The sequence below is a fragment of the Pseudophryne corroboree genome, chromosome 8 (assembly GCF_028390025.1).
Source record: "Pseudophryne corroboree isolate aPseCor3 chromosome 8, aPseCor3.hap2, whole genome shotgun sequence".
In the NCBI taxonomy this organism is placed as follows: domain Eukaryota; kingdom Metazoa; phylum Chordata; class Amphibia; order Anura; family Myobatrachidae; genus Pseudophryne; species Pseudophryne corroboree.
Window position 1 is genome coordinate 173961229 of NC_086451.1, and position 142366 is coordinate 174103594.

A 142366-nucleotide genomic window follows, 5' to 3' on the forward strand; every position below is an offset into this window, starting at 1 on the left:
GATTTGCAGTAGGAGAGGATGGTCCACAGTGTCAAAAGCAGCAGAGAGATCAAGTAGAATAAGTAGAGAGTAGTGTCCCTTAGATTTAGCAGCATGGAGGTCATTGCATACTTTTGTAAGGGCAGTTTCAGTGGAGTGGAGAGGACGGAAGCCAGACTGGAATGGGTCAAGCAGTGAGTGTGAGGAAAGAAAGGAAGTAAGGCGGTTGTAGACAATACGCTCAAGGAGTTTAGAGGCAAAAGGGAGGAGAGAGATGGGTCGGTAGTTGGAGAGAGTGTTTGGATCAAGGGTAGGTTTTTTAAGAATAGGAGAGATGAGAGCGTGCTTGAAGGCAGAGGGGACAGTGCCTGATGAGAGGGAGAGATTGAGAAGGTGGGAAAGATGGGAAAAAGCAGAAGAAGAGAGGTGGCAAAGGAGGCGGGAGGGGATTGGGTCAAGTGGGGAGGTGGTGAGGGGACAGGAACGAATGAGGGCCATGACTTCCTCTCCAGATGCATGGGAGAAAGATGACAGAGTTGGTGCGAGGGATGGGGAGGGTTCGTAAGGGTTGGGAGAAGGCTGGTTACTGATAGTCTGGTGTGATGTGATGTCCTGACGTATGGAGTCAATTTTGGATGTGAAGTAAGTGGCAAAGTCAAGAGCAGAGAGTGAGGAAGGGAGACGAGGTGGAGGTGGGCAGAGGAGTGAGTTGAGAGTGGCAAAGAGGCGCCGGGGGTTGGAAGACTGGGAGGAGATGAGGTTCTTGAAGTATGACTGTTTAGCAAGAGAAAGGGCAGCACTGAAGGATGAGAGCATAAGTTTGAAATGGAGGAAGTCTGCCTTAGAGCGTGATTTCCTCCAGTGTCGCTTAGCCGTACGTGAGCATTTTTGCAGATATCTGGTGCATTTGGTGTGCCAGGGTTGAGGTGTTAATTTGTGAGGGTGAATAGTGGTTGGTGGAGCAACAGAGTCAAGAGCAGAAGTAAGGGAAGCATTGTATGTGGAAGTGGCTTGTTCAGGGCATGAGAGAGAGAGAATAGGAGAGAGAAGTGAGTCAAACAGGGAGGAAAGGAATGTGGTGTCAATAGCTTCAATGTTACGCTTAGTGATGGTAGCCTTAGGAGGTAGAGATGGGGAAGTCGAGAGAGATAGGTTGAAGGAGAGCAGGTGGTGGTCAGAGAGGGGAAATGGGGAGTTGGAAAAATCAGAAATATCACAGCGGTGAGTGAAGACCAGATCCAGTGAGCTCCCATTCACATGGGAGGGTGAGGAGGTCCACTGGGAGAGACCAAGTGAAGAGGTGAGGTTAAGGAGTTTAGAGGCAGGGGATTGTGTGGGGATGTCAATAGGGATGTTGAAATCGCCTAGGATAATGGTGGGAATGTCAGAAGAGAGGAAGTGAGGAAGCAAGGAAGCAAAGTTGTCGATGAATTTGGAAGCAGTGCCAGGGGGGCGGTAAATGACAGCTACTCTAAGATGGACTGGTTGGAAGAGGCATATGGCGTGGACCTCAAATGTAGAGAATATAAGGGATGGTTCTGGTGGTATGAGTTGGTAGGAGTAACTAGAAGGTAAAAGGACCCCAACACCACCCCCATGGCGACCCCCAGGTCGGGGTGTGTGTGTGAATGTAAGGCCTCCAGCAGAGAGAGCAGCAGCAGAAGTAGTGTCAAAGGGCGTAATCCAAGTTTCAGTAATGGCTAGTAGGTGTAGGGAGTTGGAAATGAAAAGGTCATGAGTGGGGACCAGTTTGTTATAAACAGATCTGGCATTCCAGAGGGCACAGGATAGGGGGTATGAGTTTGTGGGAGAGATGTGAATTAGATTTTCAGGGTTGCTGTAGCGATGAGGTGGGATTAAGTTTGAGGGCAGGGATGATGAGAGAGTAGTGATGGTACGGGTGCCTGAGCTAGGAGGGGAAACTGCAGGAGGTGGGCAGGGAGGGAGGTCAGTGTGATGTGGATGGGGGTGTGGGGAGGTGACAGGGAAGGGAGAGAGGGAGCAGGGCTGAGTTGTGGGGTAGCAGGACCATGGGGCAGAGGTGAATGAAAGTGGGGTAACAGGAAAGGTGGGGGAAGGAAACAGAGGGATGGAGGGGAGACAGAGGAGGGGAGAGAGGAGGAGGTGGAGGAGACTAGGGGGGAAGGCTAAAGATACATTATTAGGTAGACACTGAGTGATGTGGGGAGTATAAGAAAACCTTGACATAGTGTTAAGTAGGTAAATAGGTTGTCAAAGTCAGAAAAATATCACGATGCACACTGCCATATTTGCACCTCATATGTGTCCCTGCTGCGCATGCGTGCGCTCTCCCGTGCGTGCGCATACTCGCTGTTGCGGGCACCCGCAGGCGCACGGTGTGCGCATTTACGGTAGAGATTGTATGCGTCTAGCGGGCGACTCGTTCATAACATATTTTAACTATATAATGTATTTTGTAGATTATGGTCCCTTTGATAGATTCTGAAAGTTTGGTTAATGTAGCATGTTCATGGACAGAGAAATCCCTCTTTGTTTGATACGAATGGTCAGACAGGAGTAATACAGTGGTGTTTAGTATCCATCGGAAGAGTATTTAATTAGCAATATTCCGGTGTTGGTTTGAAACAGATTAATCGCTCGTGCGAATAGTTATGGACATAAGAAGTTTATGTCCATTTACTATTATTTGCACTTACTTATCCATGCGGCGGGAAACCTAGTTTCCCACCCACCTGAGCAGTTGGAAATCGTCACAGCCCACCTGTATGAATCAACCTATGACCTTTTGTTATAATGCGAAGAGGAATTCCTGTGTCCAATGAACAATGAGATTGTAGGGACCATTGAATTGTATTGTGTGTGGGGCATAAATAGACAAGCCGATCACATCCAGCTCACTCTTCAATGGTTCTCATTGCTGATAATCGGGAGCTGGATGTCCAGAGGCGCATGCGATTGTTCCCCTTTGTGCGTAAGTTTTCTCCGCAATCATATTGTCTTTCTTGTTATTGTGAGCCATATCTCTCTCTCTCTCTTCTCCTCTTTCTCTCGTATTCTCTTAAACGTAATAGTATTGTATTGTATTTCCTGTGTAGTTACCTGGTTAGTTAGTCTGTGTTATATTGTAGTGTATGACTTGTACTGTATTATTCTTTTTGCAAGTATAAACATTCATATAAGGCGTTAGACCCTAAGCCCGGTAGTTGTGTATTTATTATAGTGTTAAGTATTCACAGAGCGTCGGTGACGCTCAAACAGCTTTTAAGTTAATAAGGTTACACTGTGTTGCATCTACACCCTATCTCTACACTAAGGTTTTACTGCATATTACATTGTTTATGGTTTAGAGATAAAGGTTTAACATTGTGAGCGTCTGCGCCGCTGGTGATCTCCTCGTGGTCCCGAGCGTCCGCTACGCTATAGCGAACCATTACGTTAGTCAGCAGCCAATAGCGTGCCTGCCTGTGATCTCTTGGCCGTGAGCGAACGTGACGCTTGAGCGTCTCGACCTCGGCTAAGCGATTGCTACGCAACGTGCGTACCCTTACGGTACTCCATACGTCAATAGCGTACAGTGTTCTTAGGCCTCTTAAAGGGTTTTAAATAAGATAAATATTTAGCTTTATCAAGGTTGAGGGAAAGTGGAAGTAGGAGAGGAGACTGTAAGGCAATCCGAGCAGAAGAATTGCAGAAATGCAGGTGAGAAAAGCAGTGTAGGCTCAAGGGGTGTAGATTTAGTATGAAATGAGTCAAAAGCGTAGATAAAGTGGGTGCAGAAAAGTATTTGGAGTGTAAGAAATGAAAGGATTGTGAGAGGTTTAAGAAGCAATGGTAATTATGTTAGATGTTTTAAGTGTTTGCAGGTAAAATTGCATTGGTGCAGCTGTGCTTAAAAAACAAAATTACAATAATACAGATACAGGCATTTGTAGGTGAAATGGATGGTTTATGAAATGTCCAAGTAAGGTAGTTCTGTGCTATGTAATCAGATGCAACAATCAGGAGGTGAGTGATCTGAGGAGTAAGTGACTCACATTTGTTATTAGTTCTTCAGTTTTCTTTGTTTTGTTAGATTGGTGTGTTTCTGTTTTCCTTCTTTTTCACTTCGATTGAACGCTGATTGAACACTGCTGTTATGTGTCAATTTTATCACGCTTTGATAAAAATGCACGCTTAGATCAATAAATGCACAGCCAAATGGCTTTGCACAGCCTACACCATTGGACTTAAGTAGAAGACTATTACAAGTGAAACCAATAATTGAAATCTGTAACCACACCCCACCCCCTCAAATGCCAGGCAATAAATTACCTTAAAAACAACAACCAGGCATTCCACAAAGATTAAACTGAGTCTATATCATTCAAAACTTTAAAAAAGTACTTCAAAATCACATACTATGCAATAATGTTTCAATTTGCATTACCCAGCAGAATTAGCTTTGCATATATAGATATAGTGCAGCAGAATATATTGGTGGTTGTAGTCAATTGTAATTACCTGTAGGTGACAAGAAGAGAAGAAACGTCAATTCACAATCGATATCAGCTGAAGATAAATTAATGCTGATTGAACACTGCTGTTATGTGTCAATTTTATCACGCTTTGATAAAAATGCACGCTTAGATCAATAAATGCACAGCCAAACGGCTTTGCACAGCCTACACCATTGGACTTAAGTAGAAGACTATTACAAGTGAAACCAATAATTGAAATCTGTAACCACACCCCACCCCCTCAAATGCCAGGCAATAAATTACCGTAAAAACAACAACCAGGCATTCCACAAAGATTAAACTGGGTCTATATCATTCAAAACTTTAAAAAAGTACTTCAAAATCACATACTATGCAATAATGTTTCAATTTGCATAACCCAGCAGAATTAGCTTTGCATATATAGATATAGTGCAGCAGAATATATTGGTGGTTGTAGTCAATTGTAATTACCTGTAGGTGACAAGAAGAGAAGAAACGTCAATTCACAATCAATATCAGCTGAAGATAAATTAACGCTGATTGAACGCTGCTGTTATGTGTCAATTTTATCACGCATTGATAAAAATGCACGCTTAGATCAATAAATGCACAGCCAAACGGCTTTGCACAGCCTACACCATTGGACTTAAGTAGAAGACTATTACAAGTGAAACCAATAATTGAAATCTGTAACCACACCCCACCCCCTCAAATGCCAGGCAATAAATTACCTTAAAAATAACAACCAGGCATTCCACAAAGATTAAACTGGGTCTATATCATTCAAAACTTTAAAAAAGTACTTCAAAATCACATACTATGCAATAATGTTTCAATTTGCATTACCCAGCAGAATTAGCTTTGCATATATAGATATAGTGCAGCAGAATATATTGGTGGTTGTAGTCAATTGTAATTACTCAGCAGAATTAGCTTTGCATATATAGATATAGTGCAGCAGAATATATTGGTGGTTGTAGTCAATTGTAATTACCCAGCAGAATTAGCTTTGCAAATATAGATATAGTGCAGCAGAATATATTGGTGGTTGTAGTCAGTTGTAATTACCCAGCAGAATTAGCTTTGCATATATATAGTGCAGCAGAATATATTGGTGGTTGTAGTCAATTGTAATTACCCAGCAGCAGCTCTACTGCACTCAACATCACCAGTGCTCACAATATATATAATGCTATATACTATGCCATAGTGGTGCTTACTATATAACACCTCCTACTGCGTTCCCCCTGGCAATGAGCATGACACCCAGAGAGTGAAACCCCTGGCAATGAGCATGACACCCAGCACGTGAAACTCTTGGCATTGAGCAGTTTTTGTAAAAGTAATTAGAAGCTTTACTGTAGGGCATAGTGTATCACAGATATTGTGGTGAGTGACATAATATGTTCCAAAGGGCATTAATGTGTGGGGCTTAACATGGTGGAAATTACTGTACTTTTTTCCCTGTGGTGTCCGAGGTCTGTTGGTGCAGGGTCAAGAACTGGGGTGTAAGGTAGTCTTTGCCTGCAAGGCTACGCCCATTTTATGGAGACCATACCCATTTTTGCGAGGTCACGCCCCCCCCATCCCGTCCGGAGCGCTCACGCAAATATAGTTTTTTTTATATATATATATATGGGGGAGGGGCACAATTTTTAATGCCAATGGTGGCGGGGGGCACGCATTTGAAGCCAAATTGTTTAGAAACACCCCTGCAAGAAAATATCTGCAAATCCAATGTTACCATAAGTGTGGCATATACCTGCGCTTGCTCGCGGGGTGAGAACATCTCCCTAATTGAATTCAGCGATATGAATAGAGGATGTGCAGCAGCCACAGAAAGGGTTAATCTCTGCAGCTTGTCACTAAATTACATTGTTGCAATTTTAGCTGGGAGCTGCAATAATTACTCTAATACATAACACAGCCAACACTTCTATATTCACGCAATATACTGCATGGTGAATATAGAAGTGGTGCTTACTAAACAGCACCTCCTACTGCATTCCACATCACCGCTGGTCACACTCATATCAGGCCCATAATGCTGTATACTATGCCATAGTGGTGCTTACTATATAACACCAGGTGCTGTGCAGTGGTCAAAACACACTAACTGGTCCCATGCTGTTGTTGAACTAAAGGCCTATACACACGATGAGATTCGGTCTATGCTAATAGGTTTAAAAAGGTTACATAAAAGCTACTTTATGTATTTATTCATTAAAGTTTTTAAGTTGTATTTTACAACCATACAATGATATGATATATAATGTATCGTATAATCATTACATAATGTTGATGGCATTGAATTGTCTCTGCCTTGACTAGTGGCAGCAGCTTCAGCACTAGGTGGAAGTGGATCTTGATCTTTCCCTATTTTACCCTCCACCTTTTTGTTCTCCATTTTTTAATGTGTGGAATTATATGCCAGTAATATATCTGGAATTAGACGGTGGTAATGTCTGGAATTAGATACCACTAGATAGATACCAGATATCACTGCATACCCTCCAACATTTTACACACAAAAATCGGTACAAATTAGGAAAAGGGGCGTTGTCACGGGTAAAGGGGGCGTGGTCACGCCCCTTTTCCTATACTTTCAATGGAAGTTTGGAGAGCCAAAAATAGGTACAGACCATGAAAAAAAGGTACTGTACCTATTAAAAAGGTACAGTTGGAGGGTATGTCACTGTGACTGGAATGATGACATATGCACAGTGACAGGACACTACCACAGCACCCTACAGCAGCCATATGCGGCACAAGACACTGGAGTATTAGTAATGTACTGTAGTATACTGAGCACCACAAGACAATGAGCAGTGATACGGAGCACTGATGAGATTACTAGAACTGACACTGAGCAGCCAGATGCAGCACTGGACTATTAGTAATGTTCTGTAGTATACTGAGCACCACAATGCAGCACAAGACAATGAGCAGTGATACTGAGCACTGATGAGGATACTAGAACTGACACTGAGCAGCAAGATGCAGCACTGGACTATTAGTAATGTACTCTAGTATACTGAGCACCACAATGCAGCACAAGACAATGAGCAGTGATACTGAGCACTGATGAGGATACTACTGAGAACTGACACTGAGCAGGAGAGACACACTACAATTTCATCTTGCGCCTCTTTTTTTATTTATCTTTGCATCATGTGCTGTTTGGGGCTATTTTTTTAAGTGCCATCCTGTCTGACACTGCAGTGCCACTCCTAGATGGGCCAGGTGTTTGTGCTGCCCACTTGGGTCGCTTAGCTTAGTCATCCAGGGACCTTGGTGCAAATTTTAGGACTAAAAATAATATTGGGAGGTGTGAGGTGTTCAGAATAGACTGGAAAGGAGTAGAAATTATGGTTATTGAGCTTAATACTACAGGATCAAAATTACCCCCAAATTCTATTATTTTAGCTGTTTGAGGTTTTAAAAAAAAATCACCCGAATCCAAAACCCGAAAGGGTGGTTTTGCCAAAACGCGTCCGTATCTAAAACACAACTGCGGATCCGAAACCAAAACCAAAACATGAAACACGAAAAATGCCCGCTGCACATCTCTAGTTAGGGGAGAAGCATGTAGCCTTGTAGACTATGCACAGCTATATCTAGAAAAATATACGATCTAATCTTTAACCAACCAATGCAAGAAAGTATTTAATGTGAAAATACGAAACACTAGACTAATTGGAGGTGCGCCCTAAAGCAAATTACAATGTTAGGATTAGGGGGTTCGGAAAGACCTCTAGTGTATACACTACTATATACATTTTAAGATAGGAAGGTACAAATTACATATTCACATTGCATCTATGGGCTGGATTCAAATGTCCCTTTCCTCCCTCAATCGTGCCCGTCAGCAGCTATTCTAATGTTGCTGCCAACGGGTGCGACATGTTTATTTCAGCTCGCTACCCCCAGGGGAAACAAGCTGAAATGTGTGCAAAGAGACCCATTTGGGCAACCAAACGGTGTCTTTTCACGATCGCGCCCATTACTTTATTCAGGTTTAGGTGCTTTGTGCACCTAAACCAGAGTGTAATGGGCGCAATAATTGAGGGCATTTGAATTTCCCTTATATGTGTGTGTGTGATATACACACAGACACACATACTGTATTTCTTTATATAATGGAGACCTCAGTTTCTATTCATTCATGTCCTGCCCCCTACTCTGTCAGACCCCTTCCCCTCTACTTTTCTGACCCCAAACGCCACTCATTCTTGTTGAGTGCTGGTGGGCCCATTCAGAATTTTGCTATGGGGCCCACAAAGGTCTAGTTACGCCACTGGGCAGGGTTATAGAGGAGGCGGTGCAAGGCATCCTGGGAACAGTCAAAGCTTTAGCCTGTTGGTGCCTTGGATCAACATCCAACTCTACACCCCGATGTTAGTGTAGTGCCTTTTGGGGTTAAGGTTTTACAGAAAGTTACAGGTTTTTTTAATTTAGTAAAATATGCCCCATTTTAAAGATAGGGCATTTAAATTTGTTGCACCTGTGCAGTACATAGCAGCCTGCAGGGCATGTACAGTGGCTTCATTTGGGTGCACATACATTGCCGGCTCCTGGTCGCAAACTGAAATTATTGTGTGTAAGTGGAATTAGCGGTGTTTATGTCATACAGGGGGGTGGGGGAGGTATGTGGTTGGCGGGGGGCACGCTGTGCGATTATTATCCTGCATCTATACATACATGCGCTAACACCTGGACATACACTGATGTACCCACACCTAATATCCATACATACACGCCCTGACACCTGGACATACACCAACATTCCCACACCTGCATCTATACATACACATGCTGACACCTGGACATACACCAACATACAAGCACCTGCATCTATATATACACGCGCTGACAAATGGACATACACCGACGTACCCACACTTGCATCTATACATACATGCACTGACATCTGGACATACAAGCACCTGCATCTATACATACACGCGCTGACACCTGAACCTACACTGACGTTCCCACACCTGCATCTATACATACACATTCTGACACCTGGACATACACAGACGTACCCACACCTGCATCTATACATACACGCGTTGACACCTGGACGTACACTGACGTACACACACCTACATCTATATATGCATGGATGCAAATGTGGGTACGTCTGTATACGTCCAGTTGTTAACATGTGTATGTATAGATGTTAGGTGTGGGTACATCAGTGTATGTCCAGGTGTCAGCACATGTATGTATAGATTCACATGTGGGTACGTTGGTGTACGTTTAGGGGTCAGCGTGTTTATGTATAGATGTTGGTGTGTGTATGTCAGTGTACGTACAGATATAGGTGTGTGTATGTATGTATGTATGTATGTATATGTATAGAGGAAGGTGTGATACATACATATAACACATACATGATAGATACATACATATATCACACACACGATAGATAGATAGATAGAACACATACATACAAGATAGATACATACATACATACATACATACATACATACATGATAGATACATATATACACACACACATACGATAGATAGATAGATAGATAGATATCACAAACATATATGATTCATACATATATCACACACACACATACATGATACATACATGAGAAAGACCTGGGATGGTGATGAGGCCCGGGCCCCCTGCTGATGTTGCGTTGAGGAAGGCAGTGTTCCAGGGCGGATGCCAGTCGGGGAGAGCGCCGCGCAGCCCGGGAAAAATACTGCTGATGAGCTACATCTGGAAGAGCCCCAGGGAGGGAGAGTGTCACATGCCCCATACTTCGCGGCACACTCTGCAGGCCTGCACATGGGAAGGGAGGTCTCTGGCCACACATACTCACCCTGCTGCTGAAGCCCCGCTGCTGTCCTCATCAGCGCTCTCCAGCGGGGAGCGGGGCCAGGATGAACCTCAACCTGTGAGAACTATCTTCATGATCAAGAGATCTCATATGCAAGATAAGTATGTGTTGGGAAAGGGCTGGGGAGGGCGGCTGCTCGGGCACACCCTCGTCAAGTTAAGGAGATTTAACTGAGGAAGCACAAGGGAACTCTCGTCTGGGGACAACAACTGCAGGGAGACCACATCTTTTCAGATGAACATGGGAGGGCGGAAGGCTGCCGAATACTGAAGCACCCTCAGACATTAAACCATATGCAACAACTATTGCAAGCATTCCTGGGGGAAGGTCTGCAGCAGACGGATTTGCATTCGGTGATGTCATCCAAGCAGTGGGCCAAAGTTGGCTGGAACCCTCATCTGTATATGAAAAGAGAAAAGGGGCATGCGGGGCATGGCGGTCTTTTGCGGCGCTTGGATAACCCCAAGTTTGCATTAAACACCCCCACCCTCCTTCGGTGAGGGGCTCATGTTGGCCATGCCCAAGCCCCTGAAGCATTCAAGCTGATTTCTTGCAGCAGCTGGGCACTGTAACAGCTTCAGAGCTGCTCTACAAGACAAGTAAAGGGGTGTGGGCCCTGCAGCACCACCGGTAGTTTGCATACACACATATATAGGACAGCATCTCTTATATGCCCCAGGGTCAATAAAATAGTATCCTTGTCTAGGCTATCCATCCCCTCAGATAAGGCATTTGTCCATGCCGCTACAGCACTACACACCCAGGTCGACGCAATTGCCGGTCTGAGTAAGGTACCTGAATGTGTATAAATGGACTTCAGGGTAATCTCCTGTTTGCGGTCAGCACACTCTTTGAGGGTAGCCGTATCCTGGGACGGGAGGGCTACCTTCTTGGATAAGCGTGTTAATGCTTTGTCCACCCTAGGGGAGGATTCCCATCGTAACCTATCCGTTGATGGGAAAGGATACGCCATAAGAATCCTTTTGGAAATCTGCAGTCTTTTATCTGGAGATTTCCAAGCTTTTTTACATAACTCGTTCAGCTCGTGTGAGGGGGGAAAGGTTACCTCAGGCTTCTTTCCCTTGTACATATGTACCCTCTTGTCAGCGACAGGGGGTTACTCTGTGATGTGCAAAACATCTTTTATTGCCATAATCATAAATCGAATGGATTTTGCCAATTTTGGCTGTAACTTTGCATCATCGTAATCGACACTGGAGTCAGAATCCGTGTCGGTATCTGTGTCAACAAACTGGGATAGTGGGCGCTTATGAGACCCTGACAGTCCCTGCAACATAGGATCAGGCATGGGTTGAGACCCTGACTGTCCCAAAGCTTCTGCCTTGTCTAATCTTTTGTGCAATGAGTTTACACTAGCATTTAAAACATTCCACATATCCATCCAATCAGCTGTCGGCGGAGACACCACATTCATTTGCTCCCGCTCCTCTCTAATATAGCCTTCTTCCTCAGACATGTCGACACACGTGTACCGACACACCACACACACAGGGAATGCTTTTTCTGAAGACCGTTTCCCCACAAGGCTCTTTGGAGAGACAGAGAGGGAGTATGCCAGCACACACCCCAGCGCTATATAACCCAGGAATAAAACAGTAACTTAATGTTTGCCCAGTAGTGCTGCTGTATGTAATTTGCGAATTATGTGCCCCCCCCCTCTTTTCAACCCTCTTGTCTAACGTGGTATAAGCAGGGTAGAGTCCGGGGAGCTTCCTCTCAGCGGTGCTGTGGAGAAAAAATGGCGCTGGTGAGTGCTGAGGGAGAAGCCCCGCCCCCTCGGAGGCGGGCTTCTGTCCCGCTTAAACTGTAAAATTGGTGGGGGCTCATACATATATACAGTGCCCAGCTGTATATATGTTATATTTTTGCGAAAGAGGTTTATATTGCTGCCCGGGGCGCCCCCCCTGCGCCCTGCACCCTTACAGTGACCGGAGTATGTGAGGTGTATGGGAGCAAAGGCACGCAGCTGCAGTGCTGTGCGTTACCTCAGTGAAGATCATGAAGTCTTCTGCCGCCTCTGAAGTCTTCTTTTCTTCTCATACTCACCCGGCTTCTATCTTCCGGCTCTGCGAGGGGGACAGAGGCGCGGCTCTGGGACGGACGGCGAGGGTGAGATCCTGCGTACCTCCCTGAAAATTAAAAACCTAACAAAATACTTTCTGTCAGAAAGCTCAGGAGAGCTCCTGAAAAGCATCCAGTCTCCACTGGGCACAGTATCAAACTGAGGTCTGGAGGAGGGGCATAGAGGGAGGAGCCAGTGCACACCCAGAACTAAAGTCTTTCTTAAAGTGCCCATGTCTCCTGCGGAGCCCGTCTATCCCCATGGTCCTTACGGAGTCCCCAGCATCCTCTAGGACTTTAGAGAAAATAGGATTTTAATACCTACTGGTAAATCCTTTTCTCTTAGTCCGTAGAGGATGCTGGGCACCCGTCCCAGTGCGTACTGTGTCTGCAGTTATTAAATGGCCCTTAACTCCAGAACATTTATGTGGAGACAACTTTCCTGACTTGACTATCTTCCTTGGATGTTTTCCCCCTGTGTGACTGCTCCCCAGCCTCGGAGGGTTGCATCCGTGGTCCCTAGGATCCCGTCCTGGATCCCAAACCATCACCCCTCTAGGTGGTGAGAACTGTGCAGCCACCAATGGAGTGAGATTCTGGTCTTGGAAGACAGGATTATCCTCCGGTGCATGTGTAGGTGGGATCCGGACCACTTGTCCAACAGGTCCCACTGGAACACTCTGGCATGGAGCCTGCCAAACTGAATGGCCTCGTAGGCCGCAACCATCTTCCCCAGCAACCGAATGCATTGATGGATTAACACTCTTGCTGGTTTCAGAATTTGTTTGACCAGACTCTGGATCTCCAGAGCCATTCCACTAGAAGAAAACCTCTTCTGTGTCCAGTATCACTCCCAAAAACAACAACCGCGTCATTAGGACCAACTGCGATTTTGGCAAGTTTAGGAGCCAACCATGTTGTTAAAGAACTGTCAGGGAGAGTAGATGTTTTGCACCAACTGGTACCTGGATCTCGCCTTTATCAGGAGATCATCCAAGTACGGGATAATTGTGACTCCTTGCTTGCGAAGGAGAACCATCATTTCCGCCATCACCCTGGTGAAAATCCTCGGAGCCGTGGACAGACCAAACGGCAACGTCTGAAATTGGTAATGACAATCCTGAATTGCAAACCTCAGGTAGCTTGATGCAGTGGCTAAATGGGAACATGTAAGTAGGCATCCTTTATGTCTACCAAAACCATGAAATCTCCTTTATCCCCCGGACTGGAGATCACTACCCTGAGAGATTCCATCTTGAAATTGAATTTTTTTAGGTAGAAATTAAGGGATTTCAGATTTAAGATTGGTCTGACTGAGCCGTCCGGCTTCGGGACCACGAAGAGGCTTGAATAAAAACCTTCTCCCTGCTGACTAAGGCTGATTTGAACAATCGGTGAGGGGGAACTTCTTGAAACCCCAGTTTGTACCCTTGGGACACTATTTGTAAAACCCACGAGTCCAGGTCCGAATGAATCCAGAACTGACTGAAGAGTTTTAGACGTGCCCCCCAGTGGCGTAACTAGCGAGCAGTGGGCCCATGTGCGACAAAATGGCTTGGGGCCCCCCCCCATCCCATCCCATCCAAGTCCACCCCCTCACCCCTGGAGAGGATCTGGTGAGGGGGGCCTGCTCAGGGAAGTGGATACCTAGCAACAGTGCCGTAACTAGACATTTTAGCAGTGTGTGCAAGAAACGGCATTGGAGCCCCACCCCTGCATGCAAAACAGGGGCAGTGCGCGCCGTAGGCGCGCGCAAAAAAACATAGTGGCGTGGCTTCGTGGTTAAGCGGTGTGGCCACAAAATAATACCAATTCATAACACGGTGCACAGTAGTCTCCATTATTCAAATTACGCCGCACAGTAGCACCACTACACCAGGTAGAGACCCTTTTACACCTTACGGCGGACAGATTCCTCTTTTTACACATTACAGCAGACAGCGTCCTCTTTTTACACATTACAGCAGACAGCGTCCCCTTTTTACACATTACGGCAGACAGCATCCCCCTATTTTACACAACGGCAGACAGCGTGCCCTTGTTACACATAGCGGCAGACAGCGTACATTTTTTTCACATAACGGCAGACAGCCTGCCCTTGTTAAACATAGCGGCAGACAGCGTACACTTTTTACACATAACGGCAGACAGCCTGCCCTTGTTAAACATAGCGGCAGACAGCGTACACTTTTTTCACATAACAGCAGTCAGCCTGCCCTTGTTACACATAATGGCAGACATCGTACACTTTTTACACATTACAGCAGACAGCTTGCCCTTGTTACACATTACAGCAGACAGCTTGCCCTTGTTACACATTATGGCAGACAGCGTGCCCTTGTTACACATTACGGCAGACAGCATCCCCCTTGTTACACATTACGGCAGGCAGATTCCCCCTTGTTACACATTGCGGCAAGCAGATTCCCCCTTTTTACACATTGCGGCAAGCAGATTCCCCCTTTTTACACATTGCGGCAGGCAGATTCCCCCTTTTTACACACTGCGGCAGGCAGTCCCCCTTTTTACACATAGCTGTAGGCAGATTCCCCCTTTTTACACATAGCGGCAGGCAGATTCCCCCTTTTTACACATTGCGGCAGGCAGTCCCCCTTTTTACACATAGCTGCAGGCAGATTCCCCCTTTTAACACATAGCTGCAGGCAGATTCCCCCCTTTTACACATAGCTGCAGGCAGATTCCCCCTTTTTACACATAGCGGCAGGCAGATTCCCCCTTTTTACACATAGCGGCAGGCAGATTCCCCCTTTTTACACATAGCGGCAGGCAGATTCCCCCTTTTTACACATAGCGGCAGGCAGTCCCAACAAAGAAAGAAAGAGACGAAAGAAAGAAAGAAAGAAAGAAAGAAAGAAAGAAAGAAGAATTATACTTACCCTCTCCGCTGGCTCAGGCTCCTCGTGCAGCTTGACGATTCCCGGGCAGTAGAGAAGGATGAGGAGGGAGGTGGAGGAGGGAGCCGCAGCAGCGCTGTGTTATTGGTGGAGGCGCTGCTGCTGCTGCCCCTCTGCTTCACTATAGGCTGTTCTCGGAAGACAGCCTATAGTGAAGCAGAGGGGCAGCAGCAGCAGCGCCTCCACCAGTAACAAAGCGCTGCTGCGGCTCCTTCCTTCACCTCCCTCCTCCTACTCCTCCCCCCCGTGCCGCTGCTCCTCTCATCTCCAAGCGACCCTCCTCCCTCTTCGTGTGTTACAGAGGCGGCAGCGTGTCTGGTGCTGCGGCTGCTGCCCGTAGTGCCCTGGCCTGATCTGTTCGTTACGACGGGCGGGCGGCGGGAGTCGCAGGACGCAGACCCGACGGGAGCGCTGGTGTGCGGCTGCGGCATGATACAATGAGTCATTGTGACTCATTGTAATGCCGGCGGCTGTGGGCCCTTGAGTGCGGCGGGGCCCCAGTGCAATGCACTGCCTGCCCTGCCAGTAGTTCCGCCCCTGGTGCCCCCCACTGGTGTGGGCTCCTGCAAGAGAGCCCCAGCGTCATGCAGTGGATTTGGCAGAAGCAGAGGACTCTGCTCCTGCGATCTTGAAGAGGCTTCTTGGAGTCAGCATCAGCATTCCCTTGGTGAATCCACAATGCCCTCCTATCCGAGACTGCCATGAAATTGGCCCGTGAGCACTTGTGCCCGGTGTAGGATTTTTAAATATGTGTAGTTTACTGTATGCAAGGGTTTAAAACCTTTTAGGAACTGAGATCTAAGGTGTATTACATGTAGTTTAAAAAAAACAAAAAAGGTTTATTTTATGGCAGTAGTTTCCAAACTGGGGTTCTTGCACTGGTAGCATAGTTTGGTGGTCCAGGACCAATTAAAATTATTTATACTTTATTAAATTGCCAAAACCATTCCCTCACAACATAACTGAACCTGAGGATGACATGCTATAAACACAATTTACTTAATTTTATATTTTTTTCTGAATTTCTCAATAAAAAAAACTTTGGCCTAGGGGTGCCGTGAAACAAATTTTGATACTATTTATTTATATAGTGCTCTTTCTCCAACAGGACTCAAGGCGCTTGAGATATGGCTTCTGGAACTGAACACAGGATTCTAAATGTGGCTGTACCAAGGACCTATACAGTGGCATTACAGGTTGAGTATCCCTTATCCAAAATGCTTGGGACCAGAGGAATTTTGGATATCGGATTTTTCTGTATTTTGGAATAATTGCATACCATAACGAGATATTATGGTGATGGGACCTAAATCTAAGCACAGAATGCATTTATGTTTCATATATACCATATACACACAGCCTGAAGGTCATTTTAGCCAATATTTTTTATAACTTTGTGCATTAAACAAAGTGTGTGTACATTCACAGAATTCATTTATGTGTCATATACACCTTATACACACAGTCTGAAGTTCATTTAATACAATATTTTTAATAACTTTGAGTACTAAACAAAGTTTGTGTACACTGAGCCATCAAAAAACAAAGGTTTCACTATCTCAGTCTCACTCAAAAAAGTCCGTATTTCGGAATATTCCGTATTTCGGAATATTTGGATATGGGATACTCAACCTGTATTACTTTTTTCTGCTACTGGTTCTTTACCTATGCAAACAAGCATCTGACTTGCCTTTCCTATTGCTTTGTTACATTGCTCACCTGAAATAGTAATACTTAGATAGCTTTCCTCTTGCCATTATAATGCCCTTAATATTATAGTTAGCCTTTGTATTTTTGAGACGTGTATGATTTTGCATTTTTTGGCATTAAATGTTGCCATGTTCTTGACCATTCCTCTAGTCCAGGGGCGGAACTGCCAGAGACAACGGAGTCAGTTGCCGCCGGGCTCCAGCCCTAAAGGGGCTTCCTCCATTGCCCTCCGGCTGTTACGTGCCCTTCCTATTAAATAGACAAAGGCGCTACCAGCAGGGTCTCGCAGTTTGTACATTCCATGCCGTAACACCCTTCTTTCCACCTTTTTCAAGACCCAGCCCAGCAGCCTCGCCGCTGCCACCACCGCTAGCTGCAGCACTGCCAGCGGTGGGGTGCCCCTGCTTCTTCTCACACCACAGATAGCTGGGCAGCACTGCAACTGCCTGCCTGATTGCTCCGCCCCCTTCCGGCTCCCAAGCACCTCTGCTGCCCAGTGATCCAGGAGCCTGCTGCTAGGAAGAAGTGGCCGAGCTTCAGCAAGCGAGTCTGGACACTGGCGGAGGAAGCCATGATAACCAGATAATGGGGAGTGGAGAGCCAGTTCCAAGGTAATACTTTATACAGCTGGTTGAGATCCTGGTCGGTGGATATGGATTCCAAGAAAACCCTGGAGGTGCTTCCTTTCAAGGGAGACACTCTCTTTGGAGAAGACCTCAATAAGATTGTAGCTGATCTGGCTACTGCTAAAACAGCTTGCCTACCTAGTATGACTCCTACCACGCAGAAGGCTAAAAGTACTTTCCCTTGGCCCTTTCATCCTCAAGGTAAAGTGTACCCAAGGTCAGGCATACCCAAAGCAAGCTCATGCTTCCAGACCTGCCAAGCCCAGACTGAAGCAAGCCTGGGCTGCCCATCAGCCTGCTTCCAAAACGGACAAGCCTGCCGCATGACGGTGCAGGCCTCCCTCTGGGGGATCCCAGGGTGGGGGGCCCGACTTCTAGGTTTGGCATAATTCTAAGCTAGAGAATTCTGTTTGGAGCTCACCTTGTACTTTGTGAAGAAATAATCAGCATTGTGGCTGAGCAGATACATGTAGTGTGTGGCTGCAAACTGCATGGATCTGCTGCGTTGTAATGCTGATACTTTTTTTTTCAAAGTACCAATAGCTTCATATAATGTTCACAATTTTTATGCAGGATCAAATAGCTCAATAGGTAGGGTGTTTGATTAGAATTCAACAGGTTATAGGTTTGAATCCTGGGTATGGTAGTTTGAGATGTGTTATTTAATAAAGTATGTTGTTCTGACTGCCGGCATCCTATCACCTGGGATATCATACTAAATAAATGGAGTTGATCAATTTTTTTTATTTTTTTTTTAAACTAGGGACAATTTCCAGATACTTTTCTTTATAACTGAGATTGCCCCCTGGAACTTCACATCAGTTGACAACTATGCATGAGTGGGCAGTGCTTGCTCTGGATCTGCCCACCCATTTATGTGCCGTCATAAAAGAAAGCACAACTGACAGTTATCCTGGGCGTACACTACACAATTATCTGTCAGGCTATCTATCCAGTCTGGATGGATGGAATGAAAATCTGGTAATGTATCGGAGCAAATGTCAATTAACCATTTGCTCCCAAACACTAGAAAAGTGGTCAAAAATGGTCATTACACAAATTGGTTAAACCCAAAATTTAACCAATTTGTTTAGGGGACCATTTTTGTCCATTTTCTAGTGTTTGAGAGTAAATCGTTGATGGTCATTTGCTCACATAGATAACCGGATTTCTATTCCAACCAGCCAGTGTTGGAGATATGGTCTGCCAGATTACATAATGCATACCAGAGCCATAACTAGACTTTTTGGTGCCCTGTGACAGATAATTATATGCGCCCCCCCCTCCCCATTTTTGCAATATGGACAAAAGGCGCATGCCTTGTGGGGAAGGGACATAACAAGATTGGTCTCATAGAAAGCACATGAGATATGAAGATATATCTAGTATACTTGACACTCAATGGTTTGTGGTATTGCCGGGGTGCCCTCCTTAAATGCATATACAGTCACACATGGCGTGTTTGTGCAAATGGCATATCAGCAGTCAGCACTAACTGGTGACATGCCATTTGTACAAGTAAGCCATGTGTGACTAATATATAAACATACTTTATTAAATAACACCTCAAACTATCATACCCAGGATTCAAACCTATAACCTGTTGAATTCTAATCAAATACCCTACCCATTGAGCTACTTGATCCTGCATCTATTCTAACCTCCAAAAACAGATTCAGTTGCATTTTCCAGCGTGTTTTGTTTGCGCCTTTGCAAATGTCTTACATCGACAAACTTATTTAGTACTATTTTGCAAATAGGGTTACATTGTCGCAACATTGTGTTCCCTAATTGCTTGATTTTTTTAAATGCAACAATTGATAAAGACACCTGATAATTGCTCTGTGGAGTCTTATTTTGTGTCTACTTCTTATCTACATTTAATTCCCTACCTCTAATCAATGCATTTTTAAATGCTGGGGGCTGCCAGGACGTGAGGCCTACCTCACGTCAGATCTGAATTTGAATGTACTTGTGAACTAACTTAATTTCCTACTTCTAAATTCATTCCTAAATTCACTACTTACATTAATCCTGTAGTTGGGCATTTTGAGCCTTCAATTGTGGGCATTGTTTTGTGTCCAGACCAGCAGCTGGTGGTGTGCATTTGCTGGAAAGGCATCGAAGACCTCCGATATGCTGCATCTCCTGATGTGTGTCTCCCTCAAGTGGCTGTCAGCAAATGCATGCTAGACACCCCATTCCAAGCTGATTGTGACATCACGGAACATGCATCATAGAACAGGCATGCTAGAATATGGGTCTTCAACCTGCGACCCTCCAGCTGCTGTGGAACTACATATACCAGCATGCCCTGCCTCAGTTTTAGCATACCTTAATAGCAAAACTGTGGCAGGGCATGCTGGGATGTGTAGTTTCACAGCAGCTGGAGGGCCACAGGATGAAGACCCATGTGCTAGAGCCAAGCCGCAGGTATATTGAATGCTAGCAAGCTGAATGTTTAAATCATTTTTGTTCCGCAGCATTCCAATGCGGAAGATTCCATGGAACCAGAGATTATTCCATTGAGAAGGACATGCTGCCTGGATGACTGCACTGTGCAAATTAAATCACGGAGCCAGTTGGCTTGTGGGTGGCTCTGGTGACTGGGTGGTTGGGTGGGCGGTGTGTCGGAGGTGGAGCACATGCAAATGAATGTGTATCATCCAGCTAGTGAGAGTGAAAACTCATGCAGGAGTGTGCCTGCTTGTCAGTGGGTTATGCACCTTGCCAGGCGTCAAATCTACATGGAGCAGCTGGAGGGGACAAGAGCAGGTTTGCAAAATATAGATAGAAGAGCATATATGCTGGCGCATTCTCCATGATTGTGTCAGCTTATGTTTTGGTGCACTGCACTTTCCTTCACTAAGTTTTAGCCATTTTGGTTAAACGCAAGTGTAGTTGCTTCTTGCCCTTTTGGCTGTGATCTTGTATCGTGGTTGAAGAGTCTGCTGGAGGGATTGTTTTCTTCATTGGCGAGAGACTGAAGATATTCCAGGATGGAAGGCTTGGGAACACTATCCGTTTTTCAGTTGTGGAAGAGTTGAAAGACCGGATTGGACTACATTCTATAGTAAAGGATATCTTTGTATTTATTAATTCTCCCTTTATATGTGTCTGTCTTTCAATAAAGCTTCGGGCTTGTGATTCCCTCACCCTCTTACACTCCACACACATAGCCTTATTAACTGTTGTATTATTGTATAGTTTAAATGTATAGTGCAGTTCATGATTTATAGTGTAGGCTGGCCTGTGCTGTAGTTCTTGAACTGTACTATACCGACAGCATTTGTATTGTGTTTTGGCTGTGCTGCAACACAGTACTTATGTGTGTAATGTTTATGTATGTTTTTTTGCTTCTTTATGTCAATAAAGACTGCTTTTTCAATCCAATATCTGAAAACAATCAATGTTTATCTTTGATGGCAATAGAAGTGGTATGATATTTGCTGCTTTTGAAAGGCAATATCTGATATGTCCCCTATCTGGGAACCATATATTAAATGGCTTTTCAGAAAAGGAAGATGGTAGAAGAGCTTTCAGTACTTGTTGGACCGATGCACATTTCCTATTCTAGCCTCCAAAAACAGATTCAGTTGCATTTTCCAGTGTGTTTTAAATGCGCCTTTGCAAATGTCTTACATCGACAAACTTATTTAGTACTATTTTGCAAATAGGGTTACATTGTTGCAACATTGTGTTCCCTAATTGCTTGATTTTTTAAATGCAACAATTGATAAAGACACCTGATAACTGCTCTGTGGAGTCTTATTTTGCGTCTACTTCTTATCTACATTTAATTCCTTACCTCTAATCAAGGCATTTTTAAATGCTGGGGGCTGCCAGGACGTGAGGCCTACCTAGACTTTAGATCTGAATTTGAATGTACTTGTGAACTAACTTAATTTCCTACTTCTAAATTCATTCCTAAATTCACTACTTACATGAATCCTGTAGTTGGGCATTTTGGGACTTCGATTGTGGGCATTGTTTTGTGTCCAGACCAGCAGCAGGTGGTGTGCATTTGCTGGAAAGGCATCGAAGACCTCCAATATGCTGCATCTCCTGATGTGTGTCTACCTCAAGTGGCTGTCAGCAAATGCCTGCTAGATACCCCATTCCAAGCTGATTGTGACATCACGGAACATGCATCATAGAACAGGCATGCTAGAACATGGGTCTTCAACCTGCGACCCTCCAGCTGCTGTGGAACTACACATCCCAGCATGCCCTGCCTCAGTTTTAGCATACCTTAATAGCAAAACTGTAGCAGGGCATGCTGGGATGTGTAGTTTCACAGCAGCTGGAGGGCCACAGGATGAAGACCCATGTGCTAGAGCCAAGCCGCAGGTACATTGAATGCTAGCAAGATGAATGTTTAAATCCTTTTTGTTCCGCAGCATTCCAATGCGGAAGATTCCATGGAACCAGAGATTATTCCATTGAGAAGGACATGCTGCCTGGATGACTGCACTGTGCAAATTAAGTCACGGAGCCAGTTGGCTTGTGGGTGGCTCTGGTGACTGGGTGGTTGGGTGGGCGGTGTGTCGGAGGTGGAGCACATGCAAATGAATGTGTATCATCCAGCTAGTGAGAGTGAAAACTCATGCAGGAGTGTGCCTGCTTGTCAGTGGGTTATGCACCTTGCCAGACGTCAAATCTACATGGAGCAGCTGGAGGGGACAAGAGCAGGTTTGCAAAATATAGATAGAAGAGCATATATGCTGGCGCATTCTCCATGATTGTGTCAGCTTATGTTTTGGTGCACTGCACTTTCCTCCACTAAGTTTTAGCTATTTTGGTTAAACGCAAGTGTAGTTGCTTCTCGCCCTTTTGGCTGTGATCTTGTATCGTGGTTGAAGAGTCTGCTGGAGGGATTGTTTTCTTCATTGGCGAGAGACTGAAGATATTCCAGGATGGAAGGCTTGGGAACACTATCCGTTTTTAAGTTGTGGAAGAGTTGAAAGACCGGATTGAATTACATTCTATAGTAAAGGATATCTTTGTATTTATTAATCCTCCCTTTATATGTGTCTGTCTTTCAATAAAGCTTCGGGCTTGTGATTCCCTCACCCTCTTACACTCCACACCCATAGCCTTATTAACTGTTGTATTATTGTATTGTTTAAATGTATAGTGCAGTTCATGATTTATAGTGTAGGCTGGCCTGTGCTGTAGTTCTTGAACTGTACTATACCGACAGCATTTGTATTGTGTTTTATCTGTGCTGCAGCACAGTACTTATGTGTGTAATGTTTATGTATGTTTTTTTGCTTCTTTATGTCAATAAAGACTGCTTTTTCAATCCAATATCTGAAAACAATCAATGTTTATCTTTGATGGCAATAGAAGTGGTATGATATTTGCTGCTTTTGAAAGGCAATATCTGATATGTCCCCTATCTGGAAACCATATATTAAATGGCTTTTCAGAAAAGGGAGATGGTAGAAGAGCTTTCAGTACTTGTAGGACCGATGCACATTTCCTATTCTAGCCTCCAAAAACAGATTCAGTTTCATTTTCCAGCGTGTTTTGGATGCGCCTTTGCAAATGTCTTACATCGACAAACTTATTTAGTACTATTTTGCAAATAGGGTTACATTGTTGCAACATTGTGTTCCCTAATTGCTTGATTTTTTAAATGCAACAATTGATAAAGACACCTGATAACTGCTCTGTGGAGTCTTATTTTGTGTCTACTTTTTATCTACATTTAATTCTCTACCTCTAATCAAGGCATTTTTAAGTGCTGGGGGCTGCCAGGACGTGAGGCCTACCTAGACTTTAGATCTGAATTTGAATGTACTTGTGAACTAACTTAATTTCCTACTTCTAAATTCATTCCTAAATTCACTACTTACATGAATCCTGTAGTTGGGCATTTTGGGACTTCGATTGTGGGCATTGTTTTGTGTCCAGACCAGCAGCAGGTGGTGTGCATTTGCTGGAAAGGCATCGAAGACCTCCGATATGCTGCATCTCCCTCAAGTGGCTGTCGGCAAATGCCTGCTAGACACCCCATTTCAAGCTGATTGTGACATCACGGTACATGCATCATAGAACAGGCATGCTAGAACATGGGTCTTCAACCTGCGACCCTCCAGCTGCTGTGGAACTACACATCCCAGCATGCCCTGCCTCAGTTTTAGCATACCTTAATAGCAAAACTGTGGCAGGGCATGCTGGGATGTGTAGTTTCACAGCAGCTTGAGGGCCACAGGATGAAGACCCATGTGCTAGAGCCAAGCCGCAGGTACATTGAATGCTAGCAAGCTGAATATTTAAATCCTTTTTATTCCGCAGCATTCCAATGTGGAAGATTCCATGGAACCAGAGATCCTTCCATTGAGAAGGACATGCTGCCTGGATGACTACACTGTGCAAATTAAATCACGGAGCCAGTTGGCTTGTGGGTGGCTCTGGTCACTGGGTGGTTGGGTGGGTGGTGTGTCGGAGGTGGAGCACATGCAAATGATTGTGTATCATCCAGCTAGTGAGAGAGAAAACTCATGCAGGAGTGTGCCTGCTTGTCAGTGGGTTATGCACCTTTCCAGACGTCAAATCTACATGGAGCAGCTGGAGAGGACAAGAGCAGGTTTGCAAAATATAGACAGAAGAGCTCTCCAGCCTAGTTTGCTGTCTGTTTCCACTTCTCTTTTCTTGAGCCGCTCCCTTCTATGCCCTAGCGCACTATCCTGACTTATCCCATCTGCTTACTTTGTGCCTTCCAACGCACAATGCGAACTACAGGTAGTGCTGCAGGGCCCACACCCTTTTACTTGCCATACAGAGCAGCTCTGGAGCTGTTACAGTGCCCAGCTTCTGCAAGAAATCAGCTTGAATGCTTCAGGGGCTGGGGCATAGCCAACATGAGCCCCACACCGAAGGAGGGTGGAGGTGTTTAATGCGAACTAGGGGTCATCCAAGCACCGCAAAAGGCCGCCATGCCCTGCACGCCCCTTTTCTCTTTTCATATGCAGACGAGGGTTGAAGCCAACTTTGACCCACTGCTTGGATGACATCACCATATGCAAATCCATCTGCTGCAGGCCTTCCCCCAGGAATGCTTGCACTAGTTGTTGCATTTGGTTTGTTGTTTGGGGGTGCTTCAGTATTAGGCAGCCTTCTGCCCTCCCATGTTCATCTGAAAATATGTGTTCTCCCTGCAGTTGTTGTCCCCAGATGAGAGTTCCCTTGTGCTGCCTCAGTTGAATCTTCTTTACTTGACAGAGATGTGCCTGAGCAGCGGCCCTCCCCAGCCCTATCCTAAATCATACTTATTTTGCATAGGAGATACCATGGTCATGAAGATTGTTCTCCCAGGGTGAGGTTCATTCATTGCATTCTGGGTATGCTGACCCCTGTGATTTCCCCAAATGTGGGAAACTTGACTGCATTATTTGTGGTAGTGGGGGACTGTGTTTGTGCTTTCCTCTGGTCAGCTCTGGTAAAAGTCAGATTTCTTTGTCTCAGATCTTCCTCTAGCCTTGTTCTTCTTTCGAGAGTTCCCTTGTGCTGCCTCAGTTGGATCTCCTTTACTTGACAGGGGGGTGCCCAAGCAGCGACCCTCCCCAGCTCTAGCCCAACTCCTACTTACCTGCCAGGTGAGATACTATGATCATGAAGGTGCTTCTCCCAGGGCAAGGCTCACCCATTGCACTCTGGGTGTGCTGCCCCTGTGATTTCCCCAAATGTGGGAAACTTGACTGCATAATTTGTGTTTCCACTGGTCGGCTTTCATATAATTCAGATCTCTTTGTCTCAGGTCTTTCTCCAGCCTAGTTTGCAGTCTGTTTCCACTTCTTTTTTTTAAGCCCCTCCCTTCTATACCCTTGTGCACTATCCTGACTTCTCCTCCTGCCTGCTTACTTTGTGCCTTCCAATGCACAATGCAAACTACAGGTAGTGCTGCAGGGCCCACCAACTTTTACTTGCATTACAGAGCAGCTCTGGAGCTGTTACAGTGCCAAGCTGCTGCAAGAAATCAGCTTGAATGCTTCAGGGGCTGGGGCATTGCCAACATGAGCCCCACACCGAAGGAGGGTGGGGGTGTTTAATGCGAACTAAGGGTCATCCAAGCGCCGCAAAAGGCCGCCATTCCCTGCATACCCCTTTTCTCTTTTCATATGCAGATGAGGGTTCCAGCCAACTTTGGCCCACTGCTTGGATGACATCACTGTATGCAAATCCGTCTTCTGCAGACCTTCCCCCAGGAATGCTTGTACTAGTTGTTGCATTTGGTTTGTTGTTTGGGGGTGCTTCAGTATTAGGCAGCCTTCTGCCCTCCCATGTTCATCTGAAAATATGTGTTCTCCCTGCAGTTGTTGTCCCCAGATGAGAGTTCCCTTGTGCTGCCTCAGTTGAATCTCCCTTACTTGACAGAGATGTGCCTGAGCAGCGGCCCTCCCCAGCCCTATCCCAAATCATACTTATTTTGCATAGGAGATATCATGGTAATGAAGACTGTTATCCCAGGGTGAGGTTCATTCATTGCATTCTGGGTATGCTGACCCCTGTGATTTCCCCAAATGTGGGAAACTCGACTTCATTATTTGTGGTAGTGGGGGACTGTGTTTGTGCTTTCCTCTGGTCAGCTCTGGTAAAAGTCAGATTTATTTGTCTCAGATCTTCCTCTTGCCTTGTTCTTCTTTCGAGAGTTCCCTTGTGCTGACTCAGTTGGATCTCCTTCACTTGACAGAGAAGTGCCCGAGCAGCGACCCTACCCAGGTCTAGCCCAACTCCTACTTACCTGCCAGGTGAGATACTATGATCATGAAGGTGCTTCTCCCAGGGCAAGGCTCACCCATTGCACTCTGGGTGTGCTGCTCTTGCGATTTCCCCAAATGTGGGAAACTTGACTGCATAATTTGTGTTTCCCCTGGTCGGCTCTCGTATAATTCAGATCTCTTTGTCTCAGGTCTCTCTCCAGCCCAGTTTGCTGTCTGTTTCCACTTCTCTTTTCTTGAGCCGCTCCCTTCTATGCCCTTGCGCACTATTATGACCTCTCCTGTCTGCTTACTTTGTGCCTTCCAACGTCAATGCAAACTACAGGTAGTGCTGCAGGGCCCACACCCTTTTACATGCTTTACAGAGCAGCTCTGGAGCTGTTACAGTGCCCAGCTGCTGCAAGAAATCAGCTTGAATGCTTCAGGGGCTGGGGCATAGCCAACATGAGCCCCACACCGAAGGAGGGTGGAGGTGTTTAATGTGAACTAGGGGTCATCCAAGCGCCGCAAAAGGCCGCCATGCCCTGCACATCCCTTTTTTCTTTTCATATGCAGACGAGGGTTGAAGCCAACTTTGACCCACTGCTTGGATGACATCACCATATGCAAATCCATCTGCTGCAGGCCTTCCCCCAGGAATGCTTGCACTAGTTGTTGCATTTGGTTTGTTGTTTGGGGGTGCTTCAGTATTAGGCAGCCTTCTGCCCTCCCATGTTCATCTGAAAATATGTGTTCTCCCTGCAGTTGTTGTCCCCAGATGAGAGTTCCCTTGTGCTGCCTCAGTTGAATCTCCTTTACTTGACAGAGATGTGCCTGAGCAGCGGCCCTCCCCAGCTCTATCCCAAATCATACTTATTTTGCATAGGAGATACCATGGTCATGAAGATTGTTCTCCCAGGTTGAGGTTCATTCATTGCATTCTGGGTATGCTGACCCCTGTGATTTCCCCAAATGTGGGAAACTTGGCTGCATTATTTGTGGTAGTGGGGGACTGTGTTTGTGCTTTCCTCTGGTCAGCTCTGGTAAAAGTCAGATTTCTTTGTCTCAGATCTTCCTCTAGCCTTGTTCTTCTTTCGAGAGTTCCCTTGTGCTGCCTCAGTTGGATCTCCTTCACTTGACAGGGGGGTGCCCGAGCTGCGACCCTCCCCAGCTCTAGCCCAACTCCTACTTACCTGCCAGGTGAGATACTATGATCATGTAGGTGCTTCTCCCAGGGCAAGGCTCACCCATTGCACTCTGGGTGTGCTGCCCCTGTGATTTCCCCAAATGTGGGAAACTTGACTGCATAATTTGTGTTTCCCCTGGTCGGCTCTCGTATAATTCAGATGTCTTTGTCTCAGGTCTCTCTCCAGCCTAGTTTGCTGTCTGTTTCCACTTTTCTTTTCTTGAGCCGCTCCCTTCTATGCCCTTGCGCACTATCCTGACTTCTCCCGTCTGCTTACTTTGTGCCTTCCAACGCTAGAGATGAGCGCCGGAAATTTTTCGGGTTTTGGTTTTGGGTTCGGTTCCGCGGCCGTGTTTTGGGTTCGACCGCGTTTTGGCAAAACCTCACCGAATTTTTTTTGTCGGATTCGGGTGTGTTTTGGATTCGGGTGTTTTTTTCAAAAAACCCTAAAAAACAGCTTAAATCATAGAATTTGGGGGTCATTTTGATCCCAAAGTATTATTAACCTCAAAAACCATAATTTACACTCATTTTCAGTCTATTCTGAATACCTCACACCTCACAATATTATTTTTAGTCCTAAAATTTGCACCGAGGTCGCTGTGTGAGTAAGATAAGCGACCCTAGTGGCCGACACAAACACCGGGCCCATCTAGGAGTGGCACTGCAGTGTCACGCAGGATGTCCCTTCCAAAAAACCCTCCCCAAACAGCACATGACGCAAAGAAAAAAAGAGGCGCAATGAGGTAGCTGACTGTGTGAGTAAGATAAGCGACCCTAGTGGCCGACACAAACACCGGGCCCATCTAGGAGTGGCACTGCAGTGTCACGCAGGATGGCCCTTCCAAAAAACCCTCCCCAAACAGCACATGACGCAAAGAAAAAAAGAGGCGCAATGAGGTAGCTGACTGTGTGAGTAAGATAAGCGACCCTAGTGGCCGACACAAACACCGGGCCCATCTAGGAGTGGCACTGCAGTGTCACGCAGGATGGCCCTTCCAAAAAACCCTCCCCAAACAGCACATAACGCAAAGAAAAAAAGAGGCGCAATGAGGTAGCTGACTGTGTGAGTAAGATAAGCGACCCTAGTGGCCGACACAAACACCGGGCCCATCTAGGAGTGGCACTGCAGTGTCACGCAGGATGGCCCTTCCAAAAAACCCTCCCCAAACAGCACATGACGCAAAGAAAAATAAAAGAAAAAAGAGGTGCAAGATGGAATTGTCCTTGGGCTCTCCCACCCACCCTTATGTTGTATAAACAGGACATGCACACTTTAACCAACCCATCATTTCAGTGACAGGGACTGCCACACGACTGTGACTGATATGACGGGTTGGTTTGGACCCCCCCCAAAAAAGAAGCAATTAATCTCTCCTTGCACAAACTGGCTCTACAGAGGCAAGATGTCCACCTAATCATCATCCTCCGATATATCACCGTGTACATCCCCCTCCTCACAGATTATCAATTCGTCCCCACTGGAATCCACCATCTCAGCTCCCTGTGTACTTTGTGGAGGCAATTGCTGCTGGTCAATGTCTCCGCGGAGGAATTGATTATAATTCATTTTAATGAACATCATCTTCTCCACATTTTCTGGATGTAACCTCGTACGCCGATTGCTGACAAGGTGAGCGGCGGCACTAAACACTCTTTCGGAGTACACACTTGTGGGAGGGCAACTTAGGTAGAATAAAGCCAGTTTGTGCAAGGGCCTCCAAATTGCCTCTTTTTCCTGCCAGTATAAGTACGGACTGTGTGACGTGCCTACTTGGATGCGGTCACTCATATAATCCTCCACCATTCTTTCAATGTTGAGAGAATCATATGCAGTGACAGTAGACGACATGTCCGTAATCGTTGTCAGGTCCTTCAGTCCAGACCAGATGTCAGCATCAGCAGTCGCTCCAGACTGCCCTGCATCACCGCCAGCGGGTGGGCTCGGAATTCTGAGCCTTTTCCTCGCACCCCCAGTTGCGGGAGAATGTGAAGGAGGAGATGTTGACAGGTCGCGTTCCGCTTGACTTGACAATTTTCTCACCAGCAGGTCTTTCAACCCCAGCAGACTTGTGTCTGCCGGAAAGAGAGATCCAAGGTAGGCTTTAAATCTAGGATCGAGCACGGTGGCCAAATTGTAGTGCTCTGATTTCAACAGATTGACCACCCGTGAATCCTTGTTAAGCGAATTAAGGGCTCCATCCACAAGTCCCACATGCCTAGCGGAATCGCTCCGTGTTAGCTCCTCCTTCAATGTCTCCAGCTTCTTCTGCAAAAGCCTGATGAGGGGAATGACCTGACTCAGGCTGGCAGTGTCTGAACTGACTTCACGTGTGGCAAGTTCAAAGGGCATCAGAACCTTGCACAACGTTGAAATCATTCTCCACTGCGCTTGAGACAGGTGCATTCCACCTCCTATATCGTGCTCAATTGTATAGGCTTGAATGGCCTTTTGCTGCTCCTCCAACCTCTGAAGCATATAGAGGGTTGAATTCCACCTCGTTACCACTTCTTGCTTCAGATGATGGCAGGGCAGGTTCAGTAGTTTTTGGTGGTGCTCCAGTCTTCTGTACGTGGTGCCTGTACGCCGAAAGTGTCCCGCAATTCTTCTGGCCACCGACAGCATCTCTTGCACGCCCCTGTCGTTTTTTAAAAAATTCTGCACCACCAAATTCAAGGTATGTGCAAAACATGGGACGTGCTGGAATTTGCCCATATTTAATGCACACACAATATTGCTGGCGTTGTCCGATGCCACAAATCCACAGGAGAGTCCAATTGGGGTAAGCCATTCCGCGATGATCTTCCTCAGTTGCCGTAAGAGGTTTTCAGCTGTGTGCGTATTCTGGAAAGCGGTGATACAAAGCGTAGCCTGCCTAGGAAAGAGTTGGCGTTTGCGAGATGCTGCTACTGGTGCCGCCGCTGCTGTTCTTGCGGCGGGAGTCCATACATCTACCCAGTGGGCTGTCACAGTCATATAGTCCTGACCCTGCCCTGCTCCACTTGTCCACATGTCCGTGGTTAAGTGGACATTGGGTACAACTGCATTTTTTAGGACACTGGTGAGTCTTTTTCTGACGTCCGTGTACATTCTCGGTATCGCCTGCCTAGAGAAGTGGAACCTAGATGGTATTTGGTAACGGGGGCACACTGCCTCAATAAATTGTCTAGTTCCCTGTGAACTAACGGCGGATACCGGACGCACGTCTAACACCAACATAGTTGTCAAGGCCTCAGTTATCCGCTTTGCAGCAGGATGACTGCTGTGATATTTCATCTTCCTCGCAAAGGACTGTTGAACAGTCAATTGCTTACTGGAAGTAGTACAAGTGGGCTTACGACTTCCCCTCTGGGATGACCATCGACTCCCAGCAGCAACAACAGCAGCGCCAGCAGCAGTAGGCGTTACACGCAAGGATGCATCGGAGGAATCCCAGGCAGGAGAGGACTCGTCAGAATTGCCAGTGACATGGCCTGCAGGACTATTGGCATTCCTGGGGAAGGAGGAAATTGACACTGAGGGAGTTGGTGGGGTGGTTTGCGTGAGCTTGGTTACAAGAGGAAGGGATTTACTGGTCAGTGGACTGCTTCCGCTGTCGCCCCAAAGTTTTTGAACTTGTCACTGACTTATTATGAATGCGCTGCAGGTGACGTATAAGGGAGGATGTTCCGAGGTGGTTAACGTCCTTACCCCTACTTATTACAGCTTGACAAAGGCAACACACGGCTTGACACCTGTTGTCCGCATTTCTGTTGAAATACTTCCACACCGAAGAGCTGATTTTTTTGGTATTTTCACCAGGCATGTCAGTGGCCATATTCCTCCCACGGACAACAGGTGTCTCCCCGGGTGCCTGACTTAAACAAACCACCTCACCATCAGAATCCTCCTGGTCAATTTCCTCCCCAGCGCCAGCAACACCCATATCCTCCTCATCCTGGTGTACTTCAACACTGACATCTTCAATCTGACTATCAGGAACTGGACTGCGGGTGCTCCTTCCAGCACTTGCAGGGGGCGTGCAAATGGTGGAAGGCGCATGCTCTTCACGTCCAGTGTTGGGAAGGTCAGGCATCGCAACCGACACAATTGGACTCTCCTTGTGGATTTGGGATTTCGAAGAACGCACAGTTCTTTGCGGTGCTTTTGCCAGCTTGAGTCTTTTCAGTTTTCTAGCGAGAGGCTGAGTGCTTCCATCCTCATGTGAAGCTGAACCACTAGCCATGAACATAGGCCAGGGCCTCAGCCGTTCCTTGCCACTCCGTGTGGTAAATGGCATATTGGCAAGTTTACGCTTCTCCTCCGACAATTTTATTTTAGGTTTTGGAGTCCTTTTTTTACTGATATTTGGTGTTTTGGATTTGACATGCTCTGTACTATGACATTGGGCATTGGCCTTGGCAGACGACGTTGCTGGCATTTCATCGTCTCGGCCATGACTAGTGGCAGCAGCTTCAGCACGAGGTGGAAGTGGATCTTGATCTTTCCCTAATTTTGGAACCTCAACATTTTTGTTCTCCATATTTTAATAGGCACAACTAAAAGGCACCTCAGGTAAACAATGGAGATGGATGGATACTAGTATACAATTATGGATGGACTGCCGAGTGCCGACACAGAGGTAGCTACAGCCGTGGACTACCGTACTGTGTCTGCTGCTAATATAGACTGGTTGATAATGAGATGTAGTATGTATAAAGAAGAAAGAAAAAAAAACCACGGGTAGGTGGTATACAATTATGGACGGACTGCCGAGTGCCGACACAGAGGTAGCTACAGCCGTGGACTAACGTACTGTACTGTGTCTGCTGCTAATATAGACTGGATGATAATGAGATGTAGTATGTATAAAGAAGAAAGAAAAAAAAACCACGGGTAGGTGGTATACAATTATGGACGGACTGCCGAGTGCCGACACAGAGGTAGCTACAGCCGTGGACTACCGTACTGTACTGTGTCTGCTGCTAATATAGACTGGATGATAATGAGATGTAGTATGTATAAAGAAGAAAGAAAAAAAAACCACGGGTAGGTGGTATACAATTATGGACGGACTGCCGAGTGCCGACACAGAGGTAGCTACAGCCGTGGACTACCGTACTGTACTGTGTCTGCTGCTAATATAGACTGGATGATAATGAGATGTAGTATGTATAAAGAAGAAAGAAAAAAAAACCACGGGTAGGTGGTATACAATTATGGACGGACTGCCGAGTGCCGACACAGAGGTAGCTACAGCCGTGGACTACCGTACTGTACTGTGTCTGCTGCTAATATAGACTGGATGATAATGAGATGTAGTATGTATAAAGAAGAAAGAAAAAAAAACCACGGGTAGGTGGTATACAATTATGGATGGACTGCCGAGTGCCGACACAGAGGTAGCTACAGCCGTGGACTACCGTACTGTGTCTGCTGCTAATATAGACTGGCTGATAATGAGATGTAGTATGTATAAAGAAGAAAGAAAAAAAAAACCACGGGTAGATGGTATACAATTATGGACGGACTGCCGAGTGCCGACACAGAGGTAGCTACAGCCGTGGACTACCGTACTGTACTGTGTCTGCTGCTAATATAGACTGGATGATAATTAGAGATGAGCGGGTTCGGTTTCTCTGAATCCGAACCCGCCAGAACTTCATGTTTTTTTTCACGGGTCCGAGCGACTCGGATCTTCCCGCCTTGCTCGGTTAACCCGAGCGCGCCCGAACGTCATCATGACGCTGTCGGATTCTCGCGAGGCTCGGATTCTATCGCGAGACTCGGATTCTATATAAGGAGCCGCGCGTCGCCGCCATTTTCACACGTGCATTGAGATTGATAGGGAGAGGACGTGGCTGGCGTCCTCTCCATTTAGATTATAAGAGACTGAGAGAGATTTACTGGAGCTGACTAGGAGGAGTACTGTTACTGTAGAAGTGTAGAGACTGAGTGGAGAGAGTTTACTAGTGAGGACAGTGCAGTTTACTTTATAATCCGTTCTCTGCCTGAAAAAAGCGATACACAGCACACAGTGACTCAGTCACATACCATATCTGTGTGCACTGCTCAGGCTCAGGCCAGTGTGCTGCATCATCTATTATCTATATATAATATTATATATATCTGATTATCTGTCTGACTGCTCAGCTCACACAGCTTATAATTGTGGGGGAGACTGGGGAGCACTACTGCAGTGCCAGTTATAGGTTATAGCAGGAGCCATGAGTACATAATATATTATATAGTGAGTGACCACCAGACACACAGTGCAGTTTATTTAATATATCCGTTCTCTGCCTGAAAAAAGCGATACACACAGTGACTCAGTCAGTCACATACCATATCTGTGTGCACTGCTCAGGCTCAGGCCAGTGTGCTGCATCATCTATATATATTATATATCTGTCTGACTGCTCAGCTCACACAGCTTATAATTGTGGGGGAGACTGGGGAGCACTACTGCAGTGCCAGTTATAGGTTATAGCAGGAGCCAGGAGTACATAATATTATATTAAAATTAAACAGTGCACACTTTTGCTGCAGGAGTGCCACTGCCAGTGTGACTAGTGACCAGTGACCTGACCACCAGTATATATAATATTAGTAGTATACTATCTCTTTATCAACCAGTCTATATTAGCAGCAGACACAGTACAGTGCGGTAGTTCACGGCTGTGGCTACCTCTGTGTCGGCACTCGGCAGCCCGTCCATAATTGTATATACCACCTAACCGTGGTTTTTTTTTCTTTCTTTATACATACATACTAGTTACGAGTATACTATCTCTTTATCAACCAGTCTATATATTAGCAGCAGACACAGTACAGTGCGGTAGTTCACGGCTGTGGCTACCTCTGTGTCGGCACTCGGCAGCCCGTCCATAATTGTATATACCACCTAACCGTGGTTTTTTTTTCTTTCTTTATACATACATACTAGTTACGAGTATACTATCTCTTTATCAACCAGTCTATATTAGCAGCAGACACAGTACAGTGCGGTAGTTCACGGCTGTGGCTACCTCTGTGTCGGCACTCGGCAGCCCGTCCATAATTGTATATACCACCTAACAGTGGTTTTTTTTTCTTTCTTTATACATACATACTAGTTACGAGTATACTATCTCTTTATCAACCAGTCTATATATTAGCAGCAGACACAGTACAGTGCGGTAGTTCACGGCTGTGGCTACCTCTGTGTCGGCACTCGGCAGCCCGTCCATAATTGTATATACCACCTAACCGTGGTTTTTTTTTCTTTCTTTATACATACATACTAGTTACGAGTATACTATCTCTTTATCAACCAGTCTATATATTAGCAGCAGACACAGTACAGTGCGGTAGTTCACGGCTGTGGCTACCTCTGTGTCGGCACTCGGCAGCCCGTCCATAATTGTATATACCACCTAACCGTGGTTTTTTTTTCTTTCTTTATACATACATACTAGTTACGAGTATACTATCTCTTTATCAACCAGTCTATATATTAGCAGCAGACACAGTACAGTGCGGTAGTTCACGGCTGTGGCTACCTCTGTGTCGGCACTCGGCAGCCCGTCCATAATAGTATATACCACCTAACCGTGGTTTTTTTTTCTTTCTTTATACATACATACTAGTTACGAGTATACTATCTCTTTATCAACCAGTCTATATATTAGCAGCAGACACAGTACAGTGCGGTAGTTCACGGCTGTGGCTACCTCTGTGTCGGCACTCGGCAGCCCGTCCATAATTGTATATACCACCTAACCGTGGTTTTTTTTTCTTTCTTTATACATACATACTAGTTACGAGTATACTATCTCTTTATCAACCAGTCTATATATTAGCAGCAGACACAGTACAGTGCGGTAGTTCACGGCTGTGGCTACCTCTGTGTCGGCACTCGGCAGCCCGTCCATAATTGTATATACCACCTAACCGTGGTTTTTTTTTCTTTCTTTATACATACATACTAGTTACGAGTATACTATCTCTTTATCAACCAGTCTATATATTAGCAGCAGACACAGTACAGTGCGGTAGTTCACGGCTGTGGCTACCTCTGTGTCGGCACTCGGCAGCCCGTCCATAATTGTATATACCACCTAACCGTGGTTTTTTTTTCTTTCTTTATACATACATACTAGTTACGAGTATACTATCTCTTTATCAACCAGTCTATATATTAGCAGCAGACACAGTACAGTGCGGTAGTTCACGGCTGTGGCTACCTCTGTGTCGGCACTCGGCAGCCCGTCCATAATTGTATATACCACCTAACCGTGGTTTTTTTTTCTTTCTTTATACATACATACTAGTTACGAGTATACTATCTCTTTATCAACCAGTCTATATATTAGCAGCAGACACAGTACAGTGCGGTAGTTCACGGCTGTGGCTACCTCTGTGTCGGCACTCGGCAGCCCGTCCATAATTGTATATACCACCTAACCGTGTTTTTTTTTTCTTTCTTTATACATACATACTAGTTACGAGTATACTATCTCTTTATCAACCAGTCTATATATTAGCAGCAGACACAGTACAGTGCGGTAGTTCACGGCTGTGGCTACCTCTGTGTCGGCACTCGGCAGCCCGTCCATAATTGTATACTAGTATCCAATCCATCCATCTCCATTGTTTACCTGAGGTGCCTTTTAGTTGTGCCTATTAAAATATGGAGAACAAAAATGTTGAGGTTCCAAAATTAGGGAAAGATCAAGATCCACTTCCACCTCGTGCTGAAGCTGCTGCCACTAGTCATGGCCGAGACGATGAAATGCCAGCAACGTCGTCTGCCAAGGCCGATGCCCAATGTCATAGTACAGAGCATGTCAAATCCAAAACACCAAATATCAGTAAAAAAAGGACTCCAAAACCTAAAATAAAATTGTCGGAGGAGAAGCGTAAACTTGCCAATATGCCATTTACCACACGGAGTGGCAAGGAACGGCTGAGGCCCTGGCCTATGTTCATGGCTAGTGGTTCAGCTTCACATGAGGATGGAAGCACTCAGCCTCTCGCTAGAAAAATGAAAAGACTCAAGCTGGCAAAAGCAGCACAGCAAAGAACTGTGCATTCTTCGAAATCCCAAATCCACAAGGAGAGTCCAATTGTGTCGGTTGCGATGCCTGACCTTCCCAACACTGGACGTGAAGAGCATGCGCCTTCCACCATTTGCACGCCCCCTGCAAGTGCTGGAAGGAGCACCCGCAGTCCAGTTCCTGATAGTCAGATTGAAGATGTCAGTGTTGAAGTACACCAGGATGAGGAGGATATGGGTGTTGCTGGCGCTGGGGAGGAAATTGACCAGGAGGATTCTGATGGTGAGGTGGTTTGTTTAAGTCAGGCACCCGGGGAGACACCTGTTGTCCGTGGGAGGAATATGGCCGTTGACATGCCAGGTGAAAATACCAAAAAAATCAGCTCTTCGGTGTGGAGGTATTTCACCAGAAATGCGGACAACAGGTGTCAAGCCGTGTGTTCCCTTTGTCAAGCTGTAATAAGTAGGGGTAAGGACGTTAACCACCTCGGAACATCCTCCCTTATACGTCACCTGCAGCGCATTCATAATAAGTCAGTGACAAGTTCAAAAACTTTGGGTGACAGCGGAAGCAGTCCACTGACCAGTAAATCCCTTCCTCTTGTAACCAAGCTCACGCAAACCACCCCACCAACTCCCTCAGTGTCAATTTCCTCCTTCCCCAGGAATGCCAATAGTCCTGCAGGCCATGTCACTGGCAATTCTGACGAGTCCTCTCCTGCCTGGGATTCCTCCGATGCATCCTTGCGTGTAACGCCTACTGCTGCTGGCGCTGCTGTTGTTGCCGCTGGGAGTCGATGGTCATCCCAGAGGGGAAGTCGTAAGCCCACTTGTACTACTTCCAGTAAGCAATTGACTGTTCAACAGTCCTTTGCGAGGAAGATGAAATATCACAGCAGTCATCCTACTGCAAAGCGGATAACTGAGGCCTTGACAACTATGTTGGTGTTAGACGTGCGTCCGGTATCCGCCGTTAGTTCACAGGGAACTAGACAATTTATTGAGGCAGTGTGCCCCCGTTACCAAATACCATCTAGGTTCCACTTCTCTAGGCAGGCGATACCGAGAATGTACACGGACGTCAGAAAAAGACTCACCAGTGTCCTAAAAAATGCAGTTGTACCCAATGTCCACTTAACCACGGACATGTGGACAAGTGGAGCAGGGCAGGGTCAGGACTATATGACTGTGACAGCCCACTGGGTAGATGTATGGACTCCCGCCGCAAGAACAGCAGCGGCGGCACCAGTAGCAGCATCTCGCAAACGCCAACTCTTTCCTAGGCAGGCTACGCTTTGTATCACCGCTTTCCAGAATACGCACACAGCTGAAAACCTCTTACGGCAACTGAGGAAGATCATCGCGGAATGGCTTACCCCAATTGGACTCTCCTGTGGATTTGTGGCATCGGACAACGCCAGCAATATTGTGTGTGCATTAAATATGGGCAAATTCCAGCACGTCCCATGTTTTGCACATACCTTGAATTTGGTGGTGCAGAACTTTTTAAAAAACGACAGGGGCGTGCAAGAGATGCTGTCGGTGGCCAGAAAAATTGCGGGACACTTTCGGCGTACAGGCACCACGTACAGAAGACTGGAGCACCACCAAAAACTACTGAACCTGCCCTGCCATCATCTGAAGCAAGAAGTGGTAACGAGGTGGAATTCAACCCTCTATATGCTTCAGAGGTTGGAGGAGCAGCAAAAGGCCATTCAAGCCTATACAATTGAGCACGATATAGGAGGTGGAATGCACCTGTCTCAAGTGCAGTGGAGAATGATTTCAACGTTGTGCAAGGTTCTGATGCCCTTTGAACTTGCCACACGTGAAGTCAGTTCAGACACTGCCAGCCTGAGTCAGGTCATTCCCCTCATCAGGCTTTTGCAGAAGAAGCTGGAGGCATTGAAGAAGGAGCTAAAAGGGAGCGATTCCGCTAGGCATGTGGGACTTGTGGATGCAGCCCTTAATTCGCTTAACAAGGATTCACGGGTGGTCAATCTGTTGAAATCAGAGCACTACATTTTGGCCACCGTGCTCGATCCTAGATTTAAAGCCTACCTTGGATCTCTCTTTCCGGCAGACACAAGTCTGCTGGGGTGCAAAGACCTGCTGGTGACAAAATTGTCAAGTCAAGCGGAACGCGACCTGTCAACATCTCCTCCTTCACATTCTCCCGCAACTGGGGGTGCGAGGAAAAGGCTCAGAATTCCGAGCCCACCCGCTGGCGGTGATGCAGGGCAGTCTGGAGCGACTGCTGATGCTGACATCTGGTCCGGACTGAAGGACCTGACAACGATTACGGACATGTCGTCTACTGTCACTGCATATGATTCTCTCAACATTGATAGAATGGTGGAGGATTATATGAGTGACCGCATCCAAGTAGGCACGTCACACAGTCCGTACTTATACTGGCAGGAAAAAGAGGCAATTTGGAGGCCCTTGCACAAACTGGCTTTATTCTACCTAAGTTGCCCTCCCACAAGTGTGTACTCCGAAAGAGTGTTTAGTGCCGCCGCTCACCTTGTCAGCAATCGGCGTACGAGGTTACATCCAGAAAATGTGGAGAAGATGATGTTCATTAAAATGAATTATAATCAATTCCTCCGCGGAGACATTGACCAGCAGCAATTGCCTCCACAAAGTACACAGGGAGCTGAGATGGTGGATTCCAGTGGGGACGAATTGATAATCTGTGAGGAGGGGGATGTACACGGTGATATATCGGAGGGTGAAGATGAGGTGGACATCTTGCCTCTGTAGAGCCAGTTTGTGCAAGGAGAGATTAATTGCTTCTTTTTTGGGGGGGGTCCAAACCAACCCGTCATATCAGTCACAGTCGTGTGGCAGACCCTGTCACTGAAATGATGGGTTGGTTAAAGTGTGCATGTCCTGTTTTGTTTATACAACATAAGGGTGGGTGGGAGGGCCCAAGGACAATTCCATCTTGCACCTCTTTTTTCTTTTCTTTTTCTTTGCATCATGTGCTGATTGGGGAGGGTTTTTTGGAAGGGACATCCTGCGTGACACTGCAGTGCCACTCCTAGATGGGCCCGGTGTGGTTTGTGTTGGCCACTAGGGTCGCTAATCTTACTCACACAGTCAGCTACCTCATTGCGCCTCTTTTTTTCTTTGCGTCATGTGCTGTTTGGGGAGGGTTTTTTGGAAGGGACATCCTGCGTGACACTGCAGTGCCACTCCTAGATGGGCCCGGTGTTTGTGTCGGCCACTAGGGTCGCTAATCTTACTCACACAGCTACCTCATTGCGCCTCTTTTTTTCTTTGCGTCATGTGCTGTTTGGGGAGGGTTTTTTGGAAGGGACATCCTGCGTGACACTGCAGTGCCACTCCTAGATGGGCCCGGTGTTTGTGTCGGCCACTAGGGTCGCTAATCTTACTCACACAGCTACCTCATTGCGCCTCTTTTTTTCTTTGCGTCATGTGCTGTTTGGGGAGGGTTTTTTGGAAGGGCCATCCTGCGTGACACTGCAGTGCCACTCCTAGATGGGCCCGGTGTTTGTGTCGGCCACTAGGGTCGCTAATCTTACTCACACAGCTACCTCATTGCGCCTCTTTTTTTCTTTGCGTCATGTGCTGTTTGGGGAGGGTTTTTTGGAAGGGACATCCTGCGTGACACTGCAGTGCCACTCCTAGATGGGCCCGGTGTTTGTGTCGGCCACTAGGGTCGCTTATCTTACTCACACAGCGACCTCGGTGCAAATTTTAGGACTAAAAATAATATTGTGAGGTGTGAGGTATTCAGAATAGACTGAAAATGAGTGTAAATTATGGTTTTTGAGGTTAATAATACTTTGGGATCAAAATGACCCCCAAATTCTATGATTTAAGCTGTTTTTTAGTGTTTTTTGAAAAAAACACCCGAATCCAAAACACACCCGAATCCGACAAAAAAAATTCGGTGAGGTTTTGCCAAAACGCGTTCGAACCCAAAACACGGCAGCGGAACCGAACCCAAAACCAAAACACAAAACCCGAAAAATTTCAGGCGCTCATCTCTAATGATAATGAGATGTAGTATGTATAAAGAAGAAAGAAAAAAAAAACCACGGGTAGGTGGTATACAATTATGGACGGACTGCCGAGTGCCGACACAGAGGTAGCTACAGCCGTGGACTACCGTACTGTACTGTGTCTGCTGCTAATATAGACTGGATGATAATGAGATGTAGTATGTATAAAGAAGAAAGAAAAAAAAAACCACGGGTAGGTGGTATACAATTATGGATGGACTGCCGAGTGCCGACACAGAGGTAGCTACAGCCGTGAACTACCGTACTGTGTCTGCTGCGACTGGATGATAAATAATGATATAAAAAATATATATATATATATCACTACTGCAGCCGGACAGGTATATATTATATAATGACGGACCTGCTGGACACTGTCTGTCAGCAGAATGAGTTTTTTATTTTATAGAATAAAAAAACACCACACAAGTCACACGACGTGAGTTTAACTTTTACAGGCAGACATTCACAATACAATATAGTATACTATATACTGGTGGTCAGGTCACTGGTCAGTCACACTGGCAGTGGCACTCCTGCAGAAAAAAAGTGTGCACTGTTTAATTTTAATATGTACTCCTGGCTCCTGCTATAACCTAACTGCTCCCCAGTCTCCCCCACAATTAAGCTGTGTGAGCACAGTCAGATATTATACATAGATGATGCAGCAGCACACTGGGCTGAGCACAGATATGGTATGTGACTGAGTCACTGTGTATCGTTTTTTCAGGCAGAGAACGGATTATATTAAATAATATAAAACTGCACTGGTGGTCACTGGTCAGTCACTAGTATAACTAACTAATACTATCAGCAAAATTCTGCACTCTCTGTCTGAGTACTCCTCCTAAGCTCCAGTAAATGAAGTGTCACTGTCTCACTCTGTCACTAGTATAACTAACTAATACTATCAGCAAAATTCTGCACTCTCTGTCTGAGTACTCCTCCTAAGCTCCAGTAAATGAAGTGTCACTGTCTCACTCTCACTCTCCTATCTATTTCTTCTCTAAACGGAGAGGACGCCAGCCACGTCCTCTCACTATCAATCTCAAAGCACGTGTAAAATGGCGGCGACGCGCGGCTCCTTATATAGAATCCGAGTCTCGCGATAGAATCCGAGCCTCGCGAGAATCCGACAGCGTCATGATGACGTTCGGGCGCGCTCGGGTTAACCGAGCAAGGCGGGAAGATCCGAGTCGCTCGGATCCGTGTAAAAAAAGCTGAAGTTCGGGCGGGTTCGGATTCCGAGGAACCGAACCCGCTCATCTCTATCCAACGCACAATGCGAACTACAGGTAGTGCTGCAGGGCCCACACCCTTTTACTTGCCTTACAGAGCAGCTCTGGAGCTGTTACAGTGCCCAGCTGCTGCAAGAAATCAGCTTGAATGCTTCAGGGGCTGGGGCATAGCCAACATGAGCCCCACACCGAAGGAGGGTGGAGGTGTTTAATGCGAACTAGGGGTCATCCAAGCGCCGCAAAAGGCCGCCATGCCCTGCACGCCCCTCTTCTCTATTCATATGCAGATGAGTGTTGAAGCCAACTTTGACCCACTGCTTGGATGACATCACCATATGCAAATCCATCTGCTGCAGGCCTTCCCCCAGGAATGCTTGCACTAGTTGTTGCATTTGGTTTGTTGTTTGGGGGTGCTTCAGTATTAGGCAGCCTTCTGCCCTCCCATGTTCATCTGAAAATATGTGTTCTCCCTGCAGTTGTTGTCCCCAGATGAGAGTTCCCTTGTGCTGCCTCAGTTGAATCTCCTTTACTTGACAGAGATGTGCCTGAGCAGCGGCCCTCCCCAGCTCTATCCCAAATCATACTTATTTTGCATAGGAGATACCATGGTCATGAAGATTGTTTTCCCAGGGTGAGGTTCATTCATTGCATTCTGGGTATGCTGACCCCTGTGATTTCCCCAAATGTGGGAAACTGGACTGCATTATTTGTGGTAGTGAGAGACTGTGTTTGTGCTTTCCTCTGGTCAGCTCTGGTAAAAGTCAGATTTCTTTGTCTCAGATCTTCCTCTAGCCTTGTTCTTCTTTCGAGAGTTCCCTTGTGCTGCCTCAGTTGGATCTCCTTCACTTAACAGGGGGGTGCCCGAGCAGCGACCCTCCCCAGCTCTAGCCCAACTCCTACTTACCTGCCAGGTGAGATACTATGATCATGAAGGTGCTTCTCCCAGGGCAAGGCTCACCCATTGCACTCTGGGTGTGCTACTCCTGCGGTTTCCCCAAATGTTGGACACTTGACTGCATAATTTGTGTTTCACCTGGTCGGCTCTCGTATAATTCAGATCTCTTTGTCTCAGGTCTCTCTCCAGCCTAATTTGCAGTCTGTTTCCACTTCTCTTTTCTTGAGTTGCTCCCTTCTATGCCCTTGCGCACTATCCTGACTTCTCCCGTCTGCTTACTTTGTGCCTTCCAACGCACAATGCAAACTACAGGTAGTGCTGCAGGGCCCACACCCTTTTACTTGCCTTACAGAGCAGCTCTGGAGCTGTTACAGTGCCCAGCTGCTGCAAGAAATCAGCTTGAATGCTTCAGGGGCTGGGGCATAGCCATCATGAGCCCCACACCGAAGGAGGGTGGAGGTGTTTAATGCGAACTAAGGGTCATCCAAGCACCGCAAAAGGCCGCCATGCCCTGCATGCCAATTTTATCTTTTCATATGCAGACGAGGGTTGAAGCCAACTTTGACCCACTGCTTGGATGACATCACCATATGCAAATCCATCTGCTGCAGGCCTTCCCCCAGGAATGCTTGCACTAGTTGTTGCATTTGGTTTGTTGTTTGGGGGTGCTTCAGTATTAGGCAGCCTTCTGCCCTCCCATGTTCATCTGAAAATATGTGTACCTCCTGCAGTTGTTGTCCCCAGATGAGAGTTCCCTTGTGCTGCCTCAGTTGAATCTCCTTTACTTGACAGAGATGTGCCTGAGCAGCGGCCCTCTCCAGCCCTATCCCAAATCATACTTATTTTGCATAGGAGATACCATGGTCATGAAGATTGTTCTCCCAGGGTGAGGTTCATTCATTGCATTCTGGGTATGCTAACCCCTGTTATTTCCCCAAATGTGGTAAACTTGACAGCATTATTTGTGGTAGTGGGGGACTGTGTTTGTGCTTTCCTCTGGTCAGCTCTGGTAAAAGTCAGATTTCTTTGTCTCAGATCTTCCTCTAGCCTTGTTCTTCTTTCGAGAGTTCCCTTGTGCTGCCTCAGTTGGATCTCCTTCACTTGACAGGGGGGTGCCCGAGCAGCGACCCTCCCCAGCTCTAGCCCAACTCCTACTTACCTGCCATTTGAGATACTATGATCATGAAGGTGCTTCTCCCAGGGCAAGGCTCACCAATTGCACTCTGGGTGTGCTGCTCCTGCGATATCCCCAAATGTGGGAAACTTGACTGCATAATTTGTGTTTCCCCTGGTCGGCTCTCGTATAATTCAGATCTCTTTGTCTCATGTCTCTCTCCAGCCTAGTTTGCTGTCTGTTTACACTTCTCTTTTCTTGAGCCACTACCTTCTATGCCCTTGCGCACTATCCTGACTTCTCCCGTCTGCTTACTTTGTGCCTTCCAACGCACAATGCGAACTACAGGTAGTGCTGCAGGGCCCACACCCTTTTAGTTGCTTTACAGAGCAGCTCTGGAGCTATTACAGTGCCCAGCTGCTGCAAGTAATCAGCTTGAATGCTTCAGGGGCTGGGGCATAGCCAACATGAGCCCCACACCGAAGTAGGGTGGAGGTGTTTAATGCGAACTAGGGGTCATCCAAGCGCCGCAAAAGGCCGCCATGCCCTGCACGCCCCTTTTCTCTCTTCATATGCAGACGAGGGTTGAAGCCAACTTTGACCCACTGCTTGGATGACATCACCATATGCAAATCCATCTGCTGCAGGCCTTCCCCCAGGAATGCTTGTACTAGTTGTTGCATTTGGTTTGTTGTTTGGGGGTGCTTCAGTATTAGGCAGCCTTCTGCCCTCCCATGTTCATCTGAAAATATGTGTTCTCCCTGCAGTTGTTGTCCCCAGATGAGAGTTCCCTTGTGCTGCCTCAGTTGAATCTCCTTTACTTGACAAGGGAGGCATTTTGGATTTTTTCTTTGGTACCCTTACACCTGATGGTCTGAATGAGAGCATCGAACTGAACAACATTGGCAGTCTCTGAAGATTTTATCTATTGATTTACCTAATATATTATTTATTGAATATCCATTTATTGTATGTTTAATAAATAAAAAAATTATTAGAAGTAGCTATTTTGGAAACAGCTTTCCTCTTAGGATGAAACTGTATAATCCTGTTGTGTGTGTTCCTTTAAAGTTCTTTAGTAAAATCCACTAGTAATGATGAACATCAGATTTCTTCCTCCATCCTCTTTTTACACTTTCTCTTGGTTCTATATATATATATATTTTTTCTATTTTTTTTTCCCTCCTTCTCCCAAAAGGCCCCCCCTCCCCCCCCCTCCCTGTTTTAAATTTTAAAATCTTTAAATATTTAAATCTTCGAATCCTTAAATTGTCTGTTTAATATTTATTTTTTCTTCATTTCTTTTTGTTGTTTAAACAGCAATGTAATTATTCCAGGGGTTAAAATAATGAAATATAGAAATAATATTAACAAAAATTAAAGGTAAAAATGAATTGATAGAATGATCCCATTAAAAGTAAATAAATAATATGGATGTTAAGCTGAGCGGGTTGGATTCGAACATGGGACTAGCTGCATAGAGTGCATTTGATGTTTCCCCTGCGCCACAAGAACTGCTTTAGTAGTGGCATGGATTTATGTTACCCTAAAAGGTTTTATATAAGTAAATGGGGATCCTTAGTGCTGAGTCTCTGAATTATGTATATGTGATTATAGATATGAGGTATTGATTGAAAGATTATAGGTTAATCTGTATATAGATTATATATTTTCTGTTATTTTTTAAACCACCTTGTTGCTTATTTTATTATTATTTTTAATCACCATGTTGCTTATTTTTATATTATGAAATGCCTTTATATGTGCAATTGCAATTAGAAAGTTGTTCCATATGTGGGTCATTACATGTATGCATCCAATTAGTACATGTATGTATCCAATCAACTAATTAGTAATGCTATTGGTCCGGTGCATTTTAAAAAGAGCCTGCTAGGCTGCTGATGTATCCTCTGACGAAACCGCTCTTGAAAAACAGCGGAGAAAGTGATTACCGGACACTCTGATTGCTGAGATATAAGCCCGTTCATGAACGAGCTACATCACGGCGGACGTCTGATGTAAAGACAGCGTTGAAGGGGAAAAAGCAATTTGAGACCGAGCAAAAGGAGGTCTCTACCCCACGGCAGGGAGAAATATCCCGACCGCGAGTGCCAATAAGATCCAGCCACGGTTAACGGGGGTCGTAGCATACCGCTGTGTTTCACCAACCATCACAGCGCTCTCCCCCTGTTTTCTTTCATTACTCACGTGAGTTACATATGAACTTTAACTGCAGTAAATAAGAGGCGTTGGTTACAACTGTTGCTGTTCATCCACAAGAAGGAATTTAATGTATCAATTACAATTGGAAAGTAACGATTAAATTACAACAGCTGTATCCAGGAGGATTTTTTGGACACTTTAATAAACATTCCGTTGTCATCAAGGGCAATATGAAATAGATCCTGATTACATTTAGATATGGATAGTGGTGCCTATATATGTTGACTCCATTGTATTTTATTGAATGTGGGTTTCTTCTGTCTATATATATTTTTTAAAAATAAAGAGCTTGTATATTTTATTTTTTGCGCTCCCTTGATAACAAGTGTGATTATCTTTAAAATTTGGTTTATTATTGGTAGAACAGTACTACCTATGGGAGCAGCATTTTATAATATATGGTGAAAATTAATAGATGTATAAAGATTAAATAAGCAACAAATTGGTGAAATAGATACGTTTTGATAGGAGCGCTGGGTTCTATATATATATATTGACATTTGGTTATATATATGTATAGACTTTATAAATTCTTGACAGAGATGTGCCTGAGCAGCGGCCCTCCCCAGCCCTATCCCAAATCATACTTATTTTGCATAGGAGATACCATGGTCATGAAGATTGTTCTCCCAGGGTGAGGTTCATTCATTGCATTCTGGGTATGCTGACCCCTGTGATTTCCCCAAATGTGGGAAACTCGACTGCATTATTTGTGGTAGTGGGGGACTGTGTTTGTGCTTTCCTCTGGTCAGCTCTGGTAAAAGTCAGATTTATTTGTCTCAGATCTTCCTCTAGCCTTGTTCTTCTTTCGAGAGTTTCCATGTGCTGCCTCAGTTGGATCTCCTTCACTTGACAGGGGGGTGCCCGAGCAGCGACCCTCCCCAGCTCTAGCCCAACTCCTACTTACCTGCCAGGTGAGATACTATGATCATGAAGGTGCTTCTCCCAGGGCAAGGCTCACCCATTGCACTCTGGGTGTGCTGCTCCTGCGGTTTCCCCAAATGTTGGACACTTGACTGCATAATTTGTGTTTCCCCTGGTCGGCTCTCGTATAATTCAGATCTCTTTGTCTCAGGTCTCTCTCCAGCCTAGTTTGCTGTCTGTTTCCACTTCTCTTTTCTTGAGTTGCTCCCTTCTATGCCCTTGCGCACTATCCTGATTTCTCCCGTCTGCTTACTTTGTGCCTTCCAACGCACAATGCAAACTACAGGTAGTGCTGCAGGGCCCACACCCTTTTACTTGCCTTACAGAGCAGCTCTGGAGCTGTTACAGTGCCCAGCTGCTGCAAGAAATCAGCTTGAATGCTTCAGGGGCTGGGGCATAGCCCCACACCGAAGGAGGGTGGAGGTGTTTAATGCGAACTAGGGGTCATCCAAGCGCCGCAAAAGGCCGCCATGCCCTGCACGCCCCTTTTCTCTTTTCATATGCAGACGAGGGTTGAAGCCAACTTTGACCCACTGCTTGGATGACAGCACCATATGCAAATCCATCTGCTGCAGGCCTTCCCCCAGGAATGCTTGCACTAGTTGTTGCATTTGGTTTGTTGTTTGGGGGTGCTTCAGTATTAGGCAGCCTTCTGCCCTCCCATGTTCATCTGAAAATATGTGTTCTCCCTGCAGTTGTTGTCCCCAGATGAGAGTTCCCTTGTGCTGCCTCAGTTGAATCTCCTTTACTTGACAGAGATGTGCCTGAGCAGCGGCCCTCCCCAGCTCTATCCCAAGTCATACTTATTTTGCATAGGAGATACCATGCATCTATACATACATGCGCTAACACCTGGGCATACACTGATGTACCCACACCTAATATCCATACATACACGCCCTGACACCTGGACATACACCAACATTCCCACACCTGCATCTATACATACACATGCTGACACCTGGACATACACCAACATACAAGCACCTGCATCTATATATACACGCGCTGACAAATGGACATACACCGACGTACCCACACTTGCATCTATACATACATGCACTGACATCTGGACATACAAGCACCTGCATCTATACATACACGCGCTGACACCTGAACCTACACTGACGTTCCCACACCTGCATCTATACATACACATTCTGACACCTGGACATACACAGACGTACCCACACCTGCATCTATACATACACGCGTTGACACCTGGACGTACACTGACGTACACACACCTACATCTATATATGCATGGATGCAAATGTGGGTACGTCTGTATACGTCCAGTTGTTAGCATGTGTATGTATAGATGTTAGGTGTGGGTACATCAGTGTATGTCCAGGTGTCAGCACATGTATGTATAGATTCACATGTGGGTACGTTGGTGTACGTTTAGGGGTCAGCGTGTTTATGTATAGATGTTGGTGTGTGTATGTCAGTGTACGTACAGATATAGGTGTGTGTATGTATGTATGTATGTATGTATGTATATGTATAGAGGAAGGTGTGATACATACATATAACACATACATGATAGATACATATATCACACAGATAGATAGATAGATAGAACACATACATACAAGATAGATACATACATACATACATACATGATAGATACATATATACACACACATACGATAGATAGATATATATATATATATATATATCTATCACACACACATACATGATACATACATGAGAAAGACCTGGGATGGTGATGAGGCCCGGGCCCCCTGCTGATGTTGCGTTGAGGAAGGCAGTGTTCCAGGGCGGATGCCAGTCGGGGAGAGCGCCGCACAGCCCGGGAAAAATACTGCTGAGGAGCTACATCTGGAAGAGCCCCAGGGAGGGAGAGTGTCACATGCCCCATCCTGCGCGGCACACTCTGCAGGCCTGCACATGGGAAGGGAGGTCTCTGGCCACACATACTCACCCTGCTGCTGAAGCCCCATCAGCGCTCTCCAGCGGGGAGCGGGGCCAGGATGAACCTCAACCTGTGAGAACTATCTTCATGATCAAGAGATCTCATATGCAAGATAAGTATGTGTTGGGAAAGGGCTGGGGAGGGCGGCTGCTCGGGCACACCCTCGTCAAGTTAAGGAGATTTAACTGAGGAAGCACAAGGGAACTCTCGTCTGGGGACAACAACTGCAGGGAGACCACATCTTTTCATATGAACATGGGAGGGCGGAAGGCTGCCTAATACTGAAGCACCCTCAGACATTAAACCATATGCAACAACTATTGCAAGCATTCCTGGGGGAAGGTCTGCAGCAGACGGATTTGCATTCGGTGATGTCATCCAAGCAGTGGGCCAAAGTTGGCTGGAACCCTCATCTGTATATGAAAAGAGAAAAGGGGCATGCGGGGCATGGCGGTCTTTTGCGGCGCTTGGATAACCCCAAGTTTGCATTAAACACCCCCACCCTCCTTCGGTGTGGGGCTCATGTTGGCCATGCCCAAAGCCCCTGAAGCATTCAAGCTGATTTCTTGCAGCAGCTGGGCACTGTAACAGCTTCAGAGCTGCTCTACAAGACAAGTAAAAGGGTGTGGGCCCTGCAGCACCACCGGTAGTTTGCATACACACATATATAGGACAGCATCTCTTATATGCCCCAGGGTCAATAAAATAGTATCCTTGTCTAGGCTATCCATCCCCTCAGATAAGGCATTTGTCCATGCCGCTACAGCACTACACACCCAGGTCGACGCAATTGCCGGTCTGAGTAAGGTACCTGAATGTGTATAAATGGACTTCAGGGTAATCTCCTGTTTGCGGTCAGCACACTCTTTGAGGGTAGCCGTATCCTGGGACGGGAGGGCTACCTTCTTGGATAAGCGTGTTAATGCTTTGTCCACCCTAGGGGAGGATTCCCATCGTAACCTATCCGTTGATGGGAAAGGATACGCCATAAGAATCCTTTTGGAAATCTGCAGTCTTTTATCTGGAGATTTCCAAGCTTTTTCACATAACTCGTTCAGCTCGTGTGAGGGGGGAAAGGTTACCTCAGGCTTCTTTCCCTTGTACATATGTACCCTCTTGTCAGCGACAGGGGGTTACTCTGTTATGTGCAAAACATTTTTTATTGCCATAATCATAAATCGAATGGATTTTGCCAATTTTGGCTGTAACTTTGCATCATCGTAATCGACACTGGAGTCAGAATCCGTGTCGGTATCTGTGTCAACAAACTGGGATAGTGGGCGCTTATGAGACTCTGACAGTCCCTGCAACATAGGATCAGGCATGGGTTGAGACCCTGACTGTCCCAAAGCTTCTGCCTTGTCTAATCTTTTGTGCAATGAGTTTACACTAGCATTTAAAACATTCCACATATCCATCCAATCAGCTGTCGGCGGAGACACCATATTCATTTGCTCCCGCTCCTCTCTAATATAGCCTTCTTCCTCAGACATGTCGACACACGTGTACCGACACACCACACACACAGGGAATGCTTTTTCTGAAGACAGTTTCCCCACAAGGCCCTTTGGAGAGACAGAGAGGGAGTATGCCAGCACACACCCCAGCGCTATATAACCCAGGAATAAAACAGTAACTTAATGTTTGCCCAGTAGTGCTGCTGTATGTAATTTGCGAATTATGTGCCCCCCCCCCCCCTCTTTTCAACCCTCTTGTCTAACGTGGTATAAGCAGGGTAGAGTCCGGGGAGCTTCCTCTCAGCGGTGCTGTGGAGAAAAAATGGCGCTGGTGAGTGCTGAGGGAGAAGCCCCGCCCCCTTGGAGGCGGGCTTCTGTCCCGCTTAAACTGTAAAATTGGTGGGGGCTCATACATATATACAGTGCCCAGCTGTATATATGTTATATTTTTGCGAAAGAGGTTTATATTGCTGCCCAGGGCGCCCCCCCTGCGCCCTGCACCCTTACAGTGACCGGAGTATGTGAGGTGTATGGGAGCAAAGGCACACAGCTGCAGTGCTGTGCGTAACCTCAGTGAAGATCATGAAGTCTTCTGCCGCCTCTGAAGTCTTCTTTTCTTCTCATACTCACCCGGCTTCTATCTTCCGGCTCTGCGAGGGGGACGGAGGCGCGGCTCTGGGACGGACGGCGAGGGTGAGATCCTGCGTACCAATCCCTCTGGAGCTAATGGTGTCCAGTAGCCTAAGAAGCAGGACCTTGCAACTCAGAGAGTAGGGCTGCTTCTCTCCCCTCAGTCCCTCGATGAGGGAGTCTGTTGCCAGCAGTGCTCCCTGAAAATTAAAAACCTAACAAAATACTTTCTGTCAGAAAGCTCAGGAGAGCTCCTGAAAAGCACCCAGTCTCCACTGGGCACAGTATCAAACTGAGGTCTGGAGGAGGGGCATAGAGGGAGGAGCCAGTGCACACCCAGAACTAAAGTCTTTCTTAAAGTGCCCATGTCTACTGTGGAGCCAGTCTATCCCCATGGCCCTTACGGAGTCCCCAGCATCCTCTAGGACTTTAGAGAAAATAGGATTTTAATACCTACTGGTAAATCCTTTTCTCTTAGTCCGTAGAGGATGCTGGGCACCCGTCCCAGTGCGTACTGTGTCTGCAGTTATTAAATGGCCCTTAACTCCAGAACATTTATGTGGAGACAACTTTCCTGACTTGACCATCTTCCTTGGATGTTTTCCCCCTGTGTGACTGCTCCCCAGCCTCGGAGGGTTGCATCCGTGGTCCCTAGGATCCCGTCCTGGATCCCAAACCATCGCCCCTCTAGGTGGTGAGAACTGTGCAGCCACCAATGGAGTGAGATTCTGGTCTTGGAAGACAGGATTATCCTCCGGTGCATGTGTAGGTGGGATCCGGACCACTTGTCCAACAGGTCCCACTGGAACACTCTGGCAAGGAGCCTGCCAAACTGAATGGCCTCGTAGGCCGCAACCATCTTCCCCAGCAACCGAATGCATTGATGGATTAACACTCTTGCTGGTTTCAGAATTTGTTTGACCAGACTCTGGATCTCCAGAGCCATTCCACTAGAAGAAAACCTCTTCTGTGTCCAGTATCACTCCCAAAAACAACAACCGCGTCATTAGGACCAACTGCGATTTTGGCAAGTTTAGGAGCCAACCATGTTGTTAAAGAACTGTCAGGGAGAGCAGATGTTTTGCACCAACTGGTACCTGGATCTCGCCTTTATCAGGAGATCATCCAAGTACGGGATAATTGTGACTCCTTGCTTGCGAAGGAGAACCATCATTTCCGCCATCACCCTGGTGAAAATCCTCGGAGCCGTGGACAGACCAAACGGCAACGTCTGAAATTGGTAATGACAATCCTGAATTGCAAACCTCAGGTAGCTTGATGCAGTGGCTAAATGGGAACATGTAAGTAGGCATCCTTTATGTCTACCAAAACCAGGAAATCTCCTTTATCCCCCGGACTGCAGATCACTACCCTGAGAGATTCCATCTTGAAATTGAATTTCTTTAGGTAGAAATTAAGGGATTTCAGATTTAAGATTGGTCTGACTGAGCCGTCCGGCTTCGGGACCACTAAGAGGCTTGAATAAAAACCTTCTCCCTGCTGACTAAGGCTGATTTGAACAATCGGTGAGGGGGAACTTCTTGAAACCCCAGTTTGTACCCTTGGGACACTATTTGTAAAACCCACGAGTCCAGGTCCGAATGAATCCAGAACTGACTGAAGAGTTTTAGACGTGCCCCCCAGTGGCGGAACTAGCGAGCAGTGGGCCCATGTGCGACAAAATGGCTTGGGCCCCCCCCCCCATCCCTTCCCATCCAAGTCCACCCCCTCACCCCTGGAGAGGATCTGGTGAGGGGGGCCTGCTCAGGGAAGTGGATACCTAGCAACAGTGCCGTAACTAGACATTTTAGCAGTGTGTGCAAGAAACGGCATTGGAGCCCCACCCCTGCATGCAAAAATGGTACCAGAAGAGTCCTTTGTAAATTCCATGGACCGCTAGAGGATTTTAAAATATGTAAATGTCCCAAAGTTTGTGGGTACCTCATGCAATGCGGTGTTTGGATGGTGCCTCTCTGGAGTTCCTCTAGGTAGCTGGAAATTGTTGTGGGCTGGTTCAGATCCGGTTGAAGATAGTCGTGCTCAAAGCATGCAGTATCCAGATAACCTGACGCGTTTCGCTGCATATGCCTTGCAGCTTTTTCAAAGGAATTTACAAAGGACTCTTCTGGTACCATTTGAATGGGACTTATATAGTGGAAAATTACTGGTTATAAACCGTCTTTGGGCAATATTTGGAACAGATCCTCCAGAGTCTTATGATACATGTCCGGAATAACACCTGGGTAAAATTTACAACTCCATAGCATGCATATGGTATAATGTAATTGCACATAATATCACTGTTTTTTAAGTAAATATATGTTTTTAATAAATTGTTATTAATTGAGTACATTTAGTGGATATTGCTCATTTCCTCTCAAGCGCAGCCTTCCTTTCTAGAGACCCTTTTACACCTTACGGCGGACAGATTCCTCTTTTTACACATTACAGCAGACAGCGTCCTCTTTTTACACATTACAGCAGACAGCGTCCCCTTTTTACACATTACGGCAGACAGCATCCCCCTTTTTTACACAACGGCAGACAGCGTGCCCTTGTTACACATAGCGGCAGACAGCGTACATTTTTTTCACATAACGGCAGACAGCCTGCCCTTGTTAAACATAGCGGCAGACAGCGTACACTTTTTACACATAACGGCAGACAGCCTGCCCTTGTTAAACATAGCGGCAGACAGCGTACACTTTTTTCACATAACAGCAGTCAGCCTGCCCTTGTTACACATAATGGCAGACATCGTACACTTTTTACACATTACAGCAGACAGCTTGCCCTTGTTACACATTACAGCAGACAGCTTGCCCTTGTTACACATTATGGCAGACAGCGTGCCCTTGTTACACATTACGGCAGACAGCATCCCCCTTGTTACACATTACGGCAGGCAGATTCCCCCTTGTTACACATTGCGGCAAGCAGATTCCCCCTTTTTACACATTGCGGCAAGCAGCTTCCCCCTTTTTACACATTGCGGCAGGCAGATTCCCCCTTTTTACACATTGCGGCAGGCAGTCCCCCTTTTTACACATAGCTGCAGGCAGATTCCCCCTTTTTACACATAGCGGCAGGCAGATTCCCCCTTTTTACACATTGCGGCAGGCAGTCCCCCTTTTTACACATAGCTGCAGGCAGATTCCCCCTTTTAACACATAGCTGCAGGCAGATTCCCCCCTTTTACACATAGCTGCAGGCAGATTCCCCCTTTTTACACATAGCGGCAGGCAGATTCCCCCTTTATACACATAGCGGCAGGCAGATTCCCCCTTTTTACACATAGCGGCAGGCAGATTCCCCCTTTTTACACATAGCGGCAGGCAGTCCCAACAAAGAAAGAAAGAGACGAAAAAAAGAAAGAAAGAAAGAAAGAAAGAAAGAAAGAAAGAAAGAAAGAAAGAAAGAAAGAAAGAAGAATTATACTTACCCTCTCCGCTGGCTCAGGCTCCTCGTGCAGCTTGACGATTCCCGGGCAGTAGAGAAGGAGGAGGAGGGAGGTGGAGGAGGGAGCCGCAGCAGCGCTGTGTTATTGGTGGAGGCGCTGCTGCTGCTGCCCCTCTGCTTCACTATAGGCTGTTCTCGGAAGACAGCCTATAGTGAAGCAGAGGGGCAGCAGCAGCAACATCTCCACCAGTAACAAAGCGCTGCTGCGGCTCCTTCCTTCACCTCCCTCCTCCTCCTCCTCCCCCCCGTGCCGCTGCTCCTCTCATCTCCAAGCGACCCTCCTCCCTCTTCGTGTGTTACAGAGGCGGCAGCGTGTCTGGTGCTGCGGCTGCTGCCCGTAGTGCCCTGGCCTGATCTGTTCGTTACGACGGGCGGCGGGAGTCGCAGGACGCAGACCCGATGGGAGCGCTGGTGTGCGGCTGCGGCATGATACAATGAGTCATTGTGACTCATTGTAATGCCGGCGGCTGTGGGCCCTTGAGTGCGGCGGGGCCCCAGTGCAATGCACTGCCTGCCCTGCCAGTAGTTCCACCCCTGGTGCCCCCCACTGGTGTGGGCTCCTGCAAGAGAGCCCCAGCGTCATGCAGTGGATTTGGCAGAAGCAGAGGACTCTGCTCCTGCGATCTTGAAGAGGCTTCTTGGAGTCAGCATCAGCATTCCCTTGATGAATCCACAATGCCCTCCTATCCGAGACTGCCATGAAATTGGCCCGTGAGCACTTGTGCCCGGTGTAGGATTTTTAAATATGTGTAGTTTACTGTATGCAAGGGTTTAAAACCTTTTAGGAACTGAGATCTAAGGTGTATTACATGTAGTTTAAAAAAAACAAAAAAGGTTTATTTTATGGCAGTAGTTTCCAAACTGGGGTTCTTGCACTGGTAGCAAAGTTTGGTGGTCCAGGACCAATTAAAATTATTTATACTTTATTAAATTGGCAAAACCATTCCCTCACAACATAACTGAACCTGAGGATGACATGCTATAAACACAATTTACTTAATTTTATATTTTTTTCTGAATTTCTCAATAAAAAAAACTTTGGCCTAGGGGTGCCGTGAAACAAATTTTGATACTATTTATTTATATAGTGCTCTTTCTCCAACAGGACTCAAGGCGCTTGAGATATGGCTTCTGGAACTGAACACAGGATTCTAAATGTGGCTGTACCAAGGATCTATACAGTGGCATTACAGGTTGAGTATCCCTTATCCAAAATGCTTGGGACCAGAGGAATTTTGGATATCGGATTTTTCTGTATTTTGGAATAATTGCATACCATAACGAGATATTATGGTGATGGGACCTAAATCTAAGCACAGAATGCATTTATGTTTCATATATACCATATACACACAGCCTGAAGGTCATTTTAGCCAATATTTTTTATAACTTTGTGCATTAAACAAAGTGTGTGTACATTCACAGAATTCATTTATGTGTCATATACACCTTATACACACAGGCCCTCATTCCGAGTTGTTCGCTCGCAAGGCGAATGTAGCAGAGTTACACACGCTAAGCCGCCGCCTACTGGGAGTGAATCTTAGCTTCTTAAAATTGCGACCGACGTAGGCGCAATATTGCGATTACAAACGAGTTAGCAGTTTCAGAGTAGCTCCAGACTTACTCTGCCTGTGCGATCAGTTCAGTGCTTGTCGTTCCTGGTTGACGTCACAAACACACCCAGCGTTCGCCCAGGCACTCCCACCGTTTCTCCGGCCACTCCTGCGTTTTTTCCGGATACGGTAGCGTTTTCAGCCACACGCCCCTGAAACGCCGTGTTTCCGCCCAGTAACACCCATTTCCTGTCAATCACATTACGTTCGCCGGAGCGAAGAAAAAGCCGTGAGTAAAAATACTTTCTTCATAGTAAAGTTACTTGGCGCAGTCGCAGTGCGAATATTGCGCATGCGTACTAAGCGCATTTTCACTGCGATGCGATGAAAAATACCGAGCGAACAACTCGGAATGAGGGCCACAGTCTGAAGTTCATTTAATACAATATTTTTAATAACTTTGAGTATTAAACAAAGTTTGTGTACACTGAGCCATCAAAAAACAAAGGTTTCACTATCTCAGTCTCACTCAAAAAAGTCCGTATTTCTGAATATTCCGTATTTCGGAATATTTGGATATGGGATACTCAACCTGTATTACTTTTTTCTGCTACTGGTTCTTTACCTATGCAAACAAGCATCTGACTTGCCTTTCCTATTGCTTTGTTACATTGCTCACCTGAAATAGTAATACTTAGATAGCTTCCTCTTGCCATTATAATGCCCTTAATATTATAGTTAGCCTTTGTATTTTTGAGACGTGTATGATTTTGCATTTTTTGGCATTAAATGTTGCCATGTTCTTGACCATTCCTCTAGTCCAGGGGCGGAACTGCCAGAGACAACGGAGTCAGTTGCCGCCGGGCTCCAGCCCTAAAGGGGCTTCCTCCATTGCCCTCCGGCTGTTACGTGCCCTTCCTACTAAATAGACAAAGGCGCTACCAGCAGGGTCTCGCAGTTTGTACATTCCATGCCGTAACACCCTTCTTTCCACCTTTTTCAAGACCCAGCCCAGCAGCCTCGCCGCTGCCACCACCGCTAGCTGCAGCACTGCAAGCGGTGGGGTGCCCCTGCTTCTTCTCACACCACAGATAGCTGGGCAGCACTGCAACTGCCTGCCTGATTGCTCCGCCCCCTTCTGGCTCCCAAGCACCTCTGCTGCCCAGTGATCCAGGAGCCTGCTGCTAGGAAGAAGTGGCCGAGCTTCAGCAAGCGAGTCTGGACACTGGCGGAGGAAGCCATGATAACCAGATAATGGGGAGTGGAGAGCCAGTTCCAAGGTAATACTTTATACAGCTGATTGAGATCCTGGTCGGTGGATATGGATTCCAAGAAAACCCTGGAGGTGCTTCCTTTCAAGGGAGACACTCTCTTTGGAGAAGACCTCAATAAGATTGTAGCTGATCTGGCTACTGCTAAAACAGCTTGCCTACCTAGTATGACTCCTACCACGCAGAAGGCTAAAAGTACTTTCCCTTGGCCCTTTCATCCTCAAGGTAAAGCGTACCCAAGGTCAGGCATACCCAAAGCAAGCTCATGCTTCCAGACCTGCCAAGCCCAGACTGAAGCAAGCCTGGGCTGCCCATCAGCCTGCTTCCAAAACGGACAAGCCTGCCGCATGACGGTGCAGGCCTCCCTCTGGGGGATCCCAGGGTGGGGGGCCCGACTTCTAGGTTTGGCATAATTCTAAGCTAGAGAATTCTGTTTGGAGCTCACCTTGTACTTTGTGAAGAAATAATCAGCATTGTGGCTGAGCAGATACATGTAGTGTGTGGCTGCAAACTGCATGGATCTGCTGCGTTGTAATGCTGATACTTTTTTTTTCAAAGTACCAATAGCTTCATATAATGTTCACAATTTTTATGCAGGATCAAATAGCTCAATAGGTAGGGTGTTTGATTAGAATTCAACAGGTTATAGGTTTGAATCCTGGGTATGGTAGTTTGAGATGTGTTATTTAATAAAGTATGTTGTTCTAACTGCCGGCATCCTATCACCTGGGATATCATACTAAATAAATGGAGTTGATCAATTTTTTTTTATTTTTTTTTTAAACTAGGGACAATTTCCAGATACTTTTCTTTATAACTGAGATTGCCCACTGGAACTTCACATCAGTTGACAACTATGCATGAGTGGGCAGTGCTTGCTCTGGATCTGCCCACCCATTTATGTGCCGTCATAAAAGAAAGCACAACTGACAGTTATCCTGGGCGTACACTACACAATTATCTGTCAGGCTATCTATCCAGTCTGGATGGATGGAATGAAAATCTGGTAATGTATAGGAGCAAATGTCAATTAACCATTTGCTCCCAAACACTAGAAAAGTGGTCAAAAATGGTCATTACACAAATTGGTTAAACCCAAAATTTAACCAATTTGTTTAGGGGACCATTTTTGTCCATTTTCTAGTGTTTGAGAGTAAATCGTTGATGGTCATTTCCTCACATAGATAACAGGATTTCTATTCCAACCAGTCAGTGTTGGAGATATGGTCTGCCAGAATGCATAATGCATACCAGAGCCATAACTAGACTTTTTGGTGCCCTGTGACAGATAATTATATGCCCCCCCCCCCCTCCCCATTTTTGCAATATGGACAAAAGGCGCATGCCTTGTGGGGAAGGGGCATAACAAGATTGGTCTCAGAGAAAGCACATGAGATATGAAGATATATCTAGTATACTTGACACTCAATGGTTTGTGGTATTGCCGGGGTGCCCTCCTTAAATGCATATACAGTCACACATGGCGTGTTTGTGCAAATGGCATATCAGCAGTCAGCACTAACTGGTGACATGCCATTTGTACAAGTAAACCATGTGTGACTAATATATAAACATACTTTATTAAATAACACCTCAAACGATCATACCCAGGATTCAAACCTATAACCTGTTGAATTCTAATCAAATACCCTACCCATTGAGCTACTTGATCCTGCATCTATTCTAACCTCCAAAAACAGATTCAGTTGCATTTTCCAGCGTGTTTTGTTTGCGCCTTTGCAAATGTCTTACATCGACAAACTTATTTAGTACTATTTTGCAAATAGGGTTACATTGTCGCAACATTGTGTTCCCTAATTGCTTGATTTTTTTAAATGCAACAATTGATAAAGACACCTGATAATTGCTCTGTGGAGTCTTATTTTGTGTCTACTTCTTATCTACATTTAATTCCCTACCTCTAATCAAGGCATTTTTAAATGCTGGGGGCTGCCAGGACGTGAGGCCTACCTAGACTTTAGATCTGAATTTGAAAGTACTTGTGAACTAACTTAATTTCCTACTTCTAAATTCATTCCTAAATTCACTACTTATATTAATCCTGTAGTTGGGCATTTTGAGCCTTCAATTGTGGGCATTGTTTTGTGTCCAGACCAGCAGCTGGTGGTGTGCATTTTGCTGAAAAGGCATCGAAGACCTCCGATATGCTGCATCTCCTGATGTGTGTCTCCCTCAAGTGGCTGTCAGCAAATGCATGCTAGACACCCCATTCCAAGCTGATTGTGACATCACGGAACATGCATCATAGAACAGGCATGCTAGAATATGGGTCTTCAACCTGCGACCCTCCAGCTGCTGTGGAACTACATATACCAGCATGCCCTGCCTCAGTTTTAGCATACCTTAATAGCAAAACTGTGGCAGGGCATGCTGGGATGTGTAGTTTCACAGCAGCTGGAGGGCCACAGGATGAAGACCCATGTGCTAGAGCCAAGACGCAGGTACATTGAATGCTAGCAAGCTGAATGTTTAAATCATTTTTGTTCCGCAGCATTCCAATGCGGAAGATTCCATGGAACCAGAGATTATTCCATTGAGAAGGACATGCTGCCTGGATGACTGCACTGTGCAAATTAAATCACGGAGCCAGTTGGCTTGTGGGTGGCTCTGGTGACTGGGTGGTTGGGTGGGCGGTGTGTCGGAGGTGGAGCACATGCAAATGAATGTGTATCATCCAGCTAGTGAGAGTGAAAACTCATGCAGGAGTGTGCCTGCTTGTCAGTGGGTTATGCACCTTGCCAGGCGTCAAATCTACATGGAGCAGCTGGAGGGGACAAGAGCAGGTTTGCAAAATATAGATAGAAGAGCATATATGCTGGCGCATTCTCCATGATTGTGTCAGCTTATGTTTTGGTGCACTGCACTTTCCTTCACTAAGTTTTAGCCATTTTGGTTAAACGCAAGTGTAGTTGCTTCTCGCCCTTTTGGCTGTGATCTTGTATCGTGGTTGAAGAGTCTGCTGGAGGGATTGTTTTCTTCATTGGCGAGAGACTGAAGATATTCCAGGATGGAAGGCTTGGGAACACTATCCGTTTTTCAGTTGTGGAAGAGTTGAAAGACCGGATTGGACTACATTCTATAGTAAAGGATATCTTTGTATTTATTAATCCTCCCTTTATATGTGTCTGTCTTTCAATAAAGCTTCGGGCTTGTGATTCCTTCACCCTCTTACACTCCACACCCATAGCCTTATTAACTGTTGTATTATTGTATTGTTTAAATGTATAGTGCAGTTCATGATTTATAGTGTAGGCTGGCCTGTGCTGTAGTTCTTGAACTGTACTATACCGACAGCATTTGTATTGTGTTTTGGCTGTGCTGCAACACGGTACTTATGTGTGTAATGTTTATGTATGTTTTTTTGCTTCTTTATGTCAATAAAGACTGCTTTTTCAATCCAATATCTGAAAACAATCAATGTTATCTTTGATGGCAATAGAAGTGGTATGATATTTGCTGCTTTTGAAAGGCAATATCTGATATGTCCCCTATCTGGGAACCATATATTAAATGGCTTTTCAGAAAAGGGAGATGGGAGAAGAGCTTTCAGTACTTGTAGGACCAATGCTCATTTCCTATTCTAGCCTCCAAAAACAGATTCAGTTGCATTTTCCAGCGTGTTTTGGATGCGCCTTTGCAAATGTCTTACATCGACAAACTTATTTAGTACTATTTTGCAAATAGGGTTACATTGTTGCAACATTGTGTTCCCTAATTGCTTGATTTTTTAAATGCAACAATTGATAAAGACACCTGATAACTGCTCTGTGGAGTCTTATTTTGTGTCTACTTCTTATCTACATTTAATTCTCTACCTCTAATCAAGGCATTTTTAAATGCTGGGGGCTGCCAGGACGTGAGGCCTACCTAGACTTTAGATCTGAATTTGAATGTACAAAGGGAGATGGTAGAAGAGCTTTCAGTACTTGTAGGACCGATGCACATTTCCTATTCTAGCCTCCAAAAACAGATTCAGTTGCATTTTCCAGCGTGTTTTGGATGCGCCTTTGCAAATGTCTTACATCGACAAACTTATTTAGTACTATTTTGCAAATAGGGTTACATTGTTGCAACATTGTGTTCCCTAATTGCTTGATTTTTTAAATGCAACAATTGATAAAGACACCTGATAACTGCTCTGTGGAGTCTTATTTTGTGTCTACTTTTTATCTACATTTAATTCTCTACCTCTAATCAAGGCATTTTTAAGTGCTGGGGGCTGCCAGGACGTGAGGCCTACCTAGACTTTAGATCTGAATTTGAATGTACTTGTGAACTAACTTAATTTCCTACTTCTAAATTCATTCCTAAATTCACTACTTACATGAATCCTGTAGTTGGGCATTTTGGGACTTCGATTGTGGGCATTGTTTTGTGTCCAGACCAGCAGCAGGTGGTGTGCATTTGCTGGAAAGGCATCGAAGACCTCCGATATGCTGCATCTCCTGATGTGTGTCTCCCTCAAGTGGCTGTCAGCAAATGCCTGCTAGACACCCCATTCCAAGCTGATTGTGACATCACGGTACATGCATCATAGAACAGGCATGCTAGAACATGGGTCTTCAACCTGCGACCCTCCAGCTGCTGTGGAACTACACATCCCAGCATGCCCTGCCTCAGTTTTAGCATACCTTAATAGCAAAACTGTGGCAGGGCATGCTGGGATGTGTAGTTTCACAGCAGCTGGAGGGCCACAGGATGAAGACCCATGTGCTAAAGCCAAGCCGCAGGTACATTGAATGCTAGCAAGCTGAATATTTAAATCCTTTTTATTCCGCAGCATTCCAATGTGGAAGATTCCATGGAACCAGAGATCCTTCCATTGAGAAGGACATGCTGCCTGGATGACTACACTGTGCAAATTAAATCACGGAGCCAGTTGGCTTGTGGGTGGCTCTGGTCACTGGGTGGTTGGGTGGGTGGTGTGTCAGAGGTGGAGCACATGCAAATGATTGTGTATCATCCAGCTAGTGAGAGAGAAAACTCATGCAGGAGTGTGCCTGCTTGTCAGTGGGTTATGCACCTTTCCAGACGTCAAATCTACATGGAGCAGCTGGAGAGGACAAGAGCAGGTTTGCAAAATATAGACAGAAGAGCTCTCCAGCCTAGTTTGCTGTCTGTTTCCACTTCTCTTTTCTTGAGCCGCTCCCTTCTATGCCCTTGCGCACTATCCTGACTTCTTCAATCTGCTTACTTTGTGCCTTCCAACGCACAATGCGAACTACAGGTAGTGCTGCAGGGCCCACACCCTTTTACTTGCCATACAGAGCAGCTCTGGAGCTGTTACAGTGCCCAGCTTCTGCAAGAAATCAGCTTGAATGCTTCAGGGGCTGGGGCATAGCCAACATGAGCCCCACACCGAAGGAGGGTGGAGGTGTTTAATGCGAACTAGGGGTCATCCAAGCGCTGCAAAAGGCCGCCATGCCCTGCACGCCCCTTTTCTCTTTTCATATGCAGACGAGGGTTGAAGCCAACTTTGACCCACTGCTTGGATGACATCACCATATGCAAATCCATCTGCTGCAGGCCTTCCCCCAGGAATGCTTGCACTAGTTGTTGCATTTGGTTTGTTGTTTGGGGGTGCTTCAGTATTAGGCAGCCTTCTGCCCTCCCATGTTCATCTGAAAATATGTGTTCTCCCTGCAGTTGTTGTCCCCAGATGAGAGTTCCCTTGTGCTGCCTCAGTTGAATCTTCTTAACTTGACAGAGATGTGCCTGAGCAGCGGCCCTCCCCAGCCCTATCCCAAATCATACTTATTTTGCATAGGAGATACCATGGTCATGAAGATTGTTCTCCCAGGGTGAGGTTCATTCATTGCATTCTGGGTATGCTGACCCCTGTGATTTCCCCAAATGTGGGAAACTTGACTGCATTATTTGTGGTAGTGGGGGACTGTGTTTGTGCTTTCCTCTGGTCAGCTCTGGTAAAAATCAGATTTCTTTGTCTCAGATCTTCCTCTAGCCTTGTTCTTCTTTCGAGAGTTCCCTTGTGCTGCCTCAGTTGGATCTCCTTCACTTGACAGGGGGGTGCCCAAGCAGCGACCCTCCCCAGCTCTAGCCCAACTCCTACTTACCTGCCAGGTGAGATACTATGATCATGAAGGTGCTTCTCCCAGGGCAAGGCTCACCCATTGCACTCTGGGTGTGCTGCCCCTGTGATTTCCCCAAATGTGGGAAACTTGACTGCATAATTTGTGTTTCCACTGGTCGGCTTTCATATAATTCAGATCTCTTTGTCTCAGGTCTCTCTCCAGCCTAGTTTGCAGTCTGTTTCCACTTCTTTTTTTTGAGCCCCTCGCTTCTATACCCTTGTGCACTATCCTGATTTCTCCTCCTGTCTGCTTACTTTGTGCCTTCCAATGCACAATGCAAACTACAGGTAGTGCTGCAGGGCCCACAAACTTTTACTTGCATTACAGAGCAGCTCTGGAGCTGTTACAGTGCCAAGCTGCTGCAAGAAATCAGCTTGAATGCTTCAGGGGCTGGGGCATTGCCAACATGAGCCCCACACCGAAGGAGGGTGGGGTGTTTAATGCGAACTAAGGGTCATCCAAGCGCCGCAAAAGGCCGCCATTCCCTGCATACCCCTTTTCTCTTTTCATATGCAGATGAGGGTTCCAGCCAACTTTGGCCCACTGCTTGGATGACATCACTGTATGCAAATCTGTCTTCTGCAGACCTTCCCCCAGGAATGCTTGTACTAGTTGTTGCATTTGGTTTGTTGTTTGGGGGTGCTTCAGTATTAGGCAGCCTTCTGCCCTCCCATGTTCATCTGAAAATATGTGTTCTCCCTGCAGTTGTTGTCCCCAGATGAGAGTTCCCTTGTGCTGCCTCAGTTGAATCTCCTTAACTTGACAGAGATGTGCCTGAGCAGCGGCCCTCCCCAGCCCTATCCCAAATCATACTTATTTTGCATAGGAGATATCATGGTAATGAAGACTGTTATCCCAGGGTGAGGTTCATTCATTGCATTCTGGGTATGCTGACCCCTGTGATTTCCCCAATTGTGGGAAACTCGACTTCATTATTTGTGGTAGTGGGGGACTGTGTTTGTGCTTTCCTCTGGTCAGCTCTGGTAAAAGTCAGATTTATTTGTCTCAGATCTTTCTCTAGCCTTGTTCTTCTTTCGAGAGTTCCCTTGTGCTGACTCAGTTGGATCTCCTTCACTTGACAGGGAAGTGCCCGAGCAGCGACCCTACCCAGCTCTAGCCCAACTCCTACTTACCTGCCAGGTGAGATACTATGATCATGAAGGTGCTTCTCCCAGGGCAAGGCTCACCCATTGCACTCTGGGTGTGCTGCTCTTGCGATTTCCCCAAATGTGGGAAACTTGACTGCATAATTTGTGTTTCCCCTGGTCGGCTCTCGTATAATTCAGATCTCTTTGTCTCAGGTCTCTCTCCAGCCTAGTTTGCTGTCTGTTTCCACTTCTCTTTTCTTGAGCCGCTCCCTTCTATGCCCTTGCGCACTATTCTGACCTCTCCCGTCTGCTTACTTTGTGCCTTCCAACGCACAATGCAAACTACAGGTAGTGCTGCAGGGCCCACACCCTTTTACATGCTTTACAGAGCAGCTCTGGAGCTGTTACAGTGCCCAGCTGCTGCAAGAAATCAGCTTGAATGCTTCAGGGGCTGGGGCATAGCCAACATGAGCCCCACACCGAAGGAGGGTGGAGATGTTTAATGCGAATTAGGGGTCATCCAAGCGCTGCAAAAGGCCGCCATGCCCTGCACGCCCCTCTTCTCTATTCATATGCAGATGAGTGTTGAAGCCAACTTTGACCCACTGCTTGGATGACATCACCATATGCAAATCCATCTGCTGCAGGCCTTCCCCCAGGAATGCTTGCACTAGTTGTTGCATTTGGTTTGTTGTTTGGGGGTGCTTCAGTATTAGGCAGCCTTCTGCCCTCCCATGTTCATCTGAAAATATGTGTTCTCCCTGCAGTTGTTGTCCCCAGATGAGAGTTCCCTTGTGCTGCCTCAGTTGAATCTCCTTTACTTGACAGAGATGTGCCTGAGCAGCGGCCCTCCCCAGCTCTATCCCAAATCATACTTATTTTGCATAGGAGATACCATGGTCATGAAGATTGTTCTCCCAGGTTGAGGATCATTCATTGCATTCTGGGTATGCTGACCCCTGTGATTTCCCCAAATGTGGGAAACTTGACTGCATTATTTGTGGTAGTGGGGGACTGTGTTTGTGCTTTCCTCTGGTCAGCTCTGGTAAAAGTCAGATTTCTTTGTCTCAGATCTTCCTCTAGCCTTGTTCTTCTTTTGAGAGTTCCCTTGTGCTGCCTCAGTTGGATCTTCTTCACTTGACAGGGGGGTGCCCGAGCTGCGACCCTCCCCAGCTCTAGCCCAACTCCTACTTACCTGCCAGGTGAGATACTATGATCATGTAGGTGCTTCTCCCAGGGCAAGGCTCACCCATTGCACTCTGGGTGTGCTGCCCCTGTGATTTCCCCAAATGTGGGAAACTTGACTGCATAATTTGTGTTTCCCCTGGTCGGCTCTCGTATAATTCAGATCTCTTTGTCTCAGGTCTCTCTCCAGCCTAGTTTGCTGTCTGTTTCCACTTCTCTTTTCTTGAGCCGCTCCCTTCTATGCCCTTGCGCACTATTCTGACCTCTCCTGTCTGCTTACTTTGTGCCTTCCAACGCACAATGCAAACTACAGGTAGTGCTGCAGGGCCCACACCCTTTTACATGCTTTACAGAGCAGCTCTGGAGCTGTTACAGTGCCCAGCTGCTGCAAGAAATCAGCTTGAATGCTTCAGGGGCTGGGGCATAGCCAACATGAGCCCCACACCGAAGGAGGGTGGAGATGTTTAATGCGAATTAGGGGTCATCCAAGCGCCGCAAAAGGCCGCCATGCCCTGCACGCCCCTCTTCTCTATTCATATGCAGATGAGTGTTGAAGCCAACTTTGACCCACTGCTTGGATGACATCACCATATGCAAATCCATCTGCTGCAGGCCTTCCCCCAGGAATGCTTGCACTAGTTGTTGCATTTGGTTTGTTGTTTGGGGGTGCTTCAGTATTAGGCAGCCTTCTGCCCTCCCATGTTCATCTGAAAATATGTGTTCTCCCTGCAGTTGTTGTCCCCAGATGAGAGTTCCCTTGTGCTGCCTCAGTTGAATCTCCTTTACTTGACAGAGATGTGCCTGAGCAGCGGCCCTCCCCAGCTCTATCCCAAATCATACTTATTTTGCATAGGAGATACCATGGTCATGAAGATTGTTCTCCCAGGGTGAGGTTCATTCATTGCATTCTGGGTATGCTGACCCTTGTGATTTCCCCAAATGTGGGAAACTGGACTGCATTATTTGTGGTAGTGAGGGACTGTGTTTGTGCTTTCCTCTGGTCAGCTCTGGTAAAAGTCAGATTTCTTTGTCTCAGATCTTCCTCTAGCCTTGTTCTTCTTTCGAGAGTTCCCTTGTGCTGCCTCAGTTGGATCTCCTTCACTTGACAGGGGGGTGCCCGAGCAGCGATCCTCCCCAGCTCTAGCCCAGCTCCTACTTACCTGCCAGGTGAGATACTATGATCATGAAGGTGCTTCTCCCAGGGCAAGGCTCACCCATTGCACTCTGGGTGTGCTACTCCTGCGGTTTCCCCAAATGTTGGACACTTGACTGCATAATTTGTGTTTCACCTGGTCGGCTCTCGTATAATTCAGATCTCTTTGTCTCAGGTCTCTCTCCAGCCTAATTTGCAGTCTGTTTCCATTTCTCTTTTCTTGAGTTGCTCCCTTCTATGCCCTTGCGCACTATCCTGACTTCTCCCGTCTGCTTACTTTGTGCCTTCCAACGCACAATGCAAACTACAGGTAGTGCTGCAGGGCCCACACCCTTTTACTTGCCTTACAGAGCAGCTCTGGAGCTGTTACAGTGCCCAGCTGCTGCAAGAAATCAGCTTGAATGCTTCAGGGGCTGGGGCATAGCCATCATGAGCCCCACACCGAAGGAGGGTGGAGGTGTTTAATGCGAACTAGGGGTCATCCAAGCACCGCAAAAGGCCGCCATGCCCTGCATACCCCTTTTCTCTTTTCATATGCAGATGAGGGTTCCAGCCAACTTTGGCCCACTGCTTGGATGACATCACCGTATGCAAATCCGTCTTCTGCAGACCTTCCCCCAGGAATGCTTGTACTAGTTGTTGCATTTGGTTTGTTGTTTGGGGGTGCTTCAGTATTAAGCAGCCTTCTGCCCTCCCATGTTCATCTGAAAATATGTGTTCTCCCTGCAGTTGTTGTCCCCAGATGAGAGTTCCCTTGTGCTGTCTCAGTTGAATCTCCTTTACTTGACAGAGATGTGCCTGAGCAGCGGCCCTCCCCAGCCCTATCCCAAATCATACTTATTGTGCATAGGCGATACCATGGTCATGAAGATTGTTCTCTCAGGGTGAGGTTCATTCATTGCATTCTGGGTATGCTGACCCCTGTGATTTCCCTAAATGTGGGAAACTCGACTGCATTATTTGTGGTAGTGCTTTCCTCTGGTCAGCTCTGGTAAAAGTCAGATTTCTTTGTCTCAGATTTTCCTCTAGCTTTGTTCTTCTTTCGAGAGTTCCCTTGTGCTGCCTCAGTTGGATCTCCTTCACTTGACAGGGGGGTGCCCGAGCAGCGACCCTCCCCAGCTCTAGCCCAACTCCTACTTACCTGCCAGGTGAGATACTATGATCATGAAGTTGCTTCTCCCTGGGCAAGGATCACCCATTGCACTCTGGGTGTGCTGCCCCTGTGATTTCTCCAAATGTGACTGCGTAATTTGTGTTTCCCCTGGTCGGCTCTCATATAATTCAGATCTCTTTGTCTCAGGTCTCTCTCCAGCCTAGTTTACTGTCTGTTTCCACTTCTTTTTTCTTGAGCCCCTCCCTTCTATACCCTTGTGCACTATTCTGACTTCTCCTCCCGTCTGCTTACTTTGTGCCTTACAATGCACAATGCAAACTACAGGTAGTGCTGCAGGGCCCACACCCTTTTACTTGCCTTACAGAGCAGCTCTGGAGCTGTTACAGTGCCCAGCTGCTGCAAGAAATCAGCTTGAATGCTTCAGGGGCTGGGGCATGGTCAACATGAGCCCCACACAGAAGGAGGGTGGGGGTATTTAATGCGAACTAGGGGTCATCCAAGCGCCGCAAAAGGCCGCCATGCCCTGCATACCCCTTTTCTCTTTTCATATGCAGATGAGGGTTCCAGCCAACTTTGGCCCACTGCTTGGATGACATCACCGTATGCAAATCCGTCTTCTGCAGACCTTCCCCCAGGAATGCTTGTACTAGTTGTTGCATTTGGTTTGTTGTTTGGGGGTGCTTCAGTATTAGGCAGCCTTCTGCCCTCCCATGTTCATCTGAAAATATGTGTTCTCCCTGCAGTTGTTGTCCCCAGATGAGAGTTCCCTTGTGCTGCCTCAGTTGAATCTCCTTTACTTGACAGAGATGTGCCTGAGCAGCGGCCCTCCCCAGCCCTATCCCAAATCATACTTATTTTGCATAGGAGATACCATGGTCATGAAGATTGTTCTCCCAGGGTGAGGTTCATTCATTGCATTCTGGGTATGCTGACCCCTGTGATTTCCCCAGATGTGGGAAACTTGACTGCATTATTTGTGGTAGTGAGTGACTGTGTTTGTGCTTTCCTCTGGTCAGCTCTGGTAAAAGTCAGATTTCTTTGTCTCAGATCTTCCTCTAGCCTTGTTCTTCTTTCGAGAGTTTCCTTGTGCTGCCTCAGTTGGATCTCCTTCACTTGAGAAGGGGGTGCCCGAGCAGCGACCCTCCCCAGCTCTAGCCCAACTCCTACTTACCTGCCAGGTGAGATACTATGATCATGAAGGTGCTTCTCCCAGGGCAAGACTCACCCATTGCACTCTGGGTGTGCTGCTCCTGCGATTTCCCCAAATGTGGGAAACTTGACTGCATAATTTGTGTTCCCCTGGTCGGCTCTCGTATAATTCAGATCTCTTTGTCTCAGGTCTCTCTCCAGCCTAGTTTGCTGTCTGTTTCCACTTCTCTTTTCTTGAGCCCCTCCCTTCTATGCCCTTGTGCACTATCCTGACTTCTCCCATCTGCTTACTTTTTGCCTTCCAACGCACAATGCGAACTACAGGTAGTGCTGCAGGTCCCACACCCTTTTATTTGCCTTACAGAGCAGCTCTGGAGCTGTTACAGTGCCCAGCTGCTGCAAGAAATCAGCTTGAATGCTTCAGGGGCTGGGGCATAGCCAACATGAGCCCCACACCGAAGGAGGGTGGAGGTGTTTAATGCGAGCTAGGGGTCATCCAAGCGCCGCAAAAGGCTGCCATGCCCTGCACGCCCCTTTTCTCTTTTCATATGCAGACGAGGGTTGAAGCCAACTTTGACCTACTGCTTGGATGACATCACCATATGCAAATCCATCTGCTGCAGGCCTTCCCCCAGGAATGCTTGCACTAGTTGTTGCATTTTGTTTGTTGTTTGGGGGTGCTTCAGTATTAGGTAGCCTTCTGCCCTCCCATGTTCATCTGAAAATATGTGTTCTCCCTGCAGTTGTTGTCCCCAGATGAGAGTTCCCTTGTGCTGCCTCAGTTGAATCTCCTTTACTTGACAGAGATGTGCCTGAGCAGCGGCCCTCCCCAGCCCTATCCCAAATCATACTTATTTTGTATAGGAGATACCATGGTCATGAAGATTGTTCTCCCAGGGTGAGGTTCATTCATTGCATTCTGGGTATGCTGACCCCTGTGATTTCCACAAATGTGGGAAACTCGACTGCATTATTTGTGGTAGTGGGGGGCTGTGTTTGTGCTTTCCTCTGGACAGCTCTGGTAAAAGTCAGATTTCTTTGTCTCAGATTTTCCTCTAGCCTTGTTCTTCTTTCGAGAGTTCCCTTGTGCTGCCTCAGTTGGATCTAATTCACTTGACAGGGGGCTGCCCGAGCAGCGACCCTCCCCAGCTCTAGCACATGTAAGTTTGTTTTTATTTTACTACATTGTGGTTTGTGGCTCTATACCATGTAATGCATGTCTTTTAACAGTAGTCAAGTCTTCCAATGTGCTTGTTAGTGAAACCTAATACATAGCTTTATTTTATTTTGTTTCTTCAAATATTGAATGCATATGTCTTATAACTTTTTTTTTCAATATATAAACATTTTTATTATAAGATTTTCAATGACACAAGTACATCCAAGTTGCAGATTATGGGTTGTGAAGGACAAATCAACCATATAAACAATTTAAGCAATTTAAATTGCATGCAGGTAGTAGAATATCAAACTCCTTGGATGAGAGTTGGTCGTAATAAACTAGGATAGAAAAGAATAAAGTAGAAAATAAGATTTTAAACCTACCGGTAAATCTTTTTCTCGTAGTCCGTAGAGGGTGTTGGGGACTCCGAAAGGACCATGGGGATAGACGGGCTCCGCAGGAGACATGGGCACTTTAAGAAAGACTTTAGTTCTGGGTGTGCACTGGCTCCTCCCTCTATGCGCCTCTATGCCACAGTTAGAGAAACTGTGCCCAGAGGAGACTGACAGTATGAGGAAAGGATTTTGTTAATCCAGGGCAAGATTCATACCAGCCACACCAATCACACCGTATAACTTGTGATAAACTACCCAGTTATGAGTACGAAAAAACAACATACTGTAGCATCAGTGCAGGACCGATGCAACTATAACATAACCCTTATTGAAGCAATAACTATATACAAGTATTGCAGAAGTAGTCCACACTTGGGACGGGCGCCCAGCATCCTCTACGGACTACGAGAAAAAGATTTACCGGTAGGTTTAAAATCTTATTTTCTCTAACGTCCTAGAGGATGCTGGGGACTCCGTAAGGACCATGGGGATTATACCAAAGCTCCAAAACGGGCGGGAGAGTGCGGATGACTCTGCAGCACCGATTGAGCAAACATGAGTTCCTCCTCAGCCAGGGTATCAAACTTATAGTATTTTGAAAAGGTGTTTGAACCTGACCAAGTAGCAGCTCGACACAGCTGTAGTGCCGAGACCCCTCGGGCAGCCGCCCAAGAAGAGCCCACTTTCCTCGTGGAATGGGCCTAGACCGATTTCGGTAACTGCAATCCAGCCATAGAATGCGCTTGCTGAATCGTGTTACAAATCCAGCGAGCAATAGCCTGCTTTGAAGCAGGGGCACCAATCTTGTTGGTTGCATACAGGACAAACAGCGCTTCAGTTTTCCTGACTCTAGCCGTCCTGGCCACGTAAATTTTCAAAGCCCTGACCACATCAAGTAACTCGGAATCCTCCAAGTCACGCGTAGCCAAAGGCACCACAATAGGTTGGTTCATATGAAAAGATGAGACCACTTTTGGTAGGAATTGAGGATGGGTCCGCAATTCCGCTCTATCCACATGGAACACCAAATATGGGCTTTTATGTGACAAAGCCGCTAATTCCGACACTCGCCTAGCCGAAGCCAAGGCTAATAACATGACCACCTTCCACGTGAGATATGTTAACTCCACCGTTTTAAATAGCGAGCAATCAACTCAGAATGACCCCCATAGTGTATTGCAAAAAAATATCTGTAAATCCAATGGTACCGTAAGTGCGGTATATACTCGCACTTCTTTGCGAGGCGAGAACATCTCCCCTAAGTGAAGTCAGCCCTATGAATAGAGTTTGTGTGATCCCTGTGCAGCAGTCACAGAAAGCGTTCATCTCTGCAGTTTGTCACTCAAATTACATTGTTGCATTTTTTCTAGAAGTGGATCTGAGAGCTGTTACCCGCAGACCAGCTATAATAATTATCCTGGGATAGTGCGCAAGGGCATAGAAGGGAGCGGCTCAAGAAAAGAGAAGTGGAAACAGACAGCAAACTAGGCTGGAGAGAGACCTGAGACAAAGAGATCTGAATTATACGAGAGCCGACCAGGGGAAACACAAATTATGCAGTCAAGTTTCCCACATTTGGGGAAATCGCAGGAGCAGCACACCCAGAGTGCAATGGGTGAGCCTTGCCCTGGGAGAAGCACCTTCATGATCATAGTATCTCACCTGGCAGGTAAGTAGGAGTTGGGCTAGAGCTGGGGAGGGTCGTTGCTCGGGCACCCCCCTGTCAAGTGAAGGAGATCCAACTGAGGCAGCACAAGGAAACTCTTGAAAGAAGAACAAGGCTAGAGGAAGATCTGAGACAAAGAAATCTGACTTTTACCAGAGCTGACCAGAGGAAAGCACAAACACAGTCCCCCACTACCACAAATAATGCTGTCAAGTTTCCCACATTTGGGGAAATCACAGGGGTCAGCATACCCAGAATGCAATGAATGAACCTCACCCTGGGAGAACAATCTTCATGACCATGGTATCTCCTATGCAAAATAAGTATGATTTGGGATAGGGCTGGGGAGGGCCGCTGCTCAGGCACATCTCTGTCAAGTAAAGGAGATTCAACTGAGGCAGCACAAGGGAACTCTCATCTGGGGACAACAACTGCAGGGAGAACACATATTTTCAGATGAACATGGGAGGGCAGAAGGCTACCTAATACTGAAGCACCCCCAAACAACAAACAAAATGCAACAACTAGTGCAAGCATTCCTGGGGGAAGGCCTGCAGCAGATGGATTTGCATATGGTGATGTCATCCAAGCAGTGGGTCAAAGTTGGCTTCAACCCTCGTCTGCATATGAAAAGAGAAAAGGGGCGTGCAGGGCATGGCGGCCTTTTGCGGCGCTTGGATGACCCCTAGTTCGCATTAAACACCTCCACCCTACTTCGGTGTGGGGCTCATGTTGGCTATGCCCCAGCCCCTGAAGCATTCAAGCTGATTACTTGCAGCAGCTGGGCACTGTAATAGCTCCAGAGCTGCTCTGTAAGGCAACTAAAAGGGTGTGGGCCCTGCAGCACTACCTGTAGTTCGCATTGTGCGTTGGAAGGCACAAAGTAAGCAGACAGGAGAAGTCAGAATAGTGGAGATAAGAAGTAGACGCAAAATAAGACTCCACAGAGCAGTTATCAGGTGTCTTTATCAATTGTTGCATTTAAAAAATCAAGCAATTAGGGAACACAATGTTGCAACAATGTAACCCTATTTGCAAAATAGTACTAAATAAGTTTGTCGATGTAAGACATTTGCAAAGGCGCATCCAAAACACGCTGGAAAATGCAACTGAATCTGTTTTTGGAGGCTAGAATAGGAAATGAGCATCGGTCCTACAAGTACTGAAAGCTCTTCTCCCATCTCCCTTTTCTGAAAAGCCATTTCATATATGGTTCCCAGATAGGGGACATATCAGATATTGCCTTTCAAAAGCAGCAAATATCATACCACTTCTATTGCCATCAAAGATAAACATTGATTGTTTTCAGATATTGGATTGAAAAAGCAGTCTTTATTGACATAAAGAAGCAAAAAAAACATACATAAACATTACACACATAAGTACCGTTTTGCAGCACAGCCAAAACACAATACAAATGCTGTCGGTATAGTACAGTTCAAGAACTACAGCACAGGCCAGCCTACACTATAAATCATGAACTGCACTATACATTTAATCAATACAATAATACAACAGTTAATAAGGCTATGTGTGTGGAGTGTAAGAGGGTGAGGGAATCACAAGCCCGAAGCTTTATTGAAAGACAGACACATATAAAGGGAGGATTAATAAATACAAAGATATCCTTTACTATAGAATGTAGTCCAATCCGGTCTTTCAACTCTTCCACAACTGAAAAACGGATAGTGTTCCCAAGCCTTCCATCCTGGAATATCTTCAGTCTCTCGCCAATGAAGAAAACAATCCCTCCAGCAGACTCTTCAACCACGATACAAGATCACAGCCAAAAGGGCGAGAAGCAACTACACTTGCATTTAATCAAAATGGCTAAAACTTAGTGAAGGAAAGTGCAGTGCACCAAAACATAAGCTGACACAATCATGGAGAATGCGCCAGCATATATGCTCTTCTATCTATATTTTGCAAACCTGCTCTTGTCCCCTCCAGCTGCTCCATGTAGATTTGACGCCTGGCAAGGTGCATAACCCACTGACAAGCAGGCACACTCCTGCATGAGTTTTCACTCTCACTAGCTGGATGATACACATTCATTTGCATGTGCTCCACCTCCGACACACCGCCCACCCAACCACCCAGTCACCAGAGCCACCCACAAGCCAACTGGCTCCGTGATTTAATTTGCACAGTGCAGTCATCCAGGCAGCATGTCCTTCTCAATGGAATAATCTCTGGTTCCATGGAATCTTCCGCATTGGAATGCTGCGGAACAAAAATGATTTAAACATTCAGCTTGCTAGCATTCAATGTACCTGCGTCTTGGCTCTAGCACATGGGTCTTCATCCTGTGGCCCTCCAGCTGCTGTGAAACTACACATCCCAGCATGCCCTGCCACAGTTTTGCTATTAAGGTATGCTAAAACTGAGGCAGGGCATGCTGGTATATGTAGTTCCACAGCAGCTGGAGGGTCGCAGGTTGAAGACCCATATTCTAGCATGCCTGTTCTATGATGCATGTTCCGTGATGTCACAATCAGCTTGGAATGGGGTGTCTAGCATGCATTTGCTGACAGCCACTTGAGGGAGACACACATCAGGAGATGCAGCATATCGGAGGTCTTCGATGCCTTTCCAGCAAATGCACACCACCAGCTGCTGGTTTGGACACAAAACAATGCCCACAATTGAAGGCTCAAAATGCCCAACTACAGGATTAATGTAAGTAGTGAATTTAGGAATGAATTTAGAAGTAGGAAATTAAGTTAGTTCACAAGTACATTCAAATTCAGATCTAAAGTCTAGGTAGGCCTCACGTCCTGGCAGCCCCCAGCATTTAAAAATGCCTTGATTAGAGGTAGGGAATTAAATGTAGATAAGAAGTAGACACAAAATAAGACTCCACAGAGCAATTATCAGGTGTCTTTATCAATTGTTGCATTTAAAAAAATCAAGCAATTAGGGAACACAATGTTGCGACAATGTAACCCTATTTGCAAAATAGTACTAAATAAGTTTGTCGATGTAAGACATTTGCAAAGGCGCAAACAAAACACGCTGGAAAATGCAACTGAATCTGTTTTTGGAGGTTAGCATAGATGCAGGATCAAGTAGCTCAATGGGTAGGGTATTTGATTAGAATTCAACAGGTTATAGGTTTGAATCCTGGGTATGATAGTTTGAGGTGTTATTTAATAAAGTATGTTTATATACTAGTCACACATGGCTTACTTGTACAAATGGCATGTCACCAGTTAGTGCTGACTGCTGATATGCCATTTGCACAAACACGCCATGTGTGACTGTATATGCATTTAAGGAGGGCACCCCGGCAATACCACAAACCATTGAGTGTCAAGTATACTAGATATATCTTCATATCTCATGTGCTTTCTCTGAGACCAATCTTGTTATGCCCCTTCCCCACAAGGCATGCGCCTTTTGTCCATATTGCAAAAATGGGGAGGGGGGGGGGGCATATAATTCTCTGTCACAGGGCACCAAAAAGTCTAGTTATGGCTCTGGTATGCATTATGTAATCTGGCAGACCATATCTCCAACACTGGCTGGTTGGAATAGAAATCCGGTTATCTATGTGAGCAAATGACCATCAACGATTTACTCTCAAACACTAGAAAATGGACAAAAATGGTCCCCTAAACAAATTGGTTAAATTTTGGGTTTAACCAATTTGTGTAATGACCTTTTTTGACCACTTTTCTAGTGTTTGGGAGCAAATGGTTAATTGACATTTGCTCCTATACATTACCAGATTTTCATTCCATCCATCCAGACTGGATAGATAGCCTGACAGATAATTGTGTAGTGTACGCCCAGGATAACTGTCAGTTGTGCTTTCTTTTATGACGGCACATAAATGGGTGGGCAGATCCAGAGCAAGCACTGCCCACTCATGCATAGTTGTCAACTGATGTGAAGTTCCAGGGGGCAATCTCAGTTATAAAGAAAAGTATCTGGAAATTGTCCCTAGTTTAAAAAAAAAATTAAAAAAAATTGATCAACTCCATTTATTTAGTATGATATCCCAGGTGATAGGATGCCGGCAGTCAAAACAACATACTTTATTAAATAACACATCTCAAACTACCATACCCAGGATTCAAACCTATAACCTGTTGAATTCTAATCAAACACCCTACCTATTGAGCTATTTGATCCTGCATAAAAATTGTGAACATTATATGAAGCTATTGGTACTTTGAAAAAAAAAGTATCAGCATTACAACGCAGCAGATCCATGCAGTTTGCAGCCAGACACTACATGTATCTGCTCAGCCACAATGCTGATTATTTCTTCACAAAGTACAAGGTGAGCTCCAAACAGAATTCTCTAGCTTAGAATTATGCCAAACCTAGAAGTCGGGCCCCCCACCCTGGGATCCCCCAGAGGGAGGCCTGCACCGTCATGCGGCAGGCTTGTCCGTTTTGGAAGCAGGCTGATGGGCAGCCCAGGCTTGCTTCAGTCTGGGCTTGTCAGGTCTGGAAGCATGAGCTTGCTTTGGGTATGCCTGACCTTGGGTACGCTTTACCTTGAGGATGAAAGGGCCAAGGGAAAGTACTTTTAGCCTTCTGCGTGGTAGGAGTCATACTAGGTAGGCAAGCTGTTTTAGCAGTAGCCAGATCAGCTACAATCTTATTGAGGTCTTCTCCAAAGAGAGTGTCTCCCTTGAAAGGAAGCACCTCCAGGGTTTTCTTGGAATCCATATCCACCGACCAGGATCTCAACCAGCTGTATAAAGTATTACCTTGGAACTGGCTCTCCACTCCCCATTATCTGGTTATCATGGCTTCCTCCGCCAGTGTCCAGACTCGCTTGCTGAAGCTCGGCCACTTCTTCCTAGCAGCAGGCTCCTGGATCACTGGGCAGCAGAGGTGCTTGGGAGCCGGAAGGGGGCGGAGCAATCAGGCAGGCAGTTGCAGTGCTGCCCAGCTATCTGTGGTGTGAGAAGAAGCAGGGGCACCCCACCGCTGGCAGTGCTGCAGCTAGCGGTGGTGGCAGCGGCGAGGCTGCTGGGCTGGGTCTTTAAAAAGGTGGAAAGAAGGGTGTTACGGCATGGAATGTACAAACTGCGAGACCCTGCTGGTAGCGCCTTTGTCTATTTAGTAGGAAGGGCACGTAACAGCCGGAGGGCAATGGAGGAAGCCCCTTTAGGGCTGGAGCCCGGCGGCAACTGACTCCGTTGTCTCTGGCAGTTCCGCCCCTGGACTAGAGGAATGGTCAAGAACATGGCAACATTTAATGCCAAAAAATGCAAAATCATACACGTCTCAAAAATACAAAGGCTAACTATAATATTAAGGGCATTATAATGGCAAGAGGAAAGCTATCTAAGTATTACTATTTCAGGTGAGCAATGTAACAAAGCAATAGGAAAGGCAAGTCAGATGCTTGTTTGCATAGGTAAAGAACCAGTAGCAGAAAAAAGTAATACAGGTTGAGTATCCCATATCCAAATATTCCGAAATACGGAATATTCCGAAATACGGACTTTTTTGAGTGAGACTGAGATAGTGAAACCTTTGTTTTTTGATGGCTCAGTGTACACAAACTTTGTTTAATACTCAAAGTTATTAAAAATATTGTATTAAATGAACTTCAGACTGTGTGTATAAGGTGTATATGACACATAAATGAATTCTGTGAATGTACACACACTTTGTTTAATGCACAAAGTTATAAAAAATATTGGCTAAAATTACCTTCAGGCTGTGTGTATATGGTATATATGAAACATAAATGCATTCTGTGCTTAGATTTAGGTCCCATCACCATAATATCTCGTTATGGTATGCAATTATTCCAAAATACAGAAAAATCCGATATCCAAAATTCCTCTGGTCCCAAGCATTTTGGATAAGGGATACTCAACCTGTAATGCCACTGTATAGGTCCTTGGTACAGCCACATTTAGAATCCTGTGTTCAGTTCCAGAAGCCATATCTCAAGCGCCTTGAGTCCTGTTGGAGAAAGAGCACTATATAAATAAATAGTATCAAAATTTGTTTCACGGCACCCCTAGGCCAAAGTTTTTTTTATTGAGAAATTCAGAAAAAAATATAAAATTAAGTAAATTGTGTTTATAGCATGTCATCCTCAGGTTCAGTTATGTTGTGAGGGAATGGTTTTGCCAATTTAATAAAGTATAAATAATTTTAATTGGTCCTGGACCACCAAACTATGCTACCAGTGCAAGAACCCCAGTTTGGAAACTACTGCCATAAAATAAACCTTTTTTGTTTTTTTTAAACTACATGTAATACACCTTAGATATCAGTTCCTAAAAGGTTTTAAACCCTTGCATACAGTAAACTACACATATTTAAAAATCCTACACCGGGCACAAGTGCTCACGGGCCAATTTCATGGCAGTCTCGGATAGGAGGGCATTGTGGATTCACCAAGGGAATGCTGATGCTGACTCCAAGAAGCCTCTTCAAGATTGCAGGAGCAGAGTCCTCTGCTTCTGCCAAATCCACTGCATGACGCTGGGGCTCTCTTGCAGGAGCCCACACCAGTGGGGGGCACCAGGGGCGGAACTACTGGCAGGGCAGGCAGTGCATTGCACTGGGGCCCCGCCGCACTCAAGGGCCCACAGCCGCCGGCATTACAATGAGTCACAATGACTCATTGTATCATGCCGCAGCCGCACACCAGCGCTCCCGTCGGGTCTGCGTCCTGCGACTCCCGCCGCCCGCCCGTCGTAACGAACAGATCAGGCCAGGGCACTACGGGCAGCAGCCGCAGCACCAGACACGCTGCCACCTCTGTAACACACGAAGAGGGAGGAGGGTCGCTTGGAGATGAGAGGAGCAGCGGCACGGGGGGGAGGAGGAGGAGGAGGGAGGTGAAGGAAGGAGCCGCAGCAGCGCTTTGTTACTGGTGGAGGCGCTGCTGCTGCTGCCCCTCTGCTTCACTATAGGCTGTCTTCCGAGAACAGCCTATACTGAAGCAGAGGGGCAGCAGCAGCAGCGCCTCCACCAATAACACAGCGTTGCTGCGGCTCCCTCCTCCACCTCCCTCCTCCTCCTTCTCTACTGCCCGGGAATCGTCAAGCTGCACGAGGAGCCTGAGCCAGCGGAGAGGGTAAGTATAATTCTTCTTTCTTTCTTTCTTTCTCTTTCTTTCTTTCTTTCTTTCTTTCTTTCTTTCTTTCTTTCTTTCTTTCTTTCTTTCTTTCTTTCTTCTCTTTCTTTCTTGGGACTGCCTGCCGCTATGTGTAAAAAGGGGGAATCTGCCTGCCGCTATGTGTAAAAAGGGGGAATCTGCCTGCCGCTATGTGTAAAAAGGGGGAATCTGCCTGCAGCTATGTGTAAAAGGGGGGAATCTGCCTGCAGCTATGTGTTAAAAGGGGGAATCTGCCTGCAGCTATGTGTAAAAAGGGGGACTGCCTGCCGCAATGTGTAAAAAGGGGGAATCTGCCTGCCGCTATGTGTAAAAAGGGGGAATCTGCCTGCAGCTATGTGTAAAAAGGGGGACTGCCTGCCGCAATGTGTAAAAAGGGGGAATCTGCCTGCCGCAATGTGTAAAAAGGGGGAAGCTGCTTGCCGCAATGTGTAAAAAGGGGGAATCTGCTTGCCGCAATGTGTAACAAGGGGGAATCTGCCTGCCGTAATGTGTAACAAGGGGGATGCTGTCTGCCGTAATGTGTAACAAGGGCACGCTGTCTGCCATAATGTGTAACAAGGGCAAGCTGTCTGCTGTAATGTGTAACAAGGGCAAGCTGTCTGCTGTAATGTGTAAAAAGTGTACGATGTCTGCCATTATGTGTAACAAGGGCAGGCTGACTGCTGTTATGTGAAAAAAGTGTACGCTGTCTGCCGCTATGTTTAACAAGGGCAGGCTGTCTGCCGTTATGTGTAAAAAGTGTACGCTGTCTGCCGCTATGTTTAACAAGGGCAGGCTGTCTGCCGTTATGTGAAAAAAATGTACGCTGTCTGCCGCTATGTGTAACAAGGGCACACTGTCTGCCGTTGTGTAAAAAAGGGGGATGCTGTCTGCCGTAATGTGTAAAAAGGGGACGCTGTCTGCTGTAATGTGTAAAAAGAGGACGCTGTCTGCTGTAATGTGTAAAAAGAGGAATCTGTCCGCCGTAAGGTGTAAAAGGGTCTCTACCTGGTGTAGTGGTGCTACTGTGCGGCGTAATTTGAATAATGGAGACTACTGTGCACCGTTTTATGAATTGGTATTATTTTGTGGCCACACCCCTTAACCACGAAGCCACGCCACTATGTTTTTTTGCGCGCGCCTACGGCGCGCACTGCCCCTGTTTTGCATGCAGGGGTGGGGCTCCAATGCCGTTTCTTGCACACACTGCTAAAATGTCTAGTTACGGCACTGTTGCTAGGTATCCACTTCCCTGAGCAGGCCCCCCTCACCAGATCCTCTCCAGGGGTGAGGGGGTGGACTTGGATGGGATGGGATGGGGGGGGGCCCAAGCCATTTTGTCGCACATGGGCCCACTGCTCGCTAGTTCAGCCACTGGGGGGCACGTCTAAAACTCTTCAGTCAGTTCTGGATTCATTCGGACCTGGACTCGTGGGTTTTACAAATAGTGTCCCAAGGGTACAAACTGGGGTTTCAAGAAGTTCCCCCTCACCGATTGTTCAAATCAGCCTTAGTCAGCAGGGAGAAGGTTTTTATTCAAGCCTCTTCGTGGTCCCGAAGCCGGACGGCTCAGTCAGACCAATCTTAAATCTGAAATCCCTTAATTTCTACCTAAAGAAATTCAATTTCAAGATGGAATCTCTCAGGGTAGTGATCTCCAGTCCGGGGGATAAAGGAGATTTCATGGTTTTGGTAGACATAAAGGATGCCTACTTACATGTTCCCATTTAGCCACTGCACCAAGCTACCTGAGGTTTGCAATTCAGGATTGTCATTACCAATTTCAGACGTTGCCGTTTGGTCTGTCCACGGCTCCGAGGATTTTCACCAGGGTGATGGCGGAAATGATGGCTCTCCTTCGCAAGCAAGGAGTCACAATTATCCCGTACTTGGATGATCTCCTGATAAAGGACGCGATCCCGGTACCAGTTGGTGCAAAACATCTACTCTCCCTGACAGTTCTTTAACAACATGGTTGGCTCCTAAACTTGCCAAAATCGCAGTTGGTCCTAATGACGCGGTTGTTGTTTTTGGGAGTGATACTGGACACAGAAGAGGTTTTCTTCTAGTGGAATGGCTCTGGAGATCCAGAGTCTGGTCAAACAAATTCTGAAACCAGCAAGAGTGTTAATCCATCAATGCATTCGGTTGCTGGGGAAGATGGTTGCGGCCTACGAGGCCATTCAGTTTGGCAGGCTCCATGCCAGAGTGTTCCAGTGGGACCTGTTGGACAAGTGGTCCGGATCCCACCTACACATGCACCGGAGGATAATCCTGTCTTCCAAGACCAGAATCTCACTCCATTGGTGGCTGCACAGTTCTCACCACCTAGAGGGGCGATGGTTTGGGATCCAGGACGGGATCCTAGGGACCACGGATGCAACCCTCCGAGGCTGGGGAGCAGTCACACAGGGGGAAAACATCCAAGGAAGATGGTCAAGTCAGGAAAGTTGTCTCCACATAAATGTTCTGGAGTTAAGGGCCATTTAATAACTGCAGACACAGTACGCACTGGGACGGGTGCCCAGCATCCTCTACGGAATAAGAGAAAAGGATTTACCAGTAGGTATTAAAATCCTATTTTCTCTAACGTCCTAGAGGATGCTGGGGACTCCGTAAGGACCATGGGGATAGACGGGCTCCGCAGGAGACATGGGCACTTTAAGAAAGACTTTAGTTCTGGGTGTGCACTGGCTCCTCCCTCTATGCCCCTCCTCCAGACCTCAGTTTGATACTGTGCCCAGTGGAGACTGGGTGCTTTTCAGGAGCTCTCCTGAGCTTTCTGACAGAAAGTATTTTGTTAGGTTTTTAATTTTCAGGGAGCACTGCTGGCAACAGACTCCCTCATCGAGGGACTGAGGGGAGAGAAGCAGCCCTACTCTCTGAGTTGCAAGGTCCTGCTTCTTAGGCTACTGGACACCATTAGCTCCAGAGGGATTGGTACGCAGGATCTCACCCTCGCCGTCCGTCCCAGAGCCGCGCCGCCGTCCCCCTCGCAGAGCCGGAAGATAGAAGCCGGGTGAGTATGAGAAGAAAAGAAGACTTCAGAGGCGGCAGAAGACTTCATGATCTTCACTGAGGTAACGCACAGCACTGCAGCTGTGTGCCTTTGCTCCCATACACCTCACATACTCCGGTCACTGTAAGGGTGCAGGGCGCAGGGGGGGCGCCCTGGGCAGCAATATAAACCTCTTTTGCAAAAATATAACATATATACAGCTGGGCACTGTATAAATGTATGAGCCCCCACCAATTTTACAGTTTAAGCGGGACAGAAGCCCGCCTCCGAGGGGGCGGGGCTTCTCCCTCAGCACTCACCAGCGCCATTTTTTCTCCACAGCACCGCTGAGAGGAAGCTCCCCGGACTCTACCCTGCTTATACCACGTTAGACAAGAGGGTTGAAAAGAGGGGGGGGGGGGGGGGCACATAATTCGCAAATACAGCAGCACTACTGGGCAAACATTAAGTTACTGTTTTATTCCTGGGTTATATAGCGCTGGGGTGTGTGCTGGCATACTCCCTCTCTGTCTCTCCAAAGGGCCTTGTGGGGAAACTGTCTTCAGAAAAAGCATTCCCTGTGTGTGTGGTGTGTCGGTACACGTGTGTCGACATGTCTGAGGAAGAAGGCTATATTAGAGAGGAGCGGGAGCAAATGAATGTGGTTTCTCTGCCGACAGCTGATTGGATGGATATGTGGAATGTTTTAAATGCTAGTGTAAACTCATTGCACAAAAGATTAGACAAGGCAGAAGCTTTGGGACAGTCAGGGTCTCAACCCATGCCTGATCCTATGTTGCAGGGACTGTCAGGGTCTCATAAGCGCCCACTATCCCAGTTTGTTGACACAGATACCGACACGGATTCTGACTCCAGTGTCGATTACGATGATGCAAAGTTACAGCCAAAATTGGCAAAATCCATTCGATTTATGATTATGGCAATAAAAGATGTTTTGCACATCACAGAGTAACCCCCTGTCGCTGACAAGAGGGTACATATGTACAAGGGAAAGAAGCCTGAGGTAACCTTTCCCCCCTCACACGAGCTGAACGAGTTATGTAAAAAAGCTTGGAAATCTCCAGATAAAAGACTGCAGATTTCCAAAAGGATTCTTATGGCGTATCCTTTCCCATCAACGGATAGGTTACGATGGGAATCCTCCCCTAGGGTGGACAAAGCATTAACACGCTTATCCAAGAAGGTAGCCCTCCCGTCCCAGGATACGGCTACCCTCAAAGAGTGTGCTGACCGCAAACAGGAGATTACCCTGAAGTCCATTTATACACATTCAGGTACCTTACTCAGACCGGCAATTGCGTCGACCTGGGTGTGTAGTGCTGTAGCGGCATGGACAAATGCCTTATCTGAGGGGATGGATAGCCTAGACAAGGATACTATTTTATTGACCCTGGGGCATATAAGAGATGCTGTCCTATATATGTGTGTATGCAAACTACCGGTGGTGCTGCAGGGCCCACACCCTTTTACTTGTCTTGTAGAGCCCAGCTGCTGCAAGAAATCAGCTTGAATGCTTCAGGGGCTTGGGCATGGCCAACATGAGCCCCACACCGAAGGAGGGTGGGGGTGTTTAATGCAAACTTGGGGTTATCCAAGCGCCGCAAAAGACCGCCATGCCCCGCATGCCCCTTTTCTCTTTTCATATACAGATGAGGGTTCCAGCCAACTTTGGCCCACTGCTTGGATGACATCACTGAATGCAAATCCGTCTGCTGCAGACCTTCCCCCAGGAATGCTTGCAATAGTTGTTGCATATGGTTTAATGTCTGAGGGTGCTTCAGTATTAGGCAGCCTTCCGCCCTCCCATGTTCTTCTGAAAAGATGTGGTCTCCCTGCAGTTGTTGTCCCCAGACGAGAGTTCCCTTGTGCTTCCTCAGTTAAATCTCCTTAACTTGACGAGGGTGTGCCCGAGCAGCCGCCCTCCCCAGCCCTTTCCCAACACATACTTATCTTGCATATGAGATCTCTTGATCATGAAGATAGTTCTCACAGGTTGAGGTTCATCCTTGCCCCGCTCCCCGCTGGAGAGCGCTGATGGGGACAGCAGCAGGGTGAGTATGTGTGGCCAGAGACCTCCCTTCCCATGTGCAGGCCTGCAGAGTGTGCCGCGCAGGATGGGGCATGTGACACTCTCCCTCCCTGGGGCTCTTCCAGATGTAGCTCCTCAGCAGTATTTTTCCCGGGCTGCGCGGCGCTCTCCCCGACTGGCATCCGCCCTGGAACACTGCCTTTCTCAACGCAACATCAGCAGGGGGCCCGGGCCTCATCACCTTCCCAGGTCTTTCTCATGTATGTATCATGTATGTGAGTGTGATATATGTATGAATCATATATGTTTGTGATATATATATATATATGTATCTATCTATCTATCTATCTATCTATCTATCTATCGTATGTGTGTGTATATATGTATCTATCATGTATGTATGTATGTATGTATCTATCTTGTATGTATGTGTTCTATCTATCTATCTATCTATCTATCGTGTGTGTGATATATGTATGTATCTATCATGTATGTGTTATATGTTTGTATCACACCTTCCTCTATACATATATATACATACATACATACATACATACACCTATATCTGTACGTACACTGACATACACACACCAACATCTATACATAAACACGCTGACCCCTAAACGTACACCAACGTACCCACATGTGAATCTATACATACATGTGCTGACACCTGGACATACACTGATGTACCCACACCTAACATCTATACATACACATGCTAACAACTGGACGTATACAGACGTACCCACATTTGCATCCATGCATATATAGATGTAGGTGTGTGTACGTCAGTGTACGTCCAGGTGTCAACGCGTGTATGTATAGATGCAGGTGTGGGTACGTCTGTGTATGTCCAGGTGTCAGAATGTGTATGTATAGATGCAGGTGTGGGAACGTCAGTGTAGGTTCAGGTGTCAGCGCGTGTATGTATAGATGCAGGTGCTTGTATGTCCAGATGTCAGTGCATGTATGTATAGATGCAAGTGTGGGTACGTCGGTGTATGTCCATTTGTCAGCGCGTGTATATATAGATGCAGGTGCTTGTATGTTGGTGTATGTCCAGGTGTCAGCATGTGTATGTATAGATGCAGGTGTGGGAATGTTGGTGTATGTCCAGGTGTCAGGGCGTGTATGTATGGATATTAGGTGTGGGTACATCAGTGTATGCCCAGGTGTTAGCGCATGTATGTATAGATGCATGGTATCTCCTATGCAAAATAAGTATGACTTGGGATAGAGCTGGGGAGGGCCGCTGCTCAGGCACATCTCTGTCAAGTAAAGGAGATTCAACTGAGGCAGCACAAGGGAACTCTCATCTGGGGACAACAACTGCAGGGAGAACACATATTTTCAGATGAACATGGGAGGGCAGAAGGCTGCCTAATACTGAAGCACCCCCAAACAACAAACCAAATGCAACAACTAGTGCAAGCATTCCTGGGGGAAGGCCTGCAGCAGATGGATTTGCATATGGTGATGTCATCCAAGCAGTGGGTCAAAGTTGGCTTCAACCCTCGTCTGCATATGAAAAGAGAAAAGGGGCGTGCAGGGCATGGCGGCCTTTTGCGGCGCTTGGATGACCCCTAGTTCGCATTAAACACCTCCACCCTCCTTCGGGGTGGGGCTATGCCCCAGCCCCTGAAGCATTCAAGCTGATTTCTTGCAGCAGCTGGGCACTGTAACAGCTCCAGAGCTGCTCTGTAAGGCAAGTAAAAGGGTGTGGGCCCTGCAGCACTACCTGTAGTTTGCATTGTGCGTTGGAAGGCACAAAGTAAGCAGACGGGAGAAGTCAGGATAGTGCGCAAGGGCATAGAAGGGAGCAACTCAAGAAAAGAGAAGTGGAAACAGACAGCAAACTAGGCTGGAGAGAGACCTGAGACAAAGAGATCTGAATTATACGAGAGCCGACCAGGGGAAACACAAATTATGCAGTCAAGTGTCCAACATTTGGGGAAACCGCAGGAGCAGCACACCCAGAGTGCAATGGGTGAGCCTTGCCCTGGGAGAAGCACCTTCATGATCATAGTATCTCACCTGGCAGGTAAGTAGGAGTTGGGCTAGAGCTGGGGAGGGTCGCTGCTCGGGCACCCCCCTGTCAAGTGAAGGAGATCCAACTGAGGCAGCACATGGAAACTCTCGAAAGAAGAACAAGGCTAGAGGAAGATCTGAGACAAATAAATCTGACTTTTACCAGAGCTGACCAGAGGAAAGCACAAACACAGTCCCCCACTACCACAAATAATGCAGTCGAGTTTCCCACATTTGGGGAAATCACAGGGGTCAGCATACCCAGAATGCAATGAATGAACCTCACCCTGGGAGAACAATCTTCATGACCATGGTATCTCCTATGCAAAATAAGTATGATTTGGGATAGGGCTGGGGAGGGCCGCTGCTCAGGCACATCTCTGTCAAGAATTTATAAAGTCTATACATATATATAACCAAATGTCAATATATATATATAGAACCCAGCGCTCCTATCAAAACATATCTATTTCACCAATTTGTTGCTTATTTAATCTTTATACATCTATTAATTTTCACCATATATTATAAAATGCTGCTCCCATAGGTAGTACTGTTCTACCAATAATAAACCAAATTTTAAAGATAATCACACTTGTTATCAAGGGAGCGCAAAAAATAAAATGTACAAGCTCTTTATTTTTAAAAAATATATATAGACAGAAGAAACCCACATTCAATAAAATACAATGGAGTCAACATATATAGGCACCACTATCCATATCTAAATGTAATCAGGATCTATTTCATATTGCCCTTGATGACAACGGAATGTTTATTAAAGTGTCCAAAAAATCCTCCTGGATACAGCTGTTGTAATTTAATCATTACTTTCCAATTGTAATTGATACATTAAATTCCTTCTTGTGGATGAACAGCAACAGTTGTAACCAACGCCTCTTATTTACTGCAGTTAAAGTTCATATGTAACTCACGTGAGTAATGAAAGAAAACAGGGGGAGAGCGCTGTGATGGTTGGTGAAACACAGCGGTATGCTACGACCCCCGTTAACCGTGGCTGGATCTTATTGGCACTCGCGGTCGGGATATTTCTCCCTGCCGTGGGGTAGAGACCTCCTTTTGCTCGGTCTCAAATTGCTTTTTCCCCTTCACCGCTGTCTTTACATCAGACGTCCGCCGTGATGTAGCTCGTTCATGAACGGGCTTATATCTCAGCAATCAGAGTGTCCGGTAATCACCTTCCTTACGCGTTTCTCCGCTGTTATCCAAGAGCGGTTTCGTCAGAGGATACATCAGCAGCCTAGCAGGCTCTTTTTAAAATGCACCGGACCAATAGCATTACTAATTAGTTGATTGGATACATACATGTACTAATTGGATGCATACATGTAATGACCCACATATGGAACAACTTTCTAATTGCAATTGCACATATAAAGGCATTTCATAATATAAAAATAAGCAACATGGTGATTAAAAATAATAATAAAATAAGCAACAAGGTGGTTTAAAAAATACAGGTTGAGTATCCCATATCCAAATATCCGAAATACGGAATATTCCGAAATACGGACTTTTTGGAGTGAGAGTGAGATAGTGAATCCTTTGTTTTTTGATGACTCAATGTACACAAACTTTGTTTAATACACAAAGTTATAAAAAATATTGTATTAAATGACCTTCAGGCTGTGTGTATAAGGTGTATATCAAACATAAATGAATTGTGTGACTGTACACACACTTTGTTTAATGCACAAAGTTATAAAAATATTGGCTAAAATGACCTTCAGGCTGTGTATATAAGGTGTATATGTAACATAAATGCATTCTGTGCTTAGATTTAGGCCCCATCACCATGATATCTCATTATGGTATGCAATTATTCCAAAATACGGAAAAATCCCATATCCAAAATACCTCTGGTCCCAAGCATTTTGGATAATGGATACTCAACCTGTAACAGAAAATATATAATCTATATACAGATTAACCTTTAATCTTTCAATCAATACCTCATATCTATAATCACATATACATAATTCAGAGACTCAGCACTAAGGATCCCCATTTACTTATATAAAACCTTTTAGGGTAACATAAATCCATGCCACTACTAAAGCAGTTCTTGTGGCGCAGGGGAAACATCAAATGCACTCTATGCAGCTAGTCCCATGTTCGAATCCAACCCGCTCAGCTTAACATCCATATTATTTATTTACTTTTAATGGGATCATTCTATCAATTCATTTTTACCTTTAATTTTTGTTAATATTATTTCTATATTTCATTATTTTAACCCCTGGAATAATTACATTGCTGTTTAAACAACAAAAAGAAATGAAGAAAAAATAAATATTAAACAGACAATTTAAGGATTCGAAGATTTAAATATTTAAAGATTTTAAAATTTAAAACAGGGAGGGGGGGGGAGGGGGGCCTTTTGGGAGAAGGAGGAAAAAAAATAGAAAAAAAAAATATATATATAGAACCAAGAGAAAGTGTAAAAAGAGGATGGAGGAAGAAATCTGATGTTCATCATTACTAGTGGATTTTACTAAAGAACTTTAAAGGAACACACACAACAGGATTATACAGTTTCATCCTAAGAGGAAAGCTGTTTCCAAAATAGCTACTTCTAATAATTTTGTTTATTTATTAAACATACAATAAATGAAAATTCAATAAATAATATATTAGGTAAATCAATAGATAAAATCTTCAGAGACTGCCAATGTTGTTCAGTTCGATGCTCTCATTCAGACCATCAGGTGTAAGGGTACCCAAAGAAAAAATCCAAAATGCCTCCCTTGTCAAGTAAAGGAGATTCAACTGAGGCAGCACAAGGGAACTCTCATCTGGGGACAACAACTGCAGGGAGAACACATATTTTCAGATGAACATGGGAGGGCAGAAGGCTGCCTAATACTGAAGCACCCCCAAACAACAAACCAAATGCAACAACTAGTACAAGCATTCCTGGGGAAAGGCCTGCAGCAGATGGATTTGCATATGGTGATGTCATCCAAGCAGTGGGTCAAAGTTGGCTTCAACCCTCGTCTGCATATGAAAAGAGAAAAGGGGCGTGCAGGGCATGGCGGCCTTTTGCGGCGCTTGGATGACCCCTAGTTCGCATTAAACACCTCCACCCTACTTCGGTGTGGGGCTCATGTTGGCTATGCCCCAGCCCCTGAAGCATTCAAGCTGATTACTTGCAGCAGCTGGGCACTGTAATAGCTCCAGAGCTGCTCTGTAAGGCAACTAAAAGGGTGTGGGCCCTGCAGCACTACCTGTAGTTCGCATTGTGCGTTGGAAGGCACAAAGTAAGCAGACGGGAGAAGTCAAGATAGTGCGCAAGGGCATAGAAGGTAGTGGCTCAAGAAAAGAGAAGTGTAAACAGACAGCAAACTAGGCTGGAGAGAGACATGAGACAAAGAGATCTGAATTATACGAGAGCCGACCAGGGGAAACACAAATTATGCAGTCAAGTTTCCCACATTTGGGGATATCGCAGGAGCAGCACACCCAGAGTGCAATTGGTGAGCCTTGCCCTGGGAGAAGCACCTTCATGATCATAGTATCTCACCTGGCAGGTAAGTAGGAGTTGGGCTAGAGCTGGGGAGGGTCGCTGCTCGGGCACCCCCCTGTCAAGTGAAGGAGATCCAACTGAGGCAGCACAAGGGAACTCTCGAAAGAAGAACAAGGCTAGAGGAAGATCTGAGACAAAGAAATCTGACTTTTACCAGAGCTGACCAGAGGAAAGCACAAACACAGTCCCCCACTACCACAAATAATGCTGTCAAGTTTACCACATTTGGGGAAATAACAGGGGTCAGCATACCCAGAATGCAATGAATGAACCTCACCCTGGGAGAACAATCTTCATGACCATGGTATCTCCTATGCAAAATAAGTATGATTTGGGATAGGGCTGGAGAGGGCCGCTGCTCAGGCACATCTCTGTCAAGTAAAGGAGATTCAACTGAGGCAGCACAAGGGAACTCTCATCTGGGGACAACAACTGCAGGAGGTACACATATTTTCAGATGAACATGGGAGGGCAGAAGGCTGCCTAATACTGAAGCACCCCCAAACAACAAACCAAATGCAACAACTAGTGCAAGCATTCCTGGGGGAAGGCCTGCAGCAGATGGATTTGCATATGGTGATGTCATCCAAGCAGTGGGTCAAAGTTGGCTTCAACCCTCGTCTGCATATGAAAAGATAAAATTGGCATGCAGGGCATGGCGGCCTTTTGCGGTGCTTGGATGACCCCTAGTTCGCATTAAACACCTCCACCCTCCTTCGGTGTGGGGCTCATGATGGCTATGCCCCAGCCCCTGAAGCATTCAAGCTGATTTCTTGCAGCAGCTGGGCACTGTAACAGCTCCAGAGCTGCTCTGTAAGGCAAGTAAAAGGGTGTGGGCCCTGCAGCACTACCTGTAGTTTGCATTGTGCGTTGGAAGGCACAAAGTAAGCAGACGGGAGAAGTCAGGATAGTGCGCAAGGGCATAGAAGGGAGCAACTCAAGAAAAGAGAAGTGGAAACAGACTGCAAATTAGGCTGGAGAGAGACCTGAGACAAAGAGATCTGAATTATACGAGAGCCGACCAGGTGAAACACAAATTATGCAGTCAAGTGTCCAACATTTGGGGAAACCGCAGGAGTAGCACACCCAGAGTGCAATGGGTGAGCCTTGCCCTGGGAGAAGCACCTTCATGATCATAGTATCTCACCTGGCAGGTAAGTAGGAGCTGGGCTAGAGCTGGGGAGGGTCGCTGCTCGGGCACCCCCCTGTTAAGTGAAGGAGATCCAACTGAGGCAGCACAAGGGAACTCTCGAAAGAAGAACAAGGCTAGAGGAAGATCTGAGACAAAGAAATCTGACTTTTACCAGAGCTGACCAGAGGAAAGCACAAACACAGTCTCTCACTACCACAAATAATGCAGTCCAGTTTCCCACATTTGGGGAAATCACAGGGGTCAGCATACCAAGAATGCAATGAATGAACCTCACCTTGGGAAAACAATCTTCATGACCATGGTATCTCCTATGCAAAATAAGTATGATTTGGGATAGAGCTGGGGAGGGCCGCTGCTCAGGCACATCTCTGTCAAGTAAAGGAGATTCAACTGAGGCAGCACAAGGGAACTCTCATCTGGGGACAACAACTGCAGGGAGAACACATATTTTCAGATGAACATGGGAGGGCAGAAGGCTGCCTAATACTGAAGCACCCCCAAACAACAAACCAAATGCAACAACTAGTGCAAGCATTCCTGGGGGAAGGCCTGCAGCAGATGGATTTGCATATGGTGATGTCATCCAAGCAGTGGGTCAAAGTTGGCTTCAACCCTCGTCTGCATATGAAAAGAAAAAAGGGAAGTGCAGGGAATGGCGGCCTTTTGCGGCGCTTGGATGACCCCTAATTCGCATTAAACATCTCCACCCTCCTTCGGTGTGGGGCTCATGTTGGCTATGCCCCAGCCCCTGAAGCATTCAAGCTGATTTCTTGCAGCAGCTGGGCACTGTAACAGCTCCAGAGCTGCTCTGTAAAGCATGTAAAAGGGTGTGGGCCCTGCAGCACTACCTGTAGTTTGCATTGTGCGTTGGAAGGCACAAAGTAAGCAGACAGGAGAGGTCAGAATAGTGCGCAAGGGCATAGAAGGGAGCGGCTCAAGAAAAGAGAAGTGGAAACAGACAGCAAACTAGGCTGGAGAGAGACCTGAGACAAAGAGATCTGAATTATACGAGAGCCGACCAGGGGAAACACAAATTATGCAGTCAAGTTTCCCACATTTGGGGAAATCACAGGGGCAGCACACCCAGAGTGCAATGGGTGAGCCTTGCCCTGGGAGAAGCACCTACATGATCATAGTATCTCACCTGGCAGGTAAGTAGGAGTTGGGCTAGAGCTGGGGAGGGTCGCAGCTCGGGCACCCCCCTGTCAAGTGAAGGAGATCCAACTGAGTCAGCACAAGGGAACTCTCGAAAGAAGAACAAGGCTAGAGGAAGATCTGAGACAAAGAAATCTGACTTTTACCAGAGCTGACCAGAGGAAAGCACAAACACAGTCCCCCACTACCACAAATAATGCAGCCAAGTTTCCCACATTTGGGGAAATCACAGGGGTCAGCATACCCAGAATGCAATGAATGAACCTCAACCTGGGAGAACAATCTTCATGACCATGGTATCTCCTATGTAAAATAAGTATGATTTGGGATAGAGCTGGGGAGGGCCGCTGCTCAGGCACATCTCTGTCAAGTAAAGGAGATTCAACTGAGGCAGCACAAGGGAACTCTCATCTGGGGACAACAACTGCAGGGAGAACACATATTTTCAGATGAACATGGGAGGGCAGAAGGCTGCCTAATACTGAAGCACCCCCAAACAACAAACCAAATGCAACAACTAGTGCAAGCATTCCTGGGGGAAGGCCTGCAGCAGATGGATTTGCATATGGTGATGTCATCCAAGCAGTGGGTCAAAGTTGGCTTCAACCCTCGTCTGCATATGAAAAGAAAAAAGGGATGTGCAGGGCATGGCGGCCTTTTGCGGCGCTTGGATGACCCCTAATTCACATTAAACACCTCCACCCTCCTTCGGTGTGGGGCTCATGTTGGCTATGCCCCAGCCCCTGAAGCATTCAAGCTGATTTCTTGCAGCAGCTGGGCACTGTAACAGCTCCAGAGCTGCTCTGTAAAGCATGTAAAAGGGTGTGGGCCCTGCAGCACTACCTGTAGTTTGCATTGACGTTGGAAGGCACAAAGTAAGCAGACAGGAGAGGTCAGAATAGTGCGCAAGGGCATAGAAGGGAGCGGCTCAAGAAAAGAGAAGTGGAAACAGACAGCAAACTAGGCTGGAGAGAGACCTGAGACAAAGAGATCTGAATTATACGAGAGCCGACCAGGGGAAACACAAATTATGCAGTCAAGTTTCCCACATTTGGGGAAATCGCAAGAGCAGCACACCCAGAGTGCAATGGGTGAGCCTTGCCCTGAGAGAAGCACCTACATGATCATAGTATCTCACCTGGCAGGTAAGTAGGAGTTGGGCTAGAGCTGGGTAGGGTCGCTGCTCGGGCACTTCCCTGTCAAGTGAAGGAGATCCAACTGAGTCAGCACAAGGGAACTCTCGAAAGAAGAACAAGGCTAGAGGAAGATCTGAGACAAAGAAATCTGACTTTTACCAGAGCTGACCAGAGGAAAGCACAAACACAGTACCCCACTACCACAAATAATGAAGTCGAGTTTCCCACATTTGGGGAAATCACAGGGGTCAGCATACCCAGAATGCAATGAATGAACCTCACCCTGGGATAACAGTCTTCATTACCATGATATCTCCTATGCAAAATAAGTATGATTTGGGATAGGGCTGGGGAGGGCCGCTGCTCAGGCACATCTCTGTCAAGTAAAGGAGATTCAACTGAGGCAGCACAAGGGAACTCTCATCTGGGGACAACAACTGCAGGGAGAACACATATTTTCAGATGAACATGGGAGGGCAGAAGGCTGACTAATACTGAAGCACCCCCAAACAACAAACCAAATGCAACAACTAGTACAAGCATTCCTGGGGGAAGGTCTGCAGAAGACGGATTTGCATACAGTGATGTCATCCAAGCAGTGGGCCAAAGTTGGCTGGAACCCTCATCTGCATATGAAAAGAGAAAAGGGGTATGCAGTGAATGGCGACCTTTTGCGGCGCTTGGATGACCCTTAGTTCGCATTAAACACCCCCACCCTCCTTCGGTGTGGGGCTCATGTTGGCAATGCCCCAGCCCCTGAAGCATTCAAGCTGATTTCTTGCAGCAGCTTGACACTGTAACAGCTCCAGAGCTGCTCTGTAATGCAAGTAAAAGTTTGTGGGCCCTGCAGCACTACCTGTAGTTTGCATTGTGCATTGGAAGGCACAAAGTAAGCAGACAGGAGGAGAAGTCAGGATAGTGCACAAGGGTATAGAAGGGAGGGGCTCAAAAAAAAAGAAGTGGAAACAGACTGCAAACTAGGCTGGAGAGAGACCTGAGACAAAGAGATCTGAATTATATGAAAGCCGACCAGTGGAAACACAAATTATGCAGTCAAGTTTCCCACATTTGGGGAAATCACAGGAGCAGCACACCCAGAGTGCAATGGGTGAGCCTTGCCCTGGGAGAAGCACCTTCATGATCATAGTATCTCACCTGGCAGGTAAGTAGGAGTTGGGCTAGAGCTGGGGAGGGTCGCTGCTTGGGCACCCCCCTGTCAAGTAAAGGAGATCCAACTGAGGCAGCACAAGGGAACTCTCGAAAGAAGAACAAGGCTAGAGGAAGATCTGAGACAAAGAAATCTGACTTTTACCAGAGCTGACCAGAGGAAAGCACAAACACAGTCCCCCACTACCACAAATAATGCAGTCAAGTTTCCCACATTTGGGGAAATCACAGGGGTCAGCATACCCAGAATGCAATGAATGAACCTCACCCTGGGAGAACAATCTTCATGACCATGGTATCTCCTATGCAAAATAAGTATGATTTAGGATAGGGCTGGGGAGGGCCGCTGCTCAGGCACATCTCTGTCAAGTAAAGAAGATTCAACTGAGGCAGCACAAGGGAACTCTCATCTGGGGACAACAACTGCAGGGAGAACACATATTTTCAGATGAACATGGGAGGGCAGAAGGCTGCCTAATACTGAAGCACCCCCAAACAACAAACCAAATGCAACAACTAGTGCAAGCATTCCTGGGGGAAGGCCTGCAGCAGATGGATTTGCATATGGTGATGTCATCCAAGCAGTGGGTCAAAGTTGGCTTCAACCCTCGTCTGCATATGAAAAGAGAAAAGGGGCGTGCAGGGCATGGCGGCCTTTTGCGGTGCTTGGATGACCCCTAGTTCGCATTAAACATCTCCACCCTCCTTCGGTGTGGGGCTCATGTTGACCATGCCCCAGCCCCTGAAGCATTCAAGCTGATTTCTTGCAGAAGCTGGGCACTGTAACAGCTCCAGAGCTGCTCTGTATGGCAAGTAAAAGGGTGTGGGCCCTGCAGCACTACCTGTAGTTCGCATTGTGCGTTGGAAGGCACAAAGTAAGCAGATGGGAGAAGTCAGGATAGTGCGCTAGGGCATAGAAGGGAGCGGCTCAAGAAAAGAGAAGTGGAAACAGACAGCAAACTAGGCTGGAGAGCTCTTCTGTCTATATTTTGCAAACCTGCTCTTGTCCTCTCCAGCTGCTCCATGTAGATTTGACGTCTGGAAAGGTGCATAACCCACTGACAAGCAGGCACACTCCTGCATGAGTTTTCTCTCTCACTAGCTGGATGATACACAATCATTTGCATGTGCTCCACCTCCGACACACCACCCACCCAACCACCCAGTGACCAGAGCCACCCACAAGCCAACTGGCTCCGTGATTTAATTTGCACAGTGTAGTCATCCAGGCAGCATGTCCTTCTCAATGGAAGGATCTCTGGTTCCATGGAATCTTCCACATTGGAATGCTGCGGAATAAAAAGGATTTAAATATTCAGCTTGCTAGCATTCAATGTACCTGCGGCTTGGCTTTAGCACATGGGTCTTCATCCTGTGGCCCTCCAGCTGCTGTGAAACTACACATCCCAGCATGCCCTGCCACAGTTTTGCTATTAAGGTATGCTAAAACTGAGGCAGGGCATGCTGGGATGTGTAGTTCCACAGCAGCTGGAGGGTCGCAGGTTGAAGACCCATGTTCTAGCATGCCTGTTCTATGATGCATGTACCGTGATGTCACAATCAGCTTGAAATGGGGTGTCTAGCAGGCATTTGCCGACAGCCACTTGAGGGAGATGCAGCATATCGGAGGTCTTCGATGCCTTTCCAGCAAATGCACACCACCTGCTGCTGGTCTGGACACAAAACAATGCCCACAATCGAAGTCCCAAAATGCCCAACTACAGGATTCATGTAAGTAGTGAATTTAGGAATGAATTTAGAAGTAGGAAATTAAGTTAGTTCACAAGTACATTCAAATTCAGATCTAAAGTCTAGGTAGGCCTCACGTCCTGGCAGCCCCCAGCATTTAAAAATGCCTTGATTAGAGGTAGGGAATTAAATGTAGATAAGAAGTAGACGCAAAATAAGACTCCACAGAGCAGTTATCAGGTGTCTTTATCAATTGTTGCATTTAAAAAATCAAGCAATTAGGGAACACAATGTTGCAACAATGTAACCCTATTTGCAAAATAGTACTAAATAAGTTTGTCGATGTAAGACATTTGCAAAGGCGCATTTAAAACACACTGGAAAATGCAACTGAATCTGTTTTTGGAGGCTAGAATAGGAAATGTGCATCGGTCCAACAAGTACTGAAAGCTCTTCTACCATCTTCCTTTTCTGAAAAGCCATTTAATATATGGTTCCCAGATAGGGGACATATTAGATATTGCCTTTCAAAAGCAGCAAATATCATACCACTTCTATTGCCATCAAAGATAAACATTGATTGTTTTCAGATATTGGATTGAAAAAGCAGTCTTTATTGACATAAAGAAGCAAAAAAAACATACATAAACATTACACACATAAGTACTGTGTTGCAGCACAGCCAAAACACAATACAAATGATGTCGGTATAGTACAGTTCAAGAACTACAGCACAGGCCAGCCTACACTATAAATCATGAACTGCACTATACATTTAAACTATACAATAATACAACAGTTAATAAGGCTATGTGTGTGGAGTGTAAGAGGGTGAGGGAATCACAAGACCGAAGCTTTATTGTAACACAGACACATATAAGGGGAGGGGCAATAAATAGAAAGGTATCCTTTACTATAGAATGTAGTCCAATCCGACCTCTGTGCTCTTCCACAACTGAAAAACGGATAGTGTTCCCAAGCCTTCCATCCTGGAATATCTTTGGTCTTTCGCCAATGAAGAAAACAATCCCTCCCTCCAGCAGACCCTTCAACCACGATACAAGATCACAGCCAAAAGGCCGAGAAGCAACTACACTTGAGCTTAACAAAAATGGCTAAAACTTATTGGAGGAAAGTGCAGTGCACCAAAACATAAGCTGACACAATCATGGAGAATGTGCCAGCATATATGCTCTTCTATCTATATTTTGCAAACCTGCTCTTGTCTACTCCAGCTGCTCTATGTAGATTTGACGTCTGGCAAGGTGCATAACCCACTGACAAGCAGGCACACTCCTGCATGAGTTTTCTCTCTCACTAGCTGGATGATACACAATCATTTGCATGTGCTCCACCTCCGACACACCACCCACCCAACCACCCAGTCACCAGAGCCACCCACAAACCAACTGGCTCCGTGATTTAATTTGCACAGTGTAGTCATCCAGGCAGCATGTCCTTCTCAATGGAAGGATCTCTGGTTCCATGGAATCTTCCACATTGGAATGCTGCGGAACAAAAAGGATTTAAATATTCAGCTTGGTAGCATTCAATGTACCTGCGGCTTGGCTCTAGCACATGGGTCTTCATCCTGTGGCCCTCCAGCTGCTGTGAAACTACACATCCCAGCATGCCCTGCCACAGTTTTGCTATTAAGGTATGCTAAAACTGAGGCAGGGCATGCTGGGATGTGTAGTTCCACAGCAGCTGGAGGGTCGCAGGTTGAAGACCCATGTTCTAGCATGCCTGTTCTATGATGCATGTACCGTGATGTCACAATCAGCTTGGAATGGGGTGTCTAGCAGGCATTTGCTGACAGACACTTGAGGGAGACACACATCAGGAGAGGCAGCATATCGGAGGTCTTCGATGCCTTTCCAGCAAATGCACACCACCTGCTGCTGGTCTGGACACAAAACAATGCCCACAATCGAAGTCCCAAAATGCCCAACTACAGGATTCATGTAAGTAGTGAATTTAGGAATGAATTTAGAAGTAGGAAATTAAGTTAGTTCACAAGTACATTCAAATTCAGATCTAAAGTCTAGGTAGGCCTCACGTCCTGGCAACCCCCAGCATTTAAAAATGCCTTGATTAGAGGTAGAGAATTAAATGTAGATAAGAAGTAGACACAAAATAAGACTCCACAGAGCAGTTATCAGGTGTCTTTATCAATTGTTGCATTTAAAAAATCAAGCAATTAGGGAACACAATGTTGCAACAATGTAACCCTATTTGCAAAATAGTACTAAATAAGTTTGTCGATGTAAGACATTTGCAAAGGCGCATCCAAAACACGCTGGAAAATGCAACTGAATCTGTTTTTGGAGGCTAGAATAGGAAATGAGCATCGGTCCTACAAGTACTGAAAGCTCTTCTCCCATCTCCCTTTTCTGAAAAGCCATTTAATATATGGTTCCCAGATAGGGGACATATCAGATATTGCCTTTCAAAAGCAGCAAATATCATACCACTTCTATTGCCATCAAAGATAAACATTGATTGTTTTCAGATATTGGATTGAAAAAGCAGTCTTTATTGACATAAAGAAGCAAAAAAACATACATAAACATTACACACATAAGTACCGTGTTGCAGCACAGCCAAAACACAATACAAATGCTGTCGGTATAGTACAGTTCAAGAACTACAGCACAGGCCAGCCTACACTATAAATCATGAACTGCACTATACATTTAAACAATACAATAATACAACAGTTAATAAGGCTATGGGTGTGGAGTGTAAGAGGGTGAAGGAATCACAAGCCCGAAGCTTTATTGAAAGACAGACACATATAAAGGGAGGATTAATAAATACAAAGATATCCTTTACTATAGAATGTAGTCCAATCCGGTCTTTCAACTCTTCCACAACTGAAAAACGGATAGTGTTCCCAAGCCTTCCATCCTGGAATATCTTCAGTCTCTCGCCAATGAAGAAAACAATCCCTCCAGCAGACTCTTCAACCACGATACAAGATCACAGCCAAAAGGGCGAGAAGCAACTACACTTGCGTTTAACCAAAATGGCTAAAACTTAGTGAAGGAAAGTGCAGTGCACCAAAACATAAGCTGACACAATCATGGAGAATGCGCCAGCATATATGCTCTTCTATCTATATTTTGCAAACCTGCTCTTGTCCCCTCCAGCTGCTCCATGTAGATTTGACGCCTGGCAAGGTGCATAACCCACTGACAAGCAGGCACACTCCTGCATGAGTTTTCACTCTCACTAGCTGGATGATACACATTCATTTGCATGTGCTCCACCTCCGACACACCGCCCACCCAACCACCCAGTCACCAGAGCCACCCACAAGCCAACTGGCTCCGTGATTTAATTTGCACAGTGCAGTCATCCAGGCAGCATGTCCTTCTCAATGGAATAATCTCTGGTTCCATGGAATCTTCCGCATTGGAATGCTGCGGAACAAAAATGATTTAAACATTCAGCTTGCTAGCATTCAATATACCTGCGGCTTGGCTCTAGCACATGGGTCTTCATCCTGTGGCCCTCCAGCTGCTGTGAAACTACACATCCCAGCATGCCCTGCCACAGTTTTGCTATTAAGGTATGCTAAAACTGAGGCAGGGCATGCTGGTATATGTAGTTCCACAGCAGCTGGAGGGTCGCAGGTTGAAGACCCATATTCTAGCATGCCTGTTCTATGATGCATGTTCCGTGATGTCACAATCAGCTTGGAATGGGGTGTCTAGCATGCATTTGCTGACAGCCACTTGAGGGAGACACACATCAGGAGATGCAGCATATCGGAGGTCTTCGATGCCTTTCCAGCAAATGCACACCACCAGCTGCTGGTCTGGACACAAAACAATGCCCACAATTGAAGGCTCAAAATGCCCAACTACAGGATTAATGTAAGTAGTGAATTTAGGAATGAATTTAGAAGTAGGAAATTAAGTTAGTTCACAAGTACATTCAAATTCAGATCTAAAGTCTAGGTAGGCCTCACGTCCTGGCAGACCCCAGCATTTAAAAATGCCTTGATTAGAGGTAGGGAATTAAATGTAGATAAGAAGTAGACACAAAATAAGACTCCACAGAGCAATTATCAGGTGTCTTTATCAATTGTTGCATTTAAAAAAATCAAGCAATTAGGGAACACAATGTTGCGACAATGTAACCCTATTTGCAAAATAGTACTAAATAAGTTTGTCGATGTAAGACATTTGCAAAGGCGCAAACAAAACACGCTGGAAAATGCAACTGAATCTGTTTTTGGAGGTTAGAATAGATGCAGGATCAAGTAGCTCAATGGGTAGGGTATTTGATTAGAATTCAACAGGTTATAGGTTTGAATCCTGGGTATGATAGTTTGAGGTGTTATTTAATAAAGTATGTTTATATATTAGTCACACATGGCTTACTTGTACAAATGGCATGTCACCAGTTAGTGCTGACTGCTGATATGCCATTTGCACAAACACGCCATGTGTGACTGTATATGCATTTAAGGAGGGCACCCCGGCAATACCACAAACCATTGAGTGTCAAGTATACTAGATATATCTTCATATCTCATGTGCTTTCTCTGAGACCAATCTTGTTATGTCCCTTCCCCACAAGGCATGCGCCTTTTGTCCATATTGCAAAAATGGGGAGGGGGGGGCGCATATAATTATCTGTCACAGGGCACCAAAAAGTCTAGTTATGGCTCTGGTATGCATTATGTAATCTGGCAGACCATATCTCCAACACTGGCTGGTTGGAATAGAAATCCGGTTATCTATGTGAGCAAATGACCATCAACGATTTACTCTCAAACACTAGAAAATGGACAAAAATGGTCCCCTAAACAAATTGGTTAAATTTTGGGTTTAACCAATTTGTGTAATGACCATTTTTGACCACTTTTCTAGTGTTTAGGAGCAAATGGTTAATTGACATTTGCTCCGATACATTACCAGATTTTCATTCCATCCATCCAGACTGGATAGATAGCCTGACAGATAATTGTGTAGTGTACGCCCAGGATAACTGTCAGTTGTGCTTTCTTTTATGACGGCACATAAATGGGTGGGCAGATCCAGAGCAAGCACTGCCCACTCATGCATAGTTGTCAACTGATGTGAAGTTCCAGGGGGCAATCTCAGTTATAAAGAAAAGTATCTGGAAATTGTCCCTAGTTTAAAAAAAAAATAAAAAAAATTGATCAACTCCATTTATTTAGTATGATATCCCAGGTGATAAGATGCCGGCAGTCAGAACAACATACTTTATTAAATAACACATCTCAAACTACCATACCCAGGATTCAAACCTATAACCTGTTGAATTCTAATCAAACACCCTACCTATTGAGCTATTTGATCCTGCATAAAAATTGTGAACATTATATGAAGCTATTGGTACTTTGAAAAAAAAAGTATCAGCATTACAACGCAGCAGATCCATGCAGTTTGCAGCCACACACTACATGTATCTGCTCAGCCACAATGCTGATTATTTCTTCACAAAGTACAAGGTGAGCTCCAAACAGAATTCTCTAGCTTAGAATTATGCCAAACCTAGAAGTCGGGCCCCCCACCCTGGGATCCCCCAGAGGGAGGCCTGCACAGTCATGCGGCAGGCTTGTCCGTTTTGGAAGCAGGCTGATGGGCAGCCCAGGCTTGCTTCAGTCTGGGCTTGGCAGGTCTGGAAGCATGAGCTTGCTTTGGGTATGCCTGACCTTGGGTACGCTTTACCTTGAGGATGAAAGGGCCAAGGGAAAGTACTTTTAGCCTTCTGCGTGGTAGGAGTCATACTAGGTAGGCAAGCTGTTTTAGCAGTAGCCAGATCAGCTACAATCTTATTGAGGTCTTCTCCAAAGAGAGTGTCTCCCTTGAAAGGAAGCACCTCCAGGGTTTTCTTGGAATCCATATCCACCGACCAGGATCTCAATCAGCTGTATAAAGTATTACCTTGGAACTGGCTCTCCACTCCCCATTATCTGGTTATCATGGCTTCCTCCGCCAGTGTCCAGACTCGCTTGCTGAAGCTCGGCCACTTCTTCCTAGCAGCAGGCTCCTGGATCACTGGGCAGCAGAGGTGCTTGGGAGCCAGAAGGGGGCGGAGCAATCAGGCAGGCAGTTGCAGTGCTGCCCAGCTATCTGTGGTGTGAGAAGAAGCAGGGGCACCCCACCGCTGGCAGTGCTGCAGCTAGCGGTGGTGGCAGCGGCGAGGCTGCTGGGCTGGGTCTTGAAAAAGGTGGAAAGAAGGGTGTTACGGCATGGAATGTACAAACTGCGAGACCCTGCTGGTAGCGCCTTTGTCTATTTAATAGGAAGGGCACGTAACAGCCGGAGGGCAATGGAGGAAGCCCCTTTAGGGCTGGAGCCCGGCGGCAACTGACTCCGTTGTCTCTGGCAGTTCCGCCCCTGGACTAGAGGAATGGTCAAGAACATGGCAACATTTAATGCCAAAAAATGCAAAATCATACACGTCTCAAAAATACAAAGGCTAACTATAATATTAAGGGCATTATAATGGCAAGAGGAAAGCTATCTAAGTATTACTATTTCAGGTGAGCAATGTAACAAAGCAATAGGAAAGGCAAGTCAGATGCTTGTTTGCATAGGTAAAGAACCAGTAGCAGAAAAAAGTAATACAGGTTGAGTATCCCATATCCAAATATTCCGAAATACGGAATATTCCGAAATACGGACTTTTTTGAGTGAGACTGAGATAGTGAAACCTTTGTTTTTTGATGGCTCAGTGTACACAAACTTTGTTTAATACTCAAAGTTATTAAAAATATTGTATTAAATGAACTTCAGACTGTGTGTATAAGGTGTATATGACACATAAATGAATTATGTGAATGTACACACACTTTGTTTAATGCACAAAGTTATAAAAAATATTGGCTAAAATGACCTTCAGGCTGTGTGTATATGGTATATATGAAACATAAATGCATTATGTGCTTAGATTTAGGTCCCATCACCATAATATCTCGTTATGGTATGCAATTATTCCAAAATACAGAAAAATCCGATATCCAAAATTCCTCTGGTCCCAAGCATTTTGGATAAGGGATACTCAACCTGTAATGCCACTGTATAGGTCCTTGGTACAGCCACATTTAGAATCCTGTGTTCAGTTCCAGAAGCCATATCTCAAGCGCCTTGAGTCCTGTTGGAGAAAGAGCACTATATAAATAAATAGTATCAAAATTTGTTTCACGGCACCCCTAGGCCAAAGTTTTTTTTATTGAGAAATTCAGAAAAAAATATAAAATTAAGTAAATTGTGTTTATAGCATGTCATCCTCAGGTTCAGTTATGTTGTGAGGGAATGGTTTTGGCAATTTAATAAAGTATAAATTATTTTAATTGGTCCTGGACCACCAAACTATGCTACCAGTGCAAGAACCCCAGTTTGGAAACTACTGCCATAAAATAAACCTTTTTTGTTTTTTTTAAACTACATGTAATACACCTTAGATCTCAGTTCCTAAAAGGTTTTAAACCCTTGCATACAGTAAACTACACATATTTAAAAATCCTACACCGGGCACAAGTGCTCACGGGCCAATTTCATGGCAGTCTCGGATAGGAGGGCATTGTGGATTCACCAAGGGAATGCTGATGCTGACTCCAAGAAGCCTCTTCAAGATCGCAGGAGCAGAGTCCTCTGCTTCTGCCAAATCCACTGCATGACGCTGGGGCTCTCTTGCAGGAGCCCACACCAGTGGGGGGCACCAGGGGCGGAACTACTGGCAGGGCAGGCAGTGCATTGCACTGGGGCCCCGCCGCACTCAAGGGCCCACAGCCGCCGGCATTACAATGAGTCACAATGACTCATTGTATCATGCCGCAGCCGCACACCAGTGCTCCCGTCGGGTCTGCGTCCTGCGACTCCCGCCGCCCGCCCGTCGTAACGAACAGATCAGGCCAGGGCACTACGGGCAGCAGCCGCAGCACCAGACACGCTGCCGCCTCTGTAACACACGAAGAGGGAGGAGGGTCGCTTGGAGATGAGAGGAGCAGCGGCACGGGGGGGAGGAGTAGGAGGAGGGAGGTGAAGGAAGGAGCCGCAGCAGCGCTTTGTTACTGGTGGAGGCGCTGCTGCTGCTGCCCCTCTGCTTCACTATAGGCTGTCTTCCGAGAACAGCCTATAGTGAAGCAGAGGGGCAGCAGCAGCAGCGCCTCCACCAATAACACAGCGCTGCTGCGGCTCCCTCCTCCACCTCCCTCCTCATCCTTCTCTACTGCCCGGGAATCGTCAAGCTGCACGAGGAGCCTGAGCCAGCGGAGAGGGTAAGTATAATTCTTCTTTCTTTCTTTCTTTCTTTCTTTCTTTCTTTCGTCTCTTTCTTTCTTTGTTGGGACTGCCTGCCGCTATGTGTAAAAAGGGGGAATCTGCCTGCCGCTATGTGTAAAAAGGGGGAATCTGCCTGCCGCTATGTGTAAAAAGGGGGAATCTGCCTGCCGCTATGTGTAAAAAGGGGGAATCTGCCTGCAGCTATGTGTAAAAGGGGGGAATCTGCCTGCAGCTATGTGTTAAAAAGGGGAATCTGCCTGCAGCTATGTGTAAAAAGGGGGACTGCCTGCCGCAATGTGTAAAAAGGGGGAATCTGCCTGCCGCTATGTGTAAAAAGGGGGAATCTGCCTACAGCTATGTGTAAAAAGGGGGACTGCCTGCCGCAGTGTGTAAAAAGGGGGAATCTGCCTGCCGCAATGTGTAAAAAGGGGGAATCTGCTTGCCGCAATGTGTAAAAAGGGGGAATCTGCCTGCCGTAATGTGTAACAAGGGGGATGCTGTCTGCCGTAATGTGTAACAAGGGCACGCTGTCTGCCATAATGTGTAACAAGGGCAAGCTGTCTGCTGTAATGTGTAACAAGGGCAAGCTGTCTGCTGTAATGTGTAAAAAGTGTACGATGTCTGCCATTATGTGTAACAAGGGCAGGCTGACTGCTGTTATGTGAAAAAAGAGTACGCTGTCTGCCGCTATGTTTAACAAGGGCAGGCTGTCTGCCGTTATGTGTAAAAAGTGTACGCTGTCTGCCGCTATGTTTAACAAGGGCAGGCTGTCTGCCGTTATGTGAAAAAAATGTACGCTGTCTGCCGCTATGTGTAACAAGGGCACGCTGTCTGCCGTTGTGTAAAATAGGGGGATGCTGTCTGCCGTAATGTGTAAAAAGGGGACGCTGTCTGCTGTAATGTGTAAAAAGAGGACGCTGTCTGCTGTAATGTGTAAAAAGAGGAATCTGTCCGCCGTAAGGTGTAAAAGGGTCTCTACCTGGTGTAGTGGTGCTACTGTGCGGCGTAATTTGAATAATGGAGACTACTGTGCACCGTGTTATGAATTGGTATTATTTTGTGGCCACACCGCTTAACCACGAAGCCACGCCACTAAGTTTTTTTGCGCGCGCCTACGGCGCGCACTGCCCCTGTTTTGCATGCAGGGGTGGGGCTCCAATGCCGTTTCTTGCACACACTGCTAAAATGTCTAGTTACGGCACTGTTGCTAGGTATCCACTTCCCTGAGCAGGCCCCCCTCACCAGATCCTCTCCAGGGGTGAGGGGGTGGACTTGGATGGGATGGGATGGGGGGGGGGGCCCAAGCCATTTTGTCGCACATGGGCCCACTGCTCGCTAGTTCCGCCACTGGGGGGCACGTCTAAAACTCTTCAGTCAGTTCTGGATTCATTCGGACCTGGACTCGTGGGTTTTACAAATAGTGTCCCAAGGGTACAAACTGGGGTTTCAAGAAGTTCCCCCTCACCGATTGTTCAAATCAGCCTTAGTCAGCAGGGAGAAGGTTTTTATTCAAGCCTCTTCGTGGTCCCGAAGCCGGACGGCTCAGTCAGACCAATCTTAAATCTGAAATCCCTTAATTTCTACCTAAAGAAATTCAATTTCAAGATGGAATCTCTCAGGGTAGTGATCTCCAGTCCGGGGGATAAAGGAGATTTCATGGTTTTGGTAGACATAAAGGATGCCTACTTACATGTTCCCATTTAGCCACTGCATCAAGCTACCTGAGGTTTGCAATTCAGGATTGTCATTACCAATTTCAGACGTTGCCGTTTGGTCTGTCCACGGCTCCGAGGATTTTCACCAGGGTGATGGCGGAAATGATGGTTCTCCTTCGCAAGCAAGGAGTCACAATTATCCCGTACTTGGATGATCTCCTGATAAAGGCGAGATCCAGGTACCAGTTGGTGCAAAACATCTACTCTCCCTGACAGTTCTTTAACAACATGGTTGGCTCCTAAACTTGCCAAAATCGCAGTTGGTCCTAATGACGCGGTTGTTGTTTTTGGGAGTGATACTGGACACAGAAGAGGTTTTCTTCTAGTGGAATGGCTCTGGAGATCCAGAGTCTGGTCAAACAAATTCTGAAACCAGCAAGAGTGTTAATCCATCAATGCATTCGGTTGCTGGGGAAGATGGTTGCGGCCTACGAGGCCATTCAGTTTGGCAGGCTCCATGCCAGAGTGTTCCAGTGGGACCTGTTGGACAAGTGGTCCGGATCCCACCTACACATGCACCGGAGGATAATCCTGTCTTCCAAGACCAGAATCTCACTCCATTGGTGGCTGCACAGTTCTCACCACCTAGAGGGGTGATGGTTTGGGATCCAGGACGGGATCCTAGGGACCACGGATGCAACCCTCCGAGGCTGGGGAGCAGTCACACAGGGGGAAAACATCCAAGGAAGATGGTCAAGTCAGGAAAGTTGTCTCCACATAAATGTTCTGGAGTTAAGGGCCATTTAATAACTGCAGACACAGTACGCACTGGGACGGGTGCCCAGCATCCTCTACGGACTAAGAGAAAAGGATTTACCAGTAGGTATTAAAATCCTATTTTCTCTAAAGTCCTAGAGGATGCTGGGGACTCCGTAAGGACCATGGGGATAGACGGGCTCCGCAGGAGACATGGGCACTTTAAGAAAGACTTTAGTTCTGGGTGTGCACTGGCTCCTCCCTCTATGCCCCTCCTCCAGACCTCAGTTTGATACTGTGCCCAGTGGAGACTGGGTGCTTTTCAGGAGCTCTCCTGAGCTTTCTGACAGAAAGTATTTTGTTAGGTTTTTAATTTTCAGGGAGCACTGCTGGCAACAGACTCCCTCATCGAGGGACTGAGGGGAGAGAAGCAGCCCTACTCTCTGAGTTGCAAGGTCCTGCTTCTTAGGCTACTGGACACCATTAGCTCCAGAGGGATTGGTACGCAGGATCTCACCCTCGCCGTCCGTCCCAGAGCCGCGCCTCCGTCCCCCTCGCAGAGCCGGAAGATAGAAGCCGGGTGAGTATGAGAAGAAAAGAAGACTTCAGAGGCGGCAGAAGACTTCATGATCTTCACTGAGGTAACGCACAGCACTGCAGCTGTGTGCCTTTGCTCCCATACACCTCACATACTCCGGTCACTGTAAGGGTGCAGGGCGCAGGGGGGGCGCCCCGGGCAGCAATATAAACCTCTTTCGCAAAAATATAACATATATACAGCTGGGCACTGTATATATGTATGAGCCCCCACCAATTTTACAGTTTAAGCGGGACAGAAGCCCGCCTCCGAGGGGGCGGGTCTTCTCCCTCAGCACTCACCAGCGCCATTTTTTCTCCACAGCACCGCTGAGAGGAAGCTCCCCGGACTCTACCCTGCTTATACCACGTTAGACAAGAGGGTTGAAAAGAGGGGGGGGGGGGGCACATAATTCGCAAATTACATACAGCAGCACTACTGGGCAAACATTAAGTTACTGTTTTATTCCTGGGTTATATAGCGCTGGGGTGTGTGCTGGCATACTCTCTCTCTCTGTCTCTCCAAAGGGCCTTGTGGGGAAACTGTCTTCAGAAAAAGCATTCCCTGTGTGTGTGGTGTGTCGGTACACGTGTGTCGACATGTCTGAGGAAGAAGGCTATATTAGAGAGGAGCGGGAGCAAATGAATGTGGTGTCTCCGCCGACAGCTGATTGGATGGATATGTGGAATGTTTTAAATGCTAGTGTAAACTCATTGCACAAAAGATTAGACAAGGCAGAAGCTTTGGGACAGTCAGGGTCTCAACCCATGCCTGATCCTATGTTGCAGGGACTGTCAGGGTCTCATAAGCGCCCACTATCCCAGTTTGTTGACACAGATACCGACACGGATTCTGACTCCAGTGTCGATTACGATGATGCAAAGTTACAGCCAAAATTGGCAAAATCCATTAGATTTATGATTATGGCAATAAAAGATGTTTTGCACATCACAGAGTAACCCCCTGTCGCTGACAAGAGGGTACATATGTACAAGGGAAAGAAGCTAGAGATGAGCGCCTGAAATTTTTCGGGTTTTGTGTTTTGGTTTTGGGTTCGGTTCCGCGGCCGTGTTTTGGGTTCGAACGCGTTTTGGCAAAACCTCACCGAATTTTTTTTGTCGGATTCGGGTGTGTTTTGGATTCGGGTGTTTTTTTCAAAAAACACTAAAAAACTGCTTAAATCATAGAATTTGGGGGTCATTTTGATCCCAAAGTATTATTAACCTCAAAAACCATAATTTACACTCATTTTCAGTCTATTCTGAATACCTCACACCTCACAATATTATTTTTAGTCCTAAAATTTGCACCGAGGTCGCTGTGTGAGTAAGATAAGCGACCCTAGTGGCCGACACAAACACCGGGCCCATCTAGGAGTGGCACTGCAGTGTCACGCAGGATGTCCCTTCCAAAAAACCCTCCCCAAACAGCACATGACGCAAAGAAAAAAAGAGGCGCAATGAGGTAGCTGTGTGAGTAAGATTAGCGACCCTAGTGGCCGACACAAACACCGGGCCCATCTAGGAGTGGCACTGCAGTGTCACGCAGGATGGCCCTTCCAAAAAACCCTCCCCAAACAGCACATGACGCAAAGAAAAAAAGAGGCGCAATGAGGTAGCTGTGTGAGTAAGATTAGCGACCCTAGTGGCCGACACAAACACCGGGCCCATCTAGGAGTGGCACTGCAGTGTCACGCAGGATGTCCCTTCCAAAAAACCCTCCCCAAACAGCACATGACGCAAAGAAAAAAAGAGGCGCAATGAGGTAGCTGTGTGAGTAAGATTAGCGACCCTAGTGGCCGACACAAACACCGGGCCCATCTAGGAGTGGCACTGCAGTGTCACGCAGGATGTCCCTTCCAAAAAACCCTCCCCAAACAGCACATGACGCAAAGAAAAAAAGAGGCGCAATGAGGTAGCTGACTGTGTGAGTAAGATTAGCGACCCTAGTGGCCGACACAAACACCGGGCCCATCTAGGAGTGGCACTGCAGTGTCACGCAGGATGTCCCTTCCAAAAAACCCTCCCCAAACAGCACATGACGCAAAGAAAAAAAGAGGCGCAATGAGGTAGCTGTGTGAGTAAGATTAGCGACCCTAGTGGCCGACACAAACACCGGGCCCATCTAGGAGTGGCACTGCAGTGTCACGCAGGATGTCCCTTCCAAAAAACCCTCCCCAAACAGCACATGACGCAAAGAAAAAAAGAGGCGCAATGAGGTAGCTGTGTGAGTAAGATTAGCGACCCTAGTGGCCGACACAAACACCGGGCCCATCTAGGAGTGGCACTGCAGTGTCACGCAGGATGTCCCTTCCAAAAAACCCTCCCCAAACAGCACATGACGCAAAGAAAAAAAGAGGCGCAATGAGGTAGCTGACTGTGTGAGTAAGATTAGCGACCCTAGTGGCCGACACAAACACCGGGCCCATCTAGGAGTGGCACTGCAGTGTCACGCAGGATGTCCCTTCCAAAAAACCCTCCCCAATCAAAACATGATGCAAAGAAAAAGAAAAGAAAAAAGAGGTGCAAGATGGAATTGTCCTTGGGCCCTCCCACCCACCCTTATGTTGTATAAACAAAACAGGACATGCACACTTTAACCAACCCATCATTTCAGTGACAGGGTCTGCCACACGACTGTGACTGATATGACGGGTTGGTTTGGACCCCCCCCAAAAAAGAAGCAATTAATCTCTCCTTGCACAAACTGGCTCTACAGAGGCAAGATGTCCACCTCATCTTCACCCTCCGATATATCACCGTGTACATCCCCCTCCTCACAGATTATCAATTCGTCCCCACTGGAATCCACCATCTCAGCTCCCTGTGTACTTTGTGGAGGCAATTGCTGCTGGTCAATGTCTCCGCGGAGGAATTGATTATAATTCATTTTAATGAACATCATCTTCTCCACATTTTCTGGATGTAACCTCGTACGCCGATTGCTGACAAGGTGAGCGGCGGCACTAAACACTCTTTCGGAGTACACACTTGTGGGAGGGCAACTTAGGTAGAATAAAGCCAGTTTGTGCAAGGGCCTCCAAATTGCCTCTTTTTCCTGCCAGTATAAGTACGGACTGTGTGACGTGCCTACTTGGATGCGGTCACTCATATAATCCTCCACCATTCTATCAATGTTGAGAGAATCATATGCAGTGACAGTAGACGACATGTCCGTAATCGTTGTCAGGTCCTTCAGTCCGGACCAGATGTCAGCATCAGCAGTCGCTCCAGACTGCCCTGCATCACCGCCAGCGGGTGGGCTCGGAATTCTGAGCCTTTTCCTCGCACCCCCAGTTGCGGGAGAATGTGAAGGAGGAGATGTTGACAGGTCGCGTTCCGCTTGACTTGACAATTTTGTCACCAGCAGGTCTTTCAACCCCAGCAGACCTGTGTCTGCCGGAAAGAGAGATCCAAGGTAGGCTTTAAATCTAGGATCGAGCACGGTGGCCAAAATGTAGTGCTCTGATTTCAACAGATTGACCACCCGTGAATCCTTGTTAAGCGAATTAAGGGCTGCATCCACAAGTCCCACATGCCTAGCGGAATCGCTCCCTTTTAGCTCCTTCTTCAATGCCTCCAGCTTCTTCTGCAAAAGCCTGATGAGGGGAATGACCTGACTCAGGCTGGCAGTGTCTGAACTGACTTCACGTGTGGCAAGTTCAAAGGGCATCAGAACCTTGCACAACGTTGAAATCATTCTCCACTGCACTTGAGACAGGTGCATTCCACCTACTATATCGTGCTCAATTGTATAGGCTTGAATGGCCTTTTGCTGCTCCTCCAACCTCTGAAGCATATAGAGGGTTGAATTCCACCTCGTTACCACTTCTTGCTTCAGATGATGGCAGGGCAGGTTCAGTAGTTTTTGGTGGTGCTCCAGTCTTCTGTACGTGGTGCCTGTACGCCGAAAGTGTCCCGCAATTTTTCTGGCCACCGACAGCATCTCTTGCACGCCCCTGTCGTTTTTTTAAAAAATTCTGCACCACCAAATTCAAGGTATGTGCAAAACATGGGACGTGCTGGAATTTGCCCATATTTAATGCACACACAATATTGCTGGCGTTGTCCACAAATCCACAGGAGAGTCCAATTGGGGTAAGCCATTCCGCGATGATCTTCCTCAGTTGCCGTAAGAGGTTTTCAGCTGTGTGCGTATTCTGGAAAGCGGTGATACAAAGCGTAGCCTGCCTAGGAAAGAGTTGGCGTTTGCGAGATGCTGCTACTGGTGCCGCCGCTGCTGTTCTTGCGGCGGGAGTCCATACATCTACCCAGTGGGCTGTCACAGTCATATAGTCCTGACCCTGCCCTGCTCCACTTGTCCACATGTCCGTGGTTAAGTGGACATTGGGTACAACTGCATTTTTTAGGACACTGGTGAGTCTTTTTCTGACGTCCGTGTACATTCTCGGTATCGCCTGCCTAGAGAAGTGGAACCTAGATGGTATTTGGTAACGGGGGCACACTGCCTCAATAAATTGTCTAGTTCCCTGTGAACTAACGGCGGATACCGGACGCACGTCTAACACCAACATAGTTGTCAAGGACTCAGTTATCCGCTTTGCAGTAGGATGACTGCTGTGATATTTCATCTTCCTCGCAAAGGACTGTTGAACAGTCAAATGCTTACTGGAAGTAGTACAAGTGGGCTTACGACTTCCCCTCTGGGATGACCATCGACTCCCAGCGGCAACAACAGCAGCGCCAGCAGCAGTAGGCGTTACACGCAAGGATGCATCGGAGGAATCCCAGGCAGGAGAGGACTCGTCAGAATTGCCAGTGACATGGCCTGCAGGACTATTGGCATTCCTGGGGAAGGAGGAAATTGACACTGAGGGAGTTGGTGGGGTGGTTTGCGTGAGCTTGGTTACAAGAGGAAGGGATTTACTGGTCAGTGGACTGCTTCCGCTGTCACCCAAAGTTTTTGAACTTGTCGCTGACTTATTATGAATGCGCTGCAGGTGACGTATAAGGGAGGATGTTCCGAGGTGGTTAACGTCCTTACCCCTACTTATTACAGCTTGACAAAGGGAACACACGGCTTGACACCTGTTGTCCGCATTTCTGGTGAAATACCTCCACACCGAAGAGCTGATTTTTTTGGTATTTTCACCTGGCATGTCAACGGCCATATTCCTCCCACGGACAACAGGTGTCTCCCCGGGTGCCTGACTTAAACAAACCACCTCACCATCAGAATCCTCCTGGTCAATTTCCTCCCCAGCGCCAGCAACACCCATATCCTCCTCATCCTGGTGTACTTCAACACTGACATCTTCAATCTGACTATCAGGAACTGGACTGCGGGTGCTCCTTCCAGCACTTGCAGGGGGCGTGCAAATGGTGGAAGGCGCATGCTCTTCGCGTCCAGTGTTGGGAAGGTCAGGCATCGCAACCGACACAATTGGACTCTCCTTGTGGATTTGGGATTTCGAAGAACGCACAGTTCTTTGCGGTGCTTTTGCCAGCTTGAGTCTTTTCAGTTTTCTAGCGAGAGGCTGAGTGCTTCCATCCTCATGTGAAGCTGAACCACTAGCCATGAACATAGGCCAGGGCCTCAGCCGTTCCTTGCCACTCCGTGTGGTAAATGGCATATTGGCAAGTTTACGCTTCTCCTCCGACAATTTTATTTTAGGTTTTGGAGTCCTTTTTTTACTGATATTTGGTGTTTTGGTTTTGACATGCTCTGTACTATGCCATTGGGCATCGGCCTTGGCAGACGACGTTGCTGGCATTTCATCGTCTCGGCCATGACTAGTGGCAGCAGCTTCAGCACGAGGTGGAAGTGGATCTTGATCTTTCCCTAATTTTGGAACCTCAACATTTTTGTTCTCCATATTTTAATAGGCACAACTAAAAGGCACCTCAGGTAAACAATGGAGATGGATGGATTGGATACTAGTATACAATTATGGACGGGCTGCCGAGTGCCGACACAGAGGTAGCCACAGCCGTGAACTACCGCACTGTACTGTGTCTGCTGCTAATATATAGACTGGTTGATAAAGAGATAGTATACTCGTAACTAGTATGTATGTATAAAGAAAGAAAAAAAAACCACGGTTAGGTGGTATATACAATTATGGACGGGCTGCCGAGTGCCGACACAGAGGTAGCCACAGCCGTGAACTACCGCACTGTACTGTGTCTGCTGCTAATATATAGACTGGTTGATAAAGAGATAGTATACTCGTAACTAGTATGTATGTATAAAGAAAGAAAAAAAAACCACGGTTAGGTGGTATATACAATTATGGACGGGCTGCCGAGTGCCGACACAGAGGTAGCCACAGCCGTGAACTACCGCACTGTACTGTGTCTGCTGCTAATATATAGACTGGTTGATAAAGAGATAGTATACTCGTAACTAGTATGTATGTATAAAGAAAGAAAAAAAAAACACGGTTAGGTGGTATATACAATTATGGACGGGCTGCCGAGTGCCGACACAGAGGTAGCCACAGCCGTGAACTACCGCACTGTACTGTGTCTGCTGCTAATATATAGACTGGTTGATAAAGAGATAGTATACTCGTAACTAGTATGTATGTATAAAGAAAGAAAAAAAAAACACGGTTAGGTGGTATATACAATTATGGACGGGCTGCCGAGTGCCGACACAGAGGTAGCCACAGCCGTGAACTACCGCACTGTACTGTGTCTGCTGCTAATATATAGACTGGTTGATAAAGAGATAGTATACTCGTAACTAGTATGTATGTATGTATAAAGAAAGAAAAAAAAACCACGGTTAGGTGGTATATACAATTATGGACGGGCTGCCGAGTGCCGACACAGAGGTAGCCACAGCCGTGAACTACCGCACTGTACTGTGTCTGCTGCTAATATAGACTGGTTGATAAAGAGATAGTATACTCGTAACTAGTATGTATGTATAAAGAAAGAAAAAAAAACCACGGTTAGGTGGTATATACAATTATGGACGGGCTGCCGAGTGCCGACACAGAGGTAGCCACAGCCGTGAACTACCGCACTGTACTGTGTCTGCTGCTAATATATAGACTGGTTGATAAAGAGATAGTATACTACTAATATTATATATACTGGTGGTCAGGTCACTGGTCACTAGTCACACTGGCAGTGGCACTCCTGCAGCAAAAGTGTGCACTGTTTTAATATAATATTATGTACTCCTGGCTCCTGCTATAACCTATAACTGGCACTGCAGTAGTGCTCCCCAGTCTCCCCCACAATTATAAGCTGTGTGAGCTGAGCAGTCAGACAGATATATAATATATATAGATGATGCAGCACACTGGCCTGAGCCTGAGCAGTGCACACAGATATGGTATGTGACTGACTGAGTCACTGTGTGTATCGCTTTTTTCAGGCAGAGAACGGATATATTAAATAAACTGCACTGTGTGTCTGGTGGTCACTCACTATATAATATATTATGTACTCATGGCTCCTGCTATAACCTATAACTGGCACTGCAGTAGTGCTCCCCAGTCTCCCCCACAATTATAAGCTGTGTGAGCTGAGCAGTCAGACAGATAATCAGATATATATAATATTATATATAGATAATAGATGATGCAGCACACTGGCCTGAGCCTGAGCAGTGCACACAGATATGGTATGTGACTGAGTCACTGTGTGCTGTGTATCGCTTTTTTCAGGCAGAGAACGGATTATAAATAAAACTGGTGGTCACTATCAGCAAAACTCTGCACTGTACTGAGTACTCCTAATGCTCCCCAAAATTAGTAAATCAAGTGTCTCTCTAATCTATTCTAAACGGAGAGGACGCCAGCCACGTCCTCTCCCTATCAATCTCAATGCACGTGTGAAAATGGCGGCGACGCGCGGCTCCTTATATAGAATCCGAGTCTCGCGATAGAATCCGAGCCTCGCGAGAATCCGACAGCGTCATGATGACGTTCGGGCGCGCTCGGGTTAACCGAGCAAGGCGGGAAGATCCGAGTCGCTCGGACCCGTGAAAAAAAACATGAAGTTCGTGCGGGTTCGGATTCAGAGAAACCGAACCCGCTCATCTCTAAAAGAAGCCTGAGGTAACCTTTCCCCCCTCACACGAGCTGAACGAGTTATGTAAAAAAGCTTGGAAATCTCCAGATAAAAGACTGCAGATTTCCAAAAGGATTCTTATGGCGTATCCTTTCCCATCAACGGATAGGTTACGATGGGAATCCTCCCCTAGGGTGGACAAAGCATTAACACGCTTATCCAAGAAGGTAGCCCTCCCGTCCCAGGATACGGCTACCCTCAAAGAGTGTGCTGACCGCAAACAGGAGATTACCCTGAAGTCCATTTATACACATTCAGGTACCTTACTCAGACCGGCAATTGCGTCGACCTGGGTGTGTAGTGCTGTAGCGGCATGGACAAATGCCTTATCTGAGGGGATGGATAGCCTAGACAAGGATACTATTTTATTGACCCTGGGGCATATAAGAGATGCTGTCCTATATATGTGTGTATGCAAACTACCGGTGGTGCTGCAGGGCCCACACCCCTTTACTTGTCTTGTAGAGCAGCTCTGAAGCTGTTACAGTGCCCAGCTGCTGCAAGAAATCAGCTTGAATGCTTCAGGGGCTTGGGCATGGCCAACATGAGCCCCACACCGAAGGAGGGTGGGGGTGTTTAATGCAAACTTGGGGTTATCCAAGCGCCGCAAAAGACCGCCATGCCCCGCATGCCCCTTTTCTCTTTTCATATACAGATGAGGGTTCCAGCCAACTTTGGCCCACTGCTTGGATGACATCACCGAATGCAAATCCGTCTGCTGCAGACCTTCCCCCAGGAATGCTTGCAATAGTTGTTGCATATGGTTTAATGTCTGAGGGTGCTTCAGTATTCGGCAGCCTTCCGCCCTCCCATGTTCATCTGAAAAGATGTGGTCTCCCTGCAGTTGTTGTCCCCAGACGAGAGTTCCCTTGTGCTTCCTCAGTTAAATCTCCTTAACTTGACGAGGGTGTGCCCGAGCAGCCGCCCTCCCCAGCCCTTTCCCAACACATACTTATCTTGCATATGAGATCTCTTGATCATGAAGATAGTTCTCACAGGTTGAGGTTCATCCTGGCCCCGCTCCCCGCTGGAGAGCGCTGATGAGGACAGCAGCGGGGCTTCAGCAGCAGGGTGAGTATGTGTGGCCAGAGACCTCCCTTCCCATGTGCAGGCCTGCAGAGTGTGCCGCGAAGTATGGGGCATGTGACACTCTCCCTCCCTGGGGCTCTTCCAGATGTAGCTCCTCAGCAGTATTTTTCCCGGGCTGCGCGGCGCTCTCCCCGACTGGCATCCGCCCTGGAACACTGCCTTCCTCAACGCAACATCAGCAGGGGGCCCGGGCCTCATCACCATCCCAGGTCTTTCTCATGTATGTATCATGTATGTGTGTGTGATATATGTATGAATCATATATGTTTGTGATATCTATCTATCTATCTATCTATCGTATGTGTGTGTGTATATATGTATCTATCATGTATGTATGTATGTATGTATGTATCTATCTTGTATGTATGTGTTCTATCTATCTATCTATCTATCTATCTATCTATCGTGTGTGTGATATATGTATGTATCTATCATGTATGTGTTATATGTATGTATCACACCTTCCTCTATACATATACATACATACATACATACATACACCTATATCTGTACGTACACTGACATACACACACCAACATCTATACATAAACACGCTGACCCCTAAACGTACACCAACGTACCCACATGTGAATCTATACATACATGTGCTGACACCTGGACATACACTGATGTACCCACACCTAACATCTATACATACACATGCTAACAACTGGACGTATACAGACGTACCCACATTTGCATCCATGCATATATAGATGTAGGTGTGTGTACGTCAGTGTACGTCCAGGTGTCAACGCGTGTATGTATAGATGCAGGTGTGGGTACGTCTGTGTATGTCCAGGTGTCAGAATGTGTATGTATAGATGCAGGTGTGGGAACGTCAGTGTAGGTTCAGGTGTCAGCGCGTGTATGTATAGATGCAGGTGCTTGTATGTCCAGATGTCAGTGCATGTATGTATAGATGCAAGTGTGGGTACGTCGGTGTATGTCCATTTGTCAGCGCGTGTATATATAGATGCAGGTGCTTGTATGTTGGTGTATGTCCAGGTGTCAGCATGTGTATGTATAGATGCAGGTGTGGGAATGTTGGTGTATGTCCAGGTGTCAGGGCGTGTATGTATGGATATTAGGTGTGGGTACATCAGTGTATGTCCAGGTGTTAGCGCATGTATGTATAGATGCAGGATAATAATCGCACAGCGTGCCCCCCGCCAACCACAAACCTCCCCCACCCCCCTGTATGACATAAACACCGCTAATTCCACTTACACACAATAATTTCAGTTTGCGACCAGGAGCCGGCAATGTATGTGCACCCAAATGAAGCCACTGTACATGCCCTGCAGGCTGCTATGTACTGCACAGGTGCAACAAATTTAAATGCCCTATCTTTAAAATGGGGCATATTTTACTAAATTAAAAAAAACTGTAACTTTCTGTAAAACCTTAACCCCAAAAGGCACTACACTAACATCGGGGTGTAGAGTTGGATGTTGATCCAAGGCACCAACAGGCTAAAGCTTTGACTGTTCCCAGGATGCCTTGCACCGCCTCCTCTATAACCCTGCCCAGTGGCGTAACTAGACCTTTGTGGGCCCCATAGCAAAATTCTGAATGGGCCCACCAGCACTCAACAAGAATGAGTGGCGTTTGGGGTCAGAAAAGTAGAGGGGAAGGGGTCTGACAGAGTAGGGGGCAGGACATGAATGAATAGAAACTGAGGTCTCCATTATATAAAGAAATACAGTATGTGTGTCTGTGTGTATATCACACACACACACACATATAAGGGAAATTCAAATGCCCTCAATTATTGCGCCCATTACACTCTGGTTTAGGTGCACAAAGCACCTAAACCTGAATAAAGTAATGGGCGCGATCGTGAAAAGACACCGTTTGGTTGCCCAAATGGGTCTCTTTGCACACATTTCAGCTTGTTTCCCCTGGGGGTAGCGAGCTGAAATAAACATGTCGCACCCGTTGGCAGCAACATTAGAATAGCTGCTGACGGGCACGATTGAGGGAGGAAAGGGACATTTGAATCCAGCCCATAGATGCAATGTGAATATGTAATTTGTACCTTCCTATCTTAAAATGTATATAGTAGTGTATACACTAGAGGTCTTTCCGAACCCCCTAATCCTAACATTGTAATTTGCTTTAGGGCGCACCTCCAATTAGTCTAGTGTTTCGTATTTTCACATTAAATACTTTCTTGCATTGGTTGGTTAAAGATTAGATCGTATATTTTTCTAGATATAGCTGTGCATAGTCTACAAGGCTACATGCTTCTCCCCTAACTAGAGATGTGCAGCGGGCATTTTTCGTGTTTCATGTTTTGGTTTTGGTTTCGGATCCGCAGTTGTGTTTTAGATACGGACGCGTTTTGGCAAAACCACCCTTTCGGGTTTTGGATTCGGGTGATTTTTTTTTAAAACCTCAAACAGCTAAAATCATAGAATTTGGGGGTAATTTTGATCCTATAGTATTAAGCTCAATAACCATAATTTCTACTCCTTTCCAGTCTATTCTGAACACCTCACACCTCCCAATATTATTTTTAGTCCTAAAATTTGCACCAAGGTCCCTGGATGACTAAGCTAAGCGACCCAAGTGGGCAGCACAAACACCTGGCCCATCTAGGAGTGGCACTGCAGTGTCAGACAGGATGGCACTTAAAAAAATAGCCCCAAACAGCACATGATGCAAAGATAAATAAAAAAAGAGGCGCAAGATGAAATTGTAGTGTGTCTCTCCTGCTCAGTGTCAGTTCTCAGTAGTATCCTCATCAGTGCTCAGTATCACTGCTCATTGTCTTGTGCTGCATTGTGGTGCTCAGTATACTAGAGTACATTACTAATAGTCCAGTGCTGCATCTTGCTGCTCAGTGTCAGTTCTAGTAATCTCATCAGTGCTCCGTATCACTGCTCATTGTCTTGTGCTGCATTGTGGTGCTCAGTATACTACAGAACATTACTAATAGTCCAGTGCTGCATCTGGCTGCTCAGTGTCAGTTCTAGTATCCTCATCAGTGCTCAGTATCACTGCTCATTGTTTTGTGCTGCATTGTGGTGCTCATAGTCCAGTGCTGCATCTGGCTGCTCAGTGTCAGTTCTAGTAATCTCATCAGTGCTCCGTATCACTGCTCATTGTCTTGTGGTGCTCAGTATACTACAGTACATTACTAATACTCCAGTGTCTTGTGCCGCATATGGCTGCTGTAGGGTGCTGTGGTAGTGTCCTGTCACTGTGCATATGTCATCATTCCAGTCACAGTGACATACCCTCCAACTGTACCTTTTTAATAGGTACAGTACCTTTTTTTCATGGTCTGTACCTATTTTTGGCTCTCCAAACTTCCATTGAAAGTATAGGAAAAGGGGCGTGGCCACGCCCCCTTTACACGTGACCACGCCCCTTTTTCTATTTTGTACCGATTTTTGTGTGTAAAATGTTGGAGGGTATGCAGTGATATCTGGTATCTATCTAGTGGTATCTAATTCCAGACATTACCACCGTCTAATTCCAGATATATTACTGGCATATAATTCCACACATTAAAAAATGGAGAACAAAAAGGTGTAGGGTAAAATAGGGAAAGATCAAGATCCACTTCCACCTAGTGCTGAAGCTGCTGCCACTAGTCAAGGCAGAGACAATTCAATGCCATCAACATTATGTAATGATTATACGATACATTATATATCATATCATTGTATGGTTGTAAAATACAACTTAAAAACTTTAATGAATAAATACATAAAGTAGCTTTTATGTAACCTTTTTAAACCTATTAGCATAGACCGAATCTCATCGTGTGTATAGGCCTTTAGTTCAACAACAGCATGGGACCAGTTAGTGTGTTTTGACCACTGCACAGCACCTGGTGTTATATAGTAAGCACCACTATGGCATAGTATACAGCATTATGGGCCTGATATGAGTGTGACCAGCGGTGATGTGGAATGCAGTAGGAGGTGCTGTTTAGTAAGCACCACTTCTATATTCACCATGCAGTATATTGTGTGAATATAGAAGTGTTGGCTGTGTTATGTATTAGAGTAATTATTGCAGCTCCCAGCTAAAATTGCAACAATGTAATTTAGTGACAAGCTGCAGAGATTAACCCTTTCTGTGGCTGCTGCACATCCTCTATTCATATCGCTGAATTCAATTAGGGAGATGTTCTCACCCCGCGAGCAAGCGCAGGTATATGCCACACTTATGGTAACATTGGATTTGCAGATATTTTCTTGCAGGGGTGTTTCTAAACAATTTGGCTTCAAATGCGTGCCCCCCGCCACCATTGGCATTAAAAATTGTGCCCCTCCCCCATATATATATATATATATATAAAAAAAAACTATATTTGCATGAGCGCTCCGGACGGGATGGGGGGGCGTGACCTCGCAAAAGTGGGTATGGTCTCCATAAAATGGGCGTAGCCTTGCAGGCAAAGACTACCTTACACCCCAGTTCTTGACCCTGCACCAACAGACCTCGGCCACCACAGGGAAAAAAGTACAGTAATTTCCACCATGTTAAGCCCCACACATTAATGCCCTTTGGAACATATTATGTCACTCACCACAATATCTGTGATACACTATGCCCTACAGTAAAGCTTCTAATTACTTTTACAAAAACTGCTCAATGCCAAGAGTTTCACGTGCTGGGTGTCATGCTCATTGCCAGGGGTTTCACTCTCTGGGTGTCATGCTCATTGCCAGGGGGAACGCAGTAGGAGGTGTTATATAGTAAGCACCACTATGGCATAGTATATAGCATTATATATATTGTGAGCACTGGTGATGTTGAGTGCAGTAGAGCTGCTGCTGGGTAATTACAATTGACTACAACCACCAATATATTCTGCTGCACTATATATATGCAAAGCTAATTCTGCTGGGTAATTACAACTGACTACAACCACCAATATATTCTGCTGCACTATATCTATATTTGCAAAGCTAATTCTGCTGGGTAATTACAATTGACTACAACCACCAATATATTCTGCTGCACTATATCTATATATGCAAAGCTAATTCTGCTGAGTAATTACAATTGACTACAACCACCAATATATTCTGCTGCACTATATCTATATATGCAAAGCTAATTCTGCTGGGTAATGCAAATTGAAACATTATTGCATAGTATGTGATTTTGAAGTACTTTTTTAAAGTTTTGAATGATATAGACTCAGTTTAATCTTTGTGGAATGCCTGGTTGTTGTTTTTAAGGTAATTTATTGCCTGGCATTTGAGGGGGTGGGGTGTGGTTACAGATTTCAATTATTGGTTTCACTTGTAATAGTCTTCTACTTAAGTCCAATGGTGTATGCTGTGCAAAGCCATTTGGCTGTGCATTTATTGATCTAAGCGTGCATTTTTATCAAAGCGTGATAAAATTGACACATAACAGCAGTGTTCAATCAGCGTTCAATCGAAGTGAAAAAGAAGGAAAACAGAAACACACCAATCTAACAAAACAAAGAAAACTGAAGAACTAATAACAAATGTGAGTCACTTACTCCTCAGATCACTCACCTCCTGATTGTTGCATCTGATTACATAGCACAGAACTACCTTACTTGGACATTTCATAAACCATCCATTTCACCTACAAATGCCTGTATCTGTATTATTGTAATTTTGTTTTTTAAGCACAGCTGCACCAATGCAATTTTACCTGCAAACACTTAAAACATCTAACATAATTACCATTGCTTCTTAAACCTCTCACAATCCTTTCATTTCTTACACTCCAAATACTTTTCTGCACCCACTTTATCTACGCTTTTGACTCATTTCATACTAAATCTACACCCCTTGAGCCTACACTGCTTTTCTCACCTGCATTTCTGCAATTCTTCTGCTCGGATTGCCTTACAGTCTCCTCTCCTACTTCCACTTTCCCTCAACCTTGATAAAGCTAAATATTTATCTTATTTAAAACCCTTTAAGAGGCCTAAGAACACTGTACGCTATTGACGTATGGAGTACCGTAAGGGTACGCACGTTGCGTAGCAATCGCTTAGCCGAGGTCGAGACGCTCAAGCGCCACGTTCGCTCACGGCCAAGAGATCACAGGCAGGCACGCTATTGGCTGCTGACTAACGTAATGGTTCGCTATAGCGTAGCGGACGCTCGGGACCACGAGGAGATCACCAGCGGCGCAGACGCTCACAATGTTAAACCTTTATCTCTAAACCATAAACAATGTAATATGCAGTAAAACCTTAGTGTAGAGATAGGGTGTAGATGCAACACAGTGTAACCTTATTAACTTAAAAGCTGTTTGAGCGTCACCGACGCTCTGTGAATACTTAACACTATAATAAATACACAACTACCGGGCTTAGGGTCTAACGCCTTATATGAATGTTTATACTTGCAAAAAGAATAATACAGTACAAGTCATACACTACAATATAACACAGACTAACTAACCAGGTAACTACACAGGAAATACAATACAATACTATTACGTTTAAGGGAATACGAGAGAAAGAGGAGAAGAGAGAGATATGGCTCACAATAACAAGAAAGACAATATGATTGCGGAGAAAACTTACGCACAAAGGGGAACGATCGCATGCGCCTCTGGACATCCAACTCCCGATTATCAGCAATGAGAACCGTTGAAGAGTGAGCTGGATGTGATCGGCTTGTCTATTTATGCCCCACACACAATACAATTCAATGGTCCCTACAATCTCATGGTTCATTGGACACAGGAATTCCTCTTCGCATTATAACAAAAGGTCATAGGTTGATTCATACAGGTGGGCTGTGACGATTTCCAACTGCTCAGGTGGGTGGGAAACTAGGTTTCCCGCCGCATGGATAAGTAAGTGCAAATAATAGTAAATGGACATAAACTTCTTATGTCCATAACTATTCGCACGAGCGATTAATCTGTTTCAAACCAACACCGGAATATTGCTAATTAAATACTCTTCCGATGGATACTAAACACCACTGTATTACTCCTGTCTGACCCTTCGTATCAAACAAAGAGGGATTTCTCTGTCCATGAACATGCTACATTAACCAAACTTTCAGAATCTATCAAAGGGACCATAATCTACAAAATACATTATATAGTTAAAATATGTTATGAACGAGTCGCCCGCTAGACGCATACAATCTCTACCGTAAATGCGCACACCGTGCGCCTGCGGGTGCCCGCAACAGCGAGTATGCGCACGCACGGGAGAGCGCACGCATGCGCAGCAGGGACACATATGAGGTGCAAATATGGCAGTGTGCATCGTGATATTTTTCTGACTTTGACAGTCCACCCTTTGGCAGTCAACAATAACTGCCACTTCCTAAAACATTTCAAAACGAGAAAAATATATGTCAAGTGTAAATACATTTCCATGATTGGGTAAGGGAGGAGAGGAGAAGGTAGGAAAAGGGTATGACCTAGTGAGATAGCAGAAGCATGTGTGTATGAATCCATGTTTGGGGGGGTCATGTATCATCGTGCCGTACGTGTTTTAAATCAAGCTTCGAGGTATTGCGAAGTATACATTGGAATTCCTTCTTATCCCGTGGTACGGGTCTGTGGATAGGCTGTCAAACTTTACCGAGCTCTCTTCGGCTGTGGTTGTAACAAAATGGGGAGCACATTTTAGTTGATGATACATGAATGGGGGAATATGTGATTGCTGATATCTGTGCCTGTATTCCCTATCGACTATGTGTGTAATTACCTGAAGGTTGTAGAGATGAAGATAAAGAACACTTATGGTAAAATGCAGTGGTATTCTATGTCAGGTTAATGAACATTTGTCGGTTGAAGTCTTGTTCGGTGTCTGTTGAATGCAGTCTTCTTTGTGCTTTTGCCAAAAGGCGTGTGGGCAAAAAGCTTTGTCAATGTCCATAGACTTACAAAAGTGTTGGGCTAGCGTAATTTTAAAATTTCTAGGGAAACTGGGGGTCTATGGCATAGTTCATCAAATCTCTGTGTATAAGGTTGTCAAAACTTCTTCTTTAATCCATCCGTTGTCTGTATACAGGATCATCAAATTCCTCGTCAAACGTCGGTCTTGTTACCTTGGAGAAACCGGAAAAAAACAGGTGAAAGAAACGGACCGTAGAAATCGCATTTTCATCACATCATTGTTTCTACAGTTGGGTCATAAATCAAATCCATTGGAATTACAATTTCCTCACTCCTTAGACTCATTACCCTGGTACTACGTTTGCACTTCATTAAAGCCTGACCGCATCTAAATATCAAGCCAATCGTTATGACAACACCTAAGATACATAGAAGAAACTTCCCAACATCCATTATGACTCCTTGAGCCCATTCTCCTAAACCAGAGAACCAATTTCGCGGGTTCAACCATGACACCCAACTAGTCAGCTCATTACTCACAGCAGCAAGGGTGAGATTGTGTCTCCTGCGAAATTCCCACTTCAATTGGAGAATATCGTCCATCTTTTGGTCTATGACCTCGACCGGGTCCTCGGTTCTATTCGTTATATATGTGCAGCATTTCACGCCGTACTGCGTTGCCAGTGTGACACAATATCTACCTGTTACTGCTGTGAGATAATTAAGAACCATTCTATGCTGAACTAGTTCTGTTTTATAAGCTTGAAGTTCTCTTCCAGTATACCTAAACGTGTCATCATACATTTCTGTGATATTGTCTAACAAATTTGCAAGCGCAGAGATGTATCTATAGTTCAGCACTCCTCTAGCGGTGCGAGTGATATCTAACGCGATTAGAAACTGAATCCCGGTGGATTCATGGATCATGTCAGAGGCCGGATGCTCTGTTCTTTCTATCAGGTGCCGTTTAACTACGTGCTCGTAATGAGTATGAGTATAAGGAGCTTGGGCAACACGGTGAATATCTTTCATTTTGGCATGTGATACAGTCATTACTTCAGGCAGTACTTTTCCAATATAACACAATCCTTCAGAGTTTGGGGCAAGCCACTTATACGCCTTCCTCCCGCATATGAAATATGCATCATCGGGGAGAACATATGGGACGGAGTAGGACATAACCATATTACACATCTTCCATGTGAAATCTCCTAACCCTAATTCTCCCATCTGTCTAGTACACGTATCAGCTTGTACGATATGTGCACAGTATCCTGGTGATACCTCTCCAACTCTCGTAATCCTATTTCCTAGGGTATACCTATATCGGAAAGATTTTCCTCTACTGGCTATGTGGCGTATAAGCTCTGTATCTGTCGGCATTCTATCTGCTCTATATGAAAAGGTCATGGTTTGGTTACTCCATGACACTTCCCAATTTCCCGGCTTTCGGGGATTGGAAATGTTAAAACATATTAGGGATCTATCCACATGATATTGGTGGAGCTTCAAACTAGGAGGACTGGAGATATTAAACCTCCTGTCCACCGGCCTCCCACCACTTAGCTCAAGTACCTCCCCTATCGTTAAAGGAAATGGTACTAGTCCTGATTTGCTATGACCTTGAGGTACTTGAGAGCATACCCAACAATCTGTTTGATTTAACACACTACCCACTAAGGAGTGATAGTCACTCAAGGGATGCCGGTCCATGTGGATATTAAAACTGGATTGGCATTTCTTGATGCACCCATCCTCAACTACATTGTCACAGAGCCTACAGATACAGTTTTCTTCAGCTAACAATCCTTCACAATTCCTTCTATGGTCAATGCTATCGGATCGTTTTCTGATACTCGCCTTTGCTTGTTGATTATGTTGTTCTTGGGAAACTACGCCTCCATCTCTGCCATCAGAACCCATTCCAGAACCTCTCTCGACCTCCATGATACTCTCGCCGGAACAGACTGCTCTGGTCAACATCATGGTTAACAGGAAAATCCGGATCACAGTCTCTTGGGGCAAGTCCATCTTATAGGAGGAAACGAAGAAGAATGAGAAGGGGGAAAAATAATTTGAGGGAGAGGGGATGGGAAGTGGAGGAAAACAATAAAAGGGAACAGGGAATCGACAACTGCTTTTGATCTTGTGATTCTCGATGCTCAGGTGCCGCCTCAGTCCTCCTGGAACAGACACTCCAGTGATACAACTTCCTCTACCGTCTGTTCCTTATCACGGGACCTCTCTGGATCAGCAACCTTCTTACAATGGGACGAATGAACCCAAGTCTCTCTCTCTGCAACTTTCAATGCTGTAGTGCTAGTCAATAAGACTTGGTATGGTCCTTCCCATCTGTCAATAAGGCAACCTGAGCGTAGAAAATTCCGTATCATTACATAATCCCCAGGTCCAATGTCATGACAATTACTATCTGGTAAATCAGGAATCACTAGCTTCAGATTGTCATTTTGATTCCTTAGCTGTTTACTCATATTAACCAGGTACTTTACAGTCACTTCATTGTTACACTTCAAATCATCCTGAGGGTTAATCATAACATGCGGTTGTCGGCCAAACAAGATTTCAAAGGGATACAGATTAAGAGGGGACCTGGGAGTGGTTCTGATGCTGTATAGTACAATGGGTAAAGCTTCTGGCCATGTCAATCCTGTTTCTGCCATGACTTTGCTCAGTTTATTTTATAATAGTGCTGTTCACTCTTTCCACCTTCGCACTCGCCTGTGGACGGTATGGAGTGTGCAGCTTGCTATCAATTCCCATCAACTTACACATTCCTTGAAAGACATCACCTGTAAAATGGGTACCCCTATCACTTTCAATTATTCTAGGGATACCATATCTACATACAAATTCCTGCACAATTTTCTTAGCAGTGAACATAGCTGTATTTGTGGCCGCAGGAAATGCTTCGACCCAATTTGAGAACACATCTATACAAACAAGTACATATTTCAAATTTCGACAAGGGGGTAATTGAATAAAGTCAATCTGTATTACCTGAAAAGGACCGCCTGTAGGTGGGATATGAGATGGTTCTGTTGGTATTGCCTTTCCGATATTCTTTCTCAAGCATGTAAGGCATGACATTGCTCTCTTACTTGCATGAGATGAAAATCCTGGGGCGCACCAATATGCTCTTACCAACTTGCACATTCCTTCCTTGCCCAGATGAGTCAGCCCGTGAGCTGCCTCAGCTAAACATGGGAGATATGCTCTGGGGGCCACTGGTTTACCTTGTCCATCCGTCCAGAGTCCTGAGGACTCCTTGCCATATCCCTTTGCCTTCCAGACTGCCTTTTCCTGTGTGGAACACAAATTTTGCATTTCACACAGCTTCTGTGTGTTGATGGTATTAAATACCATCAGTTGTGTGGTGTCTGTCTGTCTGGGGGTACCAGCTGCTAACTTAGCAGCTTCGTCTGCTCGGCTGTTACCAAGTGATACTGGGTCCTGGCTATATGTGTGTGCTTTACACTTGATAACAGCCACTCTGTCGGGTTCCTGTATCGCTGTTAGAAGCCTTTTGATGTGAGCTGCATGCGCTACCGGTGTACCAGCTGCCGTCATGAAATTTCTGAGGCGCCATAGGGCTCCGAAATCATGGACTACCCCGAATGCGTATCTAGAGTCGGTGTAGATATTGGCTGATTTGCCCTTAGCCAATTCACATGCTCTGGTTAGGGCGACCAGTTCAGCAACCTGGGCTGAGTGAGGTGGGCCTAGCGGTTCCGCTTCTATGGTGCCTTGGTCATCTACGACTGCGTATCCAGTACACAAGTCTCCCGAGTCTGACTGTCTGTGACAACTACCGTCCGTGTAGAAAGTTAGATCTACATCTTCCAGTGGGTTGTCACTGATGTCAGGCCTTGCGGTAAAATTTTGGGTTAAATATTCCATACAATCATGTGTGTCATCCTTTGTATTAAATCCTCCTTCCCCACCACTCTCATCCTCCACCCTTTGTGCCTGTCCAGGCACACCTGGGAGATATGTTGCAGGATTTAATGCACTGCATCTCCTTATGGTGATGTTTACGGGGGCCATTAGTGCCAATTCCCATCTTGTAAACCGCGCTGATGAGACGTGTCTGGTTTGGGCAGAATTTAGCAAGGCTGACACTGCATGTGGTGTATGAATTGTGAGGTTGTGACCTAGCACTACATCTTCGCTTTTCGTTACTAGCAATGCTATCGCAGCAACGCTTCGCAAGCATGTGGGGAGGGATCGCGCTACCGTATCTAGTTGAGCGCTATAGTATGCTACTGGCCTGCTGGCATCACCGTGTTTTTGGGTTAGGACGCCTGCCGCGCAACCAGCACTTTCTGTTCCGTACAGCTCAAAGGGTTTCCCATAGTCTGGCATACCTAATGCTGGTGCCTGCGTTAGGCACTGTTTAAGTCTCTCAAATGCCATCTCGGACTCGTCTGTGTGCGAAATCCGATCAGGCTTGTTTGAGGAAACCATCTCCTGCAAAGGTAATGCTAGAATGGAAAATCCTGGGATCCAGTTACGGCAATACCCACACATTCCTAAAAATGTTCTGATCTGTTGCTGGGTTTGTGGCAGAGTCATGTCTCTAATTGCTTGAATTCTATCAGCGGTCAGGTGTCTCAGTCCTTGTGTTAGACAGTGTCCCAAATATTTTACCTTAGTTTGGCATAATTGCAACTTGTCTTTGGAAACCTTGTGTCCAGTGTCTGAAAGATGAAACAGGAGCTGTTTCGTATCCTTCAGGGATGCTTCCAATGAATCAGAACACAGTAGTAGATCATCCACGTACTGTATTAATACTGATCCACTCTCTGGTTGGAAAGACTGTAAACAATCATGCAAAGCCTGGGAAAATATACTTGGACTGTCTATATAACCTGGTGGTAATCGAGTCCATGTGTATTGGACTCCTCTGTATGTAAATGCAAACAAATATTGGCTGTCAGGGTGCAGAGGTACCGAAAAGAAAGCGGAGCAGAGGTCAATAACAGTGAAAAATTTCGCAGTGGGAGGGATTTGCATAAGGATGACAGCTGGATTTGGCACTACGGGGAACTGACTCAACTATTTTGTTAATCCCCCTTAGATCCTGCACTAGCCTGTAACCCCTCCCCCCACTCTTTTTAACAGGGAAGATGGGACTATTGGCAGTGCTGGATGTTCTTACCAGTATGCCCTGTTGTAGCAAGCGCTCTATTACTGGGTAAACTCCTAACTCCACCTCTGGCTTCAGAGGGTACTGTGGGATTTTTGGAGCTATCCTACCATCTTTTACTTGCACAACTACTGGAGCTACGTTTGCCATCAATCCAGTGTCTTGTCCGTCTTTAGTCCACAGTGACTCTGGTATCTGGGATGTCATTTCTTCTACTTGGGATGGAGTCCTATTTGTCATAATGGTATGTGACATTAATTTTGATGGGGAGTCTAACATGTCTTGCACTTCCTGAGCGTGATTCTCAGGTATGTCCAAGAATACACCTTCAGGAGTACAATAAATGACGCACCCCATTTTACACAATAAGTCTCTTCCCAGGAGATTAGTCGGTGCCGATGCAGCCAGCAAAAAGGAATGCTTGGTATGTAAAGGCCCTACTGTAATCTCGGCTGGTTTGCTAACAGGGTAGTGCTGGACTACTCCCGTTACTCCCATGGCTGGAATTGTCTTACCAGTGGTTCTCATGCCCACTGTCGAATTTATCACTGATTTGGCCGCCCCCGTATCTACAAGAAAGTTTAATGATTTACCAGCTACATTTATTGCAATTTCGGGTTCACTCCCAAGACTTGCAATCAATTTTACTGGCTGCAGATTACAGGTATGGCCACACCCCTATTGGGTATGGTGACCTCCCTGAATCCCGCTGGCAGCAACTACTTGTGAAGGGGTTAAATGGGAACTGCCAGAGGCTTGCCAGTCTCTGTTCGGGGGGTATCTTTTTGTTTCCCCTGCATGTGGCTCATAACTCCGTTTCTGCGGACCCTGCTCCCAATGTCGTGTGTCGTGTCGTTGTCTAGGGGTTGATATGAGTTTTGTGAATTTTTCACTCTACAGTCTCGTGCCATGTGTCCCTGTCTATGACAAGAAAAACAAGTTACCACATTTGACTTACCCACAGGGTTTGGTGATTTATACAAAGGCTGCCTTGTGGTCAGGGCCTGTATACTTACGGCCATTAACTTATCACCTTGTGACTCCCTGTGTCGGGTGATATTCCGGTCGTGATCAATAGCAGCCTCTCTCAAAGTAGCCACCGACAGACCTCGCCAACATGGTTGCGTGGTCTGTACCCTTGTCTTTAATGTCTCTTTTAAACCATCCATTAGTACAGATACTGCTACTTCTCGATGGTTTATGTTTGTTTTAATGTCCTCTATACCTGTGTATTTTGCCATTTCTAGTAATGCCCTGTGAAAATATTCTGCAGCAGTTTCTGACTCTTTCTGTTTAATGGAGAAAATCTTGTTCCATTTAACTACCGCTGGAAAATACTCCTTTAACTGTAAACTTATTCTTTTTACGTTATCTTTGTTGTACACATCTGTAAGAGGTACATCCTGATCCAATCCACAGTCAGCTAAAAATTGAGCTGCGTCGACATTGGAGGGTAAACATGCCCTCAGCAATATCTGCCAGTCTTTGTTATTGGGCTCTAAAGTGTTTCCTAGGTCTCTGATGTATTTCTGGCTAGCAACTAAGTCTTTCCTAGGGTCAGGGAATTCTGACACTATGGTTCTTAATTCCATTCGGGAAAATGGGCTGTACATGGCAATGTTCCTAACAGGTGTGATTCCTGTCGTGTCAGTTTTCCCATTTGGCACTGCTATTACCCTAACAGGATTAAGTCTACTAACATCATTCTGTGTAGGTTCTACAGCCTGTGGTGAAATGGTTTCAGCATAGTGTATGGTGCCGTACTTACCTGTAGATACGACCTCACCTATCCCTCCGCTAGGGGCTTTTGTTACTAATCTCGTGGGTGGAGCCGTGCCTACTGTTGTCTCTGCTATGGTGGCTGCTAGAGAGAGCGCCGATTTTGTTGCCGATTCGTCCTCTTGATCACACTCCTGGGGAAAGTTCAAAACAGGGTACAACTTGCACGGGTTAATACTTGCATTTGTTAACTTATTAACATTTACACAGTTGCTAAGTGTTTGTTTGTTACACCCTAATGCGTCATTCTCCGCAACCAATTTCTCTCCTGATATGTATGGTGGCGGCGGGGCCGTGGCTACCAATTTCTTGATAGGATTAGATCCCGCCGCCAGAGCCAATCCTCTCTGTATTTCACCCTCCTGTTGCCATAACTGCAAATAATCATAATGTTGGATTCGTCTCTTTGTTGATTTAATGAGACATATCCTCCTCCTTAAATTTTGCAACACTTCTGGGCTAAAGCTACCTACTCTTGGGAATTTCTCCCCGTCATGCACTGTCATTCTCTCCCATTCATCACATAAAACCTCTGTGTGTGAACCATATTTTTCACACATTACGTACCTTGCCGACCCGACTGGTCGGTTTACTGAATCAACCCGAACCGAGGTTGATCGCCCCTTTCCTGAACAATTGGCCCCCATAACTTGCAGGCGTTGCTTTCACCACCTCTGACCTTCAATCAGGGTCTTCAGCGAACCCTTACAAAAACCAAAATGTTCACGATAGGCTGACGGTGGCGGTTTACCGAGTACCCCACTCACTCGCCCACGCCGACCAATACGACCTACACACTGCCTTAGCGCTGGCGTACTCGACCCAGGGCCCCTATGAACCTCTATTTACTGGAACATGCGAGGGATATCCGCAGAACACTTACTCTTTCCAGTAACTATTGGTTGTTGGACAATTCCTGAGTGACCAGCGAACTTCCCTTCAGAAAATAAAAAATTACACAAATCACGTCAGAATGTACAAATAGTTTTATGACCGGGTTCGTACACAAATGGTACTGGTCAGACTAACTCATGCACACAATTACGTGCGGTACAATCGTTCAGCACATAAGCAACTAATCTTATGTACTGAGCGACCAGTGGAATCGAAAATTTCGGCTGCGAATTCCTTCAGCCAGAGCTTTATTGGCCTACATGGGTTTTGCACCAACCCCCTGGGTTGTGCCCTTTTCTCTTATTTATGGCAGACTTCTTAGTCTGCTGTACCTGGACCTCCTGGTCTGTAGTATGACCTCCTGGTCTACTATACTCTACTGCTCAAATTTTATATTTAACAAAGGATGCCTCCCTCGCCACCATGTACGACACTTACATGCATGTACCTCTGCGAGAACTCGACTTCTTGTGGTTCAACCTGGAAATTGTATAAACTTATATATACAAAACACTCACTCACCACATATATACTTTTGTTTCTATTTCTATTTCTGCGCAGAAATTTTCTTTAAACCAGATGTGTTGTGAATTTGGAGAAGGATCTGTTAGTCTAAATTTCGGACACTAAAATAAACTTGCGCTATTTATCGCGTTGCCACCTTTTCGCCTGTTACGATAATACTACCGTGTGATTTGAGTTACGTGGGCGTACCCGGACGCTCCGTTGCGTAATTTACGCTGCGTGCGTCGGCCTTTGAGTTGCGTACGCGAGTCTCACCCTTTGTTAGAGACACGTGTACGCAAAGCAAATATCCACCGTAACACAACTAACACGTTTATCAATGTAGATGATCCTCGATCGTCTACCGCGCAACACACCAATCTCTCCTTATACCTTAGGTAGAGTTGCGTGTGGGCTTTACACTTTATCCCTTTATATATTACTTTTACACTTTAACTATGAAATAGCGACAAATCTCTCTTAGCACGTTTTATCAATTATAAAATGGCAAACAGGAGAGTGATATGAAAATACACGAATGAAAAAGAAATGCAGATATGTGCGTGCGTGCGTACGCAAGACAGAAATAAACAGTTTTAAAAGACACTAGCGTTTTGTTCTTACCTCCGGTTCCGGATTCCTTCAGCACCCTTTACTAAGCTAAGCAGACGCTTATCCAAACAGCACTACGAGGAATATGACCTCCCGCCCTTTGCTGCTGGATAATGTCTGCTGAAATTACCTAGCAGAGATATGTGAAGGACGGACGAGCCGCCAATTGATAAAGCTAAATATTTATCTTATTTAAAACCCTTTAAGAGGCCTAAGAACACTGTACGCTATTGACGTATGGAGTACCGTAAGGGTACGCACGTTGCGTAGCAATCGCTTAGCCGAGGTCGAGACGCTCAAGCGTCACGTTCGCTCACGGCCAAGAGATCACAGGCAGGCACGCTATTGGCTGCTGACTAACGTAATGGTTCGCTATAGCGTAGCGGACGCTCGGGACCACGAGGAGATCACCAGCGGCGCAGACGCTCACAATGTTAAACCTTTATCTCTAAACCATAAACAATGTAATATGCAGTAAAACCTTAGTGTAGAGATAGGGTGTAGATGCAACACAGTGTAACCTTATTAACTTAAAAGCTGTTTGAGCGTCACCGACGCTCTGTGAATACTTAACACTATAATAAATACACAACTACCGGGCTTAGGGTCTAACGCCTTATATGAATGTTTATACTTGCAAAAAGAATAATACAGTACAAGTCATACACTACAATATAACACAGACTAACTAACCAAGTAACTACACAGGAAATACAATACAATACTATTACGTTTAAGAGAATACGAGAGAAAGAGGAGAAGAGAGAGAGAGAGAGATATGGCTCACAATAACAAGAAAGACAATATGATTGCGGAGAAAACTTACGCACAAAGGGGAACGATCGCATGCGCCTCTGGACATCCAGCTCCCGATTATCAGCAATGAGAACCGTTGAAGAGTGAGCTGGATGTGATCGGCTTGTCTATTTATGCCCCACACACAATACAATTCAATGGTCCCTACAATCTCATTGTTCATTGGACACAGGAATTCCTCTTCGCATTATAACAAAAGGTCATAGGTTGATTCATACAGGTGGGCTGTGACGATTTCCAACTGCTCAGGTGGGTGGGAAACTAGGTTTCCCGCCGCATGGATAAGTAAGTGCAAATAATAGTAAATGGACATAAACTTCTTATGTCCATAACTATTCGCACGAGCGATTAATCTGTTTCAAACCAACACCGGAATATTGCTAATTAAATACTCTTCCGATGGATACTAAACACCACTGTATTACTCCTGTCTGACCCTTCGTATCAAACAAAGAGGGATTTCTCTGTCCATGAACATGCTACATTAACCAAACTTTCAGAATCTATCAAAGGGACCATAATCTACAAAATACATTATATAGTTAAAATATGTTATGAACGAGTCGCCCGCTAGACGCATACAATCTCTACCGTAAATGCGCACACCGTGCGCCTGCGGGTGCCCGCAACAGCGAGTATGCGCACGCACGGGAGAGCGCACGCATGCGCAGCAGGGACACATATGAGGTGCAAATATGGCAGTGTGCATCGTGATATTTTTCTGACTTTGACAACCTATTTACCTACTTAACACTATGTCAAGGTTTTCTTATACTCCCCACATCACTCAGTGTCTACCTAATAATGTATCTTTAGCCTTCCCCCCTAGTCTCCTCCACCTCCTCCTCTCTCCCCTCCTCTGTCTCCCCTCCATCCCTCTGTTTCCTTCCCCCACCTTTCCTGTTACCCCACTTTCATTCACCTCTGCCCCATGGTCCTGCTACCCCACAACTCAGCCCTGCTCCCTCTCTCCCTTCCCTGTCACCTCCCCACACCCCCATCCACATCACACTGACCTCCCTTCCTGCCCACCTCCTGCAGTTTCCCCTCCTAGCTCAGGCACCCGTACCATCACTACTCTCTCATCATCCCTGCCCTCAAACTTAATCCCACCTCATCGCTACAGCAACCCTGAAAATCTAATTCACATCTCTCCCACAAACTCATACCCCCTATCCTGTGCCCTCTGGAATGCCAGATCTGTTTATAACAAACTGGTCCCCACTCATGACCTTTTCATTTCCAACTCCCTACACCTACTAGCCATTACTGAAACTTGGATTACGCCCTCTGACACTACTTCTGCTGCTGCTCTCTCTGCTGGAGGCCTTACATTCACACACACACCCCGACCTGGGGGTCGCCATGGGGGTGGTGTTGGGGTCCTTTTACCTTCTAGTTACTTTTACCAACTCATACCACCAGAACCATCCCTTATATTCTCTACATTTGAGGTCCACGCCATATGCCTCTTCCAACCAGTCCATCTTAGAGTAGCTGTCATTTACCGCCCCCCTGGCACTGCTTCCAAATTCATCGACAACTTTGCTTCCTTGCTTCCTCACTTCCTCTCTTCTGACATTCCCACCATTATCCTAGGCGATTTCAACATCCCTATTGACATCCCCACACAATCCCCTGCCTCTAAACTCCTTAACCTCACCTCTTCACTTGGTCTCTCCCAGTGGACCTCCTCACCCTCCCATGTGAATGGGAGCTCACTGGATCTGGTCTTCACTCACCGCTGTGATATTTCTGATTTTTCCAACTCCCCATTTCCCCTCTCTGACCACCACCTGCTCTCCTTCAACCTATCTCTCTCGACTTCCCCATCTCAACCTCCTAAGGCTACCATCACTAAGCGTAACATTGAAGCTATTGACACCACATTCCTTTCCTCCCTGTTTGACTCACTTCTCTCTCCTATTCTCTCTCTCTCTCTCTCTCATGCCCTGAACAAGCCACTTCCACATACAATGCTTCCCTTACTTCTGCTCTTGACTCTGTTGCTCCACCAACCACTGTTCACCCTCGCAAATTAACACCTCAACCCTGGCACACCAAATGCACCAGATATCTGCAAAAATGCTCACGTACTGCTGAGCGACACTGGAGGAAATCACGCTCTAAGGCAGACTTCCTCCATTTCAAACTTATGCTCTCATCCTTCAGTGCTGCCCTTTCTCTTGCTAAACAGTCATACTTCAAGAACCTCATCTCCTCCCAGTCTTCCAACCCCCGGCGCCTCTTTGCCACTCTCAACTCACTCCTCTGCCCACCTCCACCTCGTCTCCCTTCCTCACTCTCTGCTCTTGACTTTGCCACTTACTTCACATCCAAAATTGACTCCATACGTCAGGACATCACATCACACCAGACTATCAGTAACCAGCCTTCTCCCATCCCTTACCAACCCTCCCCATCCCTCGCACCAACTCTGTCATCTTTCTCCCATGCATCTGGAGAGGAAGTCATGGCCCTCATTCGTTCCTGTCCCCTCACCACCTCCCCACTTGACCCTATCCCCTCCCGCCTCCTCTGCCACATCTCTTCTTCTGCTTGTTCCCATCTTTCCCACCTTCTCAATCTCTCCCTCTCATCAGGCACTGTCCCCTCTGCCTTCAAGCACGCTCTCATCTCTCCTATTCTTAAAAAAACCTACCCTTGATCCAAACACTCTCTCCAACTACCGACCCATCTCTCTTCTCCCTTTTGCCTCCAAACTCCTTGAGCGTATTGTCTACAACCGCCTTACTTCCTTTCTTTCCTCACACTCACTGCTTGACCCATTCCAGTCTGGCTTCCGTCCTCTCCACTCCACTGAAACTGCCCTTACAAAAGTATGCAATGACCTCCATGCTGCTAAATCTAAGGGACACTACTCTCTACTTATTCTACTTGATCTCTCTGCTGCTTTTGACACTGTGGACCATCCTCTCCTACTGCAAATCCTTCACTCCATTGGTCTGCGTAACACTGCCCTCTCTTGGTTGTCGTCCTACCTTTCTGACCGTTCATTCTCTGTCTCCTCTCATGACTCCACCTCCCCCTCACTTCCACTAACTGTAGGGGTACCCCAAGGTTCTGTCCTTGGTCCTCTTCTCTCTCTATACGTCCTCACTAGGTAAGCTCATTAGTTCTTTTGGTTTCCAATATCATCTCTATGCTGATGACACTCAAATCTATCTTTCCTCTGCAGACCTCTCCCCTACTCTCCTCACTCGTATCTCCAACTGTCTCTCTGCTATCTCTTCCTGGATGTCCCAGCGCTTTCTTAAACTTAACATGTCTAAGACCGAGCTGATCATCTTCCCTCCCTCCCGCATAACCTCACCTCCTACAATCTCATTATCTATTGATGGCACTACTATCTCCTCTACCCCCCAAGTGCGCTGTCTTGGAGTAATCCTTGACTCCTCCCTCTCCTTCAAACCACACATTCAGCACCTCTCACAAACCTGCCGTTTTCATCTAAAAAATATTTCCAGGATCAGACCCTTTCTGACCCAGGATGCTACTAAGACTCTTATCCACTCACTGGTCATCTCCAGACTGGACTACTGTAATCTCCTCCTGACTGGCATTCCTGACAAATACCTCTCTCCACTCCAATCTATCCTCAATGCTGCTGCCCGGCTCATTTTCCTCACCAAATGCACTACGTCCACCTCTCCTCTCTTACTAGTCCTTCACTGGCTCCCCTTCCCTTTCAGAATCCATTTCAAGCTTCTCACACTTGCTTACAAAACCCTCACCCACTCCTCTCCCATCTACATCTCTGATCTTATCTCGCTTTACACTCCCACCCGTCCTCTTCGCTCTGCTAATGCACGCCGACTCTCCTGCCTACGGATTACTTCCTCCCACTCCTACCTCCAAGATTTTTCACGTGCTGCACCACTTCTCTGGAATTCCCTACCTCTCCCCCTCAGACTCTCCACCTCTCTACAAAACTTCAAATGGGCTCTCAAGACCCACTTCTTCACCAAACCCAGCCAAATCTCATCCTAAACCTCTGTTCCACGCTCTCTATGTACCCCATCTGTCTCACCCCTGTCTGTCTACCCCTCCCCTTTAGAATGTAAGCTCTCATGAGCAGGGCCCTCTTCCCTCATGTGCTTACTCTTTTCTTACTTTAATAATCTTCAGCTGCACCAAATCCAGCAGTCTTCTGCCACCTGATACTTATTCCAGTGTCATCTGCTGATGTAGCTATGTTTATTTACCCTGTACTTGTCCTATATTGTCATCAAGTGTAAGTTGCTGTTTTCCTGTTTGATTATTTGTTTATGTACTCTGTAATTTGGTGCTGCGGAACCCTTGTGGCGCCATATAAATAAAGGATAATAATAATAAATAATATAATATATAGCAGTACGGTACAGTAGGCCACTGCTCTACCTACCTCTGTGTCGTCAAGTATACTATCCATCCATACCTGTGGTGCATTTTAGAAAAAAAACATATCTCGGCAGAGCAATCTATATATCCATCATTTTTCAGACAGCAACAGTGGGTATTGTAATAGTCACCCAATCCATCACTTTTATAGGGTTACATGCATCCACATGCTACAGCCTGTCTCAATAATTTTACTGTCACGCTGTGTGTGTTTGTGTTTTTATTTGGGTATTTTTTGTTGTTGTAGAACTACAGGTACCAGCGAGCCCGTTATTTCCCCGCCTGCTGGTACTTGAGGTTCTCCAAGTACCAGCAAGTGGGGGAGGCTTGCTGGGCCTTGTAGTTCCACAACAAAAAAACAATATTCTTTTTTTACACATATGGCTATCAGCCCGGCACCCACCACCCAGGGGTGCTGGGGACAGCCTCGGGCTTCACCCCTGGCCCTTGGGTGCCTCGAGGGGAGGAACCTCTTGATTTAAGGGATCCCCACTCCTCCAGGGAACCCCGGCCAGGGGTGACTAGTTGGAGGGGTAATGCCAGGGCCGCAGGGACCTACATAAAAGTGTCCCCTGGCTGTGGCATTATCGCTCTGGCTAGTGGAGCCCGGTGCTGGTTTTAAAAATATGGGGGACCCCTACATATTTTGTCCCACGTATTTTTGGAACCAGGACCCGTCTAAGAGCCCGGTGCTGGTTGTCTAAATACGGGGAACCTCTGTCCAATTTTTCCCCCAGTATTTAAATAACCAGGACCGGCTCAAAGAGGCTGGTTATACTAAGGAGGGGGGACCTCACACATTTTTTTTAACCCATTCAGACCCTTCTCCTTTAAGTTAATGGAAGCCCTGGACAACAAAATTGCATTCATGTCCTCCTCCCTCACCCTTCCCAGTCCCAAACACTCATTTTTTTTCTTTAAAAATTTATAATATATCACAAGAACAATGAGCAGGCAGGCAGCGGGCATTGGCGGCATCGGACTGAGATAGAAATTAGTGGTGGAGGGCTGGGTCAGTTGATTGTGGGAGAGTTTGTAAGCCATTGGCGGTGGCAGTGGGTATCGGCTCAGAGGCAGTAGCGGGCATTGGCTAAGGGTCATCGGCAGGATTCGGCGGACATTATGGCTGTAGTGCCTCACTAGCCACTGACCTCACCGCACGCCACTGTGGGACAGATGTAACATGCAGAGAGAGGTAGATTTTGGGAGAAGGAATGTCCTAGCATAACTGTTAATTGCAGTGTAATACTGTAATTCAACTGTGCAGCATTTGTGGCTAAATGTCAAAGAAGCCAGTATTTACCCTGCATGCAAAACAATAAATGTATTTGCACATACTTCCCAACTAACCCAATTTTTGCAGGACAGTCACTTTTTTTGGGAATGTCCAGCTAACCCAAATAACCCCCCCCCAGTGTCCCATAGTCATGGGGAAGGGGGGGGGGTGGAAGGCTCCCTGTAGCTTGTTGCTCTGCAAATATGCACATTGTGGGTAATTCAGACCTGATCGCTAGGGTGTGTTTTTTGCATCCCTGTGATCAGGTGGTTGCCGCCTACAGCGGAAGGGAAAATTTGCTGTGCAGGTGTGTGATCACATGTGCACAAGAGCTGCACAGCTCAGCACTTACTCAGCCATTGAGGTGACGTCACAAATCCTCCCACAAAACGCCGGGTCCCTCCAGTGTTTTTCCGGACACTCCCTAGAAACATTCAGTTGCCACCCACACAAACACCCTCTTCTTGTCAATCTTCTTGTGCACCTACGCATTGTGGCGCATACGCATGTGCAGTGCAGACCTGATTGCCCGCTGGGTGAAAATAAATTGAAGCGATCTGGTCTGAATAAGCCCGAATGTCTATTCACGGGAGACAGAGGGGCTGGGGCATGGTCAGCAGCTCACAGAGCACCTATAATGACAAAAATGGGAGACATGGCTCATGATCGCGATATACCTGCGAAGGTACGCCCTCTATTGATTGACAGGCAGAGGCATTCGCATTTTCTGCGGGGCACCCGGAGAAAATGTAGGCACATGCCCCTATCCTCTTCATAGTTTTTGGGGTTGGAACGAGCAGTGTGAAAACATCAATCGATGGGGGTAATTCCAAGTTGATCGCAGCAGGAATTTTGTTAGCAGTTGGGCAAAACCATGTGCACTGCATTTACGAACAGATGATTTTTTATATAAATTTTAAAATGTTAGTAAATGTGTGTTTTTTTCAACCTGGAAGCCCAACATCGATTAAGATCGATCTTAAATAGACCCCTGGGTTTTAAGGATAACCATGGTTGAGTCCAATAATTAATTCACATTGACCGAAGTTCTAATTAAGTAGTGATGTGCACCGGAAATTTTTCGGGTTTTGGTTTTGGGTTCGGTTCCGCGGCCGTGTTTTGGGTTCGGACGCGTTTTGGCAAAACCTCACCGAAATTTTTTTGTCGGATTCGGGTGTGTTTTGGATTCGGGTGTTTTTTTCAAAAAACCCTAAAAAACAGCTTAAATCATAGAATTTGGGGGTCATTTTGATCCCATAGTATTATTAACCTCAATAACCATAATTTCCACTCATTTTCAGTCTTTTTTGAACACCTCACACCTCACAATATTATTTTAATTGGTATTTGGTACCGGGGACACAGTACCTCAATCAAGTCTATAGTTGGCTCTGAAATCAGCATTAAACTGGATCCACACTTAGATTATCTGTCCAATTTTTTTTTCTAGTTGAAACAAAATTATGCTAATATGTGGCAGCAAATGACAATTGACCATTTGCTCCCAAACACTGGAAAACATCCAAAAATGGTCATTTAGATAAATTGGTTAAATCCATTTCATTTAGCTAATTTATCCAAACTACCTTTATTGTATCTTTGTGGGTGAATGATGTGTGGGTCAGTGTTGAGGGTGGTGGAGGAGATGGGTAATAGGCACAGCAGGGTGTGGACAGTCAAATAGTGTGCTTAGAGGTGCAGATAAATAGGGATATCTAATAATTCACCCACTATTCTATAGAATTATTAGATATCCCTATTTATCTGCATTACTCACCTAACACTCAGCATTTATCTACATGCTGATGCTATTCATAGCACTTAGCTTGCAAGTATTTTACCCATAAGGAGACACATTAGATGTTCCCTCTCTTTTCATTAAAGACGTCCCCAGCAACCATACTGTACTATACTACAACAGGAATAATTACTGTGGGGGATTATACCATTTGATCTGGAATAAAGGGAAAATATTGTGGAAAGAGTGCTGTAAGTGTATGATATGTAGAACTATTGCCAGGTTCTGACATTTGTCAAGTGAATTACTAATATACATTCAACTAATATTACATAGTGTCCAGTAATTCAGTATCAGACTAATTGATATAGTCAATTTGGATCAATAATAAAGACACAACACAGGTAGCGAACCTTGATATTAATAAATGTATTTCCATTTATTATATATGGTAATTACATTATACAAACTTATTGTACTTTATTTCGTGTTTAGACAATTTTAACGAATTTATTAAAAGTTAATTTTTAAATCATCATTTGTGCGCCAGCAAAAGAGACATTCTTTTCTCTTCTCCTTCATAACATTACTTGTCTCTGGTAGCACCCCCGAACGTCCTACAATTAATATTTAATATAACTGATGGACAT

General features: G+C 46.0%; 37 non-coding genes and 1 pseudogene across 37 annotated transcripts; 24 read left to right on the plus strand and 14 right to left on the minus strand.

Moving 5' to 3' along the window:
* Nucleotides 1–24909: 24909 nt before the first annotated feature.
* Nucleotides 24910–25073, plus strand: LOC134950547 (U1 spliceosomal RNA). The gene has a single exon (XR_010183447.1). It is a non-coding gene; the product is annotated as a U1 spliceosomal RNA (small nuclear RNA).
* A 152-nt stretch (nucleotides 25074–25225) lies between these two features.
* Nucleotides 25226–25388, plus strand: LOC134952232 (U1 spliceosomal RNA). Its single transcript, XR_010184801.1, has one exon. It is a non-coding gene; the product is annotated as a U1 spliceosomal RNA (small nuclear RNA).
* A 673-nt stretch (nucleotides 25389–26061) lies between these two features.
* LOC134951887 (U1 spliceosomal RNA) lies at nucleotides 26062–26225 on the plus strand. Its single transcript, XR_010184543.1, has one exon. It is a non-coding gene; the product is annotated as a U1 spliceosomal RNA (small nuclear RNA).
* Nucleotides 26226–26377: 152 nt separating this feature from the next.
* Nucleotides 26378–26540, plus strand: LOC134952292 (U1 spliceosomal RNA). The gene has a single exon (XR_010184850.1). It is a non-coding gene; the product is annotated as a U1 spliceosomal RNA (small nuclear RNA).
* A 670-nt stretch (nucleotides 26541–27210) lies between these two features.
* LOC134951432 (U1 spliceosomal RNA) lies at nucleotides 27211–27374 on the plus strand. Its single transcript, XR_010184174.1, has one exon. It is a non-coding gene; the product is annotated as a U1 spliceosomal RNA (small nuclear RNA).
* A 152-nt stretch (nucleotides 27375–27526) lies between these two features.
* On the plus strand, nucleotides 27527–27689 carry LOC134952576 (U1 spliceosomal RNA). Its single transcript, XR_010185070.1, has one exon. It is a non-coding gene; the product is annotated as a U1 spliceosomal RNA (small nuclear RNA).
* A 14707-nt stretch (nucleotides 27690–42396) lies between these two features.
* LOC134951788 (U1 spliceosomal RNA) lies at nucleotides 42397–42560 on the plus strand. Its single transcript, XR_010184463.1, has one exon. It is a non-coding gene; the product is annotated as a U1 spliceosomal RNA (small nuclear RNA).
* Nucleotides 42561–42712: 152 nt separating this feature from the next.
* On the plus strand, nucleotides 42713–42875 carry LOC134953042 (U1 spliceosomal RNA). Its single transcript, XR_010185385.1, has one exon. It is a non-coding gene; the product is annotated as a U1 spliceosomal RNA (small nuclear RNA).
* Nucleotides 42876–43546: 671 nt separating this feature from the next.
* Nucleotides 43547–43710, plus strand: LOC134951564 (U1 spliceosomal RNA). Its single transcript, XR_010184281.1, has one exon. It is a non-coding gene; the product is annotated as a U1 spliceosomal RNA (small nuclear RNA).
* A 152-nt stretch (nucleotides 43711–43862) lies between these two features.
* LOC134953555 (U1 spliceosomal RNA) lies at nucleotides 43863–44025 on the plus strand. The gene has a single exon (XR_010185634.1). It is a non-coding gene; the product is annotated as a U1 spliceosomal RNA (small nuclear RNA).
* Nucleotides 44026–46631: 2606 nt separating this feature from the next.
* On the plus strand, nucleotides 46632–46795 carry LOC134950358 (U1 spliceosomal RNA). Its single transcript, XR_010183291.1, has one exon. It is a non-coding gene; the product is annotated as a U1 spliceosomal RNA (small nuclear RNA).
* Nucleotides 46796–46947: 152 nt separating this feature from the next.
* LOC134952904 (U1 spliceosomal RNA) lies at nucleotides 46948–47110 on the plus strand. The gene has a single exon (XR_010185281.1). It is a non-coding gene; the product is annotated as a U1 spliceosomal RNA (small nuclear RNA).
* Nucleotides 47111–63055: 15945 nt separating this feature from the next.
* LOC134950548 (U1 spliceosomal RNA) lies at nucleotides 63056–63219 on the plus strand. The gene has a single exon (XR_010183448.1). It is a non-coding gene; the product is annotated as a U1 spliceosomal RNA (small nuclear RNA).
* Nucleotides 63220–63371: 152 nt separating this feature from the next.
* On the plus strand, nucleotides 63372–63534 carry LOC134952233 (U1 spliceosomal RNA). Its single transcript, XR_010184802.1, has one exon. It is a non-coding gene; the product is annotated as a U1 spliceosomal RNA (small nuclear RNA).
* Nucleotides 63535–64206: 672 nt separating this feature from the next.
* Nucleotides 64207–64370, plus strand: LOC134951930 (U1 spliceosomal RNA). Its single transcript, XR_010184572.1, has one exon. It is a non-coding gene; the product is annotated as a U1 spliceosomal RNA (small nuclear RNA).
* Nucleotides 64371–64522: 152 nt separating this feature from the next.
* LOC134952294 (U1 spliceosomal RNA) lies at nucleotides 64523–64685 on the plus strand. Its single transcript, XR_010184851.1, has one exon. It is a non-coding gene; the product is annotated as a U1 spliceosomal RNA (small nuclear RNA).
* A 671-nt stretch (nucleotides 64686–65356) lies between these two features.
* LOC134951531 (U1 spliceosomal RNA) lies at nucleotides 65357–65520 on the plus strand. Its single transcript, XR_010184254.1, has one exon. It is a non-coding gene; the product is annotated as a U1 spliceosomal RNA (small nuclear RNA).
* Nucleotides 65521–65672: 152 nt separating this feature from the next.
* LOC134952547 (U1 spliceosomal RNA) lies at nucleotides 65673–65835 on the plus strand. Its single transcript, XR_010185047.1, has one exon. It is a non-coding gene; the product is annotated as a U1 spliceosomal RNA (small nuclear RNA).
* Nucleotides 65836–66506: 671 nt separating this feature from the next.
* Nucleotides 66507–66670, plus strand: LOC134951613 (U1 spliceosomal RNA). The gene has a single exon (XR_010184320.1). It is a non-coding gene; the product is annotated as a U1 spliceosomal RNA (small nuclear RNA).
* Nucleotides 66671–66822: 152 nt separating this feature from the next.
* On the plus strand, nucleotides 66823–66985 carry LOC134953043 (U1 spliceosomal RNA). The gene has a single exon (XR_010185386.1). It is a non-coding gene; the product is annotated as a U1 spliceosomal RNA (small nuclear RNA).
* Nucleotides 66986–67656: 671 nt separating this feature from the next.
* Nucleotides 67657–67811, plus strand: LOC134953170 (U1 spliceosomal RNA; annotated as a pseudogene).
* Nucleotides 67812–68784: 973 nt separating this feature from the next.
* On the plus strand, nucleotides 68785–68948 carry LOC134951709 (U1 spliceosomal RNA). Its single transcript, XR_010184398.1, has one exon. It is a non-coding gene; the product is annotated as a U1 spliceosomal RNA (small nuclear RNA).
* A 152-nt stretch (nucleotides 68949–69100) lies between these two features.
* On the plus strand, nucleotides 69101–69261 carry LOC134952627 (U1 spliceosomal RNA). Its single transcript, XR_010185111.1, has one exon. It is a non-coding gene; the product is annotated as a U1 spliceosomal RNA (small nuclear RNA).
* Nucleotides 69262–69933: 672 nt separating this feature from the next.
* LOC134951199 (U1 spliceosomal RNA) lies at nucleotides 69934–70097 on the plus strand. The gene has a single exon (XR_010183984.1). It is a non-coding gene; the product is annotated as a U1 spliceosomal RNA (small nuclear RNA).
* A 2060-nt stretch (nucleotides 70098–72157) lies between these two features.
* LOC134952051 (U1 spliceosomal RNA) lies at nucleotides 72158–72320 on the minus strand. Its single transcript, XR_010184669.1, has one exon. It is a non-coding gene; the product is annotated as a U1 spliceosomal RNA (small nuclear RNA).
* A 152-nt stretch (nucleotides 72321–72472) lies between these two features.
* LOC134950961 (U1 spliceosomal RNA) lies at nucleotides 72473–72636 on the minus strand. Its single transcript, XR_010183788.1, has one exon. It is a non-coding gene; the product is annotated as a U1 spliceosomal RNA (small nuclear RNA).
* A 13694-nt stretch (nucleotides 72637–86330) lies between these two features.
* Nucleotides 86331–86493, minus strand: LOC134952905 (U1 spliceosomal RNA). Its single transcript, XR_010185282.1, has one exon. It is a non-coding gene; the product is annotated as a U1 spliceosomal RNA (small nuclear RNA).
* A 152-nt stretch (nucleotides 86494–86645) lies between these two features.
* On the minus strand, nucleotides 86646–86809 carry LOC134950359 (U1 spliceosomal RNA). The gene has a single exon (XR_010183292.1). It is a non-coding gene; the product is annotated as a U1 spliceosomal RNA (small nuclear RNA).
* Nucleotides 86810–89868: 3059 nt separating this feature from the next.
* LOC134952953 (U1 spliceosomal RNA) lies at nucleotides 89869–90031 on the minus strand. Its single transcript, XR_010185317.1, has one exon. It is a non-coding gene; the product is annotated as a U1 spliceosomal RNA (small nuclear RNA).
* A 152-nt stretch (nucleotides 90032–90183) lies between these two features.
* Nucleotides 90184–90347, minus strand: LOC134951293 (U1 spliceosomal RNA). Its single transcript, XR_010184060.1, has one exon. It is a non-coding gene; the product is annotated as a U1 spliceosomal RNA (small nuclear RNA).
* Nucleotides 90348–91018: 671 nt separating this feature from the next.
* On the minus strand, nucleotides 91019–91181 carry LOC134953044 (U1 spliceosomal RNA). The gene has a single exon (XR_010185387.1). It is a non-coding gene; the product is annotated as a U1 spliceosomal RNA (small nuclear RNA).
* Nucleotides 91182–91333: 152 nt separating this feature from the next.
* LOC134952142 (U1 spliceosomal RNA) lies at nucleotides 91334–91497 on the minus strand. Its single transcript, XR_010184732.1, has one exon. It is a non-coding gene; the product is annotated as a U1 spliceosomal RNA (small nuclear RNA).
* Nucleotides 91498–92168: 671 nt separating this feature from the next.
* Nucleotides 92169–92331, minus strand: LOC134952548 (U1 spliceosomal RNA). The gene has a single exon (XR_010185048.1). It is a non-coding gene; the product is annotated as a U1 spliceosomal RNA (small nuclear RNA).
* Nucleotides 92332–92483: 152 nt separating this feature from the next.
* Nucleotides 92484–92647, minus strand: LOC134951795 (U1 spliceosomal RNA). Its single transcript, XR_010184469.1, has one exon. It is a non-coding gene; the product is annotated as a U1 spliceosomal RNA (small nuclear RNA).
* Nucleotides 92648–93317: 670 nt separating this feature from the next.
* On the minus strand, nucleotides 93318–93480 carry LOC134952454 (U1 spliceosomal RNA). Its single transcript, XR_010184971.1, has one exon. It is a non-coding gene; the product is annotated as a U1 spliceosomal RNA (small nuclear RNA).
* A 152-nt stretch (nucleotides 93481–93632) lies between these two features.
* Nucleotides 93633–93796, minus strand: LOC134951947 (U1 spliceosomal RNA). Its single transcript, XR_010184585.1, has one exon. It is a non-coding gene; the product is annotated as a U1 spliceosomal RNA (small nuclear RNA).
* A 674-nt stretch (nucleotides 93797–94470) lies between these two features.
* Nucleotides 94471–94633, minus strand: LOC134952335 (U1 spliceosomal RNA). Its single transcript, XR_010184883.1, has one exon. It is a non-coding gene; the product is annotated as a U1 spliceosomal RNA (small nuclear RNA).
* A 152-nt stretch (nucleotides 94634–94785) lies between these two features.
* LOC134950550 (U1 spliceosomal RNA) lies at nucleotides 94786–94949 on the minus strand. The gene has a single exon (XR_010183450.1). It is a non-coding gene; the product is annotated as a U1 spliceosomal RNA (small nuclear RNA).
* Nucleotides 94950–142366: the final 47417 nt, after the last annotated feature.